Raw genomic sequence first — 144179 nt, forward strand, 5'->3', positions numbered from 1 at the left:
TCAGTGTGGCCCATCGGGGTCAGTGTTGCCCATTGGGGTCACTGTTCCCCATCGGGGTCAGTGTGCCCCATCGGAGTCAGTGTGCCCAATGGAGTCAGTATGTCCCATCGGTTTCAGTGTGCCCCATCGGGGTCAGTGTAGCCCATCGGAGTCAGTGTGACCCATCGGAGTCAGTGTGTCCCGTCGGAGTCAGTTTGTCCATCAGAGTCAATGTGGCCCATCGGAGTCAGTGTGGCCCCATCAGGGTAAGTGTGACCCATCAGAGTCAGTGTGGCCCCATCAGGGTCAGTGTGCTCCATCAGAGTCAGTGTGGTCCCATCAGAGTCAGTGTGGTCCCATCAGAGTCAATGTGGCCCCTTCAGAGTCACTGTGCCCCATCGTGGTCAGTGTTGCCCATCGCAGTCAGTGTGGCCCATCGCAGTCAGTGTTGCCCATCAGAATCAGTGTGGCCCCATCGGAGTCAGTGTGGCCCGTCAGAGTCAGTGTGACCCATCAGGGTCAGTGTGCCCCATCGGAGTCAGTGTGGCCCATCAGAGTCAGGGTGACCCATCAGGGTCAGTGTGCCCCATCGGAGTCAGTGTGGCCCATCGGGGTCACTGTTGCCCATTGGGGTCACTGTTCCCCATCGGGATCAGTGGCCCCTCGGAGTCCGTGTGCCCCATCGGGGTCAGTGTGGCCCATTGGAGTCAGGTTGGCCCATCGGAGTCAGTGTGTCCCATCGGAGTCAGTTTGTCCATCAGAGTCAGTGTTCCCCATCGGAGTCAGTGTGTCCCATCGGGTTCAGTGTGGCCCATCGGGATCAGTGTTCCCCATCGGGGTCAGTGTGCCCCATCGGAGTCAGTGTGCCCCATCGGAGTCAGTGTGTCCCATCGGGTTCAGTGTGGCACATCGGATTCAGTGTGCCCCATATGAGTCAGTGTGGCCCATCGGATTCAGTGTGCCCCATCGCGGTCAGTGTAGCCAATCGGAGTCAGTGTGGTCCATCAGAGTCACTGTGGCCCATTGCAGTCAGTGTGGCCCATCAGAATCAGTGTGGCCCCATCGTAGTCAGTGTGGCTCATCAGAGTCAGTGTGCCCCATCGGGGTCAGTGTGGCCCATCGGTGTCAGTGTGGCCCCATTGGAGTCAGTGTGGCCCATCGGAGTCAGTGTGCCCCATCGGGGTCAGTGTGGCCCATCAGAGTCAGTGTGTCCCATCGGGGTCAGTGTGCCCCATCGGGGTCAGTGTGGCCCCATCAGAGTCAGTGTTGCCCATCGGAGTCAGTGTGGCCCATCGGAGTCAGTGTGTCCCATCGGAGTCAGTGTGTCCATCAGAGTCAATGTGGCCCATCAGAGTCAGTGTGGCCGCATCAGGGTCAGTGTGGTCCCATCAGAGTCAGTGTGGTCCCATCAGAGTCAATGTGGCCCCATCAGAGTCACTGTGCCCCATCGTGGTCAGTGTTGCCCATCGCAGTCAGTGTGGCCCATCGCAGTCAGTGTTGCCCATCAGAATCAGTGTGCCCCCATCAGAGTCAGTGTGCCCCATCAGAGTCAGTGTGCCCCATCAGAGTCAGTGTGCCCCATCGGGGTCAGTGTGGCCCATCGGTGTCAGTGTGGCCCCATTGGAGTCAGTGTGGCCCATCGGAGTCAGTGTGTCCCATCGGAGTCAGTTTGTCCATCAGAGTCAATGTGGCCCATCGGAGTCAGTGTGGCCCCATCAGGGTAAGTGTGACCCATCAGAGTCAGTGTGGCCCCATCAGGGTCAGTGTGGTCCATCAGAGTCAGTGTGGTCCCATCAGAGTCAGTGTGGTCCCATCAGAGTCAATGTGGTCCCAACAGAGTCAATGTGCCCCATCGTGTTCAGTGTTGCCCATCGCAGTCAGTGTGGCCCATCGGGGTCAGTGTTCCCCATCGGAGTCAGTGTGCCCAATCGGAGTCAGTGTGGCCCTTCGCGGTCAGTGTGGCCCATCGGGGTCAGTGTGTCCCATCGGGGTCAGTGTGGCCCATCAGAGTCAGGGTGACCCATCAGGGTCAGTGTGCCCCATTGGAGTCAGTGTGGCCCATCGGGGTCACTGTTGCCCACTGGGGTCACTGTTCCCCATCGGGTCAGTGTGCCCCATCGGAGTCAGTGTGCCCCATAGAGTCAGTATGTCCCATCGGTTTCAGTGTGGCCCATCGGAATCAGTGTGGTCCATCGGATTCCGTGTGCCCCATGTCGGTCAGTGTGGCCCATCGCGGTCAGTGTGGCCCATGGCGGTCAGTGTGGCCCACCGGAGTCAGTGTGGCCCATCAGAGTCACTGTGGCCCATCGCAGTCAGTGTGGCCCATCAGAGTCAGTGTGCCCCATCGGGGTCAGTGTGGCCCATCGGAGTCAGTGTGCCCCATCGGGGTCAGTGTGGCCCATTGGATTCAGTGTGGCCCCATTGGAGTCAGTGTGGCCCATCGGAGTCAGTGTGCCCATCGGAGTCAGTGTGCCCATCGGAGTCAGTTTGTCCATCAGAGTCAATGTGGCCCATCGGAGTCAGTGTGCCCCATCAGGGTCAGTGTGACCCATCAGAGTGAGTGTGGCCCCATCAGGGTCAGTGTGGTCCATCAGAGTCAGTGTGGTCCCATCAGAGTTAATGTGGTCCCATCAGAGTCAGTGTGCCCCATCGGGGTCAGTGGCCCCTCGGAGTCCGTGTGCCCCATCGGGGTCAGTGTGGCCCATTGGAGTGAGGTTGGCCCATCGGAGTCAGTGTGTCCCATCGGAGTCAGTTTGTCCATCAGAGTCAATGTGGCCCATCGGAGTCAGTGTGGCCCCATCAGGGTCAGTGTGACCCATCAGAGTCAGTGTGGCCCCATCAGAGTCAGTGTGGTCTATCTGAGTCAGTGTGGTCCCATCAGAGTCAATGTGGTCCCATCAGAGTCACTGTGCCCCATCGTGGTCAGTGTTGCCTATCGCAGTCAGTGTGGCCCTTCGCGGTCAGTGTGGCCCATCGGGGTCAGTGTGCCCCATCAGGGTCAGTGTGGCCCATCAGAGTCAGTGTGACCCATCAGGGTCAGTGTGCCCTATCGGAGTCAGTGTGTCCCATCGGAGTAACTGTTGCCCATTGGGGTCACTGTTCCCCATCGGTTTCAGTGTGGCCCATCGGAATCAGTGTGGCCCATCGGATTCCGTGTGCCACATCGGAGTCAGTGTGGCCCATCGCGATCAGTGTGGCCCATCACGGTCAGTGTGGCCCATCGGAGTCAGTGTGGCCCATCAGAATCAGTGTGGCCCCATCAGAATCAGTGTGGCCCCATCAGAGTCAGTGTGGCCCATCAGAGTCAGTGTGCCCCATCGGGGTCAGTGTGGCCCATCAGAGTCAGTGTGGTCTCATCAGAGTTAATGTGGCCACTCGGAGTCAGTGTCGCCCATCGGAGTCAGTGTGTCCCATCGGAGTCAGTTTGTCCATCAGAGTCAATGTGGCCCATCGGAGTCAGTGTGGCCCCATCAGGGTCAGTGTGGCCCATTGGAGTCAGTGTGGCCCCATTGGAGTCAGTGTGGCCCATCGGAGTCAGTGTGTCCCATCGGAGTCAGTTTGTCCATCAGAGTCAATGTGGCCCATCGGAGTCAGTGTGGCCCCATCCGGGTCAGTGTGACCCATCAGAGTCAGTGTGGCCCCATCAGGGTCAGTGTGGTCCATCAAAGTCAGTGTGGCCCCATCAGAGTCAGTGTGGTCCCATCAGAGTCAGTGTGGTCCCATCAGAGTCAATGTGGCCCCTTCAGAGTCACTGTGCCCCATCGTGGTCAGTGTTGCCCATCGCAGTCAGTGTGGCCCCATCAGGGTCAGTGTGCTCCATCAGAGTCAGTGTGGTCCCATCAGAGTCAGTGTGGCCCATCGCGGTCAGTGTGGCCCATCGGGGTCAGTGTGCCCCATCGGGGTCAGTGTGGCCCATCAGAGTCAGTGTGACCCATCAGGGTCAGTGTGGCCCATCGGAATCAGTGTGGTCCATCGTGGTCAGTGTGGCCCATCGGGATCAGTGTTCCCCATCGGGGTCAGTGTGCCCCATCGGAGTCAGTGTGCCCCATCGGAGTCAGTGTGTCCCATCGGGTTCAGTGTGGCACATCGGGTTCAGTGTGGCACATCGGATTCAGTGTGCCCCATCGGAGTCAGTGTGGCCCATCGCGGTCAGTGTGGCCCATCGGAGTCAGTGTGGCCCATCAGAATCAGTGTGGCCCCATCGTAGTCAGTGTGGCTCATCAGAGTCAGTGTGCCCCATCGGGGTCAGTGTGGCCCATCGGTGTCAGTGTGGCCCCATTGGAGTCAGTGTGGCCCATCGGAGTCAGTGTGTCCCATCGGAGTCAGTTTGTCCATCAGAGTCAATGTGGCCCATCAGAGTCACTGTGCCCCATCATGGTCAGTGTTGCCCATCGCAGTCAGTGTGGCCCCATCAGGGTCAGTGTGCTCCATCAGAGTCAGTGTGGTCCCATCAGAGTCAGTGTGGCCCCATCGGAGTCAGTGTGGCCCTTCAGAGTCAGTGTGCCCCATCGGAGTCAATGTGGCCCATCGGAGTCAGTGTGGCCCCATCAGAGTCAGTGTGGTCTATCAGAGTCAGTGTGGTCCCATCAGAGTCAGTGTGGTCCCATCAGAGTCAATGTGGTCCCATCAGAGTCACTGTGCCCCATCGTGGTCAGTGTTGCCTATCGCAGTCAGTGTGGCCCATCGCAGTCAGTGTTGCCCATCAGAATCAGTGTGGCCCCATCGGAGTCAGTGTGGCCCGTCAGAGTCAGTGTGACCCATCGGGGTCAGTGTGGCCCATCGGAGTCAGTGTGGCCCCATCGGAGTCAGTGTGGCCCATCGGAGTCAGTGTGTCCCATCGGAGTCAGTTTGTCCATCAGAGTCAATGTGGCCCATCGGAGTCAGTGTGGCCCCATCCGCGTCAGTGTGACCCATCAGAGTCAGTGTGGCCCATTCAGGGTCAGTGTGGTCCATCAAAGTCAGTGTGGTCTCATTAGAGTCAGTGTGGTCCCATCAGAGTCAATGTGGTCCCAACAGAGTCACTGTGCCCCATCGTGGTCAGTGTTGCCCATCGCAGTCAGTGTGGCCCATCGGGGTCAGTGTTCCCCATCGGAGTCAGTGTGCCCAATCGGAGTCAGTGTGGCCCTTGGCGGTCAGTGTGACCCATCGGGGTCAGTGTGGCCCATCAGAGTCAGTGTGCCCCATCGGGGTCAGTATGGCCCATCGGGGTCAGTGTGGCCCCATCAGAGTCAGTGTGGCCCATCAGAGTCAGTGTGCCCCATCGGGGTCAGTGTGTCCCATCGGAGTCAGTGTGTCCCATCAGAGTCAGTGTGGCCCATCGGAGTCAGTGTGGCCCCATCAGGGTCAGTGTGACCCATCAGGGTCAGTGTGGCCCATCAGAGTCAGTGTGGCCGCATCAGAATCAGTGTGGCCTCATCAGAGTCAGTGTGGCCCATCAGAGTCAGTGTGGCCCATCGGGTTCAGTGTGGCCCCATTGGAGTCAGTGTGGCCCATCGGAGTCAGTGTGTACCATCGGAGTCAGTTTGTCCATCAGAGTCAATGTGGCCCATCGGAGTCAGTGTGGCCCCATCCGGGTCAGTGTGACCCATCAGAGTCAGTGTGGCCCCATCAGAGTCAGTGTGGTCCATCAGAGTCAGTGTGGTCCCATCAGAGTCAGTGTGGTCCCATCAGAGTCAGTGTGGTCCCATCAGAGTCAATGTGGCCCATCAGAGTCACTGTGCCCCATCATGGTCAGTGTTGCCCATCGCAGTCAGTGTGGCCCATCGGGGTCAGTGTTGCCCATCAGAGTCAGTGTGGCCCCATCGGAGTCAGTGTGGCCCTTCGCGGTCAGTGTGGCCCATCGGGGTCAGTGTGCCCCATCAGGGTCAGTGTGGCCCATCAGAGTCAGTGTGACCCATCAGGGTCAGTGTGCCCCATCGGAGTCAGTGTGGCCCATCGGGGTCAGTGTTGCCCATGGGGTTCAGTGTTCCCCATCGGGGTCAGTGTGCCCCATCGGAGTCAGTGTGCCCCATGGAGTCAGTATGTCCCACCGGTTTCAGTGTGGCCCATTGGAATCAGTGTGGCCCATCGGAGTCAGTGTGGCCCATCGGAGTCAGTGTGGCCCATCGCGGTCAGTGTGGCCCATCGGAGTCAGTGTGGCCCATCAGAATCAGTGTGGCCCCATCAGAGTCAGTGTGGCCCATCAGAGTCAGTGTGCCCCATCGGGGTCAGTGTGTCCCATCAGAGTCAGTGTACCCCATCGGGGTCAGTGTGGCCCATCGGAGTCAGTGTGGCCCCATTGGAGTCAGTGTGGCCCATCGGAGTCAGTGTGTCCCATCGGAGTCAGTTTGTCCATCAGAGTCAATGTGGCCCATCAGAGTCAGTGTGGCCCCATCAGGGTCAGTGTGGCCTATCAGAGTCAGTGTTGCCCCATCAGGGTCAGTGTGGTCCATCAGAGTCAGTGTGGTCCCATCAGATTTAATGTGTCCCCTCGGAGTCAGTGTCGCCCATCGGAGTCAGTGTGTCCCATCGGAGTCAGTTTTGTCCATCAGAGTCAGTGTGGCCACATCAGAGTCAGTGTGGTCTATCAGAGTCAGTGTGGTCCCATCAGAGTCAGTGTGGTCCCATCAGAGTCAATGTGGTCCCATCAGAGTCACTGTGCCCCATCGTGGTCAGTGTTGCCCATCGCAGTCAGTGTGGCCCATCGCAGTCAGTGTTGCCCATCAGAATCAGTGTGGCCCCATCGGAGTCAGTGTGGCCCGTCAGAGTCAGTGTGACCCATCGGGGTCAGTGTGCCCCATCGGAGTCAGTGTGGCCCATCGGAGTCAGTGTGTCCCATCGGAGTCAGTGTGTCCCATCGGAGTCAGTTTGTCCATCAGAGTCAATGTGGCCCATCGGAGTCAGTGTGGCCCCATCCGGGTCAGTGTGACCCATCAGAGTCAGTGTGGCCCCATCAGGGTCAGTGTGGTCCATCAAAGTCAGTGTGGTCCCATCGGAGTCAGTGTGTCCCATCGGAGTCAGTTTGTCCATCAGAGTCAATGTGGCCCATCGGAGTCAGTGTGGCCCCATCAGGGTAAGTGTGACCCATCAGAGTCAGTGTGGCCCCATCAGGGTCAGTGTGCTCCATCAGAGTCAGTGTGGTCCCATCAGAGTCAGTGTGGTCCCATCAGAGTCAATGTGGTCCCATCAGAGTCACTGTGCCCCATCGTGGTCAGTGTTGCCCATCGCAGTCAGTGTGGCCCATCGGGTCAGTGTTCCCCATCGGAGTCAGTGTGCCCAATCGGAGTCAGTGTGGCCCTTCGCGGTCAGTGTGGCCCATCGGGGTCAGTGTGTCCCATCGGGGTCAGTGTGGCCCATCAGAGTCTGGGTGACCCATCAGAGTCAGTGTGCCCCATCGGAGTCAGTGTGGCCCATCGGGGTCAGTGTGGCCCATCGGGGTCAGTGTTCCCCATCGGGGTCAGTGTGCCCCATCGGAGTCAGTGTGCCCCATGGAGTCAGTATGTCCCATCGGTTTCAGTGTGGCCCATCGGAATCAGTGTGTTCCATCGGATTCCGTGTGCCCCATGGCGGTTAGTGTGGCCCATCAGAGTCACTGTGGCCCATCACAGTCAGTGTGGCCCATCAGAATCAGTGTGGCCCCATCAGAGTCAGTGTGGCCCATTGCGGTCAGTGTGGCCCATCGGAGTCACTGTGGCCCATTGCAGTCAGTGTGGCCCATCAGAATCAGTGTGGCCCCATCAGAGTCAGTGTGGCCCATCAGAGTCAGTGTGCCCCATCGGGGTCAGTGTGGCCCATCGGAGTCAGTGTACCCCATCGGGGTCAGTGTGGCCATCGGAGTCAGTTTGTCCATCAGAGTCAATGTGGCCCATCGGAGTCAGTGTGCCCCATCAAGGTCAGTGTGACCCATCAGAGTGAGTGTGGCCCCATCAGGGTCAGTGTGGTCCATCAGAGTCAGTGTGGCCCCATTAGGGTCAGTGTGACCCATCAGAGTCAGTGTGGCCCCATCAGAGTCAGTGTGGTCTATCTGAGTCAGTGTGGTCCCATCAGAGTCAATGTGGTCCCATCAGAGTCACTGTGCCCCATCGTGGTCAGTGTTGCCAATCGGAGTCAGTGTGGCCCTTCGCGGTCAGTGTGGCCCATCGGGGTCAGTGTGCCTCATCAGGGTCAGTGTGGCCCATCAGAGTCAGTGTGACCCATCAGGGTCAGTGTGCCCTATCGGAGTCAATGTGTCCCATCGGGGTAACTGTTGCCCATTGGGGTCACTGTTCCCCATCGGTTTCAGTGTGGCCCATCGGAATCAGTGTGGCCCATCGGATTCCGTGTGCCCCATCGGAGTCAGTGTGGCCCATCGCGAGTCAGTGTGGCCCATCGCGGTCAGTGTGGCCCATCGGAGTCAGTGTGGCCCATCAGAGTCAGTGTGGCCCCATCAGAATCAGTGTGGCCCCATCAGAGTCAGTGTGGCCCATCAGAGTCAGTGTGCCCCATCGGGGTCAGTGTGGCCCATCAGAGTCAGTGTGGTCCCATCAGAGTTAATGTGGCCACTCGGAGTCAGTGTCGCCCATCGGAGTCAGTGTGTCCCATCGGAGTCAGTTTGTCCATCAGAGTCAATGTGGCCCATCGGAATCAGTGTGGCCCCATCAGGGTCAGTGTGACCCATCAGAGTCAGTGTGGCCCCATCAGAGTCAGTGTGGTCTATCAGAGTCAGTGTGGTCCCATCAGAGTCAGTGTGGGCCATCGGAGTCAGTGTCGCCCATCGGGTTCAGTGTGGCCCCATTGGAGTCAGTGTGGCCCATCGGAGTCAGAGTGTCCCATCGGAGTCAGTTTGTCCATCAGAGTCAATGTGGCCCATCGGAGTCAGTGTGGCCCCATCCGGGTCAGTGTGACCCATCAGAGTCAGTGTGGCCCCATCAGGGTCAGTGTGGTCCATCAAATTCAGTGTGGCCCCATCAGAGTCAGTGTGGTCCATCAGAGTCAGTGTGGTTCCATCAGAGTCAATGTGGTCCCATCAGAGTCACTGTGCCCCATCGTGGTCAGTGTTGCCCATCGCAGTTAGTGTGGCCCATCGGGGTCAGTGTTTCCCATCGGAGTCAGTGTGCCCAATCGGAGTCAGTGTGGCCCTTCGCGGTCAGTGTGGCCCATCGGGGTCAGTGTGCCCGATCAGGGTCAGTGTGGCCCATCAGAGTCAGTGTGACCCATCAGGGTCAGTGTGCCCCATCGGAGTCAGTGTGGCCCATCGGGGTCAGTGTGGCCCATCGGGTTCAGTGTTCCCCATCGGGGTCAGTGTGCCCCATCGGAGTCAGTGTGCCCCATCGGAGTCAGTGTGTCCCATCGGTTTCAGTGTGGCCCATCGGAATCAGTGTGGCCCATCGGATTCCGTGTGCCACATTGGAGTCAGTGTGGCCCATCGCGGTCAGTGTGGCCCATCGGAGTCAGTGTGGCCCATCAGAATCAGTGTGGCCCCATCAGAGTCTGTGTGGCCAATCAGAGTCAGTGTGCCCCATCGGGGTCAGTGTTGCCCATCGGATTCAGTACACCACATCGGGGTCAGTGTGGCCCATTGGAGTCAGTGTGGCCCCATTGGTGTCAGTGTGGCCCATCGGAGTCAGTGTGTCCCATTGGAGTCAGTTTGTCCATCAGAGTCAATGTGGCCCATCAGAGTCAGTGTGGCCCCATCAGGGTCAGTGTGGCCTATCAGAGTCAGTGTTGCCCCATCAGGGTCAGTGTGGTCCATCAGAGTCAGTGTGGTCCCATCAGAGTTAATGTGGCCCCTCGGAGTCAGTGTGGCCCATCGGAGTCAGTGTACCCCATCGGGGTCAGTGTGGCCCATTGGATTCAGTGTAGCCCCATTGGAGTCAGTGTGGCCCATCGGAGTCAGTGTGCCCATCGGAGTCAGTTTGTCCATCAGAGTCAATGTGGCCCATCGTAGTCAGTGTGCCCCATCAGGGTCAGTGTGACCCATCAGAGTGAGTGTGGCCCCATCAGGGTCAGTGTGGTCCATCAGAGTCAGTGTGGTCCCATCAGAGTTCATGTGGTCCCATCGGATTCAGTGTGCATCATCGGGGTCAGTGGCCCCTCGGAGTCCGTGTGCCCCATCGGGGTCAGTGTGGCCCATTGGAGTCAGGTTGGCCCATCGGAGTCAGTGTGTCCCATCGGAGTCAGTTTGTCCATCAGAGTCAGTGTGCCCCATCGGGGTCAGTGTGGCCCATCGGAGTCAGTGTACCCCATCGGGGTCAGTGTGGCCCATTGGATTTAGTGTAGCCCCATTGGAGTCAGTGTGGCTCATCGGAGTCAGTGTGCCCATCGGAGTCAATGTGGCCCATCGGAGTCAGTGTGCCCCATCAGGGTCAGTGTGACCCATCAGAGTGAGTGTGGCCCCATCAGGGCCAGTGTGGTCCATCAGAGTCAGTGTGGTCCCATCAGAGTTAATGTGGTCCCATCGGAGTCAGTGTGCCCCATCGGGGTCAGTGGCCCCTCGGAGTCCGTGTGCCCCATCGGGGTCAGTGTGGCCCATTGGAGTCAGGTTGGCCCATCGGAGTCAGTGTGTCCCATCGGAGTCAGTTTGTCCATCAGAGTCAATGTGGCCCTTCGGAGTCAGTGTGGCCCCATCAGGGTCAGTGTGACCCATCAGAGTCAGTGTGGCCCCATCAGAGTCAATGTGGTCCCATCAGAGTCACTGTGCCCCATCGTGGTCAGTGTTGCCTATCGCAGTCAGTGTGGCCCTTCGCGGTCAGTGTGGCCCATCGGGGTCAGTGTGCCCCATCAGGGTCAGTGTGGCCCATCAGAGTCAGTGTGACCCATCAGGGTCAGTGTGCCCTATCGGAGTCAGTGTGGCCCATCGGGGTAACTGTTGCCCATTGGGGTCACTGTTCCCCATCGGTTTCAGTGTGGCCCATCGGAATCAGTGTGGCCCATCGGATTCCGTGTGCCACATCGGAGTCAGTGTGGCCCATCGCGATCAGTGTGGCCCATCGCGGTCAGTGTGGCCCATCGGATTCACTGTGGCCCATCAGAGTCAGTGTGGCCCATCAGAGTCAGTGTGCCCCATCGGGGTCAGTGTGGCCCATCAGAGTCAGTGTGGTCCCATCAGAGTCAGTGTGGTCCCATCAGAGTCAATGTGGTCCCATCAGAGTCAATGTGCCCCATCGTGGTCAGTGTTGCCCATCGCAGTCAGTGTGGCCCATCGGGGTGAGTGTTCCCCATCGGAGTGAGTGTGCCCAATCGGAGTCAGTGTGGCCCTTCGCGGTCAGTGTGGCCCATCGGGGTCAGTGTGTCCCATCGGGGTCAGTGTGGCCCATCAGGGTCAGTGTGCCCCATCGGAGTCAGTGTGGCCCTTCGGGGTCAGTGTTGCCCATCGGGGTCAGTGTGCCCCATCGGAGTCAGTGTTCCCCATCGGAGTCAGTGTGTCCCATCAGGTTCAGTGTGGCCCTTCGGAATCAGTGTGGTCCATCGGATTCCGTGTGCCCCATCGGAGTCAGTGTGGCGCACCGGAGTCAGTGCGGCCCATCAGAGTCACTGTGGCCCATCGCAGTCAGTGTGGCCCATCAGAATCAGTGTGGCCCCATCAGAGTCAGTGTGGCCCATCAGAGTCAGTGTGACCCATCGGGGTCAGTGTGGCCCATCGGAGTCAGTGTACCCCATCGGGGTCAGTGTGGCCCATTGGATTCAGGGTGGCCCCATTGGAGTCAGTGTGGCCCATCGGAGTCAGTGTGTCCCATCGGAGTCAGTTTGTCCATCAGAGTCAATGTGGCCCATCGGAGTCAGTGTGGCCCCATTAGGGTCAGTGTGACCCATCAGAGTCAGTGTGGCCCCATCAGGGTCAGTGTGGTCCATCAGAGTCAGTGTGGTCCCATCAGAGTTAATGTTGTCCCATCAGAGTCAGTGTGCCCCATCGGGGTCAGTGGCCCCTCAGAGTCCGTGTGCCCCATCGGGGTCAGTGTGGCCCATTGGAGTCAGGGTGGCCCATCGGAGTCAGTGTGTCCCATCGGAGTCAGTTTGTCCATCAGAGTCAATGTGGCCCATCGGAGTCAGTGTGGCCCCATCAGGGTCAGTGTGACCCATCAGAGTCAGTGTGGCCCCATCAGAGTCAGTGTGGTCTATCAGAGTCAGTGTGGTCCCATCAGAGTCAATGTGGTCCCATCAGAGTCACTGTGCCCCATCGTGGTCAGTGTTGCCTATCGCAGTCAGTGTGGCCCATCGCAGTCAGTGTTGCCCATCAGAATCAGTGTGGCCCCATCGGAGTCAGTGTGGCCCGTCAGAGTCAGTGTGGCCCATCGGGGTCAGTGTGGCCCATCGGGTTCAGTGTGGCCCATCGGGGTCAGTGTGCCCCATCGGGTTCAGTGTGGCCCATCGGAATCTGTGTGGCCCATCGGATTCAGTGTGCCCCATCGCGGTCAGTGTAGCCAATCGGAGTCAGTGTGGCCCATTGCGGTCAGTGTGGCCCATCGGAGTCACTGTGGCCCATCAGAGTCAGTGTGCCCCATCGGGGTCAGTGTGGCCCCATCAGGGTCAGGGTGCCCCATCGGAGTCAGTGTATCCATCGGCGTCAGTGTGGCCCCATCAGAGTCAGTGTGGCCCATCATCAGTGTTCCCCATCAGTGTGTCCCATCGGAGTCAGTGTGTCCTATCGGGTTCAGTGTGGCCCATCTGAGTCAGTGTGGCCCATCGGATTCAGTGTGCCCCATCGGAGTCAGTGTGGCCCATCGGAGTCAGTGTGTCCTATCGAGTTCAGTGTGGCCCATCTGAGTCAGTGTGGCCCATCGGAGTCAGTGTGTCCTATCGGGTTCAGTGTGGCCCATCTGAGTCAGTGTGGCCCATCGGATTCAGTGTGCCCCATCGGAGTCAGTGTGGCCCATCGCGGTCAGTGTGGCCCATCGGAGTCAGTGTGACCCATCAGAGTCACTGTGGCCCATCGCAGTCAGTGTGGCCCGTCAGAATCAGTGTGGCCCCATCGGAGTCAGTGTGGCCTATCGCGGTCAGTATGTCCCATTAGGGTCAGTGTGGCCCATCTGGGTCAGTGTGTCCATCGGAGTCATTGTTGCCCCATCGGAGTCAGTGTGGCCCATCGGGGTCAGTGTGGCCCATCAGAGTCAGTGTGGCCCATCGGAGTCAGTGTGCCCCATCAGAGTCAGTGTGTCTCATCAGAGTCATTGTTGGCCATCAGAGTCAGTGTGCCCCATCAGGGTCAGTGTGCCCCATCGGAGTCAGTGTTCCCCATCGGAGTGAATGTACCCCATCAGGGTCTGTGTGCCCCATTGGAGTCAGTGTGGTGCCGCAGCGAAGCTGAAGTTAGTGCTGCCCCCCAGTGCTCACTCAGCAGAAGTCAAGCTGCATTGTGTTCAACTGCAGACTGCAGCAACATTCATGCACTCAGAGTCTTAGATGATTTTTTCTGTGTGACTGTATTTTGGTGCAATCTTATGTGTGCTATATGTGCGACTGTTGGTCCTGTAGTTTGCATCTTATCCCCAGAGTAACACCGTTTCCTTTGACTATACTTGTCGGTATTCATGTATGGGTGAATGACAATTGAACTTGACTTGATTGGAAGGAGATGTTAGCAGGAATGAGGGCAGAACAGTAATGGCTGCAGTTTCTGGGAGCAATTTGGAAGGTGTAGAATAGATATATACCAAAGATGAAGAAGTATTCCAGAAGGAGGATGATGCAACCATGTCTGACAAGGAAAGTCAAAGACAGCATAAAAAGAAAAGAGAGGGAATAATACATCAAAAATTAATAGGAAGTTAGAGTACTCGGAAAGTTTTAAAAACTAATAGAAGGCATCTATGAATCATAAAGAGAGAAAAGATGAAATATGAAGGTAAGCTAGCCAATAATATAAAATAGGATACCAAAAGTTTTTTTTATTTTTAGATGTATAAAGAGTAAAAGAGAGATGAGAGCAAATGTTAGTCTGCTTGAAAATTATGCTGAAGAGGTAATTATGGAGGACAAAAAATTGTGGATGAATGTGATAAGTATTTTGTGTCAGCCTTCACAGTGGAAATCAGCAGCAGTATGCCAGAAATTTGCGTGTCAGGGGTAGTTGCTAAGGAGAAGGTGCTTGGGAAGCTGATAAGTCTGAAGGTATAGATAAGCGCTGTTCCTCCTAAGCTTCATGGGTACGTGGCTGTGCAATTACTGACATACTCCTGCGCACATAGCTTTTGTTGCCGTGTAGTTGGAGCTTTCTTTTATACGATGTGTCATTCAGTTTTCAGGCCATGTAAACATTTCTTGCTGGGAGCAATGGTTTGTCCGCACAGCTGTAAAAAATTGAGAGAACGTTGTAAGTAAGTCACCTGAATTAGATGAACTACACCCCGGCATTCTGAAAGAGGTAGCTGAAGAGATTGTGGACGCATTAGTAATGATCTTTCAACAATCACTAGATTTTGAAATGGTTCTAGAGGACTGGAAAATTGCAAATGTCACTCCAATCTTTAAGAAGGATTGGGAGGCAGAAGAAGGGGTAGTGGAAGTATAATTTGTCCATTTGTGCTGATCACCCTATCCTTGACTAAGCTGTTCTACCATGAACAAGATCTGTTATGAGTCAACATGACGCTTTCAGATCAGGTCATGCATAGCACATACCTCCGCCACACCGCTCAGGTGTGTTTGTGGCGTGCAGGGACTAGCGACCCTTGTGCCTGTTTTGTCTTCCATCGCTGAGCAGCAGTGAACCATCTGATTGGCCTATCAGAGTTCTCTTTGGGAACTAGTTGACTTGATCAGCATTTCTGATCTGGCTATTCTTCACGATTGCACTTAATAAAAAAAAAGAAAAAGTACAGATCAGTTAGCCTGCCTTCAGTGGTTGGGAAGATGTTAGAGTCCATTATTAAGGATGAGGTTTCAGGGTATTTGGAGGCACATGATAAAATAGGCCAAAATCAGCATGGTTCCCTTCAGGGGAAATCTTACCCCACAAATCTGTTGGAATTCTTTGAGGATAGACAAAGGAGAGTAAGTGAATGTTGTTTACTTGGATTTTCAGAAGGCCTTTGACAAGGTGCCACACATAAGGCTGTATAACAAGATAAGATCCTGTGGTATTACAGGAAAGATACTAGCAAGGATAGAAGATTGGCTGACTGGTAGGAGTCAAAAAGTGGGAACAAAGGAGGCCTTTGCTGAGTGGCTACCAGTGATCAGTGATGTTCTGCAGGGGTTGTGTTGGGACCGCCTCTTTTCACATTACACACCAATGGTTTGGATGATGGAAGTTTTGGCATTGCGAACAGGTTTGTAGGTGATATGAAGTTAGGTGGAGGGGCAGGTAGTATTGAGGAAGTAGGGAGTCTGCAGAAGCATATGTACAGATTGTGAGAATGGGCAGAGGAGTGGCAGATGGAGTACAGTGTTGGAAAGTGTATGGCCATTCACTATGGAAGAAGGAATAAAGGCACAGACTTATTTCTAAATAGGAAGGAAATTCAAATGTGCAGTGTAAAGGATCTTGGGATTCCTTAAAGGTTAACTTGCAGATTGAATCGGTGGTAAGGAAGATAAATGCAATGTTAGCATTCGTTTTAAGAGGACTAGAATATAAAATCATTTTGTGTGTATTGCTTGGATTTCCAGCATCTGCAGATTTTCTTTTGTTGGTGGTGTAGTGATGAGGCTTTATAATGCATTTGTCAGACTGTACTTGGAGTACTGTAATTAGTTTTAGGCGCCTTATCTATGAAATGATGAGTTGTGAGGTAGAGATACATCTCTACCAGTGGAGATGTAAGGTGCTCCTTCCCTCCGCTAATCTGCCAGTAACCCTTGGTCAAGGTGCAGCACCTGCTTAGCCCTCCAATCATGAAGCCGCGGGAGCAGCTGGTTGATAGTCTCATAACCAGCTTGCGCATATCACAAATCATGGTCATGTGACCACTGATGGGCAGACAATCTTTGAGCGGCTATGATAATGGCTGTGGTCACCTATCTTGTAAAAACTGCTCAGAAGAAGGCAATGGCAAACCAATTCCATGGAAAAAGTTGCCAGGGACAATCCATGATCGCCTATGTCATACAGCATAGCACATAATGATGATGATCTAAGAAATTGTGTGCTGGCATTAGAGAGGGTCCAGAGGAGGTTCACATAAATAATTCCAGGAATGAAAGGGTTAGCATCTGAGGAGCATTTGTTGGCTCTGGGCCTGTGATTGCTGGAGTTTAGAAGAATGAGGGGGATTTTATTGAAACCTGTTGATATTGAAAAATCTAAATAGTGTGGACATGGAGAGCATCTTTCCTATAGTTGGGGAGTCTAGGATCAGAGGGCACAAGCTCAGAATAGAGGGACATGCAGTAGATTTAGAACAGAGATGAGGAGGAATTTCTTTAGCCAGAAGCTAACGGGCATTTGCGGGGTGGCCACTGATGGAGTAACAGCTCTCTGCTGGTGCTCCTAACTTACTTACTTTTGAAATACTACTGTTAGATGGGTTATTATATTACTATGATGACCAAAGCAGATTTGGAAGCTATTCAAAAGCTTACTGAGGAGTTTCAACAGTTCAGAAAAGAAGTGTCGGCTGATTCACAACAAATCAGCGCTGAAATTAAACAAATAGGTACGAAATTAGACAATATTTGAGCAACTCTTACCGAGCTTGATAAGAAGATAAACCAACATGAAGAGGTTATTACTATACTGGACGAGAGAATGGATGACTTGCAAAAGCTGTATGAAAAACAATCCAAGTCCAACAAAATACTGAGACAGAAGAATATTGATTTGGGAAACAGAAGTAGGAGGAACAACTTACGAATCTTGGGACTTAAAGAGCAAACGGAAGGAGATAATCCTAAAGAATTCTTTGAAAGCCTTTTGATGGAATTATTCCCTGATATTATAAAGTCTCTGCTTTTGATTGATCATGCTCACAGATCGCCTATCTATGAATCGACTTCAAAATCAAAACCAAGATCAGTCATTATATGTTTCCATGAATTTCAAATGAAGGACCGTCTGATTCGTGATGCCCGTGGAAAAGGTGTGATTGACTACAAAGGTCAGAAGATTCGTATTGTTGAAGATTTTTCATCAGAAATTATGGCAGAACGTGTTAAGTTTTAAAAAAGTTATGGTGGAGCTACACAGCTAAAATTTTAAGCCTTCTCTTCGTTTTCCAGCTTGACTGAGAATCACAATGGAAGATGGATCATTTAAATGGTTTTGTACGAAGGAGCAGGCGCAAGAATTTTTAGATTCAAAAAAATGACTATATATATATTGAATAGATTAAAAATCTGCAAAAACAGAATTACTATATATTAAAGAAAATGACTGTTTAATATTTTTCAGTATGAATAATTGCTCTTTCTGTTTGAAAAACCTGTCTAAGCTTGTTTTTTTTTAGTGTATATTATTTAGTCTTGGTTGGAACAGTAAATAGCCTTGAATTCTTTGGAGCAGTTCCAACAGGCTTTCTGAGGGGATGTTCTCAGTGGGGGTAGATAGCTGTTGTTCTTTGACTGATTTTCTCTCTTTGGGAGGAGGGAATGGTGGGGAGTCCTTTTTTTCTTGAAGCTGATTTGGGGATCTGGTCAATTCTGTTGCTTAGCTAATATATCTCAAGGTATATTATTTGGGTTTAATATACATTTCTCTGATTGCTACTTTCACCTTTTTTATAAATATTTTAAAAATGGATCAAAGTATTAACTTACTTAGTTTTAACATGAAAGGACTAAATCACCCCGTGAAAAGAAATAAGATTTTTTCCTATATTAAAAAACTTAAGGTACCAATTGTTTTTCTTCAAGAAACCCATGTACGTAAGTGTGACATTTTAAATCGTTGGAGAGAATCTTATTTCCATTCCTCGTTTCAGGCCAAAAGCCAGAGGAGTTTCAATTCTTAGAGATAATAAATTTCCCTTTGTTCAACATAAAATAATTTCTGATACCAATGGCCATTTTGTTATAGTATTAGGGAAACTAATGGTATCATAACAAACTAATGGTATTTGCCAATGTGTATGCTCCGAATATAGTTGACCCAGGTTTCTTTGAGCATTTTTTTTCATTTTTGCCAGATCTAAGTCTGTACTCATTGGTGATGGGTGGAGACTTCAATTGTTGCTTAGATCCAGCTTTAGATCGGTCATCTTCTAAACTAATGATACCAAATAAATCAGCTGTGTTTATTAAATTTTTTTTAATGAAATGTGGTATTGTTGATGCTTGGCATTTTTTGCATCTAGTAGACAAGGAATATTTGTTTTTCTCTCATGTCCATCATACATATTCCAGGACAGATTTTTTTTTATTGATAGCCAAATGATTCTGTCAGTTTGATCCTGTGAATATAAAGAGATTTCTGCCTCAGATCACACTCCTGGGCTCCTATCTTCAAATCTCCCTGGTCTTATTCAAACAAATAGGTTTTGGCGATTTAATTTAACTTTGTTATCTGATAAAGATTTTTTAAAGTTTATGGAGAGACAAATTACTTTTTATAAGAGAATACATTAAAGGAGACTTCTAGTCTTATCAGATGGGATGCTTTTAAAGCATATATTAGAGGACAAATTATTTCTTATACTGCAAGTATTAAGAAAAAAGTTAATAAAGAGAGAAGTGATTTAGCTAATCAGCTGAAACAATTAGACCAAGAGTATGCCTTGGCTCCAAGACCTGCCTTATATAAAAGATGTGTTGAAACTAAAACTAAATATGATCTCCTTTTAATCCATCCAATTGAAACCCAACTCCTAAAAGATAAAAGTCAATTTTATATTCATGGAGATAAAACAGGTAAATTATCGGCTGATCAAATTAAAACCTTTATAGCTAAGCAGTAGATAAAAGAAATATGCAAAGCTAATGGTGACAGGACAACTGATTATTTAGAAATAAATGATACTTTCAGAGAATTTTATTCTAATCTCTATAGTTCTGAATCTACTAAGGATAACACTGTAATGAACAATTTTTTAGACCAACTAAACATTCCTACAATTTCTGCCGACAACAGAAAGTTGTTGAAACAACGTATTTCTTTTGAGGAAATTGCTGAGGCTGTGCACTCATTACATTTGAGGAAAGCTCCAGGTCCAGATGGATTTTCAGGAAAGTTTTACAAGATCTTTTCCTCACTGCTTATTCCTCATTTATGTTCAGTTTTTTCGGATTCATTCAAGTCGGGCAGACTCCCTCAATCTTTTTATGAGGCTTCCATTTTGCTTATCCTTAAAAAGAATAAGGATCCAACTGAATGCTCTTCTTATAGACCAACTTCTTTACTTAATGTTGATACTAAGACCCTATCTAAAGTTTTGGCCCATAGGATTGAAAATATTTTACCATCTGTTATTTCCGATAACCAAACTGGATTTATCAAAAATTGATATTCTCACTTCAATATTTGTCAGTTATTATATGTTATTTATTCTCCTTCTAACATGATATCGGAACGTGTGGTATCCCTAGATGCTGAGAAAGCTTTCGACAGAGTTGAACGGAATTATTTATTTAAAACTTCAGAAAAATTCAATTTTGGACTCATTTTTATTCAATGGATTAAATTACTTTACTTAGCTCCTTGCACTAGGGTTATCACTAATTCTCATAATTCCAAACCACTTAAGCTTCAACGTGGCACTAGACAAGGCTGTCCATTCAGCCCTTTGCTTTTTGATCTGGCTTTAGAACCTTTAGCCATTGCCTTTCGAGAATCTAATGATATCACCGGTATTTTAAGGAGAGACACTATTCACAAAGTCTCGCTGTACACTGATGATCTGCTGCTATTTATTTCTAATGTTAAGACGTTGTTACCCCATGCACTTTCTTTCAGGTCCTTCCAGGTGAGGCGACACTTCACCTGTGACTCAGCTGGGGTGATATACTGCGTCCGGTGCTCCTAATGTGGCCTTTTATATATTGGCGAGACCCGACGCAGACTGGGAGATCATTTTGCTGAACACCTATGCTCTGTCCACCAGAGAAAGCAGGATCTCCCAGTGGCCACACATTTTAATTCCACATTCCATTCCCATTCTGATATGTTTATCCATGGCCTCCTCTACTGTAAAGATGAAGCCACACTCAGGTTGGAGGAACAACACCTTATATTCCGTCTGGGTAGCCTCCAACCTGATGGCATGAACATTGACTTCTCTAACTTCTGCTAATGCCCCATCTCCCTCTCGTACCCCATCCGTTATTTATTTATGTACACACATTCTTTCTCTCTCTCTCTCCTTTTTCTCCCTCTGTCCCTCTGACTATACCCCTTGCCTATCCTCTGGGTTTCCCCCCCCTCCCCCTTTTCCTTCTCCCTGGGCCTCCTGTCCCATGATCCTCTCATATCCCTTTTGCCAATCACCTGTTCAGCTCTTGGCTCCATCCCTCCCCCTCCTGTCTTCTCCTATCATTTTGGATTACCCCCTCCCCCTCCCACTTTCAAATCTCTTACTAGCTCTTCCTTCAGTTAGTCCTGACGAAGGGTCTCGGCCCGAAATGTTGACTGTACCTCTTCCTAGAGATGCTGCCTGGCCTGCTGCGTTCACCAGCAACGTTGATGTGTGTTGCTTGAATTTCCAGCATCTGCAGAATTCCTCATGTTTACACTTTCTTTACTCTCCTGATTTAGCCAGTTCTCAGGTTATAAGTTAAACCTACATAAAAGTGAACTTTTCCCTTTGAATAATTTGATACCAACAAATTCTAACCTTCCTTTTAAAATTGTAAGAAACCAATTTACCTACTTAGGTGTAACAATTACTAAAAAACTATAAGCGTCTATTTAAAGAACATCTTCTTACCCTATTGAATCACGTAAAAAGGATACTATCAAATTGGTCCCCTCTTTCGTTATCGTTGATTGGCCGAATTATCTCTATTAAAATGAATATATTACCTAAATTTATATATCTTTTTCAGGAATTGCCTGTTTTTATTCCTAAATCTTTCTTTGATTCTCTTGACTCTATTATATCTTCTTTTATATGGAAGAATAAGCATGCTAAATTAAATAAAATTTATCTTCAGAAAGATGAAAAGAATGGAGGATTAGCCTTACCAAACTTTAGATTTTATTATTGGGCAGTTAATATAAGAGATCTTACATTTTGGTTATATTACATCAATCGTGAGGATTGCCCGATGTGAGTTTTTTTAGAAGCTAACTCTGTTAGTAAATTTTCTATTATTTCTCTTCTTGGATCCTCACTTCCTTTGTTTCTGAGTAAGTTAACTGATAATCTGATAGTTAAACACGCTATGAGAATTTGGATACAATTCCGAAAATGCTTTGGTTTATTGAGATTTTCTCTTTCGAGTCCCATTTTTTATAATTATTTTTTTAAACCCTCTATGATTGATGTGGCTTTTAAAGAATGGGATAGATTAGGTACTAAATGCTTTCAGGACTTGTTTGTAGGGGGAAGTCTCTTTTCGTTTGAACAACTGTCAACTAAATAAAGTTTACCCAAAACTCATTTTTTTTCGATACCTACAAATAAGAGATTTTTTACGGTCTCAGTTAAGTACATTTCTTAAAAGCACTGATAAGAATCTACTGGATGTAATTTTTAATTTGAAACCTTTTTATAATGGATCTATATCTAATATTTATAATATGCTGTTGGGAATGAGAAGTGTTCCTTTAGATAAAATTAAAAATCTTTGTGAACAAGACTTACAGACTTCAATTTCTGAGGAACCTTGGAATCACATTTTTAAATTGGTTAACACTTCATCGCTATGTGCCCGTCACTCTCTCCTACAATTTAAAGTGGTCCATAGGGCCCATATGACCAAGGATAAGTTGTCTCATTTTTATTTAGATATATCTCTGTATTGTCATAGTCATAGTCTTACTTTATTGATCCCGAGGGAAATTGTGATAAATGCAATAATGGAGAAGCTTCACTCATTCATATGTTTTGGACATGTCCAAGTCTTGGAAAATATTCGAAAGAAGTATTTCAAACTTTCTCGATACTTTTCAAAGTAAACTTTAAGCCTAATCCTTTGGCCGCTTTATTTGGTATTGTTGGAGGAAAGGATATTATTTTGGAGTCATCTGACTTACACATTTTGGCTTTTATTTCTCTTATGGCCAAAAGGATGCTCTTGCTTAAATGGAAAGATGTGGCCCCTCCTATTCATGCTGAATGGTTACGTGATGTGATGTCATGTTTAAATTTAGAGAAGATTCGATGTTCAATCCCTGAATCTAGCCAAGACTTTCAAACATTGTGGGGACCTTTTTTGAATTATTTTCAAAACCTTTGATTTGCTGTTAAAGCACAGATGATGACGAATTTTTTTTTCCTTTTTTTCTTTGCTAATCAGCTTCAGTCTTGGTAGTAGATTAATTTTTTTTAATATCATAAAATTACTATATTTCAATGTTACAAAATAATTAATCTGTATGAATATAGGGAAAGGAGCCTTTATATGCGATTTAGTATAATGTATTGATATATATTTTTTCTTGTACTCTGTATTTTTATATGTAAAATTAATAATAAAAAATATTGGAAAGAGAAGGCATTTATCTATGAAATTCATTGTCACAGATGGCTATGGAGTCCAAGTCATTGGGTATATTTAACTCCAAGTGTTGCAAACTAATCCCTCTAACATGAAGTCTAACGGGAGGCGGATCAAATGGCCTGCAGCTAACATGACTTCACTGTGGAAGCCGTTTGATGAAGATATTAACCAAATTCTGGAGGCAACAGCGAAGGGAGGGGTTGATAGGAAAATGATAGAGAGTGAGGTGTCTCCCAGTGGAGGTTGGTTGTAGGGGATTCGTAGCCCGTTCCTTAGTTACATCCTTCAGCATTTTGGGCATCGAGGGAGAGAGGAAGAGGAGAGCCATCCGCAGTACCATCGATGCGGCAGGGAGGGCCTCAAGATGGCTGTGGCTCAAAAGAGGGGAGCCATGGAGTCATAAGTAGCTAGCCATCTGGACACAAGCTGGGGTCTGATCAACCCCGGCTGGGTCACCTGGAGGAGGTTGTATGATGTTGAAAGACCCGAAACACCCGATGATTCCAGAAACATCACTGAAGGTGTGTCCAGAAGCATCAACAGATGTATGTACACAGCAAAGTGGAGTTTGATAGGTTCTTGATTAGCCTGGGTGTCAAAGGGTATGGGAAGAAGACAAGGGAATAGGGTTGAGAGGGATAATAAATCAGTTATGTTGGAATGGTGGAGCAGACATGGTGAGCCAAGTGGTCTAATTCTGCTCCTTGGTCTTGTGGTCTGGGGCTAACTATGCCATACTAAAGAGCATTGAATTGTCTCCTGCTGATCATGTTCATATGTCTAATCCAGGCTTTGATCGTCATAATCCTAGGTCTACAAAAGGCTGAGGTACCTGGGGAATTTCAGTTGCAGACTCCATCACTATTTCTGTGTTCTCCTTCCACCTCATGCTGCTTCTTGTTATCCCATAACCAGAGTCCCATCTATGGACATAGGAAGTCACTCCTAGAACTTGAACATTGTACAGCATTCTCCTTCAAAAACACAAATAGCAATTTTGCAGTCAAAATTCCTAAATGCAGAGAGTTTTTTACTTAATGATTCCAGCAATAAGTGAATTCCCTTTACAAATCCTTGGGAATTGTGCACTATCGACCTTGTACTTCTAATTAAATATGCGTAGCTGCTTAGTTTCCAGGAGGTACTTTTTAAAAAGAAAAATAAAGAAGATGATACGTATTTTCTGAGGATGTGCACTGTAAAATATAAAATACAATTTTGCTCACAAATGCCAGTCTTGCTTAGTCTATTCACTGTTATTCAGTAGTCCTAACTGACTTTAACAAATAGTTAATCATAGGGTGCTTCAAATTTCTCAGTGCAGAAAATGAAAAAAACATTATAGGAACAATATTGCCTTCCCCACCCACTCACATACATTGTTAGAACCAACGTGTTCATGTGCGCTTACTACAAAAAATCTTTGCATGAATATAAATTTTCTGTAATTACTAGATATTTGTTGTGCAACGCATTTATCTTATTTCCTGTCCAGCTATTCATACAGTTTTGTTTTAAAACTTAATTGACTTTATTCTTGATGCATCTCAAAAGAACATACATTTTATATATTTCTTTCCACAAAATTAAGATGTCAGAGTTGTTGCAAAGTGCTTTTGAAATGCCATTACTGGGTAAGGAAACAAGGAAACTCATTTGTTGTCGGCTATGTAGAACGGTCTACTTTTGAAGCATTCCCCGGTTTTACTCCCCAGCTCTTCCTCCGCTACACTGATGACTGCTCCATGCACCCATGCTGGCAGCGTCGATTTTATCAACTTTATCACTAACTTCCACCATGCCCTTAAATTCACTTGGTCCACCTCTGACACCTCCCACCCATTTCTCAATCTCTGTCTCTATTTCTGGAAATAAACTGTCAACCAACATCTTTTATAAACCTACTGATTCCCAGGATTATCTCAACCATAACTCTTCCCACCCAATCTCCCGTAAAAACACTATTCCCTTTTCTCAGTCTCTTCGCCTCCACTGGATCTGTTCCCAGGATATGGACTTCCATTCCAGGACATCAGAGGTCAGAGGTATCCCTCTTCTTTAAAGAATAGTGTTTCCCTCCCTCTACTATTGATGCTGCCCTCATCTACATCACCTCCATTTCCCATACATCCACACTCACCCTATCTTCCCATCGCATAATAGTGATAGAGTCCTTCTTGTCCTTACCTACCAGCCCATCAGACTCCACATCCAACACATTATCCTCCACAAATTTTGCCATCTCCAAAGGGTCCCTACCACTAAACATATCTTTACCTCCGACCTCCCCCTCTTCTTTCTGCAGGGTTTCCTCCCTCCATGATTTCTTCGTCCACACGTCTGGCCCCACTAATCTCCCTCCAGGCACTTATCCCTACAAGCAGCCTAACTGCTGCACCTGCCCCTATACCTTCTTCCTCACCTCCATTCAGGGCCCAATCAGTCCTTCCAGCTGAGGCAACACTTGACCTGCGTATCCGCTCGGGTCATCTGTTATGTCCAATGCTCCTGATGAAGCTGCTCTACATTGGTGAGACCCGTCATAAATTGGGGGACCGCTTCGTCGAGCACCTCCGCATCCACAATCAGGATTTCCTGGAGGCCAAACATTTTAATTCTCATTTCCATTCCCATTCCCATTCCCATGTGTTGATCCATGGCTTCCTCTTGTACCAAGATTAAGCCACCCTCAGATTGGGGGAGTGACACCTTATATTCTGTCTGGGTTCCCTCCAACCTGATGGCATGAATATTGATTTCTCATTCCGGTGAACAAATTTCCACCCGTTCCACCCTTCCTCTATTCCCCATTCTGACCTTTTGCTTCTTGTCACTTGCCTATTACTTCCCCCTAGTTTCCCTCCTCCTTCCCTTTCTCTGATGGTCCACTTTCTTCTCCTATCAGATTCTTTCTTCTCCAGCCCTTGACCTTTCACACCCACCTGGCTTCACCTCTCCCCTTCCAGCGAAACTCTATTTCCTCCCCCAAACTTTTTATTCTGGCATCTTCCCCCTACCTCTCAGTCCTGAAGAAGGGTCTGAATATGAAACATTGTCTGTTTACTCTTTTTCATAGATGCCTCCTGATCTGCTGAGCTCCTCCAGCATTTTGAGGATGTTGTTTTGGATTTCCAGCATCTGCAGACTTTCCATTGTTTGTAATTTGCATGTAACAGTATCTCATGAATGACTGTGAATGGTCGTCAGGGTATCAAATGTTGTGGGGAGAAGGCAGGAAAATGAGGTTGAGAGCGATAATAAATCAGCCGTGACGGAATGGAGGAACAGACTTGATGGGCTGAATGGCCTAATTCTGCTCCTATGTCATGGTCTAATTATGTTGACTGCTTTCCCAAGATAGCAAGAAGTGCACTGTAGATGGAATCACTAAAGGAGTGGCTGGTTTGTTTGGTTTATTGGGCTGGGCTGAATTCATAACTCTCTGTAATTTTTTTTGTGGCCTTTGGGGAGAGCAGGTGCCATAACAAGATGTAATTCACCTGGACTGGATGCTTTCTATGGTACATCTGTAAACCTTGACATGAAGAGGAACCTACGAGTGGTGGTGTTCCTTTCACCTGCTGCCTTTGGTCTTTTAGATGATAGAGTCTGAGAATGCTGGAAGTGTTGTTGGTGTAGCCTGCTATCCAGTCGTGTTTTGTATTGGTACGCACTGCAATCCATGTACACCAGTGTTGGAGGGACTTGACATTTAGGATAACGTATGTGATGCCAGTCAAACAGGTTGCCTTGTCCAGGATGATGCTGAGCTTCTTGAAAGATATTGGAGGAGCGCTCAGCCAGTCAAAGAGTGAGTCAACTGCTGCAGGTTGCCCAGTCTCAGGCTTGAACTTGTACTCGTAGCATTTGTGGCTGGTCCTGATGAGTTTCCAGTCAATAGTGATTCATTTCCCACCGGTAACTGTTGGGTGGAGACTCAATGGGATAATTCAAGTTTAATTATCGTTCAACCATACATCAAAGTAATGAAATGAAACAGCGTTCTTCTGGGGCGAAGAGTCGAAACACATTACCAACGGCACTCAGCACACTGTACTTGGCCCACAGCACATACGGTTACAATTTCAGAAAAAACATACAGTCATAAAGAAAAAATATATGTAGCTCAAGTCCCTGGGTGGAATGACTGCAGACTGATAGTAAAATGTCCTGGTCTAGATTTTTCTTCCACCGAGCGAACATTGCAGGGCAACACCAAGTGAACACCAGGAGACAACACCGAGCGAACACTCGAGGGCAGTACTGACTGGAGTGGCTAGCCCCCAACCCAGTACAGATTCCAGCACGAGCACAGAGCGCCCTGCTCTCTCTCACACTGCCATGGTGTCTCCTCCCCTGGGCGACTGCAGCAGGTGACCTCATGGCTAGAGCCTAGTCCTTGCCATAGCCAAGGCAATGCTGCTCCTCAGCCATCAGTCCTGCCAATGAACCAGAGAACAGGACTTACAACATTCTATGTTGCTAATGTCCAATAGGGTCTTGTAATCACAATAAAAATATCCAAGACAATCACTCGCTCTGTGCACCGTCCAATGGCACACAACAAGTCCAGGTGACAGTACAACTAAGGTACGCAATAACTCCAGCTCCATCACCATCGAGCAATGAAATGACATGAAATGTTGATGGTAGGTAATTAAACTCTCTCTATTTGGAAACGATCATATGCTGGCACTTTGGTAGCATAAGTATTATTTGTCACTATGAGTCTTTGCATGAATGCTGACTAGATCTTCCTGGGAACAAACATGGACTGTCTCATTTGCCTTAGCACACCTGCACTGTGTTGCCTCAACGGCACTGCCCAGCTGTGCATGTCAATGCTCAGCCATTGTTGCTGAAAACTGTGAGGTGTTTTGCCCTGTTCCTTCGGTCAAAGTAAATGTTAGTATGGGAACTCCTCAGTAGCAATTCTGGGCAGAAGACTGGCCCAGTTCAAGCCTACCCTTCAGCTGGTTAAGTATGTAACACTTATTTTCACAACTATATTATTTAAGCCACGTCTTTCTGAAAAAATGCTGAACGAGGTCCCATGTAAAAATTCTCATGATACTGCTTGAAAAGTAAAGAAGGAGTTCTTACAGGTGTTTTTATCTCTCAACCAACAAAATCACCAGTTATTCAAAAGCAATTCACTCATTAGTTTCTTGCTTCTATGGATTCTTGCTGTGTATGAATTAACCTGCTGCGTACCGCGTTATATGTTCGCAAGCCGTTCATGCAATCCCAAAGTTGTGAGAGTTTCTGCATAAATCCAAGGTCTTTCTAGATCAAAGTATCATTATTATAATTCAATGAAGTGACATATCTCCGACTTTAATAAGAACTTGAATTATAACAGCTGTGGGCTACTAGTAATATGCTTTGGATCTTGTTGTATGGCCTCCAGGGAGACCAATAAAAGAAATCAAACAGCCCTCAGGAAAGTTAATCATATTGATAGTGCTATTCTAATGGCTCTATGCTTCCACCACGAATCCTCAGACACCTTCTGTTTTATTTTAACAATTAGTTGTTGAACAAATCTGTTTTTCTTAATCGGTAGTGAAAAGGAAATCTGTCTTTGGTCTTGGATTAGGCAAAAGAAATACAAATTCATCTCACTGTGTACTGCCTCTAACAGTTCATCTACCTATTTTGCTGATGTTATTAAAATTCCTAAATCACTCCAAATTGAGGCAGACTTTATGCTCAAATCTCTCTGATCTGGTTGATATATAAGCTTTCGGGAAATTCTCTGTTTGGGTGCTCAGGACAGATTGAAATGGAGCCTTTTCCAGTAAAGCATTCTCTGCTGTTCATTCACAGTGCTTGACAACTACCTGTGTAGTTCCTCAGGTTTCCCAGTTGGTTTGGGAAGTTTGCTCAGTGAGCCGGCACTACCCTAAACTGGTACAAATCCATGAAAATATTGAGATGGCTGTGAGCGTACAAGAGTACATATTTGGGAGGAATGAAAAATTGCAAGTGTCACTCCACTCTTCAAGAAAGGAGAGAGGCAGAAGAAAGGAAATTATAGACCAGTTAGTCTTCAGTGGTTGGAAAGATATTGGAGTCAATTGTTAAGAATGTTCCGAGGTACTCGAAGGCATGATAAAACAGCTTGTTGTCAGAATTGTTTCCTTAAGGGAAAATCTTGCCTAACATATCTGTTGGAATTCTTTGAAGAAATAATAAGCAGGGTCTTGCCTGACAAATCTGTTGGAATTCTTTGAAAAGAATAGCAAGTAGGATAGACGAAGGACGTTGTGTACTTGGATTTTCAGAAGGCCTTTGACAAGATTCCACACATGAGGCTGCTTAGCAAGTTAACAGTCCATGGTATTACAGGCAAGATACTTGCATGGATGAAGCATTGGCTGATTGGCAGGAGGCAAAGAGTGGGAATAAAAGGATCCTTTTCTGGTTGGCTGTCAGTAAGTAGTAGTGTTCCACAGGGGTCTGTGTTGGGACCACCTCTTTTTATGTTATATGTCAATGACTTGGGCGAAGGAATTGATGGTTTTGTGGACAAGTTTGCAGATAATATGAAGATAGGTGGAAGAGCAGGTAGTTTTGAGGAAGTAGAAAGGCCACAGAAGAATTTAGACAGATGAAGAGTATGGACAAAGAAGTGGCAGATGGAATACAGTGTCAGCAATTGTATGGTCATGCACTTCAAAAAGTAAAAGAGTAGACTATATTCTGAATGGAGAGAAAATTCAAAAATCTGAGGTGCAAATACAATTGGGACTCATCGTGCAGGATTCCCAAAAGCTTAATTTGCAGGTTGAGTTAGTGGTGAGAAAGGCAAATGTGATGTTAGCATTTATTTTGTGAGGACTAGAATATTAAAGCAAGGATGGAATGTTGAGGCTTTATAAGGCACTGGTGAGTATTGTGAGCAGATAGGCTTAAAACCATTGCTTGGGTCTTCTAGTCAGTGGGAACCTGTGTCTCATTGGAAGGGTATACCCCATATCTTCCAAGTTCAAAGTAAATTTATTATCATAGAATGTATATGCCACCATATACTTGCTTGAGTTTCATTTTCTTGCAAGTATTTACAGTAAAACAAAGAAATGCAGCAAAGAAAAGTGAAAAGTGAAAAACTGACAAACAAACAATATGTGAAAGAAGACAAACTGTGCAAATCATCAGGGACTCCCACCACCCAGGATATGCTCCTTCCTCGCTGCTGCCATCAGGAAGGAGGTACAGGAGCCTCAGAGCTCACAACATTAGGTTCAGGAACATTAATTAATCATCAGGTTCTTGAACCAAAGGGGATAACCTTACTCAACTTTGCTTGCCCCATCACTGAACATTTCCCGCAACCTACTGTGTGGACTCACTTTCAAAGTCTCTTCAGCTCTTGTTCCTGATATTTATTGGTTATTTATTTATATAATTATTTCCTTTTTTTTTTCCTTGTGTATTTCGACAGTATGTTGTCTTTTGCACCAGTTGGGGTGTGGTCTTTCAACGATTCTATGGTTATTGGATTACTAAGTATGCCCGCAAGAAAATGAAACTTGGGTTTGTGTACGGTAACATATACGTACTTTGATAATCAAGTTACTTTCAGCTTTGAAATAAAAATAACTAAGGTAACTTAATAAATAATACAGAGAACATGAGTCGTGGAGTCTTTGAAAGTAAGTTCATAGGTTGTGGAATCAGTTCGGCGTTGAAGTGGGTAAAGTTATCCTCGCTGATTCAGAAGCCTGATGGCTGACAGGTTATAACTGTTCCTGAACCTGGGATGTGGGATGATGGCTCCTGTATGCACTTCCTTCCCGATGGCAACAGTAAGAAGAGAGCATTAAGGAAGAGAAAGCATGGTTCTGGGATAGGTAATAGGCACCTAGCTGGTCAGTTGAAGATTTTGCCCTATGTTTGCAATTTTTGCATTGTAAATTCTATTGTCCACCTTTATAATGAGATGCTGTGTGGTAACTTGGATGTCATTACAGAACTTTACCATCAGGTGGCAGAATCTTTCTCTTGCTGCTGTTTTGTTCTTTTATGAGTTTTCTGATTTTTCACATTGATTCATTTTGCTCACCAACTTTAAATAGTAATTTAATTTCTATAATAGATACATTTAAACAATCATTCCAACAGAAAATTACTTTTAAATTACAAAGGTTCGGGGAGGGATGAGTAAGGCAAAATAAATATTTCTGGCAAGAAGTAACCAGGTAACAAGTTTTAGATGATTGACAGGATGATGAGGCTGGATATAGAAAGAAAATGCACACAGAAAATAGAAAAGCTGTAGAAATAGCTACAAAAAAAACCTGGGAATTTTCAATTAAATAGAGAGAGAGCAGGTTATTGAATTCATTATTGTGTCCAGGAGGCTGCAATTTTCCTAAGTAAGAAATTTCGAAGCTAGTGTTGGGCCTTGCGATGATCGTACATGAGCAACTGACAGATAGCTCAGCGCGGAATTCTAGTTTTGGGCCTTGCGATAATCGTACATGAGCACCTGACAGATAGCTCAGCACAGAATTCTAGTGTTGGGCCTTGCGATAATCGTACATGAGCAACTGACGGATAGCACAGCGCAGAATTCTAGTGTTGGGCCTTGCGATGATCGTACATGAGCAACTGACAGATAGCTCAGCGCAGAATTCTGGTAACACACATCAAAGTTGCTGGTGAACGCAGCAGGCCAGGCAGCATCTGTAGGAAGAGGTGCAGTCGACGTTTCAGGCCGAGACCCTTCGTCAGGACTAACTGAAGGAAGAGTGAGTAAGGGATTTGAAAGTTGGAGGGGGAGAGGGAGATCCAAAATGATAGGAGAAGACAGGAGGGGGAGGGATAGAGCCAAGAGCTGGACAGGTGATAGGCAAAAGGGGATACGAGAGGATCATGGGACAGGAGGTCCGGGAAGAAAGACAAGTGGGGGGGGACCCAGAGGATGGGCAAGGGGTATATTCAGAGGGACAGAGGGAGAAAAAGGAGAGTGAGAGAAAGAATGTGTGTATAAAAATAAGTAACAGATGGGGTATGAGGGGGAGGTGGGGCCTTAGCGGAAGTTATAGAAGTTGATGTTCATGCCATCAGGTTGGAGGCTACCCAGACGGAATATAAGGTGTTGTTCCTCCAACCTGAGTGTGGCTTCATCTTTACGGTAGAGGAGGCCGTGGATAGACATGTCAGAATGGGAATGGGATGCGGAATTAAAATGTGTGGCCACTGGGAGATCTTGCTTTCTCTGGCGGACAGAGCGTAGATGTTCAGCAAAGCGGTCTCCCAGTCTGCGTCGGGTCTCGCCAATATATAAAAGGCCACATCGGGAGCACCGGACGCAGTATATCACCCCAGCCGACTCACAGGTGAAGTGTTGCCTCACCTGGAAGGACTGTCTGGGGCCCTGAATGGTGGTGAGGGAGGAAGTGTAAGGGCATGTGTAGCACTTGTTCCGCTTACACGGATAAGTGCCAGGAGGGAGATCAGTGGGGAGGGATGGGGGGTACGAATGGACAAGGGAGTTGCGTAGGGAGCGATCCCTGCGGAATGCAGGGGGGGGGAGGGAAAGATGGTGGGATCCTGTTGGAGGTGGCGGAAGTTACGGAGAATAATATGTTGGACCCGGAGGCTGGTGGGGTGGTAGGTGAGGACCAGGGGAACCCTCTTCCATGTGGGGTGGCGGGAGGATGGAGTGAGAGCAGAATTTTTTAGTGGTGGGATCCCGTTGGCGGTGGCGGAAGTTACGGAGAATAATATATTGGACCCAGAGGGATCGCTCCCTACGCACACATCTTTCCCTCCCCCCCCTCTGCATTCCGCAGGGATTGCTCCCTACGCAACTCCCTTGTCCATTCACCCCCCCCATCCTTCCCCACTGATCTCCCTCCTGGCATTTATCCGTGTAAGCGGAACAAGTGCTACACATGTCCTTACACTTCCTCCCTTACCACCATTCAGGGCCCCAAACAGTCCTTCCAGGTGAGGCAACACTTCACCTGTGAGTCGACTGGGGTGATATACTGCGTCCGGTGCTCCCGACGTGGCCTTTTATATATTGGCGAGACCCGACGCAGACTAGGAGACCGCTTTGCTGAACATCTACGCTCTGTCCGCCAGAGAAAGCAAGATCTCCCAGTGGCCACACATTTTAATTCCGCATCCCATTCCCATTCTGACATGTCTATCCATGACCTCCTCTACTGTAAAGATGAAGCCACACTCAGGTTGAAGGAACAGCACCTTATATTCCGTCTGGGTAGCCTCCAACCTGATGGCATGAACATCGACTTCTCTAACTTCCGCTAAGGCCCCACCTTCCCCTCGTACCCCATCTGTTACTTATTTTTATACACACATTCTTTCTCTCACTCTCCTTTTTCTCCCTCTGTCCCTCTGAATATACCCCTTGCCCATCCTCTGGGTCCGCCCCCCCCCCCCGTCTTTCTTCCCGGACCTCCTGTCCCATGATCCTCTCGTATCCCTTTTGCCTATCACCTGTCCAGCTATCCCTCCCCCTCCTGTCTTCTCCTATCATTTTGGATCTCCCTCTCCCCCTCCAACTTTCAAATCCCTTACTCACTCTTCCTTCAGTTAGTCCTGACGAAGGGTCTCGGCCTGAAACGTCGACTGCACCTCTTCCTACAGATGCTGCCTGGCCTGCTGTGTTCACCAGCAACTTTGATGTGTGTTGCTTGAATTTCCAGCATCTGCAGAATTCCTGTTGTTTGCAGAATTCTAGTGTTGGGCCTTGCGATAATTGTACATGAGCAACTGACAGATAGCTCAGCGCAGAATTCTAGTGGTATGAATGTATATTTTTCTGTGTGACAGCACGTTTATTGCTATTTTTTATGTGGTATATGTACCTTTACTGTATATGACTGTAGGTACCCTGGCCCTGGAAGAACACTGTCTTGTTTGGCTGTATTCATAGGTATTCATGTATGGCTGGATGATAATTAAACATAAACTTGAATTTGAACTTCAAACTTGATTAACTAAACTGACAAGCAACTGGAAATTTAAGGCTGCCCATGATTACATTTTGAATGCTGAATGCACCACATAATATTGGAAGTGAATTCCTGCTTCACCTGGAGGAATGTTTGGGCCCTTGGATGGTTGAAAAGGAAGAGGAAGAAGAGGAAGAGGCAACATATTGCAATTCCCGTGGTTGAATGAGGAAGTGAGCATAAATTATACGTATTGTGGTGAATTCCGGTTGAAGATGGCACTGGTGAACCTCAGCAACTTCTTGGTAATGGCTAATGAAATAAGGAAAACAACTAAATACTTCGTGAAGCACATTTTTTTTCTGGCAAACAGTCATCGCCAGTAATAATCTGTAACATCCTTTTGGACTTGAATGCAATTTGTCATGATGGAACCGAGGCAAGGCAAGGCAGCAGGCCCATCGCCAAGAATGAGGAGACCCCAGGTTCAATCGACTTAAGCACTGTGCCGGATCAGAGGGGTCACTTGCAGGCTGAGTCAAGGCAGCAAGGTGGGGTTCCGGAGTGTACCGAAGCGACTGAACACGATGTTTGGATGCTGATTTAGGCACCGGGCCAGATTGAAAAGGTCAGGGTGTCAGAGCCCGAGGTGAGGGGCAGGCCGGTTTAGGTCACTGCTCCATGACTCGGCGCGGCATTAAGCAATGGGACTTTCTTTGTAGACTTCAGTTGAGAATGCTATTTGCTTGCAGTTACTGTTTTGTATGATTTGTTTTTTTCTCTCTCTGCATATTGGTTGTTCAATGGTCGTCTTTTTTATGGGTTATTTTGGGTTTCTTTGTTTTGTGGCTGCCTGTTAGGCGATGAATCTCAAGGTTGTGTAATGTACATGTACTTTGATAATAAATGTACTTTAAACTTTTGAACTTTGAATGCCTGAGAATTTCTAAAATTACTGATGTATAGAAAATAAGAAAATATTGAGGTTACTTAAAAAATCAGGGGAAACACTAATGCAAATCAATTGGAACTTTAACACACAATAGTTAAGAGGAAGCAAGTATATTAAAATGTTGACTATATATTCTTTTGCAGTGATCAAGTAACACAAAATCATAACCTTCATTGTAGAATGCCATGGGACATCAATAAATAATATTATTTTTTTAAATTTCACCTCATACATATTTCCAGTCATATATCTTCATCATTATTCAAGTCACTTTCAAATGTCTGTGTTACACATCAGAAGACACTTGAAAGTATAGAGACATGCAGTCGGCACAGGATCCAGTCTTTCAAACATCTCAATTAATTTATCAATCAGCATTTAAGAAAGAGAAATATTTAAAACCTTTAAATTGTTTAGCAAATTCAACATTTAAATTCAAAGATGAGAATGCCAAGGTTGTGACTTTATGCTTTCGAACTTGATAAACTCTTGTCCAGTCTTCTGAAGAACTGGAGTTTGTGGTCACAGCTGCACCTGAACGGTACAAGTTACACCATTGACACCACTGGTCTCGCCATCCCCACTACCCAGCAAACTTGCTGGAGACTAGTTTTACCATTCTTTCATGTGTCCAGTCACTTCATCCGCTGCTACCTCATGGACTCTAGCAGTGGATTTGCTCTCACTGTCTCTCAATCTGAGCGTCAATTTCAACTCAAAATCAGAATTAGAATCAGAAACACAAAATACGCTGCAGATGCTGAGGTCAAAGCAACACTCACAACATGCTGGAGGAACTCAGCAGGTCGGGCAGCATCCATGGAAACAATGAGTCAACGTTTTGGGCCGGAACCCTTCGTCAGGACTGAAGAGGGAAGGGGCAGAGGCCCTATAGAGAAGGTGGGGGGAGGATAGGAAGGAGAAGGCTGGTAGGTTCCAGGTGAAAAACCAGTAAGGGGAAAGATAAAGGGATGGAGGAGGGGAAGCAGGGAGGTGATAGGCAGGAAAGGTGAAGAAGGAAAAGGGGAAAACACAATGGGTAGTAGAAGGAGGTGAAACCATGAGGGAGGTGATAGGCAGCTGGGGGAGGGGGCAGAGTGAAATAAGGATAGGGGAAGGGATAGGGGAAGGGAGGGGGAGGGAATTACCGGAAGTTGGAGAATTCTATGTTCATACCAAGGGGCTGGAGACTACCTAGACGGTATATGAGGTGTTGCTCCTCCAACCTGAGTTTAGCCTCATCATGGCAGAGAGGAGGCCATGTATGGACATATCCAAATGGGAGAGGAGGGAGAATTAGAATCAGGTTTAGTAAATTATAGTCTTAAGGTAATTTGTTGTTTTTTTCATCAGCAGTATGTTGCAATATGTAATAGTAAAGACTGTGAATTACTGTAAATATATATATATTTCTGAAGTTACACAATCAATTCTTTGGTCATACTGACACTGAGTGCAAGGATGCTGGTGTGACACCACTCAACTAGCTGATCTATCTCACTCTAGTACGCCTTCTTGTCACCATCTGAAACTCTGCCAACAATAGCTGTGGTGTCAGCAAATTTATAGATGCCATTTCAGCTGTGCCTAGCCTCACAGTCATGGGTGTAGAGAGAACAGAGCAGTGGGCTAAGCACACGTGCTGGAGGTGCACCATTGTTGATTGTCAGCGAGGTGGAGATGTTAGTTCCAATCCGCATAGACTGTGGTCTTCCAATGAGGAAGTTGAGGTTCCAATTGCAAAGGGAAGTACAAAGGTTCAGGTTTTGGAGCCTTTGAGTCTGAACTGTAGGAATGATTGTGTTAAACACTGTGCTGTTGTCAACAAGCAGCATCCTGATATAAGCATTAGTATTCTCCAGGTGGTCGAAGGCTGTGTGAAGAGTCAATGAGATTGCATCTGCTGTAGACCTATTGTGGTGATAGGCAAATTGCAGTGGGTTCAGGTCCTTGCTGAGACAGGAGTTGACTCTCGTCATAACCAACCTCTCTTAGCACTTCATCCCGGCAGATATGAGTGCTACCGGACACTAGTCATTAAGGCAGCTTAACCCTAAGTTTAGCTCTGCACCATAGCCCTGAATGCCTATTGCCAACCTATTGTAAAGGCAAACTTCATTCCTACCTCAGCTCATCTGCTGCTAAAATCCTTATCAGTCTTTAACAGTAGGCAAGCACCCTTGACTGGACTTTCAAGTTCCACCCTCAATAAATCTGAATATTCTGCAATCTATGTCCAAACACTGTCCCATTTAGCCATCACCATGTGTTTGTTGATTTACTCTTGGTCTAGTTTAAATCTCACCCTTGTTTTAAATTCCTTCATAAAATCACCTTCCCAATCACTGTTATCCCTTTCACCTTCATAATGATTGAGATGAGGTGGTCATTCTCATTACCTGAATCTGATCACTCCATCAGTGCCTTCAGCTGCCAAACCCTAACCCTAAAATTCCCTTCTCCAAAGCTCTACCCTCCTCCTGCTTAATGATGCCCGTTATGCTTTTACTAAATTCTTTAGCCAATGTGGCTTTGTTGAATAATGACCCTTGGGCTATTTAAAGAAGTGATATAAATACATAGTTGTCCTTTTAAAAAAATAGTCAGACAAAGGAGAATTATCTGGATTGATTTCCACTTCAGGGCATATAAGGTTCTTTTAGTTGGAACGGAGATTATTATTGTTACAACAAACACAATTCACATGGTATTTCGAATGATTATATGTAATCAATATTGAGAGGATGAAGGGATTATAAATGACAAATCAAGGTTTTGCAATAAAAATAAAACTGGTTAACAAATAAAATTGAGGAAAAAGTGCAGAGCAGCACAAAATGAAGTGGAATGTCACAAACACAATCTAAAAACTATTGTGGCTATAGGCTTGGCTTGCAATGTGGAAAAATTTGGAAATAAATACTCTGTTTTCAAGCAATTTTCGATCTTGATGTGATGTCACATGGAAATGAATTGGCTGATATTTACAGGAAGCTTGGAGGGGGAGGCTGTTCTAACAGTGTGAAAGGATGGAATTCCTCCCCCTCCCCCCACTCCCATTTACTGGTAAATCCAGCAGGACCTAATTACCATCTGTAAAATCTGTTTTCCAGCTGTATCTAGTTAAACAAGCCAGTGAGCTGCCTGTAAGGTGGATAGACCTTGGTTTGCAGAACACAGTTCAGAAGTGGAATGGAGTGGGGGACAGGGGTTCTATGGATATAGTGGTGGTGTGGAGAATGCTGGAGAAATAGATTGGCAGATTGTGGATAAGGTATGCATTGATATGGAATCGGGTGGCTTGGAGAGAGGGACATTAGTGGTACTGGAGATGGATAATGCAAGATATAGAGAGTCAAGGAGACATGAGAAGGGTTTCTGGAAAGATCAGGACATTGATATGGAATATGGGCAAAAATTGAAGTTGTGGGAAATTGCTAAGGAGAGCTGGAAATATTTGGAGTCATGTCATGTATCTATATAAAAATTTAGTCGGACTGTTTTTGTAGTATTGCATGCATTTCTGGTCCCACCATTATAGGAAGGACGAGGAGACTGAGAAAAGAGTGTGCAAGTGGTCTACCAGTGCACTGGCTGGATTAGAGGGTATGAGCTATAATGGAAGTTTGGGCAAACATGGGTTGATCTTCCTAGAGTGACAGAAGCTGAGAGGAGACGTGAGAATTTTTTTTATATAATAGAGTCAGAATATTTTCCCTGTGGTGAATATTCACTCCCTGGGTGTCAGCTATTCATTGATCGCTAAGCTTGCTTTCTAAGCACGGCAGTTGCTACTTATAAGATTGCAAACATACTGTATGTAAGTTCATTTCCAACTAATATTGTTTTGTTTCATTTCTGGTCATAATACGAGTCAGTCTTCAGTTCTTAAAATGTAAATGAAAAGCAGTAATAAGCTTGAAGTTAAAACAGCTTTGTAAACAAGCTCTGTTTAGATGCGGTATAAGACAGTTGGTTATTTAATATGGCTTGTTTCAAAACAGACAAGTTGACTCTAAATTGGTTATTTCAAGGAAGGTTGCAGACCAGATGGATTATATTACAGCGTATCAATAACTCATGTGGTTAGAGTTAGAGGGTTTATGGAGTTAGCTTCAAAGCATTAATTGTCGTACTGTGCCTCCAAGATGTTTTGAGACCATTTGTGAAAAAATTGTATCTGAGGAAATATTATGTGTGTGTGATGTCACCCAAGTGGTAGAGAAGCTATGAATGTCTTCTTCTTCTTCTTCTTCTTGTTTTACAGCAGTTGGCACCCAGCTTAATGTCGAGAGCGGTTCAAGCTTATTAGGAATGGGGTAAGGATCATTGAGAAGAATGGAGGAAACACGGGTAAACGGGAATCCATTCCTCTGGTTTCAATTTCTGCTATGGACAATTTGTTCAGCTGCAACACATTGGTAAACAGAGCAGTCATTTTCATCAAGGAGAGGGCCACGCCAGTCATAACAAAGAGGTCTAAATCCAATCTGCCAAATCATGGGAGATGAGGGTCGATGTGAGGAGGAAGCTACAATTCCCGGAGGTGGTACAAACCACACTTCGACCAGACATCGCACTGTGATCCACCGAAGACAAGAAAATCATCCTGGTGGAGCTCACAGTACCATGAGTGGGAGTATGCGAGGAGGCTCATGAGAGGAAGGTCCTGTACCAGTCCTTAGTCTAGGAATACTGAGACAAAGGATGGCAGACATGGCTACTCCCCGTAGAGATCGGCTGTAGAGAATTCCCGGCAAGGTTGGCATGGAAGTTGCTGTCTGAGCTGAGCCTTGATGAAAAGAGCAAGATCCAAACAACTCGCAGGATGGTGGAAGAAGCAGAAAGAGCCTCTTGCTGGATATGGAGCAGGCGAGATGAGTTGAGTTGGAAGTCAGGAGCAGATGGGCAGTGACTTGGCCATTACTACTGACCCGCCAACTGGAGAGTGTAGTGGTTAAGGGTCGAAATACTCTATGAATGTTGGGCACCACCTGACAACATTTGCACCTGGCCAAAGGCTGTGGTTACCTCATCAGGTAACTATAGACAGCACCCTGGTGTATGATGCAAGTGTCTTTTTAGCTTATGGGAATTGTACCTGTGCTTTAGAAATCCTTTAGAAACATAGAAACGTAAAAAACCTACAGCACAATACAGGCCCTTTGGCCCACGATGCTGTGCCAAACATGTTCTTACTTTAGAAATTACCTAGGGTTACCCATAGCCCTCTATTTTTCTAAACTCCATGTACCTATCCAGGAGTCTCTTAAATGTCCTCATTGTATCCGCCTCCACCACCGTTGCCGGCAGCCCATTCCACGCACTCGCCACTCCCTGCGTGAAAAAACTTACCCCTGACATCTCCTCTGTACCTATTTCCAAGCATCTTAAAAGCACCTTTGTGCTTTGTGTTTTGGAAATGCTTTGTATTTTAGCAGTTGTTTGTGATTTGGAAATGTTTAAGATAGAAATCTTCTGTAAGATTAAAATGAGTTTTAAAGATGCTGTTTGATTTAAACCTGTATCACTGAAAATAAATGAACTGTGTTTTAATCATCGAACCATTGTCAAAGATTCTCACCACCCAGGCCATGCTCTTTTCTCACTGCTGCCATCAGGTAGAAGGTACAAGAGCCACAGGACTCACACCACCAGCTTCAAGAACAATTACTACCCCTCAATCATCAGGCTCTTGAACAAAAGGGGATAACTACTCTCATTTAAGGACTCTGTTATGTTGTTATTTCATGCTCATTATTTATTGCAATTTATTTATATCTGCATTTGGACAGCTTGTTTATGGTTTACAGTTACTGTTCTATAAAATAATCTTAAGGTTTAATGTGGTTACATGTATGTACTCTGATAATAAATTTTACTTTGAACTTTGAACTATTTAATTTGCTGGAACTATGTTCTCCTTGGTAGGGAGAGGGGACCCGTTACTTGAATAGTGGGTATTGCGAGCTAAAGGGAAGTAAACTAGCTTTTGAAGATAGGGTGATTACAGTATAATCTCCCTTTAGTGAGAGTACTCTTGGCTATTTATATCCCATTGGGCTTAAGGTCTTCATTTCTCTTTGTAGTCAGCAAACCCAATACCATCACATCCCTTGGATAGAAATGTCAAACGCCAGAGGGCAGAGTTTAGAGGGGGTGGAAGTTTAAAGCTTATGTAGGAACAAGTATTTTTTGCATAGAATGGTAGGTTCCTGGAATGGGTTACCAGTAGTAGTAACAGAACAAGGAGTTTGGTGGAGAGGCTTTTGGCTAGACAGTGGACAGAATATGAAGTGAATGGATATAGATGATACACAGGAAGAGGGCATGAAACATAAATTGGCATCAAGATTGTTACAACTTGTGGGCTGGATAGCCTGCCCAGTGTTGTGCTGTACTTTTCTATGTTCTGCGACATCAAAGAGGTTCCTTGAACCAATCAAGAGAGATAGTAGGTCAGTGGAGAAACTTGGATATTTGGGGGTTGAGAGTGATTGGTGGTGGGGAAACGTTAGTGAGAGAAATCAGAGATATGGAAATGACAAAGGTGGGGCCTTAGCATCAGCGGAAGCACAGCGAAAGGAGTAAGTGAAGGGATGTTGTTACAAGGGGAAACTCTGGGACATGGAGAGAGCATCAACTCATAACTTCTTCAGTTTGCTATAGACATGGAAGCAGAAGGAGGCCAATCAGCCCCTGTTCATGCTGTCACTTTGTAAGACCACAGTTGATTTTCTTTACTTTGCTGCACTAATCGCATACACCTTGATTCCTTTAAATCTAAAAATCCATTTATCTCTGTGACAAATACCGCCAATAACCAACCCTCTCCATGCTTTTTGCAGAGAGAGTTCCAAACATGCTCTGCCCCTGACGGAAAACCTTCCTTCTCATTTCTGTCCTGAACAGTTGACACATTATTTTGAAGCAGTTATCCTTGCTTGCAGAGGGAACAGCCAGAGGTAACATCCTGCATTCCCCATTCAAATACCATAAAGATTTTGTATACTTCAGCAAGATAACTTCTTATTATTGAAACTGAAGAAAGCATGGACTTACCATGTCTCTGGGATGTATGTGGATAGCAAAGTACCTAGAGAAAACATAAGTGTAATTTCCACACATACAACACCGGAGGTCAGCGAAGAACTTGGGTCACTGGAGCTGTGAGACAGCTGCACCACGTACTGCCCATAATTTCTTCTCTCTCAGACAGTAAGGGACTCACATTAACTTCAGCTAATCTTCCTCTTTTGCTTATCTGTAGAAGCTCTTGCAATTATGTTTTTTTTATATTTCTTGCTTGGTTGCTTCTGGATTCAGTGCTTTGGCTCTCCCATGTTGAATTCTGCGGTTTTCCAAATTCTCAAATTTACTGCTAATTTGGAAGCATTGAAACCCTTCTTCCATTGATATCTTTCTCCCAATGCGATTGTTAGCTTCTCTTGATAAACCACAACTGGATACTTTATCTGGTTTTTCATCTTACTTCGATACTATTTGTTGATATTTAAATACAAGCCATTACTTGCTCAGTGTCATATGTTTTAATATAGATTCATGATATATCATAGCAGGCTCACTTCTCATGATTCCATAGTTTGGTATGTTTGTATTTATGATATTGGCTTTAGATAAGCATTAACTTTTATGTAAAATTCAATTGATTTGTTTTCCAAAGGCCCCTTAATTATCAGAACATTAATCAGTCCTTCCTCAATGCACAATACTAGATTTAAAATAACCTAATTTTTTTTTTAAAGGTTGGCTTTCATTTGGAATAACCTATTCCTATTTGATTTGTCAACGTACTGATTTAGGAAACCATCACTTATATACCTTGTGCTCCACATGATTTTATGCTAATTTAGTTAGTCCAGACTAATTGCAGATTACAGTACTCAGGATACCTTTGTTACATGCTCCTCTAAATACCTGATTTACATTATGCACTATTTGGAGCCCATATGTACAACATGACATGACCTCTCACTGGACTATTGCACAGAGCAAGTTTATTCTTGTTACCGTTGAAGAAGAATGGGACAACATGGCTATCCTGACTGGCTCGAGAATTTTGTCCACTATAAACAACTGGTCCACCTGTCCACTTGCACAGAAAAGTTCAAGGCAAAGAAAATGAGACCAAAGCAGACTGTCAAGACCAATTCAAGCAGCTGCTGTTGTTGCGATGGTAATCACATTCAACAAAATCACATCAATATCAGATGCCAAGAGATGCCCACAGATCCAAGGCTAAGATGGAAACAAATGCAATTTCAGTGGCTACATGAAACAACAGAAAAGAGGACTTTGTAGTTTGAAATAGGATTGGCTGCCCCCAATAATACAAATGATGAATTTTACCTAAAATGCTGGGGGAACTCAGCAGGTTAGCCACATCTATGGAAATGAATAAATAGTCGACATTTCGAACTGAGACCCTTTTCTCTTTCACCATTCCCCATTCCTGTTTCTTTCGCTCTATCTCCTAACTGCCCATCACCTCCTCTTCATCCTTCTCTTTCTTTCATGACCTTCTACCCTCTATCAGTCACCCTCCTCCTGCCCTTTATCTCATTCACCAAGCAATTTCACAGCTCTTTTCTTCACCCCATCCCCGTCTCCCAGTTTCATCTATCGCCTGCCACTTTGTGCTTCTTCCTCCCCTCCCCCCAGCTTCTTGCTCTGACTTCGCATCTTTTATTCCAGTCCTGAAGAAGAGACTCAGCGCAAAATGTTGACCATTTATTCATTTCCATACATGCTACCTGACCTGTTGAATTCCACCAGCATTTTATGTGTTTTGCCTTGGACTTCCAGCATCTGCAGATTTTCTCCAGTTTGTGATGCATTTCAATGTACATGTGATAAATAAGTTAATCTAAAATCTGAAGTTTATTTAGACATCGAGAAGCTGAGGTTGTACAGTATTATACAATATTTTGTTTTAAATACTAACATTTTGGCACAGATTTTTCACTGGAGGACACAAATAAACAATCACAAGAAATTCCTGCTTTTATTTTTATATTTTTATGGTTCGTTGTCTTTGAATTCTGGCAGAACTTTGTAAAGTCACTTAAGAAGAGAAAGGTTACTGTCAGTGTCTCATTGTGCCTGAGGTAATTTAATTTGTGCTTGCAAATTGGAATTTATATTAAGAATGTTCATTCTTAATATGAGGTTATCGCATCTTCACACTTATAACCTCTTTTCCTTTTGTTTTGAAATAGGTTTGCCAAACTATCTTATTAATGAGATGACTTCATTAAAATGTCTAGCTCCAGGCAAGGATTTATTTGATTAACAATATACTAATACCCATTGTGATATATGGGTTAAATAATTTCTGGATAAACTTAATGAGGTAACTTTGTCTGCCTACTGTCCTTTCACTGTTAATTAGTCAAAAGAACCGGATTCAAAACTCTTTAAGATAACTTTATTGAATATCAAATTTCTGCAAAAAACTAAATTAATACATGAATACTTCCAAAATTCATAGTTCTTCTGCAGATTCATTTAACACTGTAATAAAAGAAACTGAAACACCTGTGTTTCTTGTGAATTATTGTTTGCAATCAGATTTGCGTACTTAGCCTTGGCTAAGCATAGTCTTCGAACTTATTTTATTCAAAACATGCAATTAAACTGACGCCTCTGTGCACCATTAAGCAAACACAATCTGATATTTAGACTTTTTTTCATCTTTTTTGTCATTTGTGTTCTAAAAATATTAACTGTGATCTGCTTCTGATAACTAATTGATTATTTTCACATTTCAGCTATTATCAATATTTCATAGTCACTGCATGGAATACAAAGCTGTAAAACTAATTAGATCTGTCAAAATATTTCCTGATTTTAAAACACAAAAAAAAATTACTATTGCATGTATTAAAGAAATTGTGCAGTGAAGTACAGAAAGCATTTTTGAATTTTTAAATAATAGTTTCTCATTATAAATCCATCATAAATCAAAACTGGAGGCAACCTGTGCCTTCACCACTTTTACCATATCATAGAATGATGAAATTAACAAAGCAAAACTATTGTTCCAATTCCAAAGCTGGATATAATACTGTTGTAGATGGTCTTGGCATGAAATTCCAAGATGGTGTTTGCTACTGTATGACATTGATGTCCTTGCCATTTTAAAAATAATGTACAGCAAAGACATTCGATTACTTGAAAGAAAAGATAAATGATCGAAAGCATGTTTAACCTAACAACCAAGCCAGTCATGCTTCACACTGCCTATCTTGACAATCTTCAAGCTTTGATCTTCCAATTTAAGGTAGTACCAATCCTTGAAAAAGTAGCTGTGTCCTGTTCAAAATGAAGGAAAAAAAAAATCAATGCAAAATTATAAATGACAGGTTATGGCTTTTTGCTCCAGTTTAACACATATTTCACTTATATCCTGTCTAATGTAGCCAGCTAATGTATAGAAATATGAAATAAGTAACCTTGGTGACGTGCAGATATACGATCATTTATGACACTAAAGTAGTGAACAGTATAGTTCAGCCTCCTCAATCACAAAGGTGACACTGGTGATTTTGGACCTCAGTTAGTTCAAGGGCAGAAAACAAAAGGTGAAATTATGCAGATCCTGGCCTTTGTACAATGGTCATCCTCTACGCTAACATACTTTCTGTAATGATCACTTGCTAATGGTCAGCTCTGCAAATTCTGCCTTGGTCAGCTGGCAAGAAGAAAGACCCTGCTCATCTACCCTAATGGTCTTCCAACATCTCATGCTTTCAGAAGGCCTATTCATTGTTTCCAAATACAATGGATTCCAGTAAATTGGACTATTGGTTAACTGGGGTAGGTGCTTATTTGGAACAATTCTTAAAGAACAAAAATCTAATTGAGGAAACTGCCTGGTTTCCCTTTGTTTATTTAGGACAATATGCTGCTTAAATAGGACAGGAGATTGTTGTTGAGCATTCCAATTACTATCAGCTGTGTGTGCTTGTGCGGTCATTAACACTACCCTGTTCTTAGAGCCAACAATTTTTAAATAGCATCAGTTCCACGTGTTTGCATTCAAAAAGCAGTGATTTTTCAACACAGATGGTGAGAAATGAGCAGTAAGATAATTCAGAACTTGTTTTGCTCAGTACAGTTTCAAGCATTCAGGTTTAGAGATGCCACAAACACCTGGGAGTGAGAATGAAACTATTTCACTATGTCAACAAGTTAGGACCTACGAAGGTGGTATCAATAATCATCTTGAATCATACAATAAAGATGTAGATTTGGAGGAAGCAATCACTGAAAGGGTTGTATGAAGGAGGTCCATTATCTACATTAGATGCCTGCACTGATTTTGTTAACTTACAATGAGAAGAACACAGTTGCATATGCTTGTTGAATTCATCTGTTGATAACTAATACACAGTTTCATAGTACTGTAGTTTTCTCATTTGTTCCATATTTTATTTAAATACATAATTTGTTACTCAGTTAAATGGTAATTTGTCTTTTTATACTTTTTTTTAATGATTTCCATGAAACTTTGGCTAACTGGGCAGCCGTTTAATTGGGCCACAATGTAATGGTCCCAATTAACTGGAATCTACTGTACCTCTAATGATCAGCCTCATTTAGAAAATAGTAACAAACATTCACTTCAACCTTCATGAGCCTTTTCAAATGTGTGGGGCTGTGTCAGATGCTTTAGCAGTGATTGACTAACATACAGAATGTCCCCAGATCTAACGTTGATTCTGGGGATTGCATAAGAGTTTATCTGTTCTCTGACACAATCCCAATTTTTGAGTGGCAAGGGTGGCAAGTGAGCGGTCTGTAAACGGTAGGGGCCAGTACTGCAGCCAGCTAACCATTCTCTAGGGATCCACTGGCTAACCAACAGTATGTTTTCACCATTTTGTTTTTGGCACACATGTGGATAGTTTGCAAATTGAAGAATAGTTGGTGTTTACCCCAGGAGTAACAGAGTGGAAGTGGGAAGAGAAGACATTACCTGCAATTCTCTGGCTTTGACAGTTAACAGTGGATAAGCCAGACTGCATTGGAGGATGTATTACCAGTCAAATCAATGGACACAGACAGACTGTGAAGGATGGTATGTCATAGTTTATTCTTGTCACAGTCAAACTGTTTGACTTTTGTGACTTTGATAAGAACTGTTTCAGTGGAGGAAACCTGACTGGGGAGATTTAAATAGATTTCTGTGAATGATGGGCACATATGATTAGGAGAAGGAAGGGAGTCAGGGGAAAGGCAAGAACAAAGGAAGGGTTGTATATTAACTTTTCAAAGAGAGGGTGATGATGGGAGACTTGATGGAGCTGGACACTTATAGTTGATTGACCAAGATCTGACACTTGTCTCATCAGTCAGATGCTAATATAAATGGCTTGACTTCTGAAAGGAAACACAACAGAAATGCTGATGTTTGTATTCCCATAAGTACCAAATGCAAGGTTTCATCTGCATGCTAAAACTATAGGCTGAACTTGGAGTGCTGATGCTTTCTCTATGTGACCAACTCTCCCTGCACTGAGCTACTTCGTTGTAGAATCTCATGATTTTATATAGGTCTGTTCATCTCATAACAGATGTGAACATCCAACTATATGTGATAACAACAAAATCCACTCCAACTCATTTCCATGGGCATCAGTCCTCAGTAACAATGCTTCCAGTCATCTCCATCGCACCAGTCTTGAAACAAAGCTAGCCACCAGATTGTGTGTTAAGTCCAAACAACCTGGGCATTGAAATGTACTGTACGTAGCAAAACTTTACCTTCCTTTCCAAGTAGCCCACCCTTTTAAAACTCTTGGACTTTTCCTTACTTATGGTCAGAATAAGTATTAATTAACAATCCCATCACCTTTAACACAGCAAGTAAGTCACATCATTATCGTTGTTTTGAAGTGGTATTGGTATTGGTTTATTATTTCACATGGACAGAGAAACAGTGAAAAACTTAATTTTGCAAGCCATCCATACTAATTCTTTTAAAACATAATCACACTGAGGTAGTACAAAGGAAAAGCAACATTAGGGTGCAGAATATTATTAACTGATGTTGAAGTGAGCAGAGACAGTATGCCTTAAACCTCTAGCAATGATACTTAGCACAAATACAAAGTTCTAATAGATAAGTTTAACCCATGCGATGCATTATCAACTCTTGCCCATTTACCTGGTGGACTTCAAGTCCATTACACTGTTCATATCAATATCAACAATGTGCCATCTTTACATATGCTAAGTTAATCGAGCAGGGAAACGGCGACTGTGGAGAGAGAACCATTAAAAGTATGTACCAGGAAATGAAGTTTATTCAACAGCTGTTTGGGGGGTAATAGGGTTGATGGAAGAGCAGGGAGACTCATGGGCATGATGGGGCACTAAAAGGAGATGTGGTCCAGACAGGTGAAAATCTCAGGAAAGATCTGTTTTCAAGGCGAATGAAAATGCAAAATTCAGAGGACCTTCCTTTACGAACCTGACTTTGACTTCCAAAATGAGTCTATCGCATGCTTATAGATATGGTTAAGCAGAATGCCCAACTATTTAGGTTGGTTGGAGTAGGTGGTGAGGGTGGTTGGCTGGTGAGTCACTGAAGTAAAACACCTTGGCAGTTCTTAGTGCCAATAGTTAAGTGGCTTAACTATTGGTCTTTATCCCCCAATACATTCATTTGCCTAAGCTGTTGCTTTCTAAGATTTTGAAAGAAATGTTGAGCCTGTGTATAATGTCATTACAGACTTTTGTTATTGCAATGATTTGTCTAAGTCATGTACAGGCCTTATTTGTAGCAAACTGATACAGTTATAAATATGCGTGTTGGTTCTCAGGGTGCACCATAGCAAGGAAAACATTGTTTGGCTTCCTGGTTTTTAACAAGTGATATCCCATGGTTTTGGTCTACTTTGAAGACAGAGCTCACCATTTTCAAAGGACTTTAGGGCACAGTCCAAGTTATCCGGGATCCCATTCCAGGCATCTGCAATTAACTTAGGGAATCCGGCATCCATTTTCTTCTTGGTTTCATTGTATCTGCAATTGTTTAAAATCCAACCCTTTAATTATTGTAAAATGACGTAATCATAATAAGAGCGATGATTGAATCTTACTTCTTGAAAACTGTGACAAGATAATATAATATGCAGCATTGTTAAATCTAGTGTTTTACATTTTGCACATTTAAGGGAATAAAGAAATGTTCTGAAAACTATCATCCGAAAATAAAAACATCACTACGGTAATTAATATTTAAAGCTTCAACTTACCTCCAAAATTTGTCACCTGCAAAGAGGTAGGTCTTCTTGTTTCTCTTCCAGTTAAAAGCTGCATCAATTCGTGGCAAGTTACTTGGTAGCCCAAGTGCAGTTATTTTCTTAGGGTATCCTTCCTCCAGATCATTGGCAGTATAAACCCAGAACTGATCTCCTAAGTAAAGGGAACCATTGTTTTGGTAGTATTGTAATATGACTGAACATTGCTGACAGGCCATTTCTTAGCGTTAGCAGCCATGTGCTCTATAAAACGGCTTTTTTCTTCTAAACTTATTCTCACTTTGTGATATTTGAATTTATTTTCTGAAATAAATGATAAAGTTTTTTTCCAAAACTACTGGAGAAAGTTGATCTACAATTAAATCAAAGGTTATTGCACCATCAAAAATAATTATTTTCCCCTTTCACATTTGACATAATCTTTAATCATAGAATTATATAGAATAGTACAGCACATTACAGGCCCTTCGGCCCACAATGTTGTGCCGACCCTCAAACCCTGCCTCCCATATAACCCCCCACCTTAAATTCCTCCATATAGTTGTCTCTTAAACTTAAACTTCACTAGTGTATCTGCCTCCACCACTGACATAATTGCTTCCAGATGTAACATTGGGCTGTTAGTGGTTCAAAATGTGGAAAATGCTTATTTCTGAAAATGTCTAGCTAAATCAATATGCTCATAGGATTTACCTCAGAATTTGCAAAGCATATACAGTTTTGCAAAAAGAATGGTTAAAATGGATTATTGCCTTTTAGGAAATCGGTAGTTGCAAGCTGTTTTTAAGAAGATAACAAATTGACTAAGTTATGTATATTTGTATGTTTGTGGATGTTCCCTTATGTTTGGCCATGTCTTTCATCGGTATCTAGAAGTTTGTTGAATAAAATATTTACTTTATGTATTTACTTAACTAAAAGAGATGAATATTGAAATTGATACCTGCAAAGAATATGGTTTTCTCTCTCAGCGGTTCCTCATAGGCGGCATCAATTTTTTCAGGCAATCCAGACCAATACATCGCCACTAAGTTTGGCCCTGATGGTGTGGTATTGGGACTTGTGGTCCTCCAAAAGAATCTAACAGAACAAATGATTTTAGGAAATATGCAATAGTCTAATTCATTAGCTTACCCAGCTGATCAATGTATGCAGCATTTATGGCTGCAGCAAAGTTATTATTTCCCTCTCCTTTTGAGATGATTCCTTTTAACAATTGTTTTCTAAAAAAATGTTAAAGATACCTGCAAATAAATTAAAATGATATGAAATATTTGTTTTACATTTCTGGCAAATGAAGAATAACTTTGTCAACTGCAAACTGGTAATTCTATCACATTAAATACATAAAGAAATAATTATTATCTTTAGACTTTCACTCAGATAAAGTTTAAGTAACTACTTTATTGAATAATTAAGACAAGAGCATGTGATTACACAGCTTTCTACTAAACTAGCAAAACTGGAACATTAGCAGAAAACAATGTCTTTATTGAGAATCTGGAGATGCGTTCTTTATAAAAGAAATGAAAAAGCCATCATACCTTAAAATTTCTGTTGGTTTGCTATCCTTAACTTCACCATGGATGGTCTCAAGACCAACTGCTAAAAGGAGGAAGGATGGGATTGCGACTAGCAACCCCATCCCGTACAAACCCAGAGCTACAGCAACACCAACAGAAGCTACAAAAACCTCATCCTTGGGGACAACTTGGAAGGCTAGCTGGACAGAGGACTCAGGCAAGTTGCTGTTGGCAGCCTATGCCCCAGTAGAAATGGCGGGCTTTAAATAAGTATGATGCTATCCTGAACAGAAATTTTAATTAGGGGAATCTGGGCACATTGAAGAAGTATCATTTAACAGTGTGCTAGGGTAGAATAAAATAGATGAATCCAGAATCTATTTTACATCACTTCAAAACTTTTTATTTCTTTTTGATACATTTAATGGTAAATAAGAATGTATATAAAATGGGGAAAGCACCCTTACCGATCTTTAAAGAAGAACAGTTCTCTCCTTATTAGAGTAATTGCATCAAAGATCAAATTCCCCTTACACAGATCCAATGGAGTGACAGGACCCTGTGTTGGTGGCAGAGGCTTATCGGTTGGCACGCCTTAAGTGAATGCAAAGGACACAAAATTGTTTGCAGTTGATGGGATGCAGTAAGAATGTTAATTATTGTTGAGCCCTTTCAACAATAATATATTGATATGTTTATAACTCAGTTAAAGTTACATCCTGATAATGTCTCACAAATCTACAATTTTTTTCCTCTCAATTATCCTTGGACTGATATTCAGCTGGTCTCTTATGGACTGAACCATGTTTAAGTTGCAGCTGCTTAAAATACAATGAAAATGTTTAAATTTTTGAACAACTGAATAAAATTTAGAACAAAATTCTAAAGTTTCTCTCAAGGTTTCTTGACATTGCACTTTATAAATAAGTAGAGGAATAAAGGAGAGGCTGTACTCTGTTTTTAAGTTGCAATGTGCTTTACACTCTATTTGAATACTTTTTATTCATAGTTAAGTCCATATGCAGTGTACTAAACAACTTATTAAGGTTCCATTATGATTTTATCTACTGCTACTGTACCGTAAAGTTTCTGAATGCCAGAAATATCATCTTGAGGGAGCCTGAAGTTTCTGGTGTAGGTGTAAATTGGGCTCATCAGTGCTCCAGGGTCTTGGGAATGATCTAAACCAAGTGCATGGCCAAACTCATGAGCAGCAACCAGGAAAAGACTATAACCTGTCAGAAATAAAAAGAAAAATCAGCGCTACTTTTGTCAAAAAATAATAAAATAAGGATACAAACTATATTCTAATATTTCTATAGTTAACCCTTATCCAAATATTAGAGATGCATTTCAACTTCCCCCCTCACCCACTCAAACACACTGACCATGAGCATTTGCAATCCTGGCATAATGCTTGGCATAACTGCATGGCCACTGGTTGTTTCGTCCTCAAACCTCTGAGTGCGGTAGGGAGCCCAAGAATTAGTCTGGGAACCTGTGATGACAAGCCTTGGCCTCAACTTTGGTTACAAGGAAGTGCTATTGGGAGCACTGTGGAATTGGAACCCACCTTGAACTTGCCTTGGTTGGCACATATTACCTATCTTCATCTGTATTCCGCTCAACCTTACCATAACTTTATCATAATGAGAAACCAGAAGCAGCCAATTCCACCCAGCACAGGACCACTATTCTACTGAGGAGGAAGAGGAAAAGACCTAGGACATTACGCCTCATATCAAAAAAAACATTACATATATACTGGCAATATGGGGATTGAATAGGTTTAGCTAGGGGGTAAGTTTCAGATGGAAAGATACACAAGCACTAGATGATTGGAATCACAGCAAAGAGAAACTAATGACCCAGCTTCCTAAGGGGGGGGGGGAGGAAATCACACTATTTTTTACCCCAGATGACACGAGTGCATTGCTATAGAATGCTGATGTGAATTCATGAACAAATGCTAATTGTATTATCATTAGAGTTATATAGACATCAGGTGGCATGGGACAAGTCAACCTTTAACCTGTCACAGTAGCATATACATGCCAGAACTGTGCATGAGCTCCTGTGCTGGATGTGGTATGTATGCTGTACCACCCAGTGGCCATACTTAATATAGTGGCTAACTGAGCCAAGAAGACACAGGGGAAAGTCATTTAGCATCACCGTGTCTCCGTGAAGTCTTGTGCCAAACCAGTTAGAGCTCTGCTTGCTATAACACAAGGACAGATCAAGGACAAATTTCTGCTGTGATAGGATATACTGCAATTCCTTTAAGGCAGGAAGCCAACAGAGGGCAGTGCTCTGTTGTCATCAGGGAACACTCTGCTCTCCAATCAAGGACCTGGCAATGCTCTGAAGGCTGCTTTGGTAAGTATGCAATCTGCCTTACTAAAGATCTACAGCTGTAATCTGGCTCGTCCCACGAGAGTCCCACTGGCACTGTAAATCTTCTTCCTCAACCATTTTTCTCCTCTCCAAGATTCTCAAGGTATGCCTTTAACTGTGCCCTACAGACAGACTGAAGACCAGTAAGCCCAAATGCAACCTGTATTAAGCTCTGGAAACATAGCTGGAAGATGCTCACATCAAGGAGTAAAACACCGGACAATCAGTATAAATGTTGCAGTATTAAGTTTCTTCTGGTATTACTTTGTAGTTTCCTTTTTTGGAGCATTTATTATCCCCTATTTATTAAATGTCCTTGAACACAGACATATTGTGTTAACACATTACTTTAACCTATGTCATTTGCCAAAACCCCTTTCCACTTCAATGATGTGTGAAAGTAATCACTGTCAGGAAATGACTACGTCAAGTCATTGAGAATATTATTACTGGCAGATTTCCTTACACCACCCAGTGGAAGCTCACGCTGCCTGGCTTTCCCTTCGAATTAGCCTAGTTTCAGATGAAATTCAGGTGTGGATGGAATTAGCAGGGGATTTTAGAGAAGAAAGAATTGTGAAGATTAAATCTAAGAACTTGCAAGTTCAGTGAACATTCCTTACTCCTATTATGTTGTGCATTATTATTGAAACTTGTAACTGAGTTAGAGCTCCAATTCTTTTCACAATATTTTACATCGTAATAATAGGCATCGTACCAGCTGATCTTCTTCTCAAGCCTTTATCGTGTCATAATGTGGACCATGCAGAAGTCTAAATGTTGACTGAATTTTTGACCTTGCTGGCTCTGATAGTTGCCAGCAGCGATCAACGTGGTTAGAGCATATTTTCCAAGGTTTTTGCTCTGCACTAAGACCAGCCTTCTCCTTCTCTCTTCTGAAACATCCCAGGCAAATTCTTAGTCATTCTCTAATCCATGAACCAGCAGATGATATCAAGGTCTGAAGCCATTTCAGGAGAGTACTGCTGATGATGCAGACTGCAATAGCATTCCTCACTAGGTACTTGTCCATGCCATGGCCTACAACACCAATAGGTTGCACTTGCTGAAGTAGAGACAAAAGTCAGAAGTCAAGGAAAGAGGGTCTAGGACGTATCCTTCAAGATACAGCCTATAGAGAAATGTTCTGTCTGAAATAAGGCAAGCTGGAGTTAACCATGGATTATTGATTCAGAGAATAATCACCCAGGCAAGACTGAAAGATGACCCAGAGATGGAATTTATGTGAGGTTATTGACCTTGAACTATGAAAGGTCAACAATCCTTAAAAGTCCAATTGCTATTTCAGACTGAAGACACGAGACTGCAGATGCTGGAGGAAAAAATCAAACTGCTGGAAGAACCGAGCAGGTCAAGTAGCATCTGCGGAGAAAAAGCAACAGTTTAACTGAAACACTGACCACCTCCTTGCATCCAAAGACACTGTGTAATTCACTGAGTTCCTCCAGTAATTTGTTTGTGCTGCTACTTCAGACTAGTGATTGGTACTCAAGGAGTAGACAAAATCTCTTTTCCTTGAATAGAGAACACCAGCAAATTCTCTGATGCTGTAGTATACAGTACACAATGAAATGCATCACAAATTAGACACCACTGCCTCGAAAAAATTGGTCTCAGACTTTTCCTCTACAGCAGGGGTCCCCAACCTTTTTTGCACCGCGGACCGGTTTAATATTGACAATATTCTTGCGGACTGGCCGACAGGGGTGATGTGTTAATCACAACTGGAATATAGGTGATAATTCAACTATATGTCACTTATCAGTGGCTAATACACTTAATTTTGTTTCTAAGGGTTTATCTAACGAATTTAATGTTAAACACACAGCGCATATTTTCCTCGCATGAATATAGTGATAAGTCAATTATGTCATAAGGGGGTTCCTTTTGTCCAGTCTATTCCGCAATTTGGTTTTCGTTGCATTCATTGCAGAAAACCCCACTTCGTAGAGATATGATGTTGGAAATGGAAGCAACATTTTCAGTGCTTTCGTGGCTGTCTGAGGATATTCAGCCTTGACTTTGATCCAGAATGCCAGCAGAGATGTTATGCCAAACATACTTTTTAGACCACCATCATTTGCAAACTCAAGGAGTTGATACTCTTCCCGTGCTGACATGAATGATTCACTGGGGACGTTCACAAATGGGTCACAGACCCATTCCTTTGCACGTCTTGGGTTATTTGCAGTTGGGAAGTAACGCTCGAGTTCTGTCGACAGCGAAGACAGGTGTTCGCACACCAGCTGTGAGCCTCAGTCTCTCCCAAATTCCCAGCTAATGTTGGGAACATGTCAAATATGCCTCTGTCCACTCGCCGTCCCCACAGTTCCAGTATCGCTGTGAAAGTAGACATTTTATCTGCCAACTTGAAGACAGTTGTCATTCTCCCCTGAAGTGACAAATTGAGTTCATTGAGCAGGTTGAAGATGTCACACAGATAAGCGAGTTTTGCTATCCGCTTCTCATCACTGAAGTGTGCTGCCAGTGGTGACTTTTTTCCAGAAAGAAATCTCTGTAGTTGCTTTCCTAACTCAAAAACCCTGGCCAGGGCACTCCCCCTTGATAGCCACCTGACTTCAGTGTGTTTGAGAAGGCATTTGTGCTCTGCATCCATTTCCTCGCAAAGCTGCTCAAATAGACGTGAGTTAAGGGCTTTTGCTTTGATGTGATTGATAACTTCAAGAACGTCACTCAATACGCTGTTAAGATCAGGTGACATTTTTCGGCTAGCCAGCATCTCCCTGTGTGTGACACAGTGTGTAGACTGGCATTCAGGAGCAACCTCTGACTCGGGCAGTGAAACCAGACTCATTAAGCCGTTCCAACAGCTGTGCTTCGATGTCCTCCACTATGTCATCGATTCTGCTTGAAACTGTGGTGGCTGAAAGAGAAACCTGTGCCATCTTGTTAGCTGCAGCTTCTCCCAGCAGTTCATGGCACATGTCCATGGCAGCAGGCAGAATCAATTCTTCACCAACAGTGAAAGGCTTCTTAGCCTTAGCAATACGGCTAGCCACTAAGTACGATGCTCTCAGAGCAGCAGCATTTGTGGAGATGGTGGCTCTCAGCACTTGCTTCTGTTCCACTTGCTCACGTTTTTTCCGCTCAAAAAACTCAATGGATTTGCCTTTAAGTGCAGGGTGCTTGGACTCAAGGTGCCGAAGCAGTTTTGAGGGCTTCATTGTCTCATTAGACAGCTTGTCTCCACATATCACACACAGGGGGCTTGGAGCCTGCGAGTCACTGGTCGCAAGAAAGCCATATTTTTATGTACGACTCGTCATATTTTCTGTTGAAGGAAGCTTTCTTTCTTTTGCAGTCTCGGCTTCAGCTGTCTCTGCGTCATCATCATCGTTAGGCCTTTTATGTCCCCTACCACCTCTTCCAGAGAAACTCCCAAGCGACGTTTGTTTTTCACTCATCGAGTAGTTGTAGATTAATGACCGACTGATCTCCTCGTGTGGGTAATGACCTCGCGTGCGTTCCAGTTCAACAGTGGGCGTGACAGGCAATGAGGAAAGGTGCAGTTGACTCATATCATTTTCTGGCGGCCCAGTAGCACATGCTTTGCGGCTCGGTGGTTGGGGACCACTGCTCTACAGGCTTGATTTTGGTATCACACAGAGAAGACTGCAGGTCTACGTCAACCCTGCTGTCAGAAAGTGGGCTTCCATTTAACATGCTCTTCAGAGTGCAGGCGAGTGGTGTTCCAAAGATTCTTGGAGGATAGGGTCCATGGAATGAACTTAGCTTCCCTTCTTGTCTCAGGGTACCTTCAATGCATCCCTCACAGCACCAAATCATGCAATACCTCCACTGAACATTCCATGATGGGTCTTAAAGAGGCAGTACACCTCACTCTAATTCACTGTAGTCAATGGCTGCATATTCCTTAAAAAGCAAACAACCTCTACTGATCTGCAGCAGACTTGCATAAACGGCACCTTAAATTGAACTGTTTAACAAACTGGACAAACAATCTTTGTTGTGGCCAATGATTTGTGTGGAAACTTGACCTAATTCCTCCTGGCAATTGTTTAAATGAGCCTTGTACAAAACATGACATCGCCTTCACATTAACATCCATACAACAAACACTTGATCTACAATCACATGCAGAGTTTCCTGAAACGTGATTCTTGAGGAATATCCCGCCTTTTTGCGACTTACTCAATTTTGTAATATATAATTCTGAGACAGCTAGCTCAGTGCAATCCAATTTCTAGGCATCTGCACCTATGTAATACACACAAAATGCTGGAGGAACTCAGCAGGCCAGGCAGCATCTATGGAAAAGAGTACAGTCGACGTTTCAGGCTTTTCCATAGATGCTGCCTGGCCTGCTGAGTTCCTGCAGCATTTTGTGTGTGTTGCTTGGATTTCCAGCATCTGCAGATTTTCTCTTGTTTGTGCACCCTTGTAGTACCTTTCAAGATCTTAGGATTTTTCAAAGTGTTTTTACAACCTAAAGATCATTTTGTGCATTGTGCTCTCTGTCATTATGTCAGGATATATTAACAACCACTCTATGTCACAGTCATGGTTGGCAGCACACATCAGAGAAGCCTCAGGCTTTAAGCTGCTGTTACATAGTTCTCTAAGAGTTGGCAAGCTTTGAGATAATAAATTTCTTTTCAAAAAGTTACGTGCAAGTCTGATCACTACTTTGTTATACACGTTGTCCCCTTCCAAATGCTTTCAACTTTTGTCTACCATTTACCATCGTCCGGGCAGAATCCCCACTTGCTGTCTTCATCATAGTTTCCAGTGGTTGCACACCACATCAGGCCATCATTACGTCCACTGGAGGTGCAGGAGTTATAAGTAGTACCAAGGAAAACAAAAGGAAATACGCAGGGGTTTCCATCTGAATTCCCTCCGGTAGTTGACAGGGCTGAAATGAAGAAATCAGTCCAATGAGCAACATAACAAAAATTATAAATCAACAAATTACATACAAGTAGTATATTGATCAAAATATATTTCTACAAACTCCTTTTATTAGAAGCCATCACATTGATTATGACCTGAAGTGTACTGTTCAATAAAGATACCTAAAAAGTACCAACCATAGCCTAAATCAATTGTAACTTCGTTTTGGTTCTGCCACAGGTACATGTAAATAAGATTTGTTTGTCCAAGATTTAAAAAAAGGACATTAATACCTAATTTTAAAACACAACATAATTGGATCCTTTCTGCCAGTTGTGGGTTCAGGACCATTCTCTGTAGAAATACTTATTAAGTTTACGTCACATGGTATGAATTTTTATTTTATAATCTCCCCAGAACTCAGTCCAAGACATTATAGGTAATCTATCTCTGATGAATACTAACAGCTTTTTACAAGTAGTTGGAAATCCAAAACTTCATGTTACTTTTGGAAGTGATACATTTTTGTAAGCCCAACAACCATATTGAAGTGATTATTCTGAGCAAACAATTTCACCCAAGAACTTATTTTAAAGAACATTTTGCCAAAATGTATTGTTCCTGAACGATCAGACTTTGTTATGCTGCATGGCAAAAGTCCATTTGAAGCAGAAAAGAAATACCACATTGATGATCTGACAAGTGTCCACTGGTTTTATTTCCTAATAACTATTGCACTGGGAGAATAAAGAGTAAATTACTGGTTGTTGAGCGCAGCTGAGACACCATGAGAATTTATCAAACTGTTCTCAATAGAAAAAGGACCAGTTTTGGAAAAGTTGAGATTTAAATGGCCTTCATGATAATGATAGCAAAAGTTTGGGCAATTATGCTAGAACCACTTATTACATATGTGGTGTTTGCAATATTGGATGCTTATCCTATTAAGAGTTACAACATATGACCAACCGTTCCCTGTGTATGTTAAATTTCTGACGATCTGCTACTAATGATTAAATCACCCAACACAAAAACAGGCCATCTAACCCTCAATGTCCATGTTGACCTTCAAGCACCAACCTAAAGTAACTCTGTTCAACAGCACTTAGCCTGTAGCCTTCTATGCCTCGGTAATTCATACATGAGCTGATATATCTTCAATGCTCTTGTGTAGATAATATCTTGAATGCATCCAACACCCATTCCAGTACACCATCCTCTGGAAAATATGCTCCTTCAGACCCCTCTCTCAGTATCTTTCCCAAAATGTATGCTCTCAGTTTTAGATACTTCTTCAATGGGGAAAGGTTTCTTCAGATCTGGCTCTCTGGGTGTTGATTCATATGCTCTTTCCCCTCCCACAGTTCCACGCTCCTTTTAAACTCACCCTAGTTCCATTTCCTCTGCTCTTTCTACCTGTGCTTTCCACATTCCCTCTGAACTCTAAGGGACAAAGCTCCATACTCCCTTTAAACTGTTTCCAGTGTTCCCCCAAAACTCAATGGGTTCACTGGAAAGTTTACTGCAAGATTCGACTGTGTAACATCTTGAAGACAAAGTGAAATAAATAATAATGTTCAAATATTATTAAAGAATAACATCCAATAATCCAGAAAGCTTGCTAGTCTGACAACAAAGGCTGAACAAATTGGATTAATTGAGTTTTTACCGTATTGCTTCAAAGTTCAAAATAAATTAATTGTTAAAGTACATATATATCACTATGTACAAGCCTGAGATTCATTTTCTTGTGAGCAATCACAGTAAATGCAACACAATTTAATCAATAAAAGATCACATCTAACAGGATGGACAAACAACCAATGCGCAAAAAAAAAACAATAAACTGTGTAAATACTAAAATTAAAAAAACACTAATAAATAAATAAGACATAAGTATTGAGAACATGACATGAAGAGTCCTTGAAAGTGAGTCAATCAGTCGTGGGAACAGTTCAGTGATGGGGTGAATGAAGTTATCCCCTCTGGTTCAAGAGCCTGATAGCTGAGGCATAATAACTGTTCCTGAACCTGATGGTGTGGTCTTGAAGCTCCTGTACCTTCTTCCCATGGTTGCAGCGAGAACAGAGCATGGCCTGGATGGTGGGGGCCCATGTAAATGTGGTCAATGGTGGGGAGGATTTTACCCGTGATGGACTGCGTCATATCCACTACTTTTTGTAGGCTTTTCTGTATAAGGGTATTGGTGTTTCCATACCAGGCAGTGATGCAACCAGTCAATATACTCCCCACTACATATCTACAGACGTTTGTCTAAAGTTTTAAGTGACAAGTTAAATCTAAATGAGCTTCTAAGAAAGTAGAGGAATTGCCATGCTTTCTTCATAATGGACCTTACGTGCTGTACTCAGGACATATCCTCTGAAATTAGAACACCAAAAGAATTTAAAGTTGCTGACCCTCTCCACCTCCGATCCCCCGATAAGGACTGGTTCATGAATCTCCTATTTCCTCCTCCTGAAGTTACTAATCATCTTCTTGGTCCTGCTGACAATTGAGTGAGATGTTGTTGTTGTTGCTGTGAGATTTTGCAGCCAAATTTTCAATCTACCTCCTATGCGCTGATTCCTCACCACCTTTGATTTGGCCAATGACTGGCGTTGTCAGAGAACTTAAAATATGGCATTGGAGCTGTGCTTAGTGACACAGCCATAAATATAAAGTGAGTAGAGCAGGGGGCTAAGCACACAGCCTTGTGGTGCACCTGTGCTGATGGAGATTGTGGAGGAGGTTTACCACAGGACTGAATTGGTTTACATTTCCAGATGCAAACTACAGTAAAGAAGCTATCCAACAATGCAAGTTTTTCTTTTGTTTAATAAATGTACCCTCTTTGTTAGTCATGAACTATTTTCCAGTCTCTGAGAGTGAAATACTGAGTCGTATATGTGAGATTTGTATCTACAGTTCACCCTGATGACCCTGTAACTGTAATAAATATTTGGCATCCCCTATGCTGGGTGAATTCAAAGGGCAGATTGTCTGCTGTTTTAGTGGATTGTGGCCTACATTAAAAATGGCCCGCCATCACAGGGAGGAGAAATTGTTGAAAACTGATATTACCGCATTCAGTGTCACTGTTCAATAATCCTTTAACTTGTCTTACAAACTAAAGTACGGTTTGATCAGTTTAATGACCACCTTACAAGAGGAGTTGAGGGTGCAGCAAAGGAAGGACATGATTATTTAAAATCACACCAGAAGTTCCATTGAAGAAGTAGGTAAGGAAGACATTTTGTACTTACAAGGCACAATGGAAATTATGTATGACTTTATTTTAAAATAGTACTGTATACTGTAGCTAACACACTTTAAACAAAAGTTGGCATACTATCAGAAAGGAAACATGCAGTACAAACTGTGTTAGCCTTTTGAAAGCACAGCCTCATATTATTCATGAGGCACTTTGTAATGTTGTGAGAAAGTCCATTAGATGCAGTCAGCAAAAAGATTCCACAATAATCTTTATATGTGCAGAAGCTTACCACACATTTTTTTGTTCCAACACATGTTATTCTTCCATCTGCTGACAGGAAAAGGCAGCTCATAAAAGGAGATTATGAAGTTTGTTATTCTTAACTCCATAACCCATGAATTTTTGGCATGGAAGCAAAAAGGGGAATCAGGGAGACGTGGTTCAGGAAATAAGGAAAAGAAAAACAAACTGCAGATACTGGAAGACTGAAAGAGAAGCTAAAAAAATACTGGGAAAAAAACTACAGATTAGGCAGCAGTTGTGGAAAAAGAAACTGTTAACCTTTCAATTTAAAGCCCCTTTTTCAGAACTTAGAAAGAGAAAAAAAGAAAGAAAATTGATCTAGGTGGCAGAGAAGGTGGGGAGGGTAATGGCTGATAAAAGGGGATTTCTGTAATAGGTTGAACTAATGTGCCTATTGAAAGGCAGTTGAGTTCCTTGGTTCAGAGATTCTCACTATTTACTGAAGCCTATTTTAGATGTTTGACTAACCTACCGGGACCAGGTTCTAATGTTATACTAACGTCATGAAAACTTCCCCTTATTCATATTAAAACTGGAGATATGATTAAAATGAGTATAAAAGTGCTGTTAGTGGCTTGACTGCAAGTAGCCAGCATGCTTCATGTTGCTCAGCTCTATATGCACATCCGACAGGCCCCAATCTTCAGAAGCCCTTAACGCATTGAGACTATGTCAAGCAAGGTACAAGATTGCCGCAGGTGATAAGATTCAATTGGATACAAGTACATAAGAAAGGCAAGAGTTACCAAAATTTGGGATATGGAATAAAAATGCACTCTATTGAAATTTACATGAAAAATGTAAACAAATAAAGATAATGCTTATTATTTTTCAACATGTATTTCTTGTAGAAAATTGTGATATGGACTCTTTTCTAGAAATGCACCCCTTTATAATAAGGGGTTCAAAGTAAATTTATTATCAAAGTGTATATATGTGTGTGTGTGTGTGTGTTTGTGTGTGTGTGTGTCTGTGTGTGTGTGTGTGTGTGTATATATATAATACACACACACACACATATGCAGCCCTGACATTCACAGTAAATACAAAAATGCCTATGTATCATTCCCTTCATATCACATTGTCAATTTCCATATTTTTATGGAGAGACTTCGCTGAAAAATTATATAAAATATGTCGTGCATTTTGCTCCTTCTTGCTGTACTGCACAAAAGTTGACAATACCTTGTTCTGGGCAAAACCCATATTTTCTGTCTGCATCATAATTGTTGGTCGTGCTACACCACCTATAGCCATCGGTTCTTCCTTCAGTTGTACAACTATCATATCGCCTGCCTTCAAAGGTAAAAGGAAACGAGCACGGCGCTCCTTCACTATTTCCACCCATCGTAAATAGTACTGCAAGGAAGCAGAACTTGTTATAGATTCACGCAGAGCAAACAATTTTGATGTAAAATTATCACACAGGCGCATCCTGGCATACAAGTTAGTTCAAGCACATAGCAAAAATCAAGATTTCATTGTTATTATTGAAGAAAAATAAACATCTGTTTAATGACTCAACTGCAGTTACTTAGGTGAACCATTGAGTATTATGCAGCTTAAGGTCGTTTGTGGCTTTAATAATTTTGAACATACTGCTGATTCATATGCACATGCAATACAAAAACCACAAACACAATTTTTTAAGTGAAATCACATGTCTACATTGCTAAACAAAAGAGTAATAACTGCAACAGAATACTAGGACCATAAATGGAAGTTTTCAGTTCTTAAGATATGCTATCCTCAGCTAAATCTAAGCTGTAAAATTCTTGCATTACAGCCACAAAATTTACTTCTACTACAGGAAAGGGAACACCTTTTTGCCATGATTACAAAGGTAATATTTAACATTATGTAAGATAGCATGGTGTGGAAGAAGAATTGGTGCGAGGGGCAGGGTTATAGATTTATGGGTCTTTGGGATCTTTTCTGGGGAAGGCATGACCTGTACAGAAGGGATGGGTTACATCTGAACTTGAGGGGGACCAATATCCACGCAGACAGATTTGTTAAAGCTGTTGGGAAGAGTTTAAATTAGTTTGGCAGAGGGATGGGAACCAGCATGCTAGGGCAGAGTTTGGGGCATTTGATGAAAAAGTAGATGCATCATGTAGAGAGACAGTGGGGAAGGATAGAGAGTGGATAGGGCATTATTGTTATCAGTTGGATAGGTTGAAATGTGCTTATTCTAGTGCAAGAAGTATCAGAAACAAGGGTAATGGATCAATACATGGCAAGCCTAAGGGAAAGAATGGTTGCTGGATGATCTGGGGGTTTAGCTGTTTCAAAAGGGGCAGGAAGATCAGTTAAAAAGGGCGGGGGAGTGCCATTGCTAATCAGAGATAATGTCAAAGCTGCAGAAAGGGTGGACATTTTGGAAGGATCATCCACAGAATCAGTGTGGGTGTAAGTCAGAAACAGGAGGAGAGCAGTCAATCTATTGGGAGTATTCTATAGAAACACCAAGAGGAACAGAGACACTGAGGAACAGATCAGGATTTTCGAAAGGCGAACATGGGTTACTTCAACTTCTCAAATAATGATTTCCACCTTCTTAAAGCAAATGGCTTATTAGACAGGGCAGAATTTGCTAAGTGTGTCTCTGAAAGATTCCTGATACACGCGGGCAGGGCTACTGGAGGAGACACCACACTGATCTAGCACGAGGCGAGGAACCTGGTCTCAGTGAATGAGTATTTCAGACAGTGACAACAATTATCTTACCTTTACCATAGTTCTAAGCAGGGTTTGGAGCAGACAGTATGGAAATGTATTTAATCGGAGGAGGGCAAACTATGATGCTATTAGGCAGGAATTTGGGAACATAAATTCGAACAGATACACTCAGAGCAATACAGAACAGAAATGTGGGGGTTGTTTAGGGAGTACTTCCCTGCAGTTCTGGATAGGTTTCTCCCACTGAGGCAGGGGAAAGATGGTAGGGTGAAGGAACTATGGTTGACGACAGATGTGGAACATCTTGTCAATAAGAAGAAAGAAGCTTACTTAAGCTTTAGGAAGCAAGGATCAAACAAGCCTCGAGAGTTATAAAGTAGCCAAGAAGGAGCCTAAGAAGGGATTTAGGAGAGCTAGAAGAGAACATGAGAAGGCCTTGGCAAGTAGGATTATAGTAAACCCCAAATTACTCTACACATCTGTGAACAGGAGGATGACTAGTGTAAGGATAGTACTGATCAGGGATGAAAGAAGAAACATATATATTCCTGGAGTCAGAAGATGTAGAAGAGATCCTTAACAAATACTCTGCATCAATATTCACCAATGGGAGACAGTGATTGACAAATGTGAAGGCAACTTAGAACAGGCTGTAACATGTCAACATTAAGAAAGTGGACGTGCTGGAACTTTTAAAAAATGTTAGGATAGTTAAGTCCCTGGGGCCAGACAGAATAAACCCCAGGTTACTACAGGAAGTGAGGGAAGAAAGTGCTGTGCCTTTGGCGATTATCTTTGCAACCTCACTGGCCACTGAAATAGTACCAGAAGACTGGAAGGTGAGAAAAGGTATTCCTTTGCTCAAGAAAAGTAATAGGGATAACCCAGGGAATTATTGACCAGCGAGTCTTACATCAATGGTGGGCAAACAACTGGAGAGGATTCTTAGGGACAGGATGTACGAGCATTTGGAGAAGCATAGTTTGATTCTTTCTTCTGTCCTCTCCCATTAGAATCCCCCTTCTCCAGCCCTGTATCTCTTTCACCAATCAACTTCCCAGCTCTTTACTCTACCCACCTCCCCCCACCCAGTTTCACCTATCACCTCATATTTCCTCCTCCCCTCACCCTACCTTCTAACTCTGACTCCTCATCTGTTTCTCCCCAGTCCTGATGAAGGGTCTCAGCCCGAAACATCAACTACACTCTTTTCCACAGATGCTGCCTGGCCTGCTGAGTTCCTCTAGCATTTTGAATGTGTTGCTTGGATTTCCAGCATTTGCAGATTTTCTCGTTTCTGGTTAGGGACAGTCTGCCTGGCTTTGTGAGAGGTGCATTGTGCCTCCCAAGTCTGACTGACTTCTTTGAGGAAGTGACAAAATAAATCGATGAAGGCAGAGCAGTGGATGTGGTATGAATGAATTTTAGTAAGGCATTTGATAAGGCTTCCCACGGTTCGCACAAAAGCAAAGGCTTTCTTCTTTGGAGTGAAGGAGAGTAAGTGGCAACTTTAAAGAGGTGTACACAACGTAGAGGCACAGACAAAGTAAACAGCCCGCCTTCCTCCCAGGGCGGGAACGGATTAGAAGAATTTTTAAGGGAGGTGTGAGAGGTAGGTTTCTTTCCCCAGACAGAGAGTGGTGAGTGATGGAATGCACTGCCGGGGTGGTGGTAGAAGCAGGTATATTGGCAACGTTCAAGAGACACTTATGTAAGCATATGGATGAAAGTAAAATGAAGAGCAGTGTGGGAGAGAAGTGTAAAATTGATTCCGGAGTAGATTAAAAGGTTGGCACAGCATTTTGGGCCAAAGGGCTTGGACTGTGCTGTACTGTTCCATGCTCTAGATTAATTTACTGATTATATAGCACATGAGACTTTGGTTCCTTTCTCAACTAATAGTTGGTCCTTCAATGATCCACTGGAATACCAGCAAGGTATTCAGGCACCAGTGAGGATATGAATAAGATGATTTGGCAGATGAATGCATGGCTGGCAAGTGGTGCAGGGGCCAGGGTTTCAGAAATCTGAATCATCGGGATCTCTTCTCGTGAGGTATGACGTATGACGTGTACAGAAAGGACAGGTTACTCCTGAACTCGGGAGAGGGTGGAACCAACAGCCTTGCAGGGATGTTTGCTAGAGCTGTTGTGGAGGGTTTAAACCAAGTTGGCAGGAGGATGAGAACCAGAGTGATAGGGCTGAGGTTGTGTCAGCTGGTGTGCAAGTAGGGCAATGTGTAGTGAGGAAGGACAAGCAGATGAAAGAGCAAAACTGAAGTGTAACATGGGGACAAAACTGAAAAGGGTAATGAAAACAGGACTGAAAGTGTTATATTTGAATGCGCACAGTGTACAGAATAAGATAGATGATCTTGTCGCACAGTTAAAGATTGACAGGGATGACATTGTAGTCATTACTGAGCCGTGGCTGAAAAAAAGATAATAGTTAGGAGCTAAACACCCAAGGATACACACTGTATCTACAGGACAGGAAGGTAGGCAGAGAGGGTGGAGTAGCTCTGTAGGTAAAAAATGAAATCAAATCTTCAGAAAGAGGTGACATGGGATTGGAATATGGAGAATACTTAAAAGAGTTAAGAAACTGCAAGGGTAAAAAGACCCTGATAGTGTTATATATAGGCCTTTGAGCAGTAGCAAAGATAAGTGATACAAATTACGGGAGAGAGAAAGAGCATGTAAAAAGGGCAATGATATAAGAGTCATGGGAGATTTCAGTATGCAGATAGATTGGGAAAATTAGGTTGGTGTTAGATTCCAAGACAGGGAATTTATAGAATGCTTCCAAGATGGCTTTTTAGAGGAGCTTGTGACTGAGCCGTCTGGGGACATGCAATTCTGGATTGGGTGTTGTGTCATTATCCAGATTTGACTGGGAAGCTTAAGTTAAAGGAACCCTCAGGAGAGAGTGATCATAATGTGATAGAATTTGCCCTGCGGTGAGCGGGAGAAGATAAAGACAGATGTATTGGTATATCAGTGGAGTAAGGGAATTGCAGAGGCGTGAGAGAGGAGCTAGCCAAAACTGATTGGAAGGGGACACTAGCAGGGATGACAGCAAAACAGCAATGGCTGGAGTTTCTGGGAGCAATTCTGAAGGTGCAGGATAGAAACATAGAACATAAAAGAGTACAGCACAGTACAGGCCCTTCAGCCCACAAGGTTGTGCCGACCCTCAAACCTTGCCTCCCACATAACCCCCCACCTTAAATTCCTCCATATACCTGTCTAGTAGTCTCTTAAATTTCACTAGTGTATCTGCCTCCACCACTGACTCAGGCAGTGCATTCCAAGCACCAACCACTCTCTGAGTAACAACCCTTCCTCTAATATCCCCCTTGAACTTCCCACCCCTTACCTTAAAGCCATGTCCTCTTGTATTAAGCAGTGGTGCCCTGGGGAAGAGGCGCTGGCTGTCCACTCTATCTATTCCCCTTAATATCTGGTACATCTCTATCATGTCTTCTCTCATCCTCCTTCTCTCCAAAGAGTAAAGCCCTAGCTCCCTTAATCTCTGATCATAATGCATACTCTCTAAACCAGGCAGCATCCTGGTAAATCTCCTCTGTATCCTTTCCAATGCTTCCACATCCTTCCTATAGTGAGGCGACCCGATGATGAACTATTATAAAGGGAGAAAGACACAACAATAGCTGACAAGGAAAGGCAAGGGCAGCATAAAGGCAAAAGAGAGGGCATATAATATAGCAAAAATTGGTGGGAAGTTACAGGATTGGAAAGCTTTTAAAAACCAACAGGAGGCAACTAAAAAGTCATAAGGATGGAAAAGTTAAAATAAGCCAGCCAAAAATATAAAAGGGAACACCAAATCTTTTTATCACATATATAAAAAGTAAAAGAGGTGAGAGTAGATATCAGATCACCGGAAAATAATGTTGAAGCAGTAGTAATGGCTGACAAAGAAATGGTGGATGAACATAATGTATTTTGTGTCAGTCTTCACTATGGAAGTACTTGCAGCATGCCATAAATTCGAGTGTCAGGGCGCAGAAGTAAGTATAGTTACTATTACTAAGGAGAAGGTGATCTTTCAAGAATTACTAGATTCTGGAATGGTTCCAGAGGACAGCAAAATTGCAAATGTCACTCCACTCTTTAAGAAGGCAGGGAAGTGAAAGGAAGGAAATTATAGGCCAGTTAGTCTGACGTCAGTGGTTGGTAAGATATTGCAGTCCATTATTGAGGATAAAGTTTCAGGGTTCTTGGAGGCACATGATAAAATAGGCCAAAGTCTTGCCTGACAAATCTGTTGGAATCCGTTGAGGAAATAACAAGCTGGATAGACAGCGGATGTTGCTTACTTGGTTTCAGAAGGTTTTTGCCAAGACATCTCACATAAAGCTGCTTAACAAGATAAGTGCCCATGGTATTGCAGGAATAATACAAGCATGGAGAGACGATTAGCTGATTGGTAGGAGGCAAAGAGTGGAAATAAAGGGGGCTTATTCTGATTGGCCACTGATGACTAGTGCTATTCTGCAGGGGATGGTGTTGGGACTACTTCTTTTCACGTTATACGTCAATGATTTGGATGACGGAATTGATGACTTTGCGGTCAAATTTGTGGACATTACGAAGATAGGTGGAGGGCCAGGTAGTGTTGAGGAAGAAGAGAGTCTGAAGAAGCTCTTAAGACAGATTGGGAAAATGGGACAAGAAGTTGTCAATGGAATATAGTGTAGGGAAGTGTATGGTAATTCACTCTGGCAGAAGGAATAAAGATGTGGACTGTTTTCTAGATGGGGAGAACATCTTTCAAAAATCAGAGGTGCAGAGGTACTTGTGAGTCCTCATGCAGGATTACCTAAAGGTTAACTTGGGAGCTGAGTCAGTGATAAGGAAGGCAAATGCAATATTAGCATTCATTTTGAGAGTCCTGGAATATACTGTGAATGCAAGAATGTAATGCTGATGTCAGACCACATTGAACTGCAAATGGGGCAAATGGGAAAGTCCAACAAGAAATCTTGGAAGATGAATTCTGATTAACTTCTGTTTTCCTTTGGCTTAATCCTCAACCTCTCATCACCCTTTGATATAGTTGACCTCACCATCTTCCACTAACCCTCTGCTCATTTGGAATGCCTTCCCTCATTTGGGTCTACTCTTCTTATCCAACTGGAGTCATGGTATTACTGGTGAGTATTTCTCTTCCTACCTCCTATCTTCTGCTCATGTGCTTCCCAGTAAATCAGCCCAACTTAATTATCTTTCTTACTTTCACACTGACCCTTGTTGACATCATTCCAATTTACAGGGTAAGCTTCCACAGTACACAGACGAAATCCAACTGTACTCCCCATGACTTCACCCCTCTATGACCTTTATCCTCCTTTGTTACTCATTTGGAATCCTATCATGGAAGAACTGCAGTTTTCTTTAATTACCCACTGGAAAAGCTGAATCCATAGATCCCGTGCCTCCAACTCGAGCCACTATTATCCTTTCAATGTTTCTCCCTAGCTACTCTTAAATATTGAACCAGATTTTTTATACCTCACTGAGCCAGTTGATAAGCCGTAAAGCATTCGACGTCCTACTTGCTCCACCTCAAAGACCATTTATTTGTTCCAGAACATCACCTACCTCTGGCATAGCCCACCTGCTGCTGAAATTCTCATCTGCAATTGTCCAGTCCAGATTCAACAATTCCAACATTCTCTTGGCCAGGTTCACTTTCTCTTCCCATGGCTAACTTTAGTTCATTTAACATTCTGCTACTGTTCCCTACCGTTCACCATCTTATCAGCATTACTGACCAGTTCTTTAACTATTCCAATGTAAAACTTGCGTTCTTTTGTTTAGATGACAGAAGTGAGGCAATGAAGAGTGTCTCCTCTCTGTCTTTGTAAGCTCCCTCAGCCCATCAACCCCTGCCACAAGCATTTTGTTTTGCTGTTGTTTGGCTTTAGAGTATATTATTTCAACATTCAACCATATGTAGAAATAACTGCAGTTGCCTAATCCTTATGGCCTCAGATTCTTTCTAAACAATGTTCTCCCCATTTCATTTTCCACACATGTTGTAACAGCTACAGTAAAATTTTTTATTTGATTACCTCTCTCTTATCTCCTTTAGCTCATCATCCACTTTTGCCTGATTATATCTCTTTGGTGCACTAGATTAAAATGGAAAACTTACATTCATGAGGACAGAATCCATATTTTGAATCTGCATCAAAATTGTAGGTTGTGGAACACCAAGGGAATCCGTCACTACGGCCATCGGTCGTGCAGCTTTTGTATTCCTTCCCATTGAACAAAAATGGAAATCTGCAAAATGCACCTTCTGCGTTCCCAAACCTTGCTTTAATAACTGTAAAATACAAAGTACAGACTCATACAGCATTTACAGTCTACTTTGACTGATGTTCTATAGTAGTTATTCTAATTTATCAGTCATATTAGCTGGTACTAAATAAGTCATTTTATGGATAACAATATCAGCTGTGAAACCCATAGTTTAACAGACCATAAATGCATACAGATTCTTCCTTAATTTAAAAATGGAGCATAGCTGATAATCATAAAATAATCAAGTCTCAGAAGTGAGCAGCTGTACTCTTAAACTGATATAAGCACAATCTGCAGATGATCAAAAACCAGAGTGACACACACAGAATGCTGGAAGAACTCAGCAGGTGAGGCAGCATCTATGGAAAGGGTAAACAGTTGCTGTTTCAGGCCACAATCCACCTGACACATCATTACATTATTGCTTTCCACACATGCTTCTTGACCTGCTGTTCTTCCAGCATTGTGTGTGTGTCACTCTTAGACAATTAAGTGACAGTCAAAATTATTGGTGTAAATTAAATAACTTGCAAAATGTTGTCAAACAAAATTTCATATTCAATTACTAAATTAAGATCAAATTATACATGAATAATCAATGAGTAAACTGAATAGACCACAGATTAACCAATGAATACATACCTCGTCCTTCGCCCAGTGTCCACAATTCATCATCATCAAAGTGAGAATCTCCTCCAAGGCCCTTTGCTGGGGCAAATGCATGTGCCAGGAGACCATCCTTCCCATCAAATGGGTATCCATCACCGTGTTCTAGATAAGGTTAAAATTATACCGCAGGGTGAGATCCCACATTGATCATCTTTGGTTATAGATCTGTTTTAATTTTTGGTCACCCCAGAAATGCTCAACTGTGTTGTTATTATCACACTCTAAAAGTCAAATTACAGGATCCCTAAAGAGTTACATGGCATTTTTGTTTCTTTTCATGATTATTTTATAATATTAAAAGAATGTGTTCTTTTTGATATTGAACTCTCCTCAATACTGAAAATAAACTGATCAAGTTGACAACACCTCAGGTGCAGAATGATTTTGAAACATGCTTTAATGCACTGCAAACAAATTTGTTTAAGTTTGTTTTCAAATGTGAAGGCTTAACCAAGTGTTTACTGTATATAGTGGGTCAAAAGAACTGATAACCCCAAAGTCTCATTTTGTATGTATTTGTCAGACAAGTACCTCATTTGCCTATAATTCAGCATGAATAAGATGGTAATATGATGAAAACTCTTTGTTAAGAAGCAGGGATTCCGTCTTTGGAGATGTGCAAAACCTACAGAGGACATTTCAAAACTCTGGACAAGTACCATGTTTGTTAAATCCGCAAATTTCCCCAGTTGCACTGGTAAGAATAGGCAAAGCAGTGTCAGTGTCCTTACCCACTCCAACATCAAGGCACTGTAAATGCTTAAATGCTTTGGTGGGTGGGCCACATTATCCATTACCTAGCACCAGATTCCTGAAGCAAGTACTCTTCCTCTCATCACTGTCAAAATGTAGTCACAGTGTGCACCTCCACAAAATGCTTTGGAGTTACTTGTCCCTGAAGTATTCAAACATCAGCTCCCTAACCTCTACTATCTAAAACAGGGGTTCCCAACCTTTTTTATGCTATGGACCCCTAATGACTGTAGACCCCAGGTTGGGAACACCCGATTTAAAAAGAAATCAGCAGCTAATACATGGGAACATCAGCAAGAGCAGGCTCCCCTTCAAGTTATCCACCATCCCGCTTTGTAAACGGTACCACCACTTCTTCATTGTCTCTGTGACTAAATCTTGGAACTCCCTGTCAAAAGCAGTGTGAGACTAATGCCACCAGATGTACAGGAGTTTGAGACTGAAGCTTGGGGAGGGGCAATAAATGCTAGTCTTGCCAGTGATGCCCTCATCCACATCCTAAAATAAAAATAAGTAAGAGAAAACTTTTATTCTGAGGTCTATCACAGCCAAAGATTTCTACAAGGACCAAGAAAATGCTTCAAGTCTGCTATTTTAGATTAGATTTTTTTAGATTATGAGGACACTCAGTCCTTGTTTATTGTCATTCAGAAATGCATGCATGCATTAAGAAATGATACAATGTTCATCCAGAGTGATATCACAAAAAAAACAAGACAAACCAAAGACTAACACTGACAAGACCACATAATTATAACATATAGTTACAGCAGTGCAAAGCAATACCATAATTTGATAAAGAGCAGACTATGGGAACGGTAAAAAAAGTCTCAAAGTTCCGATCAACTCCTGATAGTCCCCGATAGCAGGCGGCAGAAGGGAGAAACTCTCTCTGCCATAAACCACCAGGTACTGACAACTGTGGATGCATTGGAAGCACCCAACCACAGCCGACTCTTGAGTCCGTCCGAAAACTTCGAGCCTCCGACCAGCCCTTCGACACCGAGCACCATCTCTGCCGAGCGCTTTGACCCCAGCCCCGGCCGCCGAACAACAAGCAAAGCCAAGGATTCGGGGCCTTCCAATCCGGAGATTCTGGATCACACAGTAACAGCGGCAGCGAAAAAGGCATTTCAGAAGTTTCTCCAGACGTTCTTCCATTCTCTCATGTCTGTCTCCATCAAATCAGGATTGTGCACGGCATCCTACTTGACAGATTACAGAATATCATTCACCGGAACGGCCGCGCGCGCTGAAAAAATTAACTTTGCTACTGACTGGCGGGAATTATTGTCCCATAGCCACTCAAAATGGAGGAGCGTTCAAGCAGATGAGTATCTTCAGTTTCAATGAAAGGAACGCGCAAAGTGTAAGGAGTGCAAAACATCTCAAATGTTGCAATATTAGTGTCAGGATTGTACTCAACTTCACCTTCGAAATGAAACTGGACAGACAGGAAGTGTCAGTGGTGGGAGCACTTTGGCAACAGAGATCACAATTGTGCAAGTTTCAAAGTCATTATGGAAAGGAATAAGTTTGGTCCTCACACTACCAAATCGGGAAAGGCTGATTTCAAAAACATAAGGACCTAGCGAAAGCAAGCTGGGAACAGATGCTTGCAGGTAAAATGACATCTGACAACACTCCACCTTTCAAGAGAGTTAATGGAGTTCAGAGCCAGCATATTCTGCTATGGGGAAAGGATAAGATTTAAGAAATGTTGATGACAAAGAACACCGAAGGTTTGATCCAGAGAAAAACAGCATTTGAAAGATAAAGTTAAATGGAATCAGTCCGAGTCTTGCGAGGATATAGAGAGTGTCGAAGACTTAAAGGATTTATGAGGGCAAAAAGAGAGCATGAAGTATCTTAAGCAGGTAGGATTGAGGACAATACAGAGACATTCTGTAGCAGGAGCAAGAGAGTTGCCAAGAAAAGAGTGGGTCTACAGAGGTAATCTGAGAGACTATAAAGGTAATCTGTGTGTGAAACCCATGGGTGTAAGCGCGGTTCTAAATGAATACGTTATCTATATTCACAAAGCAGTAGGAAATGGAAGATAATGAATTCAAAAAGTGATATGTTGATGGTGGTTCCTTAAGGTTGTTATAGCGAGGGTAGGTAGTGGTGATAAGCTCCCTTTACCTATTAAATGCACTCAATGGTATGCATCTCAAATCACCTCTGGCAACCAAGTCTAGCTCCTGGCCTTCACATGCAGCTTAGGTACTAAGCCTGTTGGAACTGTTTCCACTAACAGGACAAGGGGCAAAGAGAAGTTACTGGTGCCTTAAAACCAATCATTTTGAGCAGATGGGGCTTATCAGCTGTAGATAGCAGCTCATCTCGAAGGACAACTCTGATCTCAAACCTCTTCTGCCTTGCAACTATACCAATTCATGGGGAAGGCTTTGGGAGTCAACTCCAAGGAAAAGTCTGCAGCTAGAGTTCCTAAGGCAGTCCAACGTTAAGGTCAACACTGACTGGTAATTCCTACAATGCTACTGGGGTCAAACTGCATTGATCTCTGCCATTCCTTTACATTCATCGGCTGCATGGAGAGGGGGAGCATGCTGCATTGTGCAACACCTTTCTCTCTATATCAAAATGCCCTGCCTTGCATACCGGCTTGCGTATCATGTATACAGCTAGGACGCAATATATATGGTCAATCCCGACCAACAAAGGGTCTCATGCTGATAATCTGGAGCATGTCAGTAATAAGACAGTAGAAGTATTAGATGTCCTGGAACACATAAGGGTGGATAAGTTTCTTGAGCCAGATGAGATATATCCCAGGATGCTATGGGAATCAAGGGAGGAGACAGGTAAAGACCTACAGAGATTTTTGCATCTTCATTAGCCACAGGTGAAAGATCAGAAGATTGGAGGTAGCTAATATTGTTTCCTTATTTAAGCAGGACAGCAGATATAGGCCAGGTAACTACAGGTTGAGGAGCTTTCTGCCAGTGACAAGGAAGTTATCTGAGAAACTTTAAAGGGATTTTATTAGTATACTTTGAACAGAGAGTGTCAATATGGCTTTGTGAGAGGGAAAACCCGTCTCATTTATTTGATTGAGCTTTTTGAGGAAGTAATTAAGACTGAAGAAGGCAAGAGAGTACACATTATCCTCATGGATTTTAGTAAAATATTTGACAATATCCCACAAGGTAAGTAGGCCCAAAGGTCAAAGCACATGGATCCAAGGTAATCTGGCTGAGGATCCAGAGTTAACTAAGTGAAAGGAGACATCAGGCGATGGAGGAATTATATTTTTCCGATTGGAAGCCAGTGATAGCAGAGGTTGGTGCTGGGATCTTTGTTGCTTCTGATATATATTAGCCACATGGACGTGAATGTAGGGGATATGATTGGTAAGTTTGCAGATGACATGAAACTTGATGGTGCTTTAGATAGTGAGACAAGGTTTCTAAAGCTACAGCAGGATATAGATCTGATGCAGTGTGAGGTGGAAGATTGGCAAATGGATTTTAATCCTGACAGGTGCGAAGAAAAGCATTTTGAGAAATCAAATGGAAATAAGACATAGACAGTAAATGGTGGAGTGCTAAAAAGAATGTTGATGAACACTGGAAAGCTTGAGGATTCAAGGCCAAAGTTCCCTGAAAGTGACATCACAGGCAGATAAGATGACAATGTTTATGTCTTGTTTGCCTTCATAGATGGGGCATAGATTATAAAAGTTAGGATGTTACATTCCACCCTTAGAGTGTAAAAACCTTACACTCCTACAAAACCTACACTACAAAACTTACACAAACTCTTACACTACAAAACCTTAGAGTATTATATGCAGTTCTGGTCATATCGGAAGGATGTGATTGCTCAAGAGAGAGTCTGGTGAGATTCACCACAATATTGCTTGGACTGGAGGATTTTCGTTATTGGGAGAAATTGGACTTATTTCCCTGGAACAGAGGAAGCAGAGAGGGAACAAGGGCATACAAAAGTATAAAGGAAAGATAGTCAAAATCCTTTTTTTTTCCCCATCTGAGAAGTATGGCTTTAGTTGTTCTGAAGGAAAGTTCCTGTTGATAAGCACAGGTTGATTAGTATCCGGACCAAGCTGCCAGAGGAGCTGGTGGAGGCAGGTACAAACACTAAGCTTAAGAGGCAGTCAGACAGGCACTTGAATAGGCATGGTTAAGAATAATGCGGACAAGCGGCTTCGGTGTAAATGGCTAACAGTTCAACATGGATATGGTGATCCAAAAGTCCTGTTTCTATGCTGTTCCACTCCCTGCCTCTAAAATCAAGCATCACCTGTGCATAGCACAATAGAAGGAGTTAAACATCCCACTTTAATTTTTATCACCTACTTGCCTTTGGCCAGGCGAATTAACATCCCCTGCTGCACCTCTGCTTTATCTCAGACTATTTTTGTTAAGCATTATCTTTCAGATAAGATCATTGATTCAAAAGGCTGAAAATGTTCTAAAAGGAATGTTTTGCTAAGTTTAGTAAGATCAAACAAACAGAGAAATTAACTTCTACTTACCCTTCATCTATTGTCAGCTAATAGCAAAAAGAATTATTTTGTTTAATAGTTTTAGAGTCATACAGCTCTTCAGCCCACTGAATCTTTGCTGGTCATTAAGCATCATTTACATTAATCCAATCTCTCACTGTCTTATCAATGCCACCCCACTCTAATTCTCGTCCCTTGCCCCATAGGTTCTACTTATCACCTAGACACTGAGGGACAAGTCAATAAATAATTTTTTTAAATGTGGGTGGAAACAGGACAACCCAGAGAAACCCATGTAGTCACAGAAAGAACCTACACACTCTACAGACAGTACTGGAGGTTAGGACTGAAGTAGGCTGCTGATGCTGTAGGGTTGTGCTGCCATTATTGTTGAAGTACTTTCCTGAAAAGAAAAGTTTAAGTGACTATTTTAATAACACATCCAAAAAGAAATTTGTGTTATGACAACCACTAATACTAATGAAGATTACCAAGTAGTTTAGGATTCATACAACCAAACTAATTGAGCTATTTCTTAAAAATGTATTTTAGAGTTCATTAATTGTCTTCACAATTGGATGGAAATAAAAGGGTATAATATATTTTTTGATTTTACTTGTGTGAACTAAAGAGCACAAAATCCAAGGAGTTTTCCTTGCTCAACTTCCCAAGTAAGTTGTTAAGACTCAATGAGGCCAATTTTGGGAATTCCACAATTGCCTCCTTAAAGATGAAACTTCTATTTTTCTTGCAAAGAAATGGTGATAAGAGCATAGGGACCTTCTACATCGGTAATTTCTCCACCTGAGCATCGATTGGGACCTAGAAAGAGGTCAGTATACTTAGGCGATTCTCAGTAGCTTCCACCAATGGTTTCCAAATAACTTTGCTCCACCAAAGAAAACAAAATGATTAATAAAATAATTAATTCTTTTTATCATGAGGGTGAAGAAGAATTTAGTTGCAGCTGGCTTGCACTTTTGTTTCTCCTTCTAATGCAATCAGTGGGGCAATCTGTTGGTAGTGATACAACTGGTATGTACCAGCTGCCAGATCCTAAAGAGGTGTCCTCCTGTTCACAATGAAGTGAAAATCCCAATGATAAGAGTTGGTATCGAGCAGAAGGCTTAGAACCTGCCATTTCATCAAGATTACATAGAGAAACGCTGATTCAAATATTTGCTAAAAGAGAAGACTTGTACAAATACTTCCATTACAACTTTGTACAAATACTTCCATTACAACTTTTTCAATTTTAAGTAACTTAAAGAGGAAGCATCATTTAAAACTTCCTTTCAGATATCTGGATGTGACCTTTTCAATATCCATGTTGTGCATTAAAAACAGTTTTGGCTTATCACCCCTCTTTCAAGAGTTGTTTTGGTTACAATGAAAATAATGTTACCCCAGCGCCCAAAGTTGATCATGATGTCCGCGTCACCATCGTAAACCCTTGAAAATTTCAGTGGCGTGAAGTCACTCCACACCTGAAAAGCTCGAGCAAAAGCGTCATCAACTGTTTCTTCGTCCAGATCTTGAGTGTAGCCCAAAATCCTGACAGAAGAACCAAAAGGTGTTAAATTAGAATGAACTAATTGCTATGCAGAACAATGATAATCAAAACATTTCTACCAATCCTTATGATAATACATTTATCTCAACTAAATCTAAGTCTGTTTGGCATAATCAATGACACTAAAGGATAATTTTGTTCATGTTTACAAGATGGTGAATCAACCATTTGTTGGTTAGCATATTATCATGCATCTTTTTTGATTAGTATATTATCTATTAGATAATAAAATTTAGGAATATTCTAAAATTAAAAACTGATGTATTTTATTTTGCAGCCAGTTTGGAAAACATATAATTACAAAATAGATTCCAAGCATTTAAAAGCATCTTACAAGTCACGTTCGTTATTTAGACGTGTGTAAATAGACACCTGCCTGTAAGTTAGTCTATTATTTTCCCATTTTGGCTTCTGAGGGAACAAGTTGTAATTTGCTAAATCAGGAACTCCACATCGTGGCTTTTTCATCACATTTACTGTTTCGGAGTCCAATTTTCCAGTTTGAGGCAGTCCAAAAAACTTCTGCATTTTCTTCAGTGTGTCCGACAACACCACAAGGTCACACCTTTCTTTCGGACAGCCATAGAATTTATTCAAGTATATCTGATGCAAAAACACAAGTGAGTAAGTTTGACTGCATGCGTTTGCGTGGAAAATGAACGGTCATGGAGTAAAGTGGTCCAGCATTACTTGGAAAAGCTAAACATCTTTGACATTGTGCCACACGAGGCTGCTAAACAAGATAAGAGCCTATGGTATTACAGGAAAGATACTAACATGGATAGTTGATAGAGGAGACTGAGGTCCTTTAACATCTGCCGAACGATGCTGAGGATGTTCTATGAGTCCGTGGTGGCCAGTGCGATCATGTTTGCTGTTGTGTGCTGGGGCAGCAGACACCAACAGAATCAACAAACTCATTCGTAAGGCCAGTGATGTTGTGGGGATGCAACTGGACTCTCTCACGGTGGGGTCTGAAAAGAGGATGCTGTCTAAGTTGCATGCCATCTTGGTCAATGTCTCCCATCCACTACATAATGTACTGGTTGGGCACAGGAGTACATTCGGCCAGAGACTCATTCCGCCGAGATGCAACACAGAGCGTCATAGGAAGTCATTCCTGCCTGTGGCCATCAAACTTTACAACTCCTCCCTTGGAAGGTCAGACACCCTGAGCCAATAAGCTGGTCCTGGATTTATTTCATAATTTACTGACATAATTTACAAATTACTATTTAACTATTTATGGTTCTATTACTATTTATTATTTATGGTGCAACTGTAATGAAAACCAATTTCCCCCGGGATCAATAAAGTATGACTATGACTATGACTATGACTAGAAGATTGGCTGACTGGCAGGAGGCAAAGAGGGGGAGTAATAGGGGTCTTTTCTGGTTGGCTGCTGATGACTACAGGTGTTCCAAAGGGGTTGTTATTTGGACCACTTATTTTATATGTGAATGATCTGGATAACAGAATTGATGGCTTTGTGGCCAAGTTTGCAGATGATATGAAGATAAGTGAAGATAGAAGCTGCAGTGTTGAGGAAGCAGAGAGCATGCAGGACTTGGTCAGATTAGGAGAATGGGCTCAGAAGTGGCAGATGGAATACAGTGTAGGGACGTGTATGGGCAAGAAGTTGGGTAGAAAGAATCAAGGCGTAAGCTGCTTTTTAAGTGGGGAGGAAATTCAGAAATCAGAGGTGCAACAGGACGTGGGAGACCTTGTGCAGGATGCCATAAATGTTAACTTGCAGTTTAAATCAGTAGTAAGGAAGCCAAATGCAATGTTAACATTTATTTTGAGAGAACAGAATTTAAAAGGATGTAATGCAGAGAATTTTAAGCCATTGGTCAGACTGCACTTGGAAAAAGGTGAGCAGTGTTGGGCCCCTTATCTAAGAAAGATGTGTTGACATTGGACAGGGTCCAGAGGAAGTTCATGAGAATGATTCTGGAAATGGAAGGGTTAACATATGAAGATCATTTGATAGCTCAGGGACTGTACTTGCTGGAGTTTAGTATGAGAAGGAACCTCACTGAAACCTATCAAATATTTAGAAACATAGATAAAACAGACTGGAGAGGATGCTTCCTATAGAAGGGGAGTCTAGGACCAGAGGACACAGCCTCAGAATACAAGGATGTCCCTTGGGAACGCAGATGAGGAGGAATTTCTTTAGCCAGAGGGTAGTGGATCTGTGGAATCCATTGGCAGAGGCAGCTTTAGAGGCCAAGTCATTGGGTATACTTAAAGCAGAGGTTAACAGGTTCTTGATTAGTAAGTGTATCAAAGGTTACAGGGAGAAGGCAGGGGAATGGTGTTGGGAGGGATAATAACTGAGACTTGATGGAATGGCAGAGCAGACTCAATGTGCCAAATGGCCTAATTCTGCTCCTGTGGTCTTACACGGAGTCAACCATGGGCAATATTTACAAGCAATGAAACCATTCAGTGTCTTCCAAAGTATGGAATTAACTATTTTAGCTGGGCTTACAATTTACAGAGTAGGTCACCAGATTTGGGATTGAGGGGAAAGGGGAGAGAAAGCCTTCATAACTCAGGCTGATTTGGAATCAATATTTTAACATTCTTCAAAAGTGATTCAAAATTTATGGTTAATTAGGCAATTGAAAGTCTGAAAGCGTCCTTCCATCTGCACAAATAATACGCACACTGCACATTCAATGGTACATCAACTGGCGATTTGCCATCAGTCCTCACAATAAAAACTAACATTCTTGATCTTGAAAGATGCCAGTTTATTTGAGGTAAAAGGTTGACATTCAAAACACATTGATATGGGGGTAATTTTTCTTTGATAATTTGAAATATATGTAATGGACACACAAAACTAATTATACTATAACATTTGCTCTGCAAAGAAAATATTTCTAAATTACAGTCAATTTTGAAAGGAAATGTTTAAAAATATGCTTTACATAAATAGTTCCGATTATCTTTTCCCTCCTTGAGATGGCCCTGATTGTTGAAACGAACAGATGTTATCAAGGCCATATTATGCTTTCACTTAAGAGACTTTGAACCAAAATAATTCCTGAGCATACCAGATTTTTTTTACTTCGCTTTGGCAGCTCGTGGAAGCAATCGAAAACATCAGCCCAGCAAACTTTAAACGCCATTTGCAAGGCAACAGTGATAAAAAGTTTAACAACTCCCCAACTTACAGTGGCTATTTCCTGGTCTGTTTTCGTGCTGTTATCACCTGGAAACTTCACTATGCCTGTCGGCGCCGCTACAGCCTGCCGGACCCCGATGGTGCAGAGCAAAGTTACTTCTAAAACTAAACGGCAAAAATTGTTGGTTGCTTTGATAGTCATTTTCTTCCAATGAGAGGACAATTACTTAAAGTCGAAAAGTAAATATCACAGCTCTGAGATCCTTCACTGCAGAAAGGCAATGCTACTTTTAACTCAAGATTGCCATCATAAGATTCAGGGACAGGACAACTATGTACGGTCGTTACTCGCTCCTGTCGAGTCAAATACTTTGTACTTACAGATGCGCAGACGCGATCAATCTGCTGGGCAGAGAACTGGCGGAAGTAGAAAAAAACCCACCGAAGGAAATACAATTTCTGGCATTTGGAGTCTTGTTTTCCCTAGATCTTCTGGAAATTTGAAATGCACACATCTGCCAGATGAGAGCACTTCTGTCAGTACTTAAAATGTCTTCTAAACAGCCGAATTTCCATTACATGTTCAGAAAATATGGAAATAAAAGCGATGAAGCTATTAATCTGCTTTTGATTTTCTTTTTCCATTCCAAATAGGTGTTTTCTAGCTTCCCAGGGACAACTGGTTTATATCTCACAATTACATGCACTATCTTAACTTGTTGACAATGAAAAAAGGAGGATTTTTAAACCATGATTGCAAAAACAATCTGTCGAATACAATAATGAGTAGAAAATAAACAACAATTTTTAAGTCATATGTCGACAATGTTGGATAGTTTTCAATGTCATTGGTAGAAACTTAAGCAAATCAGAGAATATTACAATACAGAAAAACACTCTAAAACAATTTGGAAGTTCAAAATAAATTCTAAAATAAATCTTAAATGCAAGAAAGATTTACAATTTTAAACTTAGCAGGTTGTGCGCTAAACTTGTTAGGTGAGTGTAACAGACACAACGCTGGAGATGCCATAAGACTATGAGACCAACGAGTAGAATAAGGCTATTCGGCCCATCGAGTCTGCTCTGCCATTCCATCATGGCTGATTTGTTATCCCTCTCAACCCTATTCTCCCACCTTCCCCTAGTAACCTCTGATGCCCCAATTAATCAAGAACCTATCAAACTTTGCCTTAAATATACCCACTGACTTGGCCTGCACACTGTCTGTGGCAAAGAATTCCACAGATTCTCCACCATCTGGCTGTAGAAATGTTGCCTCATCTTTGTTCTAAATTGACATTCCACAACTTTGAGGCTGTACGCTTTGGTCCTGGATTCCCCCACTACAGGAAACATCCGTTCCACATCCACTTGCTAGGTCTGGGTAGAGAGCTAGCGATATTCGAAAGATTTCAAGGAGATTGCTCCCTCATTCTTCTAAACTCCAGTGAGTACAGGTCCAGAGCTGCTAATACTACTCATATATTAACCTTTTCATTCCTGGGATCATTCTTGTGAACCTCCTCAGGACTCTCTCCAATGCCAGCATATCCTTTCTTAGATAAGGGGTCAAAAATTGCTTACAATACAATAAGGAGTCAAGTGTGGTCTGACCAGTGCTTTATAAAACCTCAGCATTACATCTTTGCTTTTGTATTCTAGTCCTCTTGAAATGAATGCTAACATTGCATATGCCTTCCTTACCACCAAATCAACCTGGAAGTTAACCTTTGGAGAATCCTGCAGAAGGACCCCAAAGTCTGTATCTCTGAGTTTTGAATATCCTCACCATTTACAAAATAGTCCATGCCATTATTCCTTCTGCTAATGTGAATGACCATCCACTTCCCTGCATTATATTCCATTTGCCACTTCACCCAATCCCCCCAATCTGTTTTAGTCCTTCTGCAGAAACCTTGCTTCCTTAAGACTACCGGCCCTTCCACCTATCTTCGTATCATTCACAAATTTGGCCACAATGCCATCACTTCCTTCATTCATATCATCGGCAGGCAATGAGAAAAGAAGTGGTCCCAATACCAAGCCCTTTGGAACACCACGAGTCTGGCAGCCAACCAGAAAAGGCCCCGTTTATTCCCATTCTTTGTCTGCTGCCAGTCAGCCAATCTTTTATCCATTCTAGTACCTTTCCCATAATACTATGGGCTCCTATTTCGTTGAGGAACCTCATGAGCAGCAGTTTATTAAAGGCCTTCAGAAAATCCAAATAAACAACATCCACTAACTCTCCTTCACAGTGCCTATAAAAATGTATTCACCCCTTAGAAGTTTTCATGTTTTATTGTTTTACAACATTGAATCACAGTGGATTTAACTTAGCTTATTTGACGCTTCAACAGATAAAGACTTTTTCGTGTCAAGAGGAAAACAGCTCTCTACCAAGAGATCTAAATTAATTACAAATATAAAATACAAAACAATTGATTGCATAAGTATTCACTCCCTTTAATATGACACACCAAATCAACACTGGTGCATCCAATTGGTTTTAGAAGTCACATAATTAGTTAAATGGAGATCACTGGTGTACAGTCAAGGTGTTTCAAATGATTGTAATAAAAATACACCTGTATTTGGAAGGTCCAACTGTTAGTGAGTCAGTATCCTGGCAAAAACTGCACCATAAAGACAAAACTACACTCCAAGCAACTTCATGAAAAGGTTATTCAAAAGCACAAGACAGGAGATGGATACAAGAAAATGTCCAAGTCACTGAATATCCTTGGAGTACAGTTAATCCAATTATAAAGAAATGGAAAGAACATGACACAGTTGTAAAACTGTCTAGAGCAGGCCGTCCCCACTGAGTGACCAAGCAAGAAGGGGACTAGTGAGGGAGGCCACAAAAGACCTATGACAACTCTGGAGGAGTTACAAGTTTCAGTGGCTGAGATAGGAGAGACTGTGCATACAACAACTGTTGCCCGGGTGCTTCAGCAGTCACAGCTTTATAGGAGAGTGGCCAAGAGAAAGCCACTGTTGAAAAAAACCCACATGACATCTTAACTAGAGTTTGCCAGAAGGCATGTGAGAGACTCTGAAGTCCGCTGGAAGAACGTTCTATGGTCTGATAAAACCAAAATTAAGCTTTTTGTCTATCAGACTAAACACTATGTTTGGCACAAGCCAAACACTGCACATCATCAAAAGGGGATTTAGATAGGCACAGAAGTGTTAATTATTTGCAGGGCAGAAAGGAAAGGGGATTGTTCTGCTTAAAATTTGGGCAAATGAACACCACAGTAATGTAATGATTTGCTAATTTAGTCATTGTTAAAGAATACTTTCACTAAATTTGTTCAGATGCCAAACTATCACATCTCATGCATGGATTGCACAGCACATTCATTGCCTTGTATTGACACCCTTCCCCTACTCCTCCTATTTAAGCAATTTAATTAATCCCACTGGTCTATGTTGTTCTGTAGTAATCCCCACCCTCCACCCTTCATTATTTAACATGTCGCAGTTGAATCGGCTTCCCATGCAGTGCTCCCTAGTGTGCCTTATTTTTTCTATAACCTTTTATGATCTCTGTTTAAATATCCTACAGGTTAAGAAAATGTCCTTAATTTATGGAAACTGTGACGATTTTGAACACTACTGTCGAATCCCTTTTTGATTTACTCCTCACATTGCACAAGAAAGTTTGATTATTTTGTTTTTTTTAAATATAGTGAATTTATTCTATTTCCTGTCATCCCACCCCTGCCAACCTTGGGGTACTTTCAAGTAGACTGTGTTTATTGGTGATAATATGTTTGTTAAATGTTGCTGGTCAAACTGGAGAGAAACCTCTGGAATCTGCAGATGTGCAGTTACAATGGAAATTAAGGACATTTCAGAAAGAGATGCTCCTTCAATGCCATAATCCTTTGCCAACAGATTTAGCCCTTAAACAACTGCACCAGCTTGAAATTGATTTTCTACAGTACTTCTGTAAAGAGAGGTTGAATCTCTTAGGGCCAAGGCATTCAGGAGTTAAGTGATTTATTTATTGATTTGTTAAGTGGCAATCAGCTGTCAAAACCCCCCAAAATACCCCCCACAGGGTATTTCTTCTGCAGAAAATTAGCATTGCTCTTTGAATAAAATAAATCTGCTTATTTTACCTCCTTCTCTTAATTAAAATTCCACTTTGGTTTATTTTGTTCCTGCAAATAATTTACATGTAATTGCTGTTTAATGTGGCAGACACAGAATGTAGGGGAAACTCTTCATGCTTCCAGGTTTGAGAATGACTCACCCAGACAGGCAGAAACCATGGCAGTGCCCTCTATCCTATTTGACTACTGACCACTTTATAGAGCTAGTAAGGACAGCATCCAGGTCAGACAGAAAACTGGTGGCAGCCCATTGCCAATAATTGTCACCCACAAATGTACACAGACAGTTTATTAGGGGGTTATTCATGAGATAGGTTTGTGGACACAGGGTTATTAGTGTCGATAACTGAGTTATGACTGGAGAGGCAATTTGGATTACCAGTGCAGGGGGTGAAACAATTGAGAGCTTAGAGAATTGAGCCTCGGGTGCTGGAGATTGGGGAGTGCAAATTTCTCAATGGCAAGGCAGACCAAGAAAGAGAAGAGATCGGACACAGCATCAGAATGCAGCCACCCCGACCTGAATGGGGAGTGAACATGAGCAGGGTCCATTCAGCGGTTAGGTCAAAGATCAAAAGGTCGATTCGCGAGGGGGTGCCACTGGGGCGAGGTTCTTGTAGCCATTCAAATAGAGACCACCCCAAACCCTCCTGTACATTGATCAAAGGGACTGAGAGACTTGTCAGATTACTGTAACAATCTTCCATTATGGCATGGAGTATGAAATGTTGCCTGTGAACAGAAAACAAAGATACCTTGCTGCCCCTGCACTCAGAGTAACTACTGATAGCCACTACTGAGTTTCAGCTCTCAGCTACTGAAGGGACAAAAATAACGACTTGATTAAACTGCTATGGGCCAATGGGGAAGGAGGAAATCTTGAGGTCTGAAAATGATGTCAAGTCTAGTTCATCAGAACTGAAAAAGCGTGTGTGAGCGAGGAGGCCTACAAACCTGACTCAGTTACACCAGTTCTGTCTGGAGGAATGGAACAAAATTCCAGCAACTTACTGTGAGAAGCTTGTGGAAGCCTATCCAAAACACTTGACCCAAGTTAAACAATTTAAAGGCAATGCTACCAAATACTAACAGTGTATGTAAACTTCTGGCCTACTGGGAAAGTGATGAAAGAAATAAAAGCTGAAATAAATTATTCTCTCTACTATTATTCTGCCATTTCACATTCTTAAAATGAAGTAGTGATCCCAACTGACCTAAGACAGGGAATGTTTTCTAGGATTAAATGTCAGGAATTGTGAAAAACTGAGTTTAAATGTATTTGGCTAAGGTATATGTAAACTTCTGACTTCATCTGTCGATGCCCTGAAGTGCAGTTTGACAGCAGAGTTTCCAGTGGGGACAGAGAAACTGGGTAAAAATATTTGAATAGAGCAGCTTGGTCAATTAATTGGCCACTTTAAATTGCCTCTATTGTGTAGCTGAGTGACAGAATCAGAGGAGAGGTGACGAGAATGTGGGAGGATTAAATGGGATCTTTGTAAATGTTTACTTGATAGTTAGTGGGCTGAAGTCCTGCTTGTGTGCTGTGTGACTCTATAACCATATGCAAAGATATATATCTTTCTAAATGGCCCTAGCTATTATTTACAACTAACATTTTTAACGCCTGAATAATAGTGACAATTTTTGAGGACCTTTTAAACCTTAGGCTGCGCTAATTGCAGCAGCTTTGCCACTTCAAATTCTTATGCACAAGGTTTGAAATACCCATCAGAAAGTTAATGACCTGATACCTTATGATATTTTGTTAAAGAAAATGCTTTGCTGCCAATCTCCAGATGTCAATGAATATATAAACAAAAGATGGTTAGGGTTTGTATGACAAGCCTCTGCAATTATTGTTTTGCCAACTATGGTACATACTGTAACTTAAGTGCCACAATAACCCCCTTTTTTTGAAAAGCAGCACCAGATGTGATTGCGATTAGCTCCCTGAAGGGGTAAAATATTTATGCTTGCTATTCTTCAAATTGTCAATCTTGCTAGTCTGTGAATGGGCTGAGAAAGAGGAAACATCGTGTTGCTTTTAAAGGTGAAAAATAATTTTTAAAATTTGAATTAATTCAACCAGTCTTCTGAAACATCTGAACATTGTGTGTTGTGTAAAACTGACAAAAAAAACAGACCTACCTTAACTCTTCAATTGAAGGTGAGGTAGAAAGAGGGGGTAAATATTTATAAAACAAAAGCATCTTGTTTCTTGCGTTGGGTTTCACGAACAGCTACAACACACGAATGATGGAAGTAAGTGAAAACAGCAACTAATACTCTTGCATATATTGAAGGCCCTTGTCTCCTGCACTCTTCCCACATTGACTTGTGGACTTCAGCTAACAATGTTGCATGGGGGGGGGACATCTATCCTCAGTCACTTGTTCTTAGTGTCTTATTTGTATCTGCTGTCTGTTCTATTCTGTTTCCATAAATCATTTGTTTAATGGAGAAAAATACCCCTTCTGAGTGAAGAGTCACACCTGGTTGATGAAAGGAGGCAAGGGAGCTCAAAATCAGGTTTCTTATCACTGAGATGAGAAAATCTGCAGATTCCAGAAGTCCAAAGCAACGCACACAAAATGCAGGACCAGATGACGGGTTTTGGCCTGAAACGTCGACTGTTTGCTCTTTTATATAGATGCTGCCTGGCCTGCTGATTCGCTCCAGCATTTTGTGTGACATCTATCGTGAAATGCATTGTTTTGCCAAAAGCAATACAGTGCAAGACATAAAGATTACTCTAAGTTTTAAAAAATAAATTGTGCAAAAGAGAAATAACAAGGCAGTATTCATGGACCATTCCAAACTCTGATGGGGGAAGAGGAAGAAGCTGATCCAAAGACATTTTGTGTGGGTCTTCACGGTCCTGTACCTCCACCTCTAGGGGAGTATTGAGGAAAGGGCATGTCCTGGGTAGTAAAGAGCCTTAATGATGGATGCCACCTTCTTGAAGCACTACCTTCTGAACGTGTCCTGGATGGTGGATAGGGTAAAGGCTGATAACTCACCTTATGATGACATCCAGGGCATCATCATATAAGCCAGCCATAGACTGGCTTGATGTGGATGGCTGCCAAATGGACTCAAGCGATGTCAGGTCGGATCTACTAGGAGATCTGCAAGTTAGTACAAATTTTCCTCGTGATGGTGATCAGGGATTTGGTTATCCATGTTGAGAATGCCAGGCACAAGATTGCAATGGATATAGACATTAGACTGCAGATACTGAAATCTGTCGCAAAAGGAACATCCGCTGGAGGAACTCACAGTTCGAACAGCATCCATGATGAGAAAGGAAGTGCCAGCTATCAGACAGAAAGTCTTTACTCGAATGTGCAGTGTCTTGAGCCAAAAAAATCAACAGTTCCTCCCCACCCCCACACAAACACAGATTTTCCTTGATCCACTGTGCTCTTCCAGCTGTTTACTTTTTAACTGCTAAGGATATGGTGTATACTTCAAAAAACACAAGGCTACACTTTCTATGTTGTCTGAAGTCTCCACCCTTTCTACCCCTTGGTTATACTGATGCAGCCTGAGAATTTATTTTGTGTAAGAAGATATAGTTTATTTGATGTCAGAATCAAGTTTATTATCATAGAACCATAGAACACTACAGTACAGAAAACAGGCTATTCAGCCCTTCTAGTCTGTGCCGAAACTTTATTCCACTAGTCCCATTGACCTGCACCCAGTCCATAACCCTCCAGACCTCTCCCATCCATGTATCTATCCAATTTATTCTTAAAACTTAAAGAGTGAGCCCACATTTACCACGTCAGATGGCAGCTCATTCCACACTCCTACCACTCTCTGAGTGACGAAGTTCCTCCTAATGTTCCCCCTAAACCTTTCCCCTATCACCCTAAAGCCATGTCCTCTCGTATTTATCTCTCCTAATCTAAGTGGAAGGAGCCTACTCACATTTACTCTGTCTATATCCCTCACAATTTTGTAAAACTCGATCAAATCTCCCCTCATTTTTCTACGCTCCAAGGAATAAAGTCCTAATCTGTTCAATCTTTTCCTGTAACTCAACTTCTGAAGTCCCAGCAACATGCTAGTAAATCTTCTCTGCACTCTTTCAATCTTACTGATAATCCTTCCTATGGTTAGGTGACCAGAACTGCACACAATACTCCAAATTTGGCCTCACCAGTGTCTTATACAACCTCACCATAACATCCCATCTCCTACACTCAATACTTTGATTGAGTATGCAATGCCAGGATGCCAAAAGCCTTCTTTACAACCCTGTCTACCCGTGACGCCACTTTCAGGGAATTATGTATCTGACCTCCCAGATACCTTTGTTCCTCCACACTCCTCAGTGCCCTACCATTTACTGTGCATGTCCTACCTTGATTTGTCCTTCCAAGATGCAACACCTCACACTTGTCTGCATTAAATTCCATCTGCCATTTTCTGGGCCATTTTGCCAGTTAGTCCAGGTCCCTCTGCAAGCTTAGAAAGCCTTCCTCGCTGTCCACAACGCCTCCAATCTTAGTGTCATCAGCAAACTTGCTGATCCAATTTACCACATTATCATCTAGATCACTGATATAGACGACAAACAATAATGGTCCCAGCACAGATCCCTGAGGCACACCACTGGTCACAGGCCTCCAGTCTGAGAAGCAATCATCCACTACCACTCTCTGTCTTCTCCCACACAGCCAATTTCAAATCCAGTTTACAACCTTTCCATGGATACCTAGTGTCTGAACCTTCTGAACTAACCTCCCATGTGGGACCCTGTCAAAGGCCTTACTAAAGTCCATGTAGACAACATCCACAGCCTTTCCTTCATCCACTTTCTTGGTAGCCTCCTTGAAAAACTCTACAAGATTCGTTAAACACTATCTACCACGCACAAAGCCATGCTGACTATCCTTAATCAGTCCTTGGCTGTCACAGAATGTCACCTGAACATTCCAGTGGCATCTCCTTACTTATATCCCAGCATAATATCACAAGGTTGTTCTGTTGAGCCAAACATCTTGGATGATTTTGAGTGTTGCACAATGCAATTTTATCACTTAATATCAAAACAAAAAAATTGCATGTATTTTCTGGACAATCTTACATTGTGGTGCATGGTTCTTAAATACATGACAACTTTCATGAATTCTCTTTTCAAAGTGTGAGGTAAGTAATTAAAACACGCAGCAAACATTTGAATTTTATTAGTAATTCTGTCCTGGGACACAAGAGTTCAAAGGAGTGCAGGCTTGGGAGAGGTGATGGAGAGATGAATGATATTTTGCTAATATGTTTTGAGAACCCACAGCATTTCAACTTAGACAGATTTTCTTTAGCACTTAATGATTTGATCTCTGGAGATATGGTTTCTTTAACAAATCAGGGTTATTCATTATCACTGAAAAAATACTGCATCATACTAATAATTCTGCTTGTCTTGTTATTTTTGTACAAATCCCCTTTGACAACCTGTATGGATTTAATTACTCATTAGTGTTTTAGGTTTGTAGGAATTGAAAGGTTGAATTAATGACACAAGAGACCGAGTGTTTTATATTTTATGACAGAATTTAATTAAACTGGCGCACTTATCAAAGTAAAATAACAGCAAGACTTGAAGTGTTGAAACTCCAACTGTAGGATTTTAAAGAAATGTCTAACGCCCAGTAATTTTCTCAGTGTGTAGGATTTAATGTCACATTGGAATTAGAGCATAATTTTGAAAAAAAAATATTTTGTGTATCTTAAAGGCACAATATAATAAGATACCTTGCATTCCAGTTAGCACATCTGAATTTCAAAGAAGCATTAGGTGGTGTTGTCAGCAAACATTGGGTCAGAACTTCCCAAAAAATGCCCTCTAAATGGTTGGAAGTGCAGGATCATGACAAAGCTGTGGCCAGGTGTTGGATTCTGCAAAGAGTTCAATAGCTAAGCACAAACTCTCTGCAGTTCTCTGGTAGCTGCAATGTAGAGTCTACCAGCACCACCTCCCCCCCAAATCCCATCCCCGCTTCCTAGACTGCCATAGAAGAAAGGCAAGTGCAAGTTTTTATTCTGTTTCCAAGTGACTTAATACCTTTCAACATTTTTAGTCATTCCATTAGAAAGTTGTATTTTTGATGTTAGTAGTTTCTGAATAGTTTAGCATGCCCTTGCATTCAGAACCATTCAAAGCTTTGGCAGCCAGTAAAAACTTGGGAAGGTGGTGGGGGGGGGGGAGGGTAGGACTTATTTAGGTCCTCTCAGTTGATATCAGGTCTTCTCAAGCAGAGCATTGGCTTCAAGATGATGATGGTTTTAGGCAGTGTAGACATTGGCTAATTTGGAAATAAGTCCATAGCTGGCACGTCTGTCCACAATAATCTAGAGTGGGCTCTGCTGCTAAAGGCCAGGTAAGGCACAAAACCGGTTTCTATTACTGTAGTTGTCGCCCACCTGCTGAATGTTTGCAACATTTTATTTAGCTAATTACTAATCCATTGTTAATTACCTCTAGAAGTGCCAGTGAATCTTCATAATTGAACCAAGACAGAAGGAAGCTAAGACTATCAGATCCTGGAGAGTGCCTGCAGTTGAAGATCATTGATGCCCAGTTCGCTTAGTGATGTCCTGGGAATGGGGGCAGAGTGCTGACATGGATTGAAAATTGGCTGGCTGACAGAAAACAAAAAGTAGTGATTAATGGGTCACTTTCGGAATGGCAGGCGGTGACAAGTCAGATACCGCAGGGTTCAGTGCTGGGACCACAGCTGTTTCCAATATAAATTAATGATTTAAATGAAGGGATTAAAAGTAACATTAGCAAATTTGCAGATGACACAAAGCTGGGTGGCAGTGTGAAATGTGAGGAGGATGTTATGAGAATGCAGGGTGACTTGGACAGGCTGGGTGAGTGGGCGGATGCATGGCAGATGAAGTTTAATGTGGATAAATGTGAGGTTATCCACTTAGGTGGTAAAAACAGGAAGGCAGATTATTATCTAAATAGAGTCAAGTTAGGAAAAGGGGAAGTACAATGAGATCTAGGTGTTCTTGTACATCAGTCACTGAAAGCAAGCATGCAAGTACAGCAGGCAGTGAAGAAAGCTAATGGCATGCTGTCCTTCATAACAAGAGGAATTGAGTATAGGAACAAAGAGGTCCTTCTGCAGCTGTACAGGGCCCTGCTGAGACCACACCTGAAGCATTGTGTGCAGTTTTGGTCTCCAAATTTGAGGAAGGACATTCTTGCTATTGAGGGAGTGCAGCGTAGGTTCACAAGGTTAATTCCCAGGATGGCAGGACTGTCATATATTGAGAGATTGGAGCGACTGTGCTTTTATACACTGGAATTTAGAAGGATGAGAGGGGATCTGATTGAAACATATAAGATTATTAGGGGATTGGACACGCTGGAGGCAGGAAGCATGTTCCCGCTGATGGGTAAGTCCAGACTCAGAGGCCACAGTTTAAGAATAAGTGGTAGGCCACTTAGAATGGAGTTGAGGAAAAACTTTTTCACCCAGAGAGTGGTGGATATGTTGAATGCTCTGTCCCAGAAGGCTGTGGAGGCAAAGTCTCTGGATGCTTTCAAGAAAGAGATAGATAGAGCTCTTAAAGATAGCGGAATCAAAGGTTATGGGGATAAGGCAGGAACTGGATACTGATTGTGGATGATCAGCCATGATCACAGTGAATGGTGGTGCTGGCTTGAAGGGCCGAATGGCCTATTCCTTCACCTATTGTCTGTTGTCTATTGTCTATTGAATGATGGTAAATTACCGTCTAATTTCCTTGAAGAAGAGAATCTAAATCTTGTGTCAATAATGCATTTGTCATTTTGTCAATACTTCTCAGGAACTTGGGCTCCTTCAGATTACACTGCAACCACATTACACAGAACTTGTTTGGCTTTCAGCAGGGTAATTTGACATTATTTTTTGTCACATCCTGAATTTACTGAAGTACTGAGTGCTTTACTGCAATTAAAATAAATTGCATCAGAGACTTGCCATCATTTTGAGCCAAGCAGTTTATCCAATGCTCTTTCATTTGTCCACACATAATTACTTGGAGACCAGTAGAAAATGTAAATTGTGGAGTTGTTCCTGGTTTTAGTATAAATGGGACAACTGTGGCAGTACAGTTTTCAGCATCAAATAAAGATATTCATCAGAGATCCCGTGAATTTGTGATTCTTCATTCATAAAGCTAAAATAGTAGAAGATTGGTATCCCGCAAGATGATAGTTTCCTCGTTGTTGTCTGGGAAAATAGCAGGGCACAAAGGAGGAGCAAGTAACTTGTTCAGTAGATTTCTGGGCTCTTTCCATTGGCATCTAAGTGAGCCAATTGTTACTTAAGAATACTGTTGATTTGGACCTACCTGAGCTCTCAATCTAAGTTTAAAATTTGACATTGGAGAGGTAATAGCTCTCTCCTGATCTGTAACTCTTCTGTAACCACTGGCAATGGCATGTATAGGATCTTTAATGTGGTTAAAGCTTCTCAAAGCTCTTCATAAGGAGAAAAGCAGATGGGAAACAAAGAGCTTGGTCAAAGAAACAGGTTTTCCTGCAATCTTAAGGAAGGAGGGAATAAGGGAGAGAGGGTTGTTGCAGAAAAAAATTCCAGAGCTTGGGAAATGAAGAGTTGAAAGCATGGCTGTTGATGGTGGAGCAATGATAATTGGAAAGAGTGCAGAGGTGTTGGAAGATATACTTAAAGTTGAGTTTGTTAGATTCCTCATTAGTAAGGGCTTCAAAGGTTATAGGAAATACAGGAGAATGGGGTTGAATGGGCTAATAAATCAGCCAAGATGATTCGACCAGTAGATTCAATGGGCGGGATGGCCTAACTTTGCCTCTATGTCTTATGGTCATGTGATCTCGAGGTCATCATAGATATGGGGAGAGGAAAGGCTGCAGATGGAAGCAATAGGTGCCTCGCCACGATAAAAAATTATTTTTGTTACTATATATTCTTTCTATTGAATCCAAATATACTGCTTTTAAGCAGCAGTTCCAGACATGAGGACATGTAATTGCCACAAATTTGTGCTTCAATGAAGTTTTTACATAAAATGCTTTGGCAGCATAACTTGCATTGTTAAATATACTAAATTCAAAGCTTCTATACTGATTCCATCAGATAGAACATCAAAATGTTATGCTATTTCATTTTCGACAGCAAAATTTGAATTTATGTAGTGAGATGAGAAGGTTGAAAGCATAGTTACAGGTAGCACCATTAATATGTGTGCTAGGTAAATATTTAAAAAGCTTGATTTTTTTCAGCCAGAGTGCATTAGCTTTTATGCTCTGTACAGAGGAATTTTATGAAAGAGTCTACTGTAACTGAAAGGGTTTTCTGAATACCTTATTATTCTGCAGAGACCGTTCAGCTTCGAGCTGTTGTGTTGTCAGATCTGTGCACGGTGTCTCAGCAGGACTAAATAAATGTGAATTTTCAGCCCCAAATTGCAGTCCTTGTTTGTATTTGGTATATATGTGCTGCTTTTTGCAGTCTGTGCTAGCTAACTTTTTCAACAATGCAAACTGATTCTTGCATGTTATAATATTAATAACCTATTTGCCAGAAATGAGATATATTCTGAATCACAATGAGCCTAAAATATTACAATAAGTGAACCGAATTACGTTTGCACCCATTAAGATTGCTCTCCAAAGCTTTGATAATTATTTAATCATAAAGTTGCAATAACCAAATTCAAACATATTTATTGTTAGTTACTTTAACGAGGATGTTATAAGCGCAGTCAGCAACCATTCTTTGTAGCCAAATTGTATTTGAATGGATTATGCACAATCCACAGAAGAAAATACTTATCTTAACAGTTTTTAGTCACGTTTATGAAAAAATAAAGAAGTGTGGTAATGCTTTCGTTAGGACAATAGGGTAGCTTGAAGTTATTGTTATCACACTCGGAATTAACTGGAACAGTGCTTTACAATAAATTGAGTCAGAGACTTGGCATCATTTTGAGCCATGCAATCTGTCCTATGCTCGGTTGTTTATCCACATTTTTATAAGGACTATCATAGCCCTCTTAGGACATGAAACATGAATGGTATGCTGGCATTTATAGCGAGAGGATTCGAGTACAGGAGCAGGGAGGTACTACTGCAGTTGTACAAGGCCTTGGTGAGACCACACTGGAGTATTGTGCGCAGTTTTGGTCCCCTAATCTGAGGAAAGACATCCTTGCCATAGAGGGAGTACAAAGAAGGTTCACCAGATTGATTCCTGGGATGGCAGGACTTTCGTATGAAGAAAGACTGGATGAACTGGGCTTGTACTCGTTGGAATTTAGAAGATTGAGGGGGGGATTTGATTGAAACGTATAAAATTCTAAAGGGATTGGACAGGCTAGATGCAGGAAGATTGTTCCCGATGTTGGGGAAGTCCAGAACGAGGGGTCACAGTTTGAGGATAAAGGGGAAGCCTTTTAGGACCAAGATTAGGAAAAACTTCTTCACACAGAGAGTGGTGAATCTGTGGAATTCTCTGCCACAGGAAACAGTTGAGGCCAGTTCATTGGCTATATTTAAGAGGGAGTTAGATATGGCCCTTGTGGCTACGGGGATCAGGGAGTATGGAGGGAAGGCTGGTGCAGGGTTCTGAGTTGGATGATCAGCCATGATCATAATAAATGGCGGTGCAGGCTCGAAGGGCTGAATGGCCTACTCCTGCACCTATTTTCTATGTTTCTATGTTTCTATGAAACTTGTATTTATTTGTATTTTCTTTAAAAAGTTCCATGGAATTAATAGTTGGGGATGGGATGCAAATTTCAATTTCAATTTCAGAGGAAATTATGCACAATGTGCAAATACCCATATGTAAAACATTTTACTGAGATGCAATCAGACAATAAAGGAAGGTAAGGTAACAAAGGAGGCAATAGAATGAATGACTAAACCCTTACTTAAAGAGAGGGTATTTTTAAGCAGCAAAGAGTGAAGCTAAAGGGGACACAAATCGTGTCACAAGGGCACTTCAGAATTTGGGGCTGTCTAGTTGAGTCAACAGACACCCAATCCAATATAATGGTGGATGGCACAGAATTGGAGAAATTATGATTTTGTAATGAATCATCGGTAATACTCCCCAACTCTTCTCCAATATATATTTAAGAAACAGTTAGATAGGTTTTTACACAGTAAGGGAATTGAGGGTTATGGGGAAAAGGCAGGTAGATGGAGCTGAGTTTACGGACAGATCAGCCATGAGCTTATTGAATGGCGGGGCAGGCTTGATGGGCTGAATGGCCTACTCCTGCTCCTGTGTCTTATGTTGTTATGTTCCTTCTCTTCATTGATGACTGCATTGGTGTGGCTTCATGCACTCAAGCTGAGCTTGTTAATTTCATCAACTCTGATGAAAGTTGATATTTTGATACTTCAACTTCCACCCTGCCCGTAAATTCACTTGGTCTTTTTCTGACACCTCCCTCCCCTTTCTTGATCTCTTTGTGTCCATCTCTGGAGACAAACTGTGGATAAACATCTTTTTTAAACCTACTGATTCCAATGGCTGTCTTAACTATACCTCTTCCCACCCCGTCTCCTGAAAAAATGCTATTCCCTTTCCTCAGTTCCATTGTCTCTGCCGCTTATGTTCCCAGGATGTGGCTTTTCTTTCCAGGATATCAGAGACATTTTCCTTTTTCAATGAGCAGGGTTTCCCTTCCTCCACCATCGTTGCTGCCCTCACCCACATCTCCTCCATTTCCCAAACATCCACTCTCACCCCATCTTCCCGCTACCTTAACAGTGATGGAGTTCCTTTTGTCCTTACCCTATCAGCCTCTGCATTCAACACATCGTCCTCTGCAACTTCCGCCATCTGCAAAGGGATCCTACCACTCAACCAGGGATGTATGACTGACAAGTCTATGATTCCCAGGGTTATCCTTATTACTTCTCTTGAACAAAGGAATAACCTTTGCTACCTTCCAATCTTCTTGTACTAATCTTGTGGCCAGTGAGGATGCAAAGGTCATCAGCAAATGTGCAGCAATCTTTCCCCTAATTATCCGTAGAAATCCGGGGTATATCCCATCTTGCCCTGGAGACTTAGCTATCCTAATGTTTTTCAAAAGTTCAAGCACATCCTCTTTCTTAATGTCAACATGTTCCAGCATATCGCCTGTTCTATGCTGTCCTCACATTTGTCAATGCGCTTCTCATTGGTGAATATGAAGCAAAGTATATGCTAAGGACCTTATCCTTCTCCTTTACCAATATGTACCATGACTTCTAGCTGCTCAACCTCCCCCTTAAGAATACTGTCGACCCAATCTGTGTCATCCTTTACCCTGGAACCTGGGAGGCAACAAAACACGCAGGTCTCTCTTTCACATCTTAAAATCTCCTTGGTCATTGAATCTCTTATCACCTCTTCTCCCCCTCTCCCTCCTAAGCCACAGAGCCAAACTCTGTCGCAGATCTGGTGGCTGCAGCTTTCCCTTGGTAGATCATACCCGAATGGCATCCAAAGCAGTATACTTGTTATTGAGGGGAAGGGCCACAGGAGTACTCTGCCCAATCTGCCTATTCCTTTTCCCTTTCCTGACAATCACCCATCTACCTCCCTCAGGCAACTTAAGTGTGACTACCTTCCTGTAGCTCCTATCCAGCACCTCCTCATTCTCCCGAATGAGCTGAAGGTCTTCCAGCTACAGCTCCAGTTTCTTAACATGACTTGCACTTTGTTTCATGTGTCTTTTGCATGTATCCCTTTAGCAGATAAACAAAAGTATTATGAAACACCTTACTTTGAAATTGTTTCATTAAAATATGAGGCAATTTCTTTAAATCTTTCTTTACATTATAAAGAACAAATTGAACTTGGTCTGCAGAGTGGAAATGAGGATGGCAACAGGCCTGAAGTAGAAACATAGAAACATAGAAAAAACTACAGCACAATACAGGCCCTTCAGCCCACAATGCTGTGCTGAACATGTCCTTACTTTAGAAATTACCTAGGGTTACCCATAATCTTATACTTTTCTAAGCTCCATGTACCTACCCAGGAGTCTCTTAAAAGACCCTATTGTATCCACCTCCACCACGATTGCTGGCAGCCCGTTCCATGCACTCACCACTCTCTGCATAAAAGCATCTCTGTACCTACTTCCAAGCACTTTAAAACTGTGAGTATGTAATTATTTTTGAGGACTTCAAGTTCACTGTTAGATTCTATGGCAAAACCATTCCATTTTTGCGGTCAGCCAAACTTACAGGGTTAGTCTGGAGGCTGTGAGGTGAGACCTCACAATGTGGGAGTAACTTCTCTTTGAAATACTCTTGCACACCGCAGAAAAAGAGTGCCCCAGCTTCCCAGCCCTACTGACTGAAGTTAGCCAGCAGACCAGCTAATTGGCCTGAAGCTCACAGTCATTGTGGAAATAAGGCCCAGCCTTTGAATGCACCTTGGTTTAGAATGGATCAGTGTTCTGCCCGCTGCTCATCCCATCAGTGGCGACAACATCTCCCTGGAGATGTGATGTTCAGCTGCTTATTGAAGGTGTAGACATTTTTACTAAAGCATAAATATACTGTGGGTTAGTCTGAGGCACCAGGATTGACTCATTTGTGGCTTTTAGCTTTCTAAAGTACTGTCTGATTCTTCTATCCTTCATCTTGTTTATTTTCCAAGGAGCAAATAAATCTACGCCCACACTGCATGAGGTCAGCTAGTAATTTAGTTTCAATTTAGTGCTTATGTAAGCACAATTTTGACATTGTGTTCATTCTGCAGGGATATTCTTAAACAGAGCAGAATTAACTTTCTAATGATATGCAACTGCAGTGATTTTGCAGAACTATAGAACTGTGCTGGTTTCAGACAACATTAACTGAATATGAATTTCACTGGTAAATGTCAAACTGTTGTGGAACATTGCAACCTATTTATTTTAATAATTCAATATTAAGAAGTTTATGGTAGGAGCTAAAGTGCTCAGCAGGGAAAGGAGGTCAGAAAATCTCAAACCAGTCCTCACTGAGGAGTCAGGGATGGAAAAGGTGAGCAGTTTCAAGTTCCTCGGCATCAAAATCTCAGAGGATCTGTCTTGGACCCAACATATTGCTGTAATGACAAAGAAGGCACACCAGCAGCTAAGTTTCATTAGGCGTTTGAGGAGATTTTGTCTGTCACCAAAGACTCAGGCGGATTTCCACAGATGTACTGTGGAGAGCATTCTGACTGGCTGCATCACTGTCTGGAATGGTGGATCCAATGCACAGGATCACAAGAGGCTGCAGGGTTAACCAGTTCAGTCACGGGCACAAGCCACCCACCATCGAGGACATCGTCAAAAGGTGGTCCCTCAAGCAGTCGGCATCCATCTTTAAAGATCCTCACCATCCAAGACATGCCCTCTACTCATTACTTCCATCAGGGAGGACATACCTGAGATAAAGAAACGCATTCAGTGCTTTAGGAACAGTTTCTTCTCCTCTGCCATCAGATTTCTGAAAGGTCCAAAACACTACCTCACTATTCCTCTTTCACATAAGTTATTTATTTATTATTGTAATTAAAAATACAATAATATTTTATGTCTTGCACTGTACTGCTTCCACAAAACAAATTTAATGACATATGCCTTTGATAATAAACCCGATTCAGATTCCCAAGAGTTTGATGAACTAGATCAAAATGGCTATGATTGAGAGCTTACAATTTTGACTGCCTCAAAACAAATGTGATGAGACCGGCCCTATGAGAAATTTATACCTTCAGGCCTTATCATTGTAGGCGGGAGTTGTGTTGAGCAAGCTGGCCAGAAGGGAGGCTAAGCTCAGCTTTAGAAGTTCCTTAAAGCAGACAAGTAACCAGAAAAGAGCTAAGTGGGAACATGAGGAGTTGGTGATTGGGATTAAAATGGAGGCCATCAGTATTAGTACTCAGAACATTGCTGGTGATTGAGGAAGTTGCTTTCTCTGATTGGACTGGCTTGATGTTATGAACTGGCAGGATGTATATTGGTCTCAGCCACGTGGTCTAACTGGTGGGGCACACATAGACATAATTTTTTAAACTGAGTAGTAGGGTCATAAAAAGTTCAGTGATCTCACTCGTGGTTTGCATCAGGGAATGTATCTTTAGATGTTGAATCCTATCCAGTGCATATGCCAGGCTTTCACTATGATCATTACACCGTACGCCTTGCATTCATCTGCCAACAATCTCCATTATTAGGACGTTGATTAATGTTTGCATGCTCCACTTTCACGTGGCACTGCACCAAACCTCCCATAGGTGGCAGCTCGTACCCGGATATTCAATCATAGCTCACACATCTCCAAACTATATTTTGTGGCACTGACTGACAAGTATTTCCCTGACCTACAGAAGAAGTTAATAGAACACAACTGGAGGCAGCAGTAGCCAGTGGAGGGCAAAAACTGAAGTAAGTGACAATAGTCAACCCTCCCTTGTACAGTTCAATTCTTTATTACCCTGCAATGACTTTTGATTTACATGTTCTAAATCAGGGGTTCCCAACCTTCTTTATGCCACTAAGCAAGGGGTTCATGGGCCCCAAGTTGAGAACCCCTGCTCCAAATGGTATAAGCATAAACCTCTTCTTTGTCTCCCCATCCAGTCACAACTATCCCTATGCCTTTCTTCTTTCAATAGCCAGGAACTGCAACTTGTCCCCTTCTCATCAGGAAAACAGTGAAGGTGAAGTTGTGCTGTTTCCTCATTTAGCACTCTCTGTCTCCAGGTGAAGTCAAGGGACTTCATTTAGCCTAAAGGCAGGATCTGCTTGGGGTGAGATGGTAGGAACAAATGGCCTCACGGTGGGGTGAAGGTAGCATGGTTGCCAGTTCATTGCAGGGCAATGTTGAGCAAGGTGTTCTGAGCAACACACAGAATGCTGGAGGAACTCAGCAGGTCAGTTAGTATCTATGGAGGGGAATAAACAGTCTAAGGTCCGGGCAAAGACTCTTCAAAAGGACCCTTCTGAGATCCTCCAGTGTTTTCTGCGTTGCTTGAGTTTCTTGCATCTGCAGAGTCTCTTGGCATGGTGTTCTGTTGAGGAGTTTGATGGGATAGATGGCAGAACATGGCTGGTACTGTATGAATAACGTAATGCTTGGTGCGTCAGTTGGCTTTCACAGAGTGTGCATTACGTCAAGGAACATGGAACAACCTGGTGGCAGTGTTGCTTAGGCACCTTGGCGCTTGGTTCCAAACAAGCAAGGAGTGGGAATAAAGTGGGCCTTTTCTCTTTGTTTGCTGGTAACTTGTGAGGTCAGAGTTGGGACAACTTCTTTTCATATTATATGTCAATAATTTCTATGATGGAATTAATGGCTTTGTGGCCAAGATTGTTCATGATATGATTATATGTGGAGGGGCAGGTAGCATTGAGGAAACAGGGAATCTGCAGAAGGATTTGGGCAAATTAGGAGAATGGGCAAAAACGTGGCAGAGGAAATACAGTGCATGGAGGCGTATGGTCATACACTTTGGTAGAAGGAATAAAGGCATAGACTATTTTCTAAACAGGGAGAAAATACAAAAATCGGAGGTGTAAAGGCATTTGGGAGTCCTTGTACAGCATACTCTGAATGTTAACTTGTTAAGAGTTGGTGATAAGAAAGGCAAATGCAATATTTGCATTCATTTAAAAAGAACAAGAATATAACAGCAAGGATGTAATGCTCGGTCTTTAGAAGGCATTGCTAGACTGCACTTGGAGTATCATGAGCAATTTTGAGCGCCTTACCTAAGAAAAGATGTGCTGGCATTGAGAGAGTGCAGAGGAAGTTCGCAAGAATGATAAACAATAAGTTCTGCAGATGCAGGAGATCAAGGTAACACACTCAAAATGCTGGAGGAACACAGCAGGCCAAGCAACTTCATTGGAAAAGAGTAAACAGTCGACGTTTTGGGCCAATGAGGCGAGACATCAAAGTAAGAAAGTAGGGGGAGGAGAGGAAGAAATACAAGATAGTAGGTGATAGATGAAACTGGGAGAGAGGGAGGGGTGAAGTAAAGAGCTGGGAAGTTGATTTGTGAAAGAGATAAAAGGCTGGAGAAGGGGGAATCTGCTAGGAGAGGACAGAAGGCCATGGAAGAAAGGGAAGGGGGAGGAGCTCCAGAAGGAGGTGATGTGCAGGTAAGGAGATACAGTGAGAGAGGGAATTGGGATTGGGGAATGGAGAAGGGGAGGGGGCAATTACTGGAAGTTCAAGAAATCATGTTCATGCCATCAGGTTGGAGGGTATCTTAATGGAATATAAGGTGTTGCTCCTCCAACCTGAGTAAGGCCTCATCACGACGGTAGAGGAGGTCATGGACTAGCATGTCGGAATGGGAGTGGGAAGTAGAATTATAATGGGTGGACACCGGGAGATCCTGCTTTTTCTGGTGGATGGAGCACAGGTGCTCAGTGAAGCGGTCTCCTAGTCTACGTCAGGTCTCGCTGATATACATGAGGACACACCAGGAGCACTGGACACAGTATATGAACCCCAACAGACTCACACGTGAAGAGTCACCTCACCTGGAAGGACTGTTTGGGCCCTGAATGGTAGTGAGGGAGGAAGCGTAGGGACAGGTGTGGCACTTGTTCTGCTGGCTTAACCTGTAAATTAACCTTCTGGGAGTCTTGCACGAGGATTCCAAAGTCCCTCTGCTCCTCTGATGTTTGAACCTTCTCCCCATTTAGATAATTGTCTGCACTATAGTTCCTTTTACCAAAATACATTATCATACATTTCACACCACTGTATTCCAAATGCCTCTTTTTTGCCCATCCTTCTAATTTGTCTAAGTCCTGCTGCAATCGCATTACTTCCTCAGCTGTACCTATCCATCCACCTATCTTCATATCATCCACAAACTTTGCCACAAAGCCATCAATTCCATTATCCAAATCACTGACAAACAATGTGAAAAGCGGTGGTCCCAATTCTGACCCCTGAGGAACACCACTCATCAGGGGCAGCTAACCAGAAAAGGCCCTTTTTAATCCCCGTTGCTGCCTTCTGCCTGTCACCCATTCTGCTATTCATGCCAGTATCTTTCCTGTAACGCCATAGGATTTTATCTTGTTATGCAACCTCATGTCTGACACCTTATCAAATGCCTTCTGAAAATCGAAGTAAATGACATCCACTGCCTCTCCTTTGTCCACTCAGCTTGTTACGTCCTCGAAGAACTCTAACATATTTGTCAGGCAGGATTTCCCTTTACAGAAATCATGCTGACTTTGACTTATTTTGTCATTACTCTCCAAGTACCTCGAAACCTCATCTTTAATAATAGACTTCAACATTATCCCAACCACTGAGGTTAGGCTAATTGGCCTATAATTTCCTTTCTTTTGCATTCCTCCCTTCTTAAAGAGTGGAGTGACATTTGCTATCTTTCAGTCCTCCGGGACCATGCAAGAATCAAATGATTCTCGGAAGAGCATGACCAATATATCCATTACCTCTTCAGCAACTTCTCTCAGGACTCTGGGATATAGTCCATCTGGCCCAGGTGACTTATCCACCTTAAGACCTTTGAGTTTGCCTAGCACTTTTTCCTTTGTAATACCGATGGCATTCACTCCTGCTCTCTGGCACTCATAGATCTCTGGCACACTGCAGTGTCTTCCACAGTGAAGACAGATGCAAAACACATTAAGTTCATCTGCAATTTCTTTGTCCCTGTTACTACCTCACCAGCATCATTTTCCGGTGGTTCAATATCAACTTTTACCTCCCTTTCACTCTTTATATAACTGAAAGAACTTTTGGTATGCTGCTTTATATTATTGGCTTGTCTTCCCTCATATTTTATCTTTTCTCTTCTTATAGCTTTTCTAGTTGCCTTTTGGTGGATTTTAAAAGCTTCCCAATCATCCAATTTCCCAATCACTTTGGCTTCCTTACGTGCCCTTTCCATGGCTTTTATGCAGTCCTTAACTTCCTTTGTCAGCTACAGTTGCTTACACCTGCCATTTGAGAACTTCTTCCTCTGTGGGATATATCTATCATGTGCCTTGAGAGCTACTCCCAGAAACTTCAGCATCTCTGCTCTGCTGTCATCCCTGCCAGTATCCTCCTACAATCCACCTGGGTAAGCTCCTCTCTCATGCCTCTGTAATTCCCTTTATTCCATTGCAATACAGATACATATTTTATGCTTCTCTCTCTCAAATTGCAGCATGGACTTATGATCTATCCAGTAAAGAAATAATAGGTGGATCCATCAGCATAATTCCGAATCCAAACACTAGTGGAAAGTCAGCAACCTTGCACCTACCATGACGGGCAGTATTCATGCTCATCCCTTTGGAAAAAGATTAGTATAAACACACAGAAGACAGCTGTAAAGAAACATATGTGAGTGATGACATTTGGCATATCATGTTTAATTTATTTTTTGGCTTTGGTAAACCTTTTTTGACATTGAGGCAATCAGATTCTGTGGCCAACAGGAGTGGTGATGAGGAAAAATGTGATTTATTGGTAGATGAGAAAATTGGGGAGTTGCTTTTCTTAGTTGAGCATCTACATCAAATGCCAGGCAGGTAAAAGATGTCAACGTTTCCTAATCTTCTACTGTGCTGCAGCTGCTCATTGCATAGCTGGGACATCACCAGAACTTTGGGAGATAAAACTGTTTCCTTTAGAAACTCGCTGCCTGAGAGGATAGTGGAGATAGAACCACTCACCACATTTAAAAAGAACCGGAATGTTCACTTGAAGAGCAACGACTGACAATAGTGTGGACCAGCCAAACGGGAAATTTCTGAGATGTGCATTTGGATGATCCTTCTTCTCTCTTTCCTTCTGCTGTTTCACGGCATCTTGAAGCACCAGAACTGGTAAGTCCAGTCTTGATTTAACATTTATACTTTATACTTTATTGTCACCAAACAATTGATACTAGAACGTACAATCATCACAGCGGTATTTGATTCTACACTTCCCGCTCCCTGGAGTACAAATCGATAGTAAATATTAAAAATTTAAATTATAAATCATAAATAGAAAGTAGAAAAATGGAAAGTAAGGCAGTGTAAAAAAACCGAGAGGCAGGTCCGGATATTTGGAGAGTACGGCCCAGATCCGGGTCAGGATCCGTTCAGCAGTCTTATCACAGTTGGAAAGAAGCTGTTCCCAAATCTGGCCATATGAGTCTTCAAGCTCCTGAGCCTTCTCCCAGAGGGAAGAGGGATGAAAGGTGTGTTGGCTGGGTGGGTCGTGTCCTTGATTATCCTGGCAGCACTGCTCCTACAGCATGCAGTGTAAAGTGAGTCCAAGGACGGAAGATTCGTTTGTGTGATGTGCTGTGCCGTGTTCACGATTTTCTGCAGCTTCTGCCGGTCTTGGACAGGACAACTTCCATACCAGGTTGTTATGTACCCTAGAAGAATGCTTTCTACGGTGCATCTATAAAAATTAGTGAGGTTTTTAGGGGACAGGCCAAATTTCTTCAGTTTCCTCAGGAAATAAAGGTGCTTGTGGGCCTTCTTGGCAGGGACTCTGTTTGGTTGGATCAAGTCAGGTCATTTGTGATATTGACCCCGAGGAACTTAAAGCTTTTGACCTGTTCCACTTGCACACCACCGATGTAAATTGGGTCGTGCAGTCCGCTGCTCCTTCTGAAGTTAACAACCAATTCCTTCATCTTGCTGACGTTGAGGGATAGGTTATTGTCTTCACACCATGCCACCAGGTTCTTAATTTCCTCTCTGTAGTCAAACTCATCATTACCCGAGATACGGCCTACAATTGTTGTGTCATCAGCAAACTTATATATTGAGTTATACATTATATACAAACTTACATATTTCATTCAGATGATAATGTGTCACTCCTTCTACCCTACACAATTTATGCTGTAGACCTGATCTGGATCATGAGCTAATAATGCTCGTTCCAAAGGTGAAATTTCTACCATCTGAACTAAACTTAATTCAGTCATCTTGCTATCCATAAAATGTAAATTTAAACAGCCAAATCTTAGTTCATTGTATTTTTTCTCCACTAAGGCAATAATTTAGTTTTAATAAAGTACATTCACAAAATTAACTTGGCACAAAGTTGACTTAATTTCAGAAATAGCTGAAACTTTTGGGTTTAGTTAGATAAGTACAGTGTACTAGTCAGAATTAGAATTTACAAGACTCAGATTGAAACACTTGAGGAAACTGATTTATACTTCCATAATTGTTTAAATATTTGGATTAAATAATAACTAATTTGCAAGTTGCAGTACAACATTGAGATTATTCAAAGTTAATTGAAGTGCCTATATTTATCTGCACAATAAAAGCATTTTTGCTTTAACAGTTGTCTAGTACTATTAGAAAGTATTTGAAATGAGGAGTGATTTTAGATTTTGGTAATTTACTTGTCAGGGCGTAAGTACCTCTTTTCCTGTGTGACATGTTGCATGACAGCTGAGTCTCTATGCACCTCTAGGTTTGACTGTTCCTCGACATCACAGTATTGCATGCCAGCATAAATGTGATCTGGTTCATCTATTTCCTGAAGCATAAATATAGTTTTCATCATTGTGCTATTCCAAATAAACAGTATCAACTTACTGAAGCAAAGCCAGCAATCCATTTCATTTTCTTTGAGCGGATTGGTTGGCCTGCCTTGAGTTTTCATCTTCAGGAGTCACATTATCTCGTTTAAAATTATGTACACAAGAGTCAGTACAGATTTGCCAACGTGGCTGCCAAATTAAACTGCTGTTGGCTTTCATTTGACTTACCCATAAACCCCTTTGGAATTTGTTTTCCATTACATGGTCTGTATCAAAAACAACTGCAGCCTGGAGGAAAACCACTGGAAGCACACATTTAATGTTTCCTGCACTTCTTAATGTGCATTGAAAGCATCGTGGCCTCTCTGAACATGTACTGGAGGCTGTTAACAGTTAGACTAAAATGTCTGACCATAGTTAATTGTTGGAGGAATGGGTTTAACAGCAAATATTTTAACAGATAAATTAGCTTGCTGGCAAACGATACAACGGCCAAAGAACCTGAATCACAGGGATGATTGATCATTCTTGGAGACTACTTAGATTAAATTTGCATAATGCTTTAACTGTGAACAAACAATATGAACATCATAAAATTTATCTCAAAGTTAATTTTGTATTTATGCATTACAATGTATTCCACTGCAAAACTAAAGCACTAACTGAATTATGAAACATAATAGTGAAAAACAAATGTTGCACAGTGATACCCACAGGAGCTGTATCACTTCAAAGTACAAGTGATCCTGATGTGTCATACTAAAGCCTGCTAAAATGTTTAACTTGCTAAGTATGTTCAAGCAATCAAGAAACAGTGGGTCAAGCATATATTACTGCAGCTTCAGGAAATCAGAAATAAACACACAAAAAAAAATATTGGAGATAGTTTGCAGGTCAGGTAGAGGAGAAACAGAAGTAAGGCTGCAGGCTGATGATCTGAGAGACAACTAAAAGTTGACTTATTTCTGTCCAGTTAAAGATATGGAAGTAAAAATTATTCCTTATGTGAGTAAGTCTGGATCTAATTATGCATTTTATAGCCCATCCCTTCCTGCTTAAAGTGATGGCTGCTTCATGTTAGCATTTCAGAATCAGAACCAGAATCAGATTTATTATTATTATCACTGACGTACAGTATATTGTGCTTTAGGGCAGCAGTACAGTGCACTACATAAAAGTTACTATGTTGCAATAACAAATACATATATAAAAAAACAGTGTAAAAAAAGACCATAACGTGAGGTATTGTTTATGGGACCATGGTCTGTTAAGAAATCTGATGAAGGAGAAGAAGAAACTGTAGCTAAAATGTTGGGTATGTGCCTTTAAGCTCCTGTTCCTTTCTGCTGATGGTAACATTGAGAAGAGGATACGTCCTGATGCATGAGGGTCCTTAATGATAAATACCACCGTCTTGAAGAAGTCTTCGATGGTGGGGAAGCTCGTGCTCATGATGGAGCTGGTCGAATCTCAAATCCTCTGCAGTGCTCCCATACCAGATGGTATTGCAACCAGTCAGAATGCTCTCCTTGGTACACCTATAAAAAGTGCTAAAATCTTTGGTGACATACCAAATCTCCTTGAAACCTCTAATAAAATCTATCCACTGGCCTGTCTTCTTCATAATTGCATCAACGTACTGGGCTCAGGATAGATCTTCAGAGCTGTTGACACCCAGGAACTTGAAGCTACTCACTTTTTCCATTGGTGACGCCTTGATGAGGACCGAATGTGTTCTCCTGACCCCCCCTTTCTGAAATCCACAGTCAGTTGTTTGGTCCTACTGACGTTAAGTACAAGTTTGTTGTTGCAACACCACTCAACCAGCCAATCTCAGTCCTGTGCACCTCCTCGTCACAGGTATGTGACATCTGACAGCAGGAGTCAGAGTCTCCAATGTGCCACAGCTAGCGGCCACAGAAGTATCGGAGCTGCTGTGTAAGCTCTGTCTTTTGCTTATTCCAGGGGGTACAAACAGACTAGTTAAATGACTGAGGACGTGGTAAACAGAATTCAAGACGGGAATTATAGAGAGAGGCTGGCTAGGATAGGCCTTTGTACATGGAATGTAGGACATGAGAAATGACCTTATAAATGGTGACCTTTCAAATTAGGAGTGGCAGGAGTAGCGGAGATGGTCATCATTTCCTCATGTTAGAGGAATCTAAACCAAGAAGGTAGAGACTTAGGGAGAGAGGGGAAGGAATTAAAAGGGGCCTGAGTGGCAACTTTTCATGCAGGATTTGGTGAGTATATGCCAGGGGAAGTGCTTGAGGCAGGGCTAAGAAAATAGTGACCGAAGGCAGGAAATTGGAACTTGAAAGGTGGGTACCAGTAGAACATAGGACTGTCACGGACCCCGTGACGGGGATAAAGAAACCAGCAGAGATGGAAGACACTTTGGAGTCTCGTATTGTTACAAACTACTAACATTTATTAGTAACTACGCAATACAGTAATATAAATGTAGATAAATCAAAGGAGTCAGCAATGATTATATATAAAAGTAAGCGTGGAATATATATGTACGAAAAAACCAAGCTTCTTTAAGTCTGGGGTAAAAAGATGCAGTCTTACGATGTTGAGTAAAGTTCAGTTCAGTTCAGTTCTTGGTATTTAGTTGAGTAGTGATGGAGAGAGAGAGAGAGAGAGAGAGAGAGAGAGAGAGAGAGAGAGAGAGAGAGTGAGTTGAGTCTTCAGGTGAGCTGATGCCGTCGATCTTCTTGTCATCCTCCGAAATCCTTTACAAGTCACCGACTGTGACTTTAACCAGGGGGACCGGTCTTCTGTGGTGGAGCTATCACCCAGGTGAGGATGGGCACATAGACAACTCACCACCAGTTAACCCCTTCTCCTTCCAACTGGAATAGCAATTTGGATTGTTACGTACCCCGTAACTGGGTTGCCAAACCAGCAGAAATGGATCACTCAGTTGGAGTCTGGAGCACTAGAACTAAGAAAGTTTTATTAAAGAAACAAGCAACACAGTAATCGAAAGGATAATAAATGCAACAGTTCAGCAATGTTAACCACACATGTGCACAGAATTAAGATAACAGCATCAATCAAGCTCTATCGTTGTCTAGGGGTAAATGACCAAATTTCAAAGTGACTCAAAGTTCAGTTCGCAGTAATCGTTGCCATGGAGATGGACAACGTTGGGGAAGAGAGAGACAGAACAGGAACAACTGATCATTCAGACACAGCTTCACTCACAGACCGGCGATATGGCTCACAAGCAACTTTTGGGCGGGTCCTTGGTGATGTCACCTGAGGTCACCGACTGTGACCCCTCCTCCAGATGCGGTCGATCCTCTGCAGTGAACCCGGCACCCAGGCAAGGGCGGACACACATCGGGTTCCCACTGATCGTACCTTTCCACCCTGGCCGTTGTCTGATACTTCTCACCCACTCGTGAGAGGCGCACCGCTTCCAGGGTCTTGTTACCTCGGGTGGCGTGTGTGTGTCGCCTTAGCGAACCGGTCCCTTTTTATCCCCCTGCTGGGGTATCACCTGTCCATCACTTCAAACAGTTCAAGGTTCAAAGGGGGGAGCCGCTCCAGACAGCTCTCTCTCTCCCACGTCCCTTCATTACACATCTCCAGACGCTGCTCCATTGTTCCTTATCTCTCCTTCCCCTGAGGGCAGGTGGCAGACCAACTGCTGATGCCACTGATGCTAGCCCAGGCCAGCAAACATCTTAATTTTATGTGTATTCTCGTCACAGGATCGATCCGCCATTTGATCCTCCAAAAACCCACTTTCTCTGTGGGCACGGCAATGCTCATTCAGTGTCGAGATCATGTGTCCTGAGGTCTGTATCATCTGACCTCCCATTTATTTCACCAGGCTGAGCATCACCTGTCATTCAAAGAGTTCCTCCCTCCTTTGTCTGTAAAGGAGTGCACAAGCAGGCAACAAGTCCTTGGAAGTAACATCAACAACCGGCCTTTGGTCACCATAGCAACCTTCGAGCTGCTCGGTGTTGTCTCCAACTCCAAACTCAATAAAAATCCAAAGTTACTTCCAATGCCTTAAAGTAACAGTCCAACCATTAATCTTCATCTCTCTCTCTCCTTTCCAAACAAACCACCAATGATAAATGTCTCTCTCCAAACAGTTAATAGGGGAACTCCAGGATCCCCTCACAGAACATAGAAATCTACAGCATATTACAAGCCCTTCGGCCCACAATGTTGTGCCGACCATTTAACCTACTCCAGAGACCACCTAGAATTTCCCTACCACATAGCCCTCTATTTCTCTAAGCTCCACGTACCTATCTAAGAGTCTCTTAAAAGATGCTATTGTATCTGTTTCCACCACCGTCACTGGCAGTGCATTCCACACACTCACCACTCTCTGTGTGAAAAACTTACCCCTGCCATCCCCTCGGTACCTGCTTCCAAGCACCTTAAAACTATGCCCCCTCATGTTAACCATTTCAGGCCTGGGAAAAAGACTCTGGTTATCCACATGATTAATGCCTCTCGTCATCTTGTACACCTCTATCAGGTCACCTCTCATCCTCTGTCACTCCAAGGAGAAAAGGCCAAGTTCACTCAACTTATTCTCATAAGTCACCCTCGCCAATCCAGGCAACATCCTTGTAAATCTTCTCTGCACTCTTTTTATAGTATCCGTATCCTTCCTGGAGTGAGGTGGCCAGAAATGAACACAGTACTCCAAGTGGGGTCTGACCAAGGTCTTATATTGCCGTAATATTACCTCACGGCTCTTGAACTCATAAGCATTTCTTTTCTTCTTAACTAGATTTTCCACATTGTTTGTACACCATGGTTCTTTTACCCTACCACCCTTTCCCTGCCTCAATGGAACATATCTATGCAGAATGCCATGCAAATGTTCCCTGAACATTTGCTACATTTCTGCCGTGCTTTTTCCTGAGAACATCTGTTCCCAATTTATACTCCCAAGTTCTTGCCTAATAACATCATATTTCTCCCTACCCCAATTAAATATTTTTCAAATTGTCTGCTCCTATCCTTCTCCAGCACTATGATAAAGAAGATAGAGTTGTGATCACTACCTCCAAAATGCTCTCCCACCAAAAGATCTGACACCTGACCAGGTTCATTTCCCAATACCTGATCAAGTACAGCCTCTCCTCTAGTTGGCTTATCTACATATTGAGTCACAAACCTTCCTGTACACACCTAACCACCTCCACCCCATCCAAGCTCCTTGCCCTAAGGAGATGCCAGTCAATATTAGGAAAGTTAAAATCTCCCATCACGACAACCCTATTATTAATGCACGGTCCCAAATCTACCTGCCTATCTGCTCCCAGATGTCTCTGTAACTATGGTGGAACTATAAAAGCACCCGGTAGAGTTATTGCCCTCTTCCTTTTTCTGACTTCCACCCATACTGACTCAGTAGATAATCCCTCCATGACTTCTTATATATCCGCAGCCGTGATACTATCCCTGTATAGCAATGCCATGCCCCCACCTCTTTTGCCTCCCTCCCTATTCTTTGTGAAGCATCTAAATCCTGGCACACTTAGCAGCCATTCCTGCCCCTGAGACATCCGAGTCTCTGTAATGGCCACAACATCACAGTTCCACGTATTGTTTATGATACTCCTTGCATTAAAATAGACACATCTCAAACCATCAGGCTGAGTGCACATTTGCTCTATCATCTTCCTCACAAACTCCCTACAAGCTGTCTCTACTTGTGCTCTAACCTCCCCATTCTCCGCCTCTTCACTTTGGTTCCCACCCCCCTGCAAATCTAGTTTAAACCCTCCCCCAATAGTATTAGTTAACCTCCATGCCAAGTTATTGATCCCCCTTGGATTCAAGCACAAGCCGGCCTTTTTGTACCGGTCACACCTGCCCCAGAAGGAGTCCCAGTGATCCAGAAATCTGAATCCCTGCCCCCACTCCAATCCTTCAGCCACATATTTATCCACCACCTCATTCCATTCCTATACTTACTGTCAGGTGGCACAGGCAGCAATCTTGAGATTACTACCCATGAGGTCCTGCATCTCAACTTCCTTCCTAACTCCCTGTATTCTGCTTTCAGGAACTCCTCCCTTTTTCTACCTATGACGTTGGTACCAATATGTACCACAACTTCTAGCTGCTCAGGCTCCCATTTCAGAATATTGTGGATGTGTTCAGAAACATCATGAAACCTGGCACCTGGGAGGCAAGCTACCATCCATGTTTCTTTATCGCGCCCACAGAATCACCTATCTGTCTCCCTAACCATAGAGTCCCCTATTACTGCTACCATCCTCTTCCTTTCCCTACCCTTCTGAGCCACAGGGCCAGACTCAGTGCCTGAGACATGGCTACTGTTGCTGCCTCAGGTAGGCCCTCCCACCCAATAGTACTCAAAACGGAGTACTTATTGTTAAGGGGGACGGCATCAGGGGTGGTCTCCACTACACATGCTCTCCCTTCCCTCTCCTGACAGTCACTCACTTATCTGTCTCCTGTGCCCCCGCTGTGACTATCTGCCTGTAGCTCCTATCGATCACCACCTCACTTTCCCTTAACAAGCTGAAGGTCATCAAGCTGCAGCTCCAGTTCCTTAACTCGGTCTCTAAGGAGCTGCATCTCGATGAACCTGGTGCAGGTGTGGACATCAGGGAGGCTGGAAGTCTCCCAGATATCCCCCATCTGACACTCAGAGCAGAAAACTGGCCTTGCAGTCAAACCCACTATTCTTAAATTGGAGGAAAAAAGGAGATATGAAAGTAACTTACCTCCTTACCTCGCCAAAGCCCTACTGTGACTCATGCTCCTTCAATAACTGATCCGTGAGGCAGTATCTCCCTTTGTGGCTTTATGATGTGTAGCTGAAGGCATGGACAGAGTGGATGTGGCAAGGTTGTTTCCCATGATGGGGGAGTCTAGTACGAGAGGGCATGACTTAAGGGTTGAAGGGCTCCCATTCAGAACAGAGATGCGAAGAAATTTTTTTAGCCAGAGGATGGTGAATCTATGGAATTTGTTGCCACGGGCGGCAGTGGAGGCCAAGTCATTGGGTGTATTTAAGGCAAAGATTGATAGTTATCTGAGTAACCAGGGCATCAAAGGTTATGGTGAGAAGGCGGGGGAGTGGGACGAAATCGGAGAATGGATCAGCTCATGATAAAATGGTGGAGCAGACTCAATGGGCCGAATGGCTGAATTCTACTCCTTTGTCTTATGGTCTTATGGTCTTATGGTCTTTTATTCCAGAACCTTCTCAACAGCCTTGTGTGATGATGAGCTACTGCCTTCTCCCAATCGAATCTCCCTCTGAAAGAAACTCCCCACTTTTTAACTCTTCTCAGCAACCTTGCGCAACGATGAGCCGCTGTGTCTGTGCACTTCTCCCAATCGAATCCCAATGTTGCATGAACATGTTGAGCTGAAGGTCCTGTATTTGTACTATGTTTCTCTATGACTCTATAATATGATAAAATGTGCTGGGATACAATTTGCTGACTTGGAATAAACTATGAGAGTTATTTCTGGATTTCTGTTTCTCTGTGCCTTGAATTTGCTGTTGATTTTGATGCCAAACATCTGTAGTTTCACAGTCTCCCTCGCTCCAGATCTGGGTTACATTCTTTATCTGGTCTTTTCTTATAGTAAAATCCCACGTATAATGGAGGCTTCCTTTGCAATTTCATACACCAGTACTGTATTACTTCTGCCTTGAAGACACAGCTAATTGAAACACAGGGAACTTATTTATAATTTTTTCTATTAATTGTTTTGGTTCTGGGGATATAAATAAAGCAAAATTGTAAAATGCATCCTCCTAAGTAAATTTAACAAAATTCTTACATTTAGACAACCCCTCTTCAAGAAGAGTCATTAGACTTAATTTAATTTTGTTGTTTACCTACGAAGCAACTTCATCCAGTGTGGAATATAATTAAAATATTAAATATATGATAAAAGAATTATCCAGTGGTGAAGTAATGCTTCTGGTGCTCATTGAGTTATTTTTTTCTTCAATATGGTTCAAAAGATGTGCCGTCTGTTAATTAAATACTTCACTTTGCTGGATGGTTTTTTTCCTTGGGGTGCTGTATCTTGCTTCTAGACATGCTTGTATATTATTATATGGGGATCTCATGTAAAATTTGTTTGATAGACTTTTAGCCTCTAGCTCAAATTTGCATTCTCCATATTCTGACAAAACAGAAGATTCTTAGGGGACAGTTCAATTAAGTTATCTTTGAGGCTTAAATGTTGCTGCAATTTAGTGCCAATAGATTCCATTTAATTTGCAGGAAGCCCCCCCCCCCAACACTCACTCTGCATAATAAATATGCACAGAGAAGATGGTCAGTGGTGCTGGATGATGGTGCTAAACCTGGCTTGGTAGTTGTTTTAATGAGCTGCTCCACACTGTTGGTTTGGTTGGCCAATTATTATTGTCATATCTACTAAGACAAAATGAAAAGCTTATCTTGCATACTGTTCATACAGATCAAATCTTTTCACAGTGCACTCAGGTAGAACAAGGTTAAAAATATACAATAAAGTGTTATTGTTAAAGAGAAGGTATATTGTAGATAAAAAATAAGGTGCCAAATAATAACAAGGTAATTTGTGAAGTCAATATTCCATCTTATGGTACTAGAGAATAATTATTTTTTTACACAGTGGGATAGAAGCTATCCTTGCCACTGGTGATACATGCTTTCAGGCTTCTGCATTTTCGGCAAAGTGGAAGGGGGAGAAGAGAGGATGTCTGGGATGGGCAGGGTCTTTGATAATGCTGGCTGCTTCACTGAGGTAGCAGGATGTATAGAAAGAGTCCATGGAGGGGAGGGCTAGTTTCCATAATGTACTGAGCTGAGTCCACAGTACTCTGCAGTTCATTGCAGTCACCGGCAGCATAGTTGGCACATCAAGCCAGACGACCTCTTGGACTAAGATGGACTTGTTTCTGATTGTGTGCGTGTGTGTGTGTGTTTTTTTTACGCAGTGTCTTATTTTTCACAGTCTTTTTTTCTCGCTGTCTGTTCTGCGCTCTCTGAACTTCCGCGCCTGTGATGTTGCTTCAAGCAAATTTTTCATTGTCCTTGTACCACATTCTACTTGCGCACATGACAATAAATGAATTATTTTTTTGAAGTGTTCCATTTTAATTTAAAAGAAAATTTGTTTGTTTGAAATGTAATATATTTTTCATTATTGAAGAACATCAGCATAATTTGTCACCTGACTTTGGATTCTCATTATCAAAATGGATAATGGACATTTCTGTCTGTAATCTACTGAAAGGAACTCTGCGTATATTGCTCCATCTGCTGGCTGCTGACCGTGTGGTCAAACAGTCTGAAAAACAGGCAGAGTTCAATGTGGAGGCAGACTTCCAATACTGTGGCAAATCTATACAAATTGCAGAGCATCCGGAGCACTCAGCCTAACTGGGAGTCCAGAATCACTTTCAGGTTTTAGATCTGAAAAGTTGTGTTGCAGCAAGAAGTGAGAAGCCCGTGACAGTTCCTCATTGAGCTGAGGACGAATGTCTAAATGGTTGAGAAGGAGCAGGTGCCTGGGGTGTCATAAGGGTGGGTTGGCAGCAGGATTAGAATGGTTTCTAAGGTATGGAAAAAGCCCTTTTGCTCAATTTATATGTTTATATATATATATATTCTATTAAAGAAGGTAAGCACTTGGGAAAGGAGACCAATGGCCTCTTTTAGGACTTCAGAGCCACTGGTGAAGGTGAGCCTGACATGTTCTACTGAAGCTGATTGGTTCAGACACTCGTAAGGTGCGTACAAACCTGCCTGATGTTCGTCTCTCAATTGCCTGTTTTTCCACTGAGAAATGGGAAGTGAGCAGCTGTGAGTTTCCCTTGCACCGGTGCCAATTGGCATCTATCTCCAGTGTTATTGGAAATAGATGTTATTAACTAATTATAAGACCACATGTGAGCTCCATTGGCAGCTGGAATACTGAATATCACTGCGGCTGGTTAAAGGGGCTGGGTAAGATGTTTCGAGAAATTTGTAATTCGACCAACCTCGTTAGTGTACCAACATCAGGAAAATCGTATGATATTGCTTAAGATTCCTTTCAAGGAAGTGAGGTAATGGGGCATTTTTATTTGTAATGTATTATAACAGATTAGCTTTATATTTACATAGAAACATAGAAAATAGGTGCAGGAGTAGGCCATTCGGCCCTTCGAGCCTGCACCGCCATTTATTATGATCATGGCTGATCATCCAACTCAGAACCCTGCACCAGCCTTCCCTCCATACCCCCTGATCCCTGTAGCCACAAGGGCCATATCTAACTCCCTCTTAAATATAGCCAATGAACTGGCCTCAACTGTTTCCTGTGGCAGAGAATTCCACAGATTCACCACTCTCTGTGTGAAGAAGTTTTTCCTAATCTTGGTCCTAAAAGGCTTCCCCTTTATCCTCAAACTGTGACCCCTCGTTCTGGACTTTCCCAACATTGGGAACAATCTTCCTGCATCTAGCCTGTCCAATCCCTTTAGGATTTGATACGTTTCAATCAGATCCCCCCTCAATCTTCTAAATTCCAACGAGTACAAGCCTAGTTCATCCAGTCTTTCTTCATATGAAAGTCCTGCCATCCCAGGAATCAATCTGGTGAACCTTCTTTGTACTCCCTCTATGGCAAGGATGTCTTTCCTCAGATTAGGGGACCAAAACTGCACACAATACTCCAGGTGTGGTCTCACCAAGGCCTTGTACAACTGCAGTAGTACCTCCCTGCTCCTGTACTCGAATCCTCTCGCTATAAATGCCAGCATACCATTCGCCTTTTTCACCGCCTGCTGTACCTGCATGCCCACTTTCAATGACGTGTACGTTCAAAGATATAGTGAAATGCATCATTTGTGTCAAATCAGATCAGTGAGGGCTGTGGTGGGCCGCCCACAAGTGTGACAATACTTCTGGCCCCAATGAATCATCCCTACAACTGACCAACCCTAACTAATACAGTAGGTTTTTGGAATATGAGAGGAAACCAAAGCTCCCGGAGGAAACCTACGTGGCCATGGGGGGAATATACAAACTCCTTACAGACAGTGGTGGGAATCGAATCCTAATTTTACAGCATTCAAAGTAAATTTATTATCAAAGTACATATATATTAGATATACAACCCTGAGATTCATTTTTTGTAGGCATACTCGATAAATCCAGAATAGAATAATAACGATATTAGAATCACTGTAAGACGGTACCAACTGGGCATTCAACCAGTGTGCAAGAGACAACCAACCGTGCAAATACAAAAAGGAAGAAATAATAATAAATAAATCAGTCATAAATATTAAAAATATGAGATGAAGAGTCCTTGAAAGTGAGTCCATAGATTGCAGGAACATTTCAGTAATGGGACAAATGAAGTTGAGTGAATTTATTGCCTTTGTTCAAGAGCCTGATTATTGAGGGGTAATAACTGTTCCTGAACCTGCTGGTGTGAGGCTTCAAGCTCCAGTACCTTTTTCCTGATGGTAGCAGTGAGAAAAGAGCATGACCTGGGTGGTGGGGGTCCCTGATTCTGCTTTCCTACGACAACTCTCCATGTAGATGTGCTCAATGATGGTGAGGGCTGTTTCCACTACTTTTTGTAGGATATTCCATTCAAGGCGCTTTGGTGTTTCCACACCAGACTGTGATGCAGCCAGGCAATATACTCTCCACCACACATCTGCAGCAGGTTTTCAAATTTTCAGTCGTCATGCCAAATTGCCAAATCTTCGCAAACTCCTGAGCAAGTAGAGGCACTGCCATGCTTTCTTCACAATTGCACTTAGTGCTGGGCCCAGGACAGGGCCTCTGAAATGATAAAATGGAGGAGTTTAAAGTTGCTGACCCTCTCCACCTCTGATCCTCTCATGAGGACTGGCTCATGAATCTCTGATTTCCTCCTCTTGAAGTCAATAATCAGCTCCTTGGTCTTACAGATATTGAGTAACACCTCTATGCTGATTCGTCACCACCTTAGATTCGGCCTATGTCAGTGGGTGTTGTCTACATGGACTTTGACAAGGCCCTGCATGATAGGTTAGATCACACGGGATTGAGGTTAAATTAGCCATTTGAATACAACAATAGTTTTGTAACAGGAGTCAGAGAGTAGTAGTTGGGATGTATTTTTTCAGATTGCAGGCCTTTGACAAGGTTGTCATTTACTGTATATTAATGATCTGGATGAAAATGCAGGTGGCATGTTTTATATATATGCAGTTGACACAAAAATTGGTGTAATAGTGTTAGGAAATGTAGAGGAGGCTTGAGCCAAAAGCAGAGCATCAGAGGCAACTTAGCAGTGAGTGATAACTCTTAATTGGCATCGAGGGCACGAGCCCATGATGGACTCCATTGCTTTTCCTCAGTTGAGGTGTTGAGCAAAGTACAAGTCAACGAGGATGAGAATGGAGGACGGGCAGGCATTTACTGCCACCTGCCTGCGTTTGGTCGTGGTTCCCCTCTCTTGCTAACTGCTTTAAGAGAAAATTGTAGGAGTCTTGGAATCCATTTTGCAACAATTAACCAGAGAGGCTGTGGCCTTGTTTTGAGGAACTTCAGGGTTCATGTTGCATGTGCTTCTGGATTCTCTTTACTGGTTACTCTTTTTTTTGCTGTTTTTGAGTGGTTTGATCAAGCTGATCGATGTGGTCTGGGGTGCTTCAGTAAAGAATGTTTTGCCCTACAGCCTGCACTGGGCTAGCAGTATGACACTGAACTGAACTTAACTGAATACTACTGGACTCCTGGTTTGATGTTTCACATTCTGTGTGTTCTCTGATTGCTTTTTGCTGTTCGTGCAATTTGTTCTTTTTTTGCCCGTTGGGTACTTAATATTTTCTTGAGTGTATTCCATGGTGTTTCTTTGTTTTGTGGTTGCCTGTGGGAGGACAGATCTCCAAGTTGTATTCTGTGTACGTACTTTGAATCAAATAACAAGTCACAAGGGGCCACAAAACAAAGAATAGATAAAATAAACACTGCAGGCAACAAGGTGAACTTTAGACTGGGAGAATGGAAGCTAAAAGCAACTGGCTGAGGCCAGATGGTTCGATGAATGAACAAGAATTGTGGATGAGAACTGGGATTAAATAGGCTGCAGACGATGAATCTGGAATGAGTTGCTGGTGAATCCTCTTCACTGGGAGGTGTCTTCATGTACAAGCCTGACAAAGAGTGGACAGGATCTAGATCAAGGGGGCAAAAGATTGGTCATTGGAGTTTAACTCACTCAAGAGCAAAATGGATCTTGGGAAGCTAAATCAGGTCAGGACATAAGCAGTGAATTGCAGGGCCCTGGAAAGTGTTATAGAACAGAGACCTAGATGTACAAGTTCACTGAAAGTGGTGATATAGGGAGACAGGATGGTAAAGAAGGCACATGGCATAGATTTTCCTTTTTAGGTGGGGACATTAAGTACAAGAGATAGTGTGTCATGTTATAGCTGCACAAGGTGTTGGTGAAAATGCTTCTGGATTATTGTGAGCAGTTCTTGTTTTGCTGTAGGAGTGATGAGATTAATCTAGAGAGCGTGGTTGAATAACTTACAAGGATGTTGCCTGACTGGAGGGCTTGAATTACAAGGAGAGGCTGGGTAGACTGAGATTGCTTTCCTTGAAATGATAGAGGCAGAAACGTGGTCTTATTGAAGTTTACAAAATCATGGAAGGCATAGATAGGGTAGATAGTCACAGTTTTTTTCCCAGGCTGGGGGTATTTATATGTAGAGAGTATAGGTTTGAGGTGAGAGGGGAAAGATTTAAAGGGAAGCTGAGGGGCAATAATTTTTCATGCAAGCATGGTAAGAATGTGGAATGACCTTCCAGAGGCAGATACAATTATAGCATTTCAAAGATACTTGAACAGGTATATGAATGGGAAATGTTTTGAGGGTTATAGGCCAAATACAAGCAAATAGGACAAACTTATTTCGGACAAACTTGGTCAGCATGGATGTATTAGGCTGAAGGGCCAATTTCCATGTTGTACAATTTTATGACTCTTAAAGGACAGGTGCTGGCTGTCTATAATCACAGATGGAGTGAGTGACACTGATTACAATGACGATGAGCGAAACAAGGCATTAGGCTTCTTCTGTTTCCAAGGAGAATGACTGATGGGATCCTGGACCTAGGCATTCGGATTCCTACATCGACAATTTCCTTTTGCCTTTGCTGCCTTTCCTTCCTGCTTCAATATATAGCAGGTAATTTATTATGCAGCATATTTGCCACATTTGGATTGATGACACCATCAAACACCCCATTCCACTCATCACAACCTCCTTTTCAACATTCCCTGAAAAGGATCCTGCAGTAACTTTCTGGTCCACCTCTCTCTCATCTCAACAGCCTGTGCTGTTTTCGTTTTAGTGTGAACACAAGAGGCACAATACCAGTGATGCACTAATACTTCCTTTAATTCAGTATACTACGTTCACTGCATGCTGTGAAGATCAAACATGAGTTGGGGAATGGGAGCACAATATTAAATATCCAATGGTTTATGATTTTAATTCTCCCACTTTGGTGTATGTGTATATATATATATATATATATATATATACATATATACACACACACACACACACACACACACATATATATATATATATATATATATATATATATATATAAAAATGTATGTGTGTGAGTGTGTGTGTGTGGGGGTGGGCGGTGCACGCGCACATGGCCAAGTGGTTAAGGCATTGGACTAGCAACCTGAAGGTCGTGAGTTCGAGCCCCAGCCAAGGCAACGTGTTGTGTCCTTGAGCAAGGCACTTAATCACACGTTGCTCTGTGACGACACTGGTGCCAAGCTGTATGGGTCCTAATGCCCTTCCCTTGGACAACATTGGTGTTGTGGAGAGGGGAGACTTACAGCATGGGCAACTGCTGGTCTTCCATACAACCTTGCCCAGGCCTGTGCCCTGGAGAGTGAAGACTTTCCATGCGCAGATCCATCGTCTCACAAGACTAATTGATGCCTTTAATTTTATATATATATCATACCCTGTTTCAATCAAATTGAATGATCTGGGAGCAGAACTGCATCTTGATTCTTCTGATTAGAAACTTTACACCATCGTGGATCAAACAATGAATACATTTAAGATCATTCTGGTTGTCCCAGATACAGTGCCTAAAAAAAGTATTCCCCCCACTCCTTCATGTTTTATTGTTTTACAACATTGAATCACAGTGGATTTAATTTGGCTTTTTTGACACTGATTAACAGAAAAAGACTCTTTCGTTTCAAAGTGAAAATGGATCTCTACAAAGTGATCTAAATTACTTACAAATATAAAACACAAAATAATTGATTGCATGAGGATTCATCTCCTTTAATTTGACAGACCAAATCATCACTGGTGTAGGCAATTGGTTTTAGAAGTCACATTATCAGTTAAATGGAGATCTGTTTCTGGAGACCTGTGTGGATTCAAGATGTTTCAATTGATTGTAGTAAAAATACATCTGTATCTGGAAAGTTCTGTTGCTGGTGAGTCAGTATTCTGGCAAAAACTACACCATGAAGACAAAAGACCACTTGAAGCAACTCTGCAAAAAAGTGTATTGAAAAGCACAAGTCAGGAGATGGATACAAAAAAATTTCCAAGACACTGACTATCGCTTGGAGTACTGATAAGACAGACTCCTCTGGAGGAGTTACAAGCTTCAGTGGCTAAGATGGGAGAGACTGCACATACAACTGTTGCCAGGGTGCTTTACCAGTCACAGCTTTATGGGAGAGTAGCAAAGAGAAAGCCACTGTTGAAAGAAACTCACATGAAATCTCAGCTAGAGTGTGCCAGGAAGGCATGTGGGAGACTCTGAGGTCAGATGGAAAGAGGTTCTATGGTCTGATGAAACCAAAATTGAGATTTTTGGCCATCAGACTAAACGTGAGGTTTGGCTTAAGCCAAATTCGGGACATCACCAAAAATACACTGTCCCTACCATGGTGGTGGCTGCATCAAGCTGTGGGGATGCTTCACTGCAGCAGGCCCTGGAAGGCTTGTGAAGGTAGAAGGTAAAATGAATGTACCAAATACAGGGAAATCAAGCAGGAAATCCTGATGCAGTCTGCGTGAGAACTGCGATTTGGGAGAAGATTTGTTTTCCTGAAATACAATGACCCCAAGCATAATGCCAAAGTTACACAGGAATGGCTTAAAAACAATTAAGTTAATGTCCTGGAGTAGCCAAATCAGAGTCCAGACTCCAATCCAATTGAGAATTTGTGGCTGGACTTGAAAGGGGCTGTTCACTCACAATCCCCATGCAATCTGACACAGAGTTTGAGCATCTTTGTAAAGAACAGTGTCCAGATGTGCAAAGCTGATAGAGACCTATCCACACAGACTCAAGGCTGTAATTGTTGCCAAAGCTGCATCTACTAACTACTAATTTGAAAGGATTGAGTAATTATGCAATCAATTATTTTGTGTTTAATACTTATAATAAATTTAGACTCATTTGTAGAAATTTGTTTTCACTTTGACACAAAAGGGTCTTTTGTGTTGATCAGTGTCAAAAAAGCCAAATTAAATCCACTCTGATTCAAATTTGTAACACAATAAAACATGAAAACTTCCAAGGCGGTGAATACTTTTTATAGGCACTGGGTATCTCCTCTAAGCTTGCTCTTTCATCTTGGTTCTCCCTGATTCACCACTTGGTATCTTCATTGAATGGAGACCCAACATGGTCCTCTTCACCAAACATTCATGCTCCTGGATGAACTTGTTCTCAAATTGAACTTTTTTCCTTCACCTCAACTCATTCCTTTATCCAGTAAAAGGTGTAGGTCTGGGAACTTTCATGGGCCCAAGCTGTGTCAGTCTTTTTGTGGGATACATGGAATATTTTTTGTTTCAGTCCTGATGGTGCCTCTCTCTCAACTTTTTCTTGGTACATTAACATTTGTGCTGCTTCCCATATTTATGCAGAACACAAAGAACTCCACTAATTTTATTGCAATATTTTTGGAGGTGTTTATGTATTCAGAGTAAATATAGTTAATGGAGCAAGGTTGTTAAAGATTTTCTGATTTTCTTGATTCCAAGAAGCTATCCTTTTCTTTTCATTCATTAATAAGATGGAGAAGGTGAATTTAAGTGAAGAACTTGGCAAGGTCAGCTCTTCACTTTCCACATAAAGAGCTTTATCTATCTCAGTGATTGCAGCTTTATTATGATCACATGGAATTAATGGTTTTGTGGCAAAATTTGCGGATGATACGAGGGTAGGTGGAAGGGTAGGTAGTGCTGAGGAAGCAACACAATTGCAGCAGGACTGCAATAAATTGGAAGAATGGGCAAAAAAGTGGCAGATGGAATACAGTTTTGGGAAATGTATGATAATGCATTTTGGTAAAAGGAACAGTAGTACGGATGATTATCTAAATGGGGAGAAGGTTCAAATATCAGAGGTGCAGAAGGACTTAGGACTCCCTGAAGTTGAATTTACAGGTTGAGTCTGTGGTGAAGAAGGCAAATGCAATGTTGGCATTTATTTCAAAGGAATAGAATATAAAAACAAGGAGATAAAGTTGAGGTTATATAAGACTCTTGTCAGGCCGCAATTAGAATATTGTCAACAGTCTTGGGCCCCAGAGGAGGTTCACAAGGTTGATTCTGGGAATGAAGGGGTTAACATATGAGGAGTACTTGGCAGCTTTAGGCCTGTACCCACTGGAATTGAGAAGAATGCTGGGGGATCTCATTGAATCCTACCGAATGTTGAAAGGACTAGATAAGGTGGATCTGCAGAGGATGTTTCCTGTTGTGGGGATATCCAGAAGTAGAGAGCACAGCCTCAAAGCTAAGGGATGACCTTTCAGAACAGAGGTAAGAAGTAATTTTTTTAGCCAGAGAGCAGTGAATCTAGAATGCTCTGCCACAGACTGTGTTGGAGCCCAAATCTGGGGTATATCTAAAGATGGAAGTTGATTATTTCCTGATCAGTCAGGTCATCAAAAGATATGGCAAGAAGGCAGGTGTATGGGATTAAGTGGGATCCTGGATCAGCCATGATGGAATGGCAGAACAGACTCGATGGGCTGAATGGCCTAATTCTGCTCCTATGTCTTATGGTCTTATGGTAACCCTCCTGCCATCAACATATATCTCAATCATTGTTAGTTATTGGACTATTAGGCTCCAACCTACAACCTTAAGACTGAGGGATCAGATATGATATGATCTTTGTCCAATCAGGAACCACTGATGGACTCAGTGGTAAGCCCAGAGGCAGGGCAGAACATCACTACAACATACACACATGGAGGTAAAGAAAAAGCAGGATCTCCCAGTGGTCACCTCTTTTAATTCCACTTTCCATTCCCATTCTGATATATTTATCCATGGCTTCCTCTACTGTTGAGATGAGGCTGCACTTAGGTTGAAGGAACAACACATTATATACCCTCAGGGTAGCCTCCAACCTGATGGCAAGAACATCGATTTCTCTGAACTTCTGGTAATGGCCCCCTTCTCCCTCCTTCACCATTCCCCATCCCCTTTTCCCTCTCTCACCTTATCTCCTTGCCTGGCCATCGCCTCCCTCTAGTGCTCCTTCCCCCTTTTATTTCTTCCATGGACTTCTGCCCTCTCCTATTAGATTGCCCCTTCTTCAGCCCTGTATCTCTTTCACCAATCAACTTCCCAGCTCTTTACTTCACCCCTCCCCCTCCTAATTTCACCTATCACCTTGTGCTTCCCCCTCCCCTCCCCCACTTTTAACTCTACTACTCATCTATCTTTACTCCAGTCCTGCTGAAGGGTCTCGGCCCGAAATTTCAACTGAACTCTTTTTCATGGATGCTGCCTACTGAGCTCCTCCAGCATTTTGTGTGTGTGGCTTGGAGGTAAAGGACGTTGTGACCATGAATGAACCATGCAGTGACGAGAGCTGAAAGTGTAAAAGGTCTTAATTCAGCACGAGGTGCTGTTCAGAAGGAGGTCTAATGGAAGATTCCGTCCTGGGAGAATCTCTAAGTAGAATCTCTGAAGAAAACTCGGAACTCAGAAGTAAGTTAAAGATTTACACTTTACAAAAATAACAGTAAGTGATTAAATACAGCTTCAATAATTAAATTTGCAGCTTACATTATTATTTGGGGTGTAGACATACAGTTCTGTATAGTTACATACTAACAAACGGAGTGCAGTACAGCTGATAACTACTCTGTATATTCACCCTTTCAGAATCTAGAGATCCCAAACAGACTTCTTTTACCACTGCACTGAGAGCTGGCTCTCTGCAGGCGATGGTGTGTATTTGTGCAGCCATCCTTGTCTTAGTTTGAAGACTGGTTCTTCTTTGCTGTCTGTTATCCTCATTGAGCAGAAAAGCAGTATCCATATTCGAAGATCCTCACCCCCCAGGCCATGCTCTTTGCTTGCTGCTGCCATCAGGTAGAAGATACAGGTGCCTCAGGACTCACACCACCAGGTTCAAGAACAGTTACTACCTCTCAACCATTAGGCTCTTGAACAAAGAGGATAGCTACACTCATTTAAGTATTCACTTATCTTGTAATGTCATGCTTGTTACTTATTGCCATTTATTTATATCCGCATTTGCACCGTTTGTTGTCCGTTGATCCTGTTTACAGTTACCGTTCTATAGATTTGCTAAGTATGCCCGCAGAAAAAGAATCTCAGGGTTGTATGAGGTGACATGTATGTACTCTGATACTAAATTTTATCTTGATTTATTCCACGAATCCTGAAAGATGTTGTGTACCTAACAATCCTCCACAGGGGATAAACTGCTAACTAAACAGGATGTGGCCAGCTGTTCTCTCACTGGCCAAAGGTAGCATATTGTGACTAAAGATCCAAAATGCAAAGGATTAACTGAATGTAGGGTTTTCAGCACCAACTGCACTTTATCCTGCAGATTATCTCAAGGTTTTACAGATTCCTTCCCCAAGGGATTGAACGGACAGATACGTTTTTAGAAATTTGGAGCAGGGTGTTACCTTCAGGAACCTTTGATAATAAACTATCAGCAGGAAAAATACATGGATTAATAATTACATTAATTACCAAGAAGGCTTTTGTCTGGATACCTAGCCATATGAAAGCAGCTCTGTTTTGAATGAGTGGTAGCACCTGGAATCAATGTAGCATTTAACACTCCATTATAACATGCGTAAGATCAACAAGCTAGACAATAGCCCGTCTAACTATGGTCCCCTTCTGCAAAGTGAAGGTATTTGAAACTCTAATTTGACGTTAGAGATTTCTTTCAAAGGCCTTCGTTTCCTGCTTTATCTAGCAGATCTAGGCTACGTCCACACGACGCTGGATAATTTTGAAAACACCGGTTTCGAGTAAAAATGACAGGCGTACACACTAAGCGTTTTTCAAAATATCTCTGTCCACACTAAAACGGATATTTGGGCGAATTTCCTCTACTGGGCATGTACAGGACACACAGAAAACAAGCGAAGAGGAAACGGTATACCTAGTGCACGTTTGTCCAGTTACAGAGTAGAAAAACTTAAAAGGAATTGCTCTTGGCTCTCGCACAGGAGGACTTAAAACTAAAAAAAAATACTGGAACGTATGGAGGCAACCGACAGGGAGTTCACGGACAGTATGACCCGACTGACGACGAACATTGAAAAACTGACTAACTCTGTTGCATTAATAAAGCACCTTGTTAAATGTATAAAACATGTCTGCATCAGTGTTATCTTGTATATCCATACAATGTTACATTAGGCTGTTACACATCTATTGTCAGAGAAGTACTTGCATAAATAGGTAAACCACCTTCATACAAGCAAGGACAGAAAACAGGGCAAAGTGAGTATACTTATTTATTCAGTAAGCTATGGGTCAAAGTATTTGGTGAGTACATTTCAAACACTTCTGGCTTCAGTCTCATTGCCGTCTGTTCTGAAATTGTTAGGTTCTGCGAAGCGCAGAATCAAATATCGCTATGATGATTGTACGCACTAGTATCAATTGTTTGGCGACAATAAAGTAGTAGCAATAATAATAATAATAATAAAACAATGAAATGCCGCCCTGCCGCCATCTGTTCCGGCACGTCATGACAGCGGTTTTAAAAAGCTCCAGTTACCCCGTACACACTGCAACGGATATTAGGCGTTTTCAGATTTATTCACTCTGGAGACCGTTTCTGAAAATCTTCGTTTTCGGGGGATGAAAATGTCGTTTTAGTGTGGACAGAGGGTCAAAACGAAGAGAAAAAGCTTCGATTTCAAAATTATCCGGCGTAGCAATAGATTCTGTCATCACAGCACTGCCACATTTGAAGTTTATTATGTGTTGCATTCTATAACATACAATGAGGGTCTACATTAGTAAAAGCGAGGGATTTCCAGAATCATAGCTTGTGGTAGTGAAATAATAGATTGCAATTATAGTTAAAATAAAAAATATTTATAGAATAGCATCTCAATGGGAATTTAAGTTCCTCTAGTGCTTTTAATTTCCTGACATTTTATTTTACAGCATTTCCTGGCATTTATTTCATATTCATCTTCTGATGTTATTATTGGATAAATTTACTGAGATTAAATTGAACACACTGGTCCTTTATAATGCAGAAACATTATGGCTTACCAAATGCCTGGCTATCAAACCTGGCACAGGTTCTTGGCAAAAGGAGTGGTTGAAATTGAAACAATACCGCTCACGTATCCCACGTTACTGATAATTTCAAAAGGAAGTAGGAATTATAGGGTACTAAATCCAAGGAAATAACTCTACTTCAATTCCATACACGATAAGCTATCTGTAATTAACGTTTTAAAATATTTTAATCATTTTTCAAAGTTGCAATTTGATATGATGGTATTATTTGTAATTGTTTAAGGAGAACATGAGTGGGAACTTCTTTACTTTGTGGATGTGTGTTTATTTTCAACATTTAAGATAAATTTGAATAAGTAAATGGATGGGAGAAGGGGTAAGGAAAGCTATGTCCAGGTAAATAGAACTAGGCAGAATAATAGTTCAGTTAAGAAGAGCTGAAGGACCTGTTTCTGTGCTGTAGTATTCTAGGGCTCTATGATTCTATCATTTATTTTTGGTGTTTACAAATTAACAGGTTAGCTAAACTGGAAGAATGTGCCTTTCAATTAATTTTATCAATGCTTCAGAATATGCCATAATAGATTTATATTGTCTCAACCTGGGTGGTAATTCAGTGGGATGAATTACCCATTCTTGCAAAAATATTCTGGAAATTGTGACTCACTCTCCTTTACAGTTTCACATGACATGAATTGTGCATTCTCAAGTGGCTATTTTTCTTGTAGAGATACAGCGTCCTAACACATCAGGAACATTTTGTGCTCAGCGGCAACTCCTGACCCATGAGAATAGTCTGCACTTACTTTGTCTGGTCCTGAAGCTGGAGCTGAAGTATGTGACGGTGCAGAAGTGTTTTCAGTTACTTTGCAGGCAGGGCCTGCTATGGCACCTCGATCAAAGTCAATTGAATCTCTGCCCCTTTGCCACATTCAGCTGGGTTCAGGTTGTTGAAGCAGGTCTCTCTACACATGCTAGGGAGTTGTAGTTATACTTGACTCTCTTGCTGGGCTTATAGAAGAGTCCACTGTCAGAGCACAATGGATCAAGCTCCTCCTGAATGAAACCTCAGGACCTCAGTGTTCACGTGGAAATACCCATTTATACAGTGACTGCAAAATCCAGGTCATCGGTGCTCACTGAGGTCAGAAGTATTTTGCTGCCAGATGTAATTTCATTCTTTGTGGTTCTTTCCTACTGCTTGCTCTTGTTTATTGACATCTTTTGTCCTTTTTGATCTTTTTTTCTTATGGAAAAGATTTGGGATTGATTTAACTCTCCGTTATGTTATAAAGCAACACAAATTTGGAACCATTTAAATGAATGAGAAAGCTGCACTTTATTGAAGTTTAGGGTGACCATATTTTCTAAATCAAATCCAGGCACATGTGGAATGGAAGAACAGCCACAGCAGAAAGTGTATATTGTGCCGTGTAGCATGATAAAGTGTTTCAGCAGCCTGTATCTTAGAAGTTGCATGTAAACAGTTCAAATATAAAACAAATGCTTATATAGTAACCATTAAGATAATGGCAACATTTAGAAATAATGCAACTAGATGTTTGGGACTTGAATGAAGACAGAAAAATGCAGGCAGATCTCAGCAGCTTAGAGAGTATCTGTTGGGGAATGAAACAGAGTCAAGGTTTCTGTTCTCCATTTTGAAGTTCAGTAACTTTTAAAATTTGTTCACTTCAAATAATTTTCACAGAGCAAATAAATGAGTGTACTTGTACAGAACCTTTTAGTATTGCAAAATGTTCCAAAGCTGTTCACAGGAGCATTGGAAGACAACATTTGGCTCCAAGTTAATTGAAGTACTGATCAGTCCCAATGAAGGGTGTTGGCCCAAAACATCATCTCATTATTGAACTCCTTAGATGCTGCCTGACCTGCTGAATTCCTCTGGAACTTTGTGTATATTATTCTAGATTTCCAACGTGTGCAGAATCTTCTGTGTTTATGGTGTACCCTAATTAATTAGATCTATTTAATGAGCAACTTTGAAGTGGAAAGACAAGAGGTGGCAGACAGAGATTTAGGGAGTGAGTTCCAGAGCTGACTATGAAGTGAATATAATCAAGATGATCATCAAAAATGTAGAAGCAAGAAATCTTCAATGGTTTTTTGGCTGGAGAAGAATGCAGCTTTGGAGATGTCTAAGACCATGGAGAGACTGAAAACAAGATATCAACTATAATATCAAAATATTGGTTAACATACCAGTTATAAGGAGAAGTGAGATTTTTTGTGAGTTGGACCATAGGTAGAAGAGTTTTGGATGATCTCGGGGAGACCATGCGTAGAATTAAGATTTTATCCCTTTTTATCTTAGACAATAGCTCTACGTTCAACATATTGGAATCAATCTTCATTGAACAGTATTACACTAGGATGTCTGTTAATGTTTTGGAATTACATTGTACAATTAAAAGTTGAAATGAGACGACATGTTTAATAACACATTATTGTTTTCTGGATGCTGGTTGTGCTCCTGATATCTCATTACACAAATATTAACCCCAAAGGAATTAACTTAACATTTTTCTCTAAGCACATAAACACTCCAATATAAAATATTTTCTATTTGTGAATAATATTTTGATCTTCTGCACAAATACAATATTAATTTTTGATTTTATTAATGTAACCATCTGGCCAAATTTGTTATGTATAAAGTAAGATTAATCACAGGATAATATTTGAGAGCTAGGCAGGTGTTTTGTGTTAGTACATGTAAGGATAAATGGTTGGGCTGGTATCAAAATATAATCTGAGATTTATTTTTATATTACAGTAATATATCAGGTGATTTTTTTTTTCAAAGGGGATAATGTTTGACCTTTCCAAATGATTATGACAACATAACACAGAATGAAAATTGCACAAGGAATCGGCTACTGGATTTCACTGACGTATGAAATTACTTTCTGTGTTTCAAGATCAGAGTGCTAAATCATTTAAGAAGAGGTACACATTCAAAATGCATCTGTTGACCCATATTCAATCTCTGGGTAACAAGGCAGAAGCGATTATTTTTCCAAGAACCAGCTACATTTTATCTCTCAGTGTTAGCTCATAAGCCAATATAGCTTTTGATCTATGAAATTTTGTCAGAACAAGGTAAACATGAAATGCCTCCCCTGTGCAAGCACTTACCATTTCATCTCCAAACTAACATTTTCACTCTGCCCTGTATGAAATGCAGCATAGTTTTCAAGCATAATAGTTTCCTTTCCTTCCAGAATAATACTGTGTGATTGCATATTTAATAATTTTGAAAATAAATAAAAACATTTATTGGTGATTTGTTGAAGCAAGTTAGTAATTTCCTTTTAAAATGAAACATTCATGTAGTTCATTTCAACTTGCATGTTATTAACATGTAGTTCCTTTCAGAGGAGTGGTGGCTATCTCATAAAGTTCAGCTTCAAGATGCTGATAGTTTTAACAACAGCAATGCTCTCTTTGTTGGAATGAGGCACGTTGATTAGATAACTCAGTCAGAAAATGAAGATGAATTCTTTAAGCTCCAGAAAGGGGGTCATCTTTAATTCTTTTCAAATTATTACGATAATGATTCTGTATATCTTAGACTTTGCACATAGAGCCATTTGTAACCCTATTTTTTAAATAAAATTCAGGACGTAATTTGGATTGTGTGGTATCTGATTAGACTCAAACCACAACTAACAGTTACTTATTTTTGCCCACATGAGTAAATTTAATTTGAATAAAGAAAACTATGTTTAAAAATATGGGGACTATGATTTTATATGGTATCAGCTAAAATATAATACTGGTATTTCAGATTCAATTCACGCTTAAAAGAAAGCACATATCATTCAAACTTGTTATAATTTGAAGAAATATGCATGACAATGAAATGCAAAATCTAATTCATAATGTTTATGCAATACCTTGCATTGACTGGAGAAAACAATAATATTATGTATAGGTGGAAAAGGAGGAAAATTCAGATCCATTTGTCACTGATCTCTGAACATATACTAGAGTTTGGTTACTGCTTTATCATTTATTTTTCTCTTCCTTGAATTTGCTTTAACTTTTTCTAAAACAAATCAATTTCATCATCTGATCATTTTCAAAAAATAGAGGTTGTCTCATCAGTTTTGGCAGGTCATTAAGATGATGTATGCCTGGAATTTTTGCACGCTAACACTAATACAGTTTTCTTATATTTACATTAGTTGAATATTACATGCAGCTGTTTTATATTTGTATGATAATACTCCAAATCCTATTCAGGTCTGGCTACAAAGATTTCACTAAACCTCACAATCTGTTCTCCTTTGAGGTAAATACTTTTGCTTATAAATTCATCTCCTGCTTGTACTCTAAACATGGTATGTGATAATGGCTAAATATTCTGTTTCACTTGTGAAATTCATTTCCTTTCTATTAAAGAGCTTGGGACAAAATTTTGGAAACACAGGAGAATGCTATTTCTCTTATCCAATATTGGTAGTGCAACTCATTGGGCATGAAATAATTTGTAGACAACAACGTCTACTTTGCAAGAGGACTTTCAATACCCCTTGCACATAAATAAATCCATTGTTCACACTCATTTTAAGTCCCGCAATTTAGCAAGAATTTGCATGTTGTTCCTATGTGTCCTCAAAAGAGGCAATGTGATCAGACATTAAACTGGTATTAGTATTGGTTTACGATTGTCGCATGCACCAAGACGCAGTGAAGAACTTGACTTGCTGTAACAAAGTTGAAACTCGACAGGAAAGAGTTCCACAAATCTGTGGAAAATAGATTTAGGAGGAGACGATGCGTACATAGAATGTAGAACATAGCGCCATACAGCACAGTACAGGACCTTCACCCCATGAAGGTGTGCTGACCTTTTAACCTGCTTCGTGATCAATTTCACTCATCCCTTCTACATTTTTCTATCATCCATGTGCCTATCTAGAAGTTTCTTAAATGCCCCTAAAGTATCTACCTTTACCACTACCCTGGCAGGGCTTTCTACACACCCACTGCTCTAAGCATGAAAAATTTACCACCGATACCCCCCATTCTTTCCTTTAATTACCTAAAAATTATGCCTCCTCGTATTAGCTATTTCCACCCTGCGAGAATGTCTCTGGCTATCCACTCCATCTTGCCTCTTATAATCGTGTACGGCTTATTGTTATTCAAGGACCTTCTTTGGACAGTGTTCTATTGTAGAAATGGAATCATACACATCTTTCATAATCATTCGTGATTAAGAACGGAAGAACGAGTGCAATGGAGGGAAAGGCTCATTAACTAACACAGGGCTGAGAAAAGATTCTCAGTGCAGAAAGTGGTGCAGTTAGAAGGGGTGCTGCCATGGTGTTCCAGCGTTGCAAATTAAATCCTGTCTTTCAGTTCTCTCTGTGTGGAGTTTGCACGTTTTCTCAATGGTTGCAGGGGTTTCCTCCTACATCCCAGAGATATGCAGGTGGGTAGGTTAATTTGCCACCATAATTTTCCATTGCTCTATAGGTGAGTTATAGGACCCTTGGGGAGCTGATGCGAATGTAGTTTAGGATTATATTGGAGGTTGAGATAGAAAGGACAGGAGACTTGTCATGAGTAAAAAGATGATGGATTCCGCACTTAATGATGGATGGCATCTTTTTAAATCATTGCTCCTTGAAGATAACCAGGATAGGACTGATTGAGTTTACAAGCCTCTGCAGCTTATTTTGATCCTGTGCAGGCTCCCCCCCCCCGCCCCCATAGCAGATGGTGACGTAGCCAGTTAGATTACACTCCACAGTACAGCTGTAGAAATTTGCGAGTGTCTTTGGTGACATACCAAATTTCCTCAAACTCCTAATGAAATATAGCCACTGTCGTGCCTTTTTTGTAATTGCATCAATATGTTGGGCTCAGGATAGATCCTCTGAGGTGCTGACACCCGGGAACTTGAAGTTGCTCACTCTTTCCAGTTCTGATCCCCCTATGGGGACTGGTGCGAATTCCCTTGCCTTAGTCTTTCTGAAGTCCACAATCAATTCTTTGAACTTACTGGCATTGAGTGCAAGGTCATTGCGGCGATATCACTCAATTAGCAGATCTATCTCACTCTAGTAGGCCTTCTTGTCACCAACTGAAATTCTGCCAAAGTTGTGCTCAGCAAATTATTAGATGGCATTGAGTTGTACCTCAATCTACATTCTCCTAACACTTATTTAATCTGAATTTACAGTGTTACAGTGGTATTGCTTTCATTTTAGACATATAAACTTGATGGTTCCGTTCGGCGACGAGGGAATGCTATGCTGCTAGAGGTGATGCCTTTCAATGACCATTTAACTCAACATCCACCTGTCACTCATTGCTCAGGTAGAACCACAATGGGCACCACCCAGCAATTGTCGGCAAACTTGCCAACCTCCTCAAACCTGCCAATCCCAGTGGCTGATTCCACGCCCTTTGTAAGTGCAGTTTATAGTTCTTGTATTCAATCCCAAAGTCCTTATCTTCACCTGAAAAATGGTTAAAGAACAGGATGACTGTCACAACCAGGCATTGTTTTTAAAGGAAAGAAAAGATTTTTTTTTCACTTAGTACATAGATTGTATTTTGTCATTGTAACCTCACAGGTATGCAGTGACCTTGGTTTGCTTACCTTTTATGTCTAGTTGTTTGTCTTTGGGGGACATTGCTTCCTCTTGACACTGGGGCTGTCTGATCAGTCCTGAGTTCCTACTGAGTTCCATGGTGTACCTCAGGGGGGCTTGTCAACTTCCCCTTTGCTTGGTCATTGTGGGTCCTTGTCTGGTGAAACTCTGACTCAGTTCTTTTGTGGATCATTAGTGATTACAGTTGTTCAAGATTCTGGCAACACACATAAAAGTTGCTGGTGAACGCAGCAGGCCAGGCAGCATCTCTAGGAAGAGGTGCAGTCGACGTTTCAGGCCGAGACCGTTCGTCACCTTCAAGATTCTGTATAGTTTTCCTGAGTTCTCATTAGTTTTGCTGGTAATTTCTGCAATAAATCTTTTGTTCTGTTTGAATTACAGAAGTCTCTGGGATTCCAGCACTTGAGTGCGCACATGACCCTGACAATGACATCTAATAATGGCACATTTCTTAATTTCAAATATTGCTGTGTCTTTGCCTATGAGGAAGGGCATAGTTGAATGTATATTCTGATCTGAAAACATTAATCAATAGCCCACTTCCATGTAAGAGTGGCCTGCATTTTTTCCTTGTATTAAGAACTTCCTCTTTATTAAAGTGAACATTCCACCAACCCTTAGTTTTATCATAAGTGGAATAGCCTGGCTATGCTGAATTTCATTTCCCACATCATTTCAGAAATGAGAGGCAGCCTTTTCAGACTGGCTATATTTGGCACCTCAATGTACCTTGATACAGAAAAGTCAGGAATAAATTGTACAAGTCTCGCCTTTCTCACATGCAGTAGCAGGTAAGCCATAAGAATTGGAAGTGGGAATCTATTTCCAAACTGCTTTGATCAACTTTTGGCTGAAAGTAAAGGTTGTAAAATTTTGCCTTAAGTTGATGATTAATGACATAGACATTTAATGCTAAGAGAACAAAGACTCTCCCTTTGATTTCCTCTTATGAGCTTCTGTTCCTGCCTCAAATGGTTTTGGTGCCGGTCACTGGATAAAAATCTCCCACAAGCAGTTTCAAAATTCTGTGCCTACTGATCTATCACAATTTCATTGTTTCTGGCAAAGTTTTGATTGTCTTCTACTGTGCTAGTTCTCTTGAGCCCCTGACTGACCAGTCATCTCTTGTAGGCCTCTTACAAGTCAATGGTCCAGGTGCAGTGACAGTTTTCAGTGGAACCTGGGCTGCTACAAGAGGAAACCATGCACCAACAAACAGGCTTGGAGATTCCTCTTCTAAGATACAGTAGTGGATCACTATAAGACAAAATTCACTCGTGGACTATGGGATGGAAGGTCGGTAGTTGGGTGAATGCTGAAAAACCAAATCCAAACTTCCATCGTCTGGCTTGAAATGATGTGCAGGCAGCTCTGGCGGTTGTCTATACTCTGCACTGACATAAAAGTATTCATCCAGTTGGAAATTATTCCAGCGCGCTTCTCAATAAGGGATGAAGTAAATATTCAGCTTTCATCAACAGCCAAACCACCAAAAACAGAATAACTAGACTTGCAATCCATTAATGTTTGTGCATCCAGTTTGTGTACAAATTGATTACTTTACACCTTTGTATTTCCGGTGTATCTTCACTTCATAGGAAATACATTTGTTGTGTCTCACATCAGTAATTACCAAGGGTGTTCAATACAAATATGTTCAAGTGTAATGCTATTAGTTAAAATCTGCATTGAAGTGATTAATCATCTTCAAAGTGGCCATGATGTTAGCTTATAGAGCAGTACAGCACAGTAGAGGTAATTTGGCCCATGATGTTGTGCCAACTTCTTAATCTACCCTATGATCAATCTAACCTTTCCCCACTGAATGACCCCTAACCCTCCATTTTCCTTTAATGCAAGTTCCTGTCTAACAGTCTCTTAAATGTCCCTAATGTACCAGCATCGACAGTCCATTTCAGACACTTACCATCCTCTGTAAAGAACCCACCTCTGACGTCTCCCCAAAACTTTCCTCTACTCACCTTAAAAGGAAGTCTTCTGGTAGTAACCATCTGGGAAAAAAACACTGGCTGTGCACTGTACCTATGTCTCTTATAATCTTGTATACCTCCATCAATGTGCCCCTCATCCTCCTTCAATGGTGCAATAATTTGTAGAACTGAGACTTCATTTGTCACAAAGGCAGGTACCACCTGTTTGCCACTGGAGTCCTGTCAATCTTATTAAAAAAAAATGATGATCACATGCTTTAATCTCAAAGAGTAGTGTTGCCATATTGAAACTAGTGTTAGAAGCAATGTTAATCTCGCCATTTCAATCTACCAGCTTATGAAGTAAGTCTTTGTTTTTACAACCTCCTGTTGGGGAAGACATTCTTTGATTTGCTGTAGCACTGTGGCTAAATGGTAATGTTCTGTGGCATGCAGGATTCAAAATGTACTTGGCTGCACCAGAAGTCTATTATTGCCACCAAATCAAGTAAAAATTAAATGGTGCACAGTAAAGGAAACATATTCCAGAATAAAGTCTTGTGAGATACAATCACCTTTAGGATAGGTGCTTTAAAAAACTTGAGTGCATCTATCTCTCTAAGGTTTTCATGCCAAAGGGTGGAAGTGGTGGTAGGGATGGGTAAGGCTGTGGTGAAGGCAGGTGGAGGGGGGAAGGCATGAAAGGTACGGCAAGTAATTTCCATCACCTGAGTCTATGCTTAATGTTTTAGCCTTCTGTTTGAGTGAACGCACATAACTTGATATGTTTATGAAAATGTAAATTGGGGAAACAAGGTCATTAGATGTGTTTAAAATGATGAATATTTGTAAGACTCTGGAATTGAGGTTTAGGGAATTGCTAGAGAAGAGTTGAGGTCAGCATGTTGAATGGTGGGCATGCTGAAAGGGCAAGGTGATGACTTCCTGCTTTAATTTTTTTTTCTCTTCTCATGAAAGGGAAAATAAATTTAATCAACGCCAAAAATGGTGTTCTAGAGAAAATCTGCATATTCTGGAAATCCAAGAAACACACACAAAATGCAGGAGGAACACAGCAGGCCAGGCAGCATCAATGGAAAAAAAGTACAGTTGACGTTTTGGGCTGAGACCTTTCGGCAGGACTGGAGAAAAAATGCTGAGGAGTAGATTTAAAAGGTGGGGGGAGGGGAGAGAGAAACACAAGGTGAAACCTGAAGGGGGAGGGATGAAGTAAGGAGCTGGGAAGGTGATTGGTGAAAGAGACAGAAGGCCTTGGAAGAAAGAAAAAGGGGGGAGGAGCACAAGAGGGAAGCGATGGGCAGGCAAGGAGATAAGGTGAGATGGGGGAAAGAGGATGGGAAATGGTGAAGGGGGGGGTGAAGGCATTACTAGAAGTTTGAGGTCAATGTTCATGCCATCAGGTTGGAGGCTACCCAAAAGGAATATAAGGTGTTGTTCCTCCAGCCTAAGTGTGGCTTCATCACAACAGTGCAGGAAAGCATCGATGGATATATTGGAATGGGAAGTGGAATTAAAGTGGGCGGCCACTGGGAGATCCCACTTATTCTGGCAAACGGAGCATAGATGCTCAGTGAAGTGGTGTCCCAGTCTTCCTTCTTGTGCACTCGGCATCAGGTATTTTAGATACCATATTACTTCGATCTATTGAACTTGCCACCTCAAAGTGATTATACCTCACCAGCAAAACACCACATGTATTTATATTTAAGCAAGCCTAGACAGAAAATAGTATTGCTACCTTAAATTATACAACAAATAAACAGGCACAACCGCAAGAAATGGGAATAGAGAGCCAATGTTGACCAAAGCTAAATGATAAAATTATATTTTTTATAACTGAAAGGCACTTAATTCAAACTTTGGTCTGGTTATTACAATTTTGTAAGTGAAATTTTACTATGAAATTCATCACGAGATTTATACCTATGTGTATCAATAATTTAGTACCTATTTCCATTGCGGCAATTAAGTTAAAAGAAAATGCTAAAAAGATTGTGAAGATAGATAGATGGGACTTTTATTACTGTGTCAGTGATCACTTAAGAAGTCTAAATAATTACTGACTGCAGGAAAATCTAACATGATAACGTGAGTGGAAAATGTAGATGCAGATATAAAATTGAAAGAAAACAAATGCAAATAAAATCCATCAAGAGGCCTACTTCAGGCAGGCCTGGCTAGTTTATTGAACTCTCATACTTTTTCTCAGAAGTAATATCTATGGTGTTCAAAGAAATGTTTCAGAAAATTGCATTGAACATTGAAGAGATAAAATGAATAAAACATTGCACTTCCTCGATATATATATGTTTCTCATTTTGCAATCACTGATCCTTTTTTGGTCCATGAATCATAAAACCTCTCTCAAGTTTTTATTTTTTGTGGGTGAACCTATATAAAGTATTCATGAATCAACCATATTAAACTCTTGTCTACTGATTCTGTGTATTTCACTATGTTAGTTGGATTCATTTGGACTCTCAGATGGTTGCTAGCATAGCCACTGCACCTCAGGTTGGTGTTCTCAGTAAAGCTCGTTAATTTCAGCTACATTCCATCTTGTAGTCAACTTACATGAAGTAGACCATACAACCACTTCCAAAGCTAACTAATGAGATGGTACTGGCATGTAATTTCCACCATGAGATATTATCCCTCATCTGTCTTCAGAAGCTCGGTGTAGACAAACATGAGGCCATTCATATGTATTTAAAAATGGTAATTTGGAGTGCCTGAACCAAGTGTGACTAACAGAGATATTTCTCCAAAGGACACAAGGTTAGCGGAGATGGATGTCTCGGAAAGAAGTTGGGCATCTTTCACCTTCTCCAGGAAAAAGAATGTAGCTTTACATCAGGCAGGGGTTCCCAACCTGAGTTACATGGACCCTTCAGTTAATGGGAAAGCTCCATGTAATAAAACAGGTTGGGAACCCTTAATCTAGAGGATCCTTGGTCTGTTAGTGAAAACTCAAAAGTTGATTTCAGTGATGGATCCCTGACGGTGGGTACAGACCCTTTAATTTGTGATTTGATTCCGGTTAGATTTGGAATGTGGTAATGATAGAAGCTGCACCCAATTACGTCAGCATCATTGTATGAAGATGATCAGATCCTGGAACAAGTACCTTCAGCTTCTTGAGCTGCTGTTATACTTTTGCTTGTAAATTCTAGGCTTTCTTCATGCCCTGCCCTTCTACGCTTCTCAACTCACCCACCTTTTCCAGACTTTCATCAGTAAAATATCACAGTTCCAGAACTTCTGCTGAGCAACACAACTTGTTCCTGTAAGTGACAAACTTCTCTGCGAGGCTCAAGTAGTGGAGTGAAATGCTAGATGAACTCAGCAGATCAGGCAGCATCTAGGGAGAGGAATAGAGAGTTGATGTTTTTGGCTGAGACCCTTCATCGGGACCGGTAAAGAGAGTTGATGTTTAATTCAGTGCATAGCTTATGGGGAAAAGTTGAGTGAGCTCGAGCTTTCCTCTTTGGAGTAAAGGAGGATAAGATTGACTTTTTCGAGGTGTATAAGATGGTAAGAGACATAGATAGAGTGGACAGCCAGCATCTTTCTCCCAGGGTGGAAATGGTTAATACGCAAGGACATAATTTTAAGGTGATTGGTGGAAAGTATTGGGGTGGATGTCAGAGGTATTTACATAGAGTGTGTGTAACACACTGCTACAGGTGGCGGTAGTGAGGCTGATATATTAGGGTCATTTAAGAGACTCTCAGATAGGCATATGGATGAAAGTAAAATGGAGTGCTATGTGGGAGGGAAGGGTTAGATTGATCTTGGAGTGGTTTAAAAGGTTGCACAACATCATGGACTGAGGACCCTGTACTGTGCTGTAATATTCTATGGCATGCCAATTTTGTGGACTGTTTAATCTAGAGCTGCTTGAACGTTGGTGATGAAACATATCTGCTCCTGCCTGAGAGGTGACTTGGATGCACTCCAATTTGCCTACTGGAGCAACAGGTCCACAGCAGATGCCATTTCACTGGCTCTTCACTCAACCCAGGAAGATCTGGACAGCAAAGATGCATACATCAGGATGCTCTTTATTGACAACAACTCAGCATTCAATATCATCATCTCCTCAAAACTAATCAATAACCTCCAAGACCTTGGCCTCAATACCTCCTCGTACAATTGGATCCTGGATTTCCTAACTTGCAGACGCCAGTCAGTTCGGATGGCAAGAACATCTCCACGATCTCCATCAACACAGATGCATCTCAGAAGTTTGTGCTTTGCCCCCTGCTCCACTCACTCTACACCTACGACAGTGTGGCTAAGCACAGGTCAAATGCCATATACAAGTTTGCTGATAACACAGAATCAAAGGTGATGAGCGATCAGCATATAGGAGGGAGATTGAAAATTTGACAAAGTGGTGTCATAACAACGATCTCTCACTGAAAGTCAGCAAGACCAAGGAACTGATTGTAGATTTCAGGAGAGTGAAACTGTGTGTGTGTGTGTGTGTGTGTGTGTGTGTGTGTGTGTGTGTGTGTGTGTGTGTGTGTGTGTGTGGTGGGGGATGTTTCATGAGCCAGTCCTCATTGGAGGATCAGAGGTGGAGAGGGTTAGCAATTTTAAGTTCCTGGTTATTACTATTTCAGAAGACCTGTTCTGGACCCAGCATATAAGTGCAATTGCAAAAAAAAGTACTGCGGTGTCTCGACTTCGTTATGAGCCTGCGGATATTTGACATATCACATAAAACTTTGAAAAACTTTCATAGATGTTTAGGGGAGAGTATATGGATTGGCTGCATCATGGCCTGGTATGGGAACACCATTGTATTTGCGCAGAAAATCCTACAAAAGTTAGTGGATTTAGCCCAGGACATCACTGGTAAAGCCCTCCCAACCATTGAGCATGTCTACATAAAATACTGTCAGAGGAAAGCAGCATCCATTATTAGAGATCTCCACCACTCAAGTCATGCTGTCTTCTCACTGCTGCCATCAGGTGGAAAGTTCCAAGAGTTCCAGTACTCACACCACCAGGTTTAAGAACAGTTGCTACCCCTCAACCATCAGACTCTTGAATAAAAGCAGATAACTACACACACTCGCCTATCATTGCAATGTTCCTACAACAAATGATCTCACTTTAAGGACTCTCCATCTCATTTTCTCACGTTCTCATTAGTTATTGCTATTTATTTATGTTTGCATTTACATAGTTCGTTGTCTTTTGCACTGTGGTTGATCTTTCATTGATCCTGTTTTTGCTACTATTCTAGGGATTTCCTGAGTATGCCCACAAGAAAATGAACCTCAGGGTTGTGTATAGTGATGTACAGTATATGTAATTTGGTAATAAAATTTACTCTGAATTTTGATGGTAGGAAGGGTACATAACTTCTGTATGTGTCACCCTTAAAATTTACTTTGACATGTACTAAAAGGATCTTCATTTTAACCCAGATTTCTTATAGTCTCCTGAAATGGTGTTTGCTCTCAGGATCATTTGTCTTCCTTATATTCCATTTGACGCTCTTGCCATAAGATGAGCCTGAGCTACAACCAGAATCTTTCACAATTGTTGTATTTTGAGTTATATAAATAAGTGGAGCACAAACAACAGCACAACACCGGAAACAGCCTATCTGTGGAATTATCAGGCAATGGGACTTGAGCCAAATGGAAGAGGTACTGCCAATACACAACATTGCTTCTCAGATTTATCATGACAACTGTGACACCAAAGGTGCCTTGACTTCTTTTTTGTTACAACGTTTGAGCTATTATATATTTGTAATTTGTTGTTTGAAAGAAACACTCCCAAAGATTGCATGATCACAGCCCACGAGAGAAAACAAAATCAGATTAAACTTTGTAAAGTCTTACAATGGCTCCAACCAAGAGGGAACAAAAAATCAGTAGCGGGCTAGTGATAGGTTCATAAAGATCTGCTCAGAATTCTTAGTGCCTTCTGATAATTTGGATGCCAATAAAGCTTAACATATAATTTCATGCACAGATGCTTGACCCTGAATACTTCTGTTGGAAGTTCCTTTATTTGGTATATTACAAGAAGTGCCTACCCTTTCATTTGCGATCAAAGGTACATTTGTAGTTCAGCTGATATTGTCCTGCAGTATAATCTCCAGACCACTGACTCTTTTCACTCAGAAAAAGACTCCTCAAAAGCACCGTATTTCTGTGCTATTCTAAGTCATACTGAATTATAAAAAAAACAGATATTGAGACATTTAAAGCTCAGCAAACTCTGGGTATCTTTACAGATGTGACCGTAGTTTGCTAAATCTGTATTTTTTGAAATCTCTCTTCCACAGCAACTACCTAAGTTTCCTTTAAGCCTGCCAATCAAGAGCAAAATCCTATGGGGAAAAGAAACATAGAAAAATGGTTATTTAGCTTCAGTAAAGGAAAGAATCCCCTGGGAGCATTGTGTTTTATTTTTTAGCTAATGCAATAGTTCAAGGATTATGGCCAAAGGCAGCTTCCTTTGAGAGATCAAGTGACACCAATATAATCACTGCCAGTCAAGTACTGTAGTAACACAGGAAAAGCTACTGTAGCACATTTAGTTCCCATGAATAAACTAAGCAGGTCCATTGCACAAGTCATTAAGAATTTTATTTCAGTTAGTAGATTATGCTTCCTCTAGTTACGTATGCAATTATCACCTGACAGAAAGCAAGCTAAGGTACGAAGGCTTGACAATGCGCGCCTGCGACTGGCAGTGTGGCACTCCATGCAGATTATTTCCAGCCACTCCAGGCAGACATTTGCCTTCATTCATAGAAGGGTGCAAAGAAGTCCTTGTAAGCACTTATGCAAAACAGGAGGTGTTGATTTCCTTGGCACCTTTAGTGTCAAAGAACAAACCATTCCTATTTGACATCTGCATCCAATATTGTGGCTTAATTGATAACAGGCTGCAGTAAGGGGGCAAAAGTCTTTTATCATCACAGAAAAATGCGAGCAGGCTTGAAATGCTTGTTCAAATTTAAAGTGACTTAAAGCAAAGGAAATGGCCCAGACATGCTGAGCTTTAGGGCACCACCTGTCCTATTTGCAAGTTCATAACATCCATTATTATGAGGCCAGTTTCTACAGGTAAAGAATTAAATACATTTACACATAATGGCTACTCTTGACTGATACATCACAGAAATACATTCATCATTAATGATCATTAGTACCTTCATTTCTCCAAAAAATCTCATTTTTTGGTGACTTCAGTGATAATGTAACACATGAAGCTGTATTTAAAATGCACAAAAGGTAAATTAACCTCAAATCTCAGCTGCTATAGTGCAGTGATTGGGAAAATTAAAAGCTGAATCAAGGCCATATAATCACCCAAACGCATGTCAAGATCTCCTTTGTTTCCGTATTGCAACTTGCTTCCAACAAGTGGAAGGGTTCTGTTCATCCTCTGTCTTCTGCTCCCTACCAGAAGCCTATTGGGTGTGTGGTGAGGCTTGTGTCTGGCGCACGCTGGTTCCTTTTCCTTGCTCCCTCAGGTGAGCTTGGTGAGCGGTGAGCTCCTCATGGCTGTCTGATCACATGTGAGCGGTAAAGTTTCCCCCTGATGGCATTGCACCATTCAGCGGGTGTACATGTAGAACTATCAGGTACTACAACATATGAAAGCCAGCAACGTTCTCTGCTACATCTGCTGCATGGAGTAGGAATGGTAATATACCCACCAGAAATCCTCAAATATCTCA

At 42.3% G+C, this 144179-nt stretch overlaps 1 protein-coding gene and 1 long non-coding RNA gene across 2 annotated transcripts; one reads left to right on the forward strand and one right to left on the reverse strand.

Annotated features, from left to right (window-relative positions):
* Nucleotides 1–43784: 43784 nt before the first annotated feature.
* Nucleotides 43785–81024, reverse strand: mmp2 (matrix metallopeptidase 2). Its single transcript, XM_063066840.1, has 13 exons — nucleotides 80676–81024; nucleotides 77861–78087; nucleotides 77317–77465; nucleotides 70640–70768; nucleotides 69846–70019; nucleotides 62166–62339; nucleotides 57309–57482; nucleotides 51247–51402; nucleotides 50635–50761; nucleotides 49588–49724; nucleotides 48639–48798; nucleotides 48296–48405; nucleotides 43785–44688 (listed from the first exon to the last, which is right to left on the reverse strand). The coding sequence occupies exons 1-13, from the start codon at nucleotides 80826–80828 to the stop codon at nucleotides 44585–44587; spliced, it is 1974 nt and encodes a 657-aa protein (XP_062922910.1). The 5' UTR covers nucleotides 80829–81024; the 3' UTR covers nucleotides 43785–44584.
* Nucleotides 81025–100102: 19078 nt separating this feature from the next.
* On the forward strand, nucleotides 100103–113735 carry LOC134356480 (uncharacterized). The gene is made up of 3 exons (XR_010020358.1): nucleotides 100103–100176; nucleotides 104344–104598; nucleotides 113496–113735. It is a non-coding gene; the product is annotated as an uncharacterized LOC134356480 (long non-coding RNA).
* Nucleotides 113736–144179: the final 30444 nt, after the last annotated feature.

This window comes from Mobula hypostoma, chromosome 14 (genome assembly GCF_963921235.1).
Source record: "Mobula hypostoma chromosome 14, sMobHyp1.1, whole genome shotgun sequence".
Classification (NCBI taxonomy): domain Eukaryota; kingdom Metazoa; phylum Chordata; class Chondrichthyes; order Myliobatiformes; family Myliobatidae; genus Mobula; species Mobula hypostoma.

Excerpts from the sequence above, each read along its gene's own strand:
- mmp2 (XM_063066840.1), bottom strand. The coding sequence starts at position 80,828 with ATGACTATCAAAGCAACCAACAATTTTTGCCGTTTAGTTTTAGAAGTA. Across the intron at positions 78,088-80,675 it reads CAGACCAGGAAATAGCCACT|ATATACTTGAATAAATTCTA; the intron begins GTAAGTTGGGGA and ends TTTTTGCATCAG. Across the intron at positions 49,725-50,634 it reads CTGTTCTTCTTTAAAGATCG|ATTCTTTTGGAGGACCACAA; the intron begins GTAAGGGTGCTT and ends TTGTTCTGTTAG.